At 37.3% G+C, this 121,896-nt stretch overlaps 1 protein-coding gene across 1 annotated transcript; it reads right to left on the bottom strand.

Moving 5' to 3' along the window:
• Positions 1–2,919: 2,919 nt before the first annotated feature.
• On the bottom strand, positions 2,920–67,990 carry LOC121313824 (gamma-1-syntrophin). The gene is made up of 18 exons (XM_041246617.1): positions 67,858–67,990; positions 62,116–62,173; positions 60,257–60,391; positions 56,237–56,293; positions 54,493–54,550; positions 54,346–54,389; positions 54,217–54,258; positions 39,374–39,476; positions 38,549–38,631; positions 37,160–37,290; positions 36,593–36,722; positions 29,888–29,926; positions 28,165–28,281; positions 13,606–13,677; positions 12,998–13,150; positions 12,153–12,245; positions 8,786–8,896; positions 2,920–4,205 (listed from the first exon to the last, which is right to left on the bottom strand). Exons 2-18 carry the CDS (start codon positions 62,140–62,142, stop codon positions 4,041–4,043), a joined length of 1,560 nt encoding a protein of 519 aa, XP_041102551.1. The 5' UTR covers positions 62,143–62,173; positions 67,858–67,990; the 3' UTR covers positions 2,920–4,040.
• Positions 67,991–121,896: the final 53,906 nt, after the last annotated feature.

The following is a 121,896-nucleotide window of genomic DNA, read 5'->3' as shown; positions in this document are numbered from 1 at the left end:
TTCGTTTGCCATGTGAACTTTGTTGTTCACACTACAGTGCATACTAAGTTCGGAACCAACCCCCCTAAAATAACAGCGTGAACACATCTTGAGAGTATGGAGCTCTGGTGGTGAGCATGAACAAAGGCTTGGCATTTAAAATGTAAAGGTGCAAAGCATGAATAATGTACAGGAACAGTAATTTCAAACATCACATTTACATACCAAGGTGTACAAAAACATAATAGTAGGCAGTTTTATTATTAAATGGTTGTATTTTTCCTTTGGAGAAAAACTAAACATTCAAGCTACAGTATATTGACTAAATAAGTTAATATACAGTCAAGCCTGCTAATTATCACACACGGCTTATTATCTTCAATTTGATGTTTGGTTTTTTAGGGTATTAATGAACTCCGGTCAATAGCAGCTCTGCTGATTGTAACAATATATGCTCAGTCCCTTTCAAGTGATATTAAGTTTTGACTGTATTCTCAAATCAACAAATTAAATGAACAGTTATTTCAGCAGTAATAAGTTCTTCATGCCAATTGGTAGACCTCAACAGCCATGCATTGGTGGAAGGATACTTTCAATAAAACTTTATTTAAAGTTTAAAATCAAATGTTTATTTTATTTTATTTTTATAAAATAATAATGAAGACATTTTTAAAGTGCAATAACACTTGAAGCAACCTCATGTGTCTTTGCTTACATATGCATTCTCCTAACTTTAGTATACTGTGAAACATTGTATAGAGTAGCTCACTAAACATTCAAATGTAATCTTAGCTGTGGAAATACAGTACAGTACATCATTGATCAGTAATCTTTTTGTGCTGCTGTATAACTTGATTCCTTCACTTAATTGTCTCCAATACCCCTTTCTTAGCAAATTAAAGAGAAAGTACCTGTATCATGTAATAAGTAACTGCCTTGCTGTACTTTTTAGGTTCTGAATGGTGGACAACAATTAAATGATTCATAACCCTGATGGATCATCTAGACATAGGCAAGGTAGTAGCCGAAGACTAGCTAATGGAAATGCACAACAAAAAATGCTGTCATTTAGATTTTACATAACCAGCTGCTGGTCAGCATTTTAGGAACCATCACATACCATGGTCAAACCCCTGGATGTATCCTCCTCTAATGGATTTTAAGTCATGTGAACAGATTCAACAGGCAACTCAAGAGCATCCTATACCCCTTCTACATATCTGCCCTCTGTACAGCTGCATCCATGTTACACTTCCATAGAATACACACAGAAAGGTCAGGAGATCATTTTACAATAGTTTGTGCAAGGTTGTGAAAGGCCAAAATAAAGTGATGCTGAACGTCTTGCTCTACTACCCAAATTATATTACGAATTAAAAAGATACTATGATAATGAAAAAAATACTGGACATGATAAGTTAAATAGATAATATCATCACAAATATCACAGTGCAATGATAAATCAACCTGATACATGCATATACTCACAATGTTACAGAACTGTATAAAATGTAATTATGGACAAAGCCTAAAAAAGTGTTTCACAGTAAAATGAATCTTATTTTGAACTACCAGCTTATTTCAGTCTAAAGTCCCTTTCGCACTCCTACCCATACCCAGGACCCAGCGACCCACCTCCTGATGTGGGTCGACATGCTTTGACCCGGGTTGAGAGAGACAAAATGCATGACGGCCTTTCATGAGTCAATGCAATAACAAACAGCCACGCCTTCATGCAGGTTTGAATTCCACAAGGAACATTTCTGTTTATTCTGTTTAGCTACATTTTTGTTGATTGAGATACAGCATGAGCCATATTTCAGCAGGGGTGTAGAAACATTTGCTTAAATCAACATTTAGGCTGACTCTTCAAACCAGATAAGCTTGGTTGGAAGAGTCAGTAACAAGCTGCTTCCGGGGCATTGATACGCTTATTGTGCTCTTGTGTCTGTCACCCGGGTCAAACCTGCTTTATCAAAATCAGTGTGAAATCGTGTACCTGACCTGCATGACTCTGGGTCCTGACCTGGGTAGAGCATGCCACTGTGAAAAGGGCTTAATAGTATATGTCAAAGAGTGGGCAAACCAAATCTCATAGCTATACCTAACATAGGCTGTTTCAGACAAAGTGTCTTTACACCACATTTCTGTTGATCTAGCCTCCGCTGCATATGTCTATGGCAGCAACTAGAACTAAAGACCAGTTCCTTAAACACAGACTTATTAAACAGAAAAATGAATTAAATAAAACAAAACAAAACAAAACAAAAAAAAACACAACATTCAAAATGATTGCAAATGTTAGGTAACGGACAATAAAACATCGAAGAAAATGTTATCTGATGCGGCTACTTTATAAAAAGACTGATAAGAAAAGTCAAACCTTCAACTCGAACCACATTTTTTCCCTATTCTCTCAAGACATACAGTAGGACTTCCTTGTAACTGCCTGATCCTAGAACTTTGTCTAGTTGGTTACTGAAGGATAGCAATTGCTCTATTTATGTGCACAGTGTAATCTGATTCAAACCACCTATTTCAGGAATCCATTCCAAAATCATTCTTTATATTCTGAATGTAAACCAGTTTATTGCTATAATCAGATTAAAGTGCATAGCTTCAGAAGCATTGATACCTATAAAAACAAACACATCTCATTAGTTTCTTTACAAATAAGTCATATAAAAATGTCACTGGGTTACCATTATAAAGTCCTTTAGAATTAGCACTTTAAAATGTCTATACTTTGTGTAATTTGGCACATGCTAAGGGAATGGATTGTAGCAGTCAAATAAAATGTGTATATTTACAATAATGAAAATAAACAATGAATTTATTATTTATGTTACAACAGTGACTATGTAAAAAAATAAGCAAACAAGTGATTTAATTTTACAATTCATTTAGGCTAATTTTGTAGTGTTAAATCATCTTCTGGGATATTTAATATCTGTAAAATAATGTATTCATGTCACTATTGTAAAACCTTACAATTATAACACCAACCCCTGTGAACTGAACAAACCACTGGAAAATGGTTTGTGACAATAATATCTTGAACTCTTTTGACTCTGCAGACCTGTTAACTGGCCCTTGTCTTCGGCATGTCTCTGTACATTTTTTGCATGACTTATTTTTGTAAAAGATACTGAAACTAATGAATTAATGAAATGATATATTATAATATATTATTTTATTTTCCTCTGATTACACCTCATGTCAAATGTTTAGGCCCTGTACATATACAATACACAACGATTAACAAAAATCCAAATTGGATTGCCCTCAATTCTTAATTCTTAAGTTTTAAGAACTTAAGATCTGTGATCTGTTTACATTGGCAAATTAAAAAGGTGGCTCTAAATTGTCTGGATCTTTTTTAAATAAAGAACATACAAAAATCAAGAAAAAAAAAAAGAGAACCTCAAAATATACCCTAGCGCACATTCCCCTGCCTCCAGAGATGCAATTAAAGTGATATCTAGAGCAGTCAAGTCTGCACTTACATCAAAGAAATTATAGCCTTCTATTGCTATTTAGCATTTTCTGTGTGGTGTATAAACTAACAGACAACAAAGCATATCTTGGTCCTCCTTTATACTTTATATCTAACACACTGTAATTCTCCAGATGCTTGAGGTTGTAAGACACATGCTTGATCCCATTATAAACTGTGGAGCCTACAACATAACAGTGATGGTGTGAGTCAGAAAATTTGATCTATGTCCAGTTGTTTAAAATGAGTCATAGAACTGTATGTGCTGTGTTGACTGTGACACTTTTTGAATGGCCTTTTGTTGTATACAGTATTTAAAAAAAAAAAACTAAACAAAAAAAAAAACTAGCGCTCATAAATCACACTAAAGGTAAGTATATGCATCCAATCTTCAGTTTCAGCCTGGATTTTCTTGCAGAAATCTGATGATCACTTTGTCCCCTGCTGAGATGTTCCTGAATTGGCTACTGCGATCTCAGTTCCCTCTAGGCTACATATGATGAATATTTATGTACTGTGAAGCAGCAATACACTGCTGGAAAGAGACTGCACCGTGCAGGGGCTGTCAGGTATACTTTATTTTCCCTGTAGCAGCAGCACAAGCAGTATTGGCGACAGCAGCAGCAGCACCCTGACTGCCCACATAGAGAGGGTCCAGGCAAGCAACCTTGGCAGCAAAGAATGAATGGATACAGTGCAGCACTGCAAAGAGATTTGAGAATTCCAGTTCCTTTAAGAAAAACAGAGAAAGATGCAATTTATATACAGTAGTACATAAGTAGGACTACAAAATGTTATTGTGAGGCTGGATAGCTAACCAGCAGTTGTATTGTATTTGTACTGTGTTTTTATGAGACCTATATTTATTTTCAGTTGCCCTAACAATATTATAATACATGACAGAAACGCCATTTGCATAAAATGATTGATTTTATTTATATGCCAGTGCTTTCTCACATAGACAATTTGGTTATTATGACTGTCATTTTTAAAGCTGCTCTTAAAAAAATCAACAACATCTCTTGATGGCCCAAATACAGTTTTCCATTATAATCAGAGCAACACTCATTTTGCTCAGTCGTTAGAGATTTTCCCCATATTCACTGGACATGATCGAAGTCTGTGCAGAGGAAGAGACCTCAAATTTGATTAGAAGATATGTGCCTATAACTTAGAGAAGAGAAAGGAAATTCCCCTTGGCTCATGGAGAGCTGCCTTCACTGGGAAGCAACCAATACTTCGCCCAAGGGGGATTTAGAGGAAGAAAATGGGAAGACGACAGTGATAGTTAAACCTTTCCGGTTCTATGTTGGACCAGGTCCGACATTACAATTTTTTCCCTTTCCAGTCCGATGTCGGACCCTGTCCGACATCATCAAAAAGATGTTAAGAACAGGTGTCAACAAACAAAGGCTCAAATAATATCACAGACATTTGAAGAGCTTTTTGAGATGTTATAGTAATAAAATAATGACTTGGATCACATTATTGAGGAGTTTGAAAACAAATGATCAGGAGAAGATTTAGCAGTATGTACGACTATGAAGAGGTATGTGAAAAATACAGCGAACAAGGGGTGGGGCTTGGCTGGCTATGCAGTGCCTTATAAACCTGTTTTATTCAGATTTTTTTTTTTCAGATTTTTTTATAAACAGTATGTGTAAAATAAACAACACATGGGAAAATAAACAGGACCTGGCGCACCTGACAAGCCATGATTAAATGGAAGTTTAATTTGCCGGGGGTCCCCCTTGACTCGCGGAGAACCTTCTTCACAGAGGGCAAACCCAGCGGTGGCTGGGCTTCTAAGATTGGGAAATGAGCTTTACTTACCCCAAAAAGATGACCCCTGGTATCCCACAACTGTGCCACCAATGCAAAAAAATTCATGATTAACCCGTTGATTAAAGTCTAATTTCACTGTCCCTGGTATCCCACAACTGTTTTTTTTTTTGGGGGGGGGGGGGGGGAAGAAACCATGTCATATTTATTTATTTATTTATTATTATTTTTCGACCTGAAAAAAATAAACAAGGATGAGGGATCACAAATGGAGATTAGATAAAGGGGCATAAGAACATAAGAACATAAGAAAGTTTACAAACGAGAGGAGGCCATTCGGCCCATCTTTGCTCGTTTGGTTGTTAGTAGCTTATTGATCCCAGAATCTCATCAAGCAGCTTCTTGAAAGATCCCAGGGTGTCAGCTTCAACAACATTACCCCCCCCCCTTTTTTTGACCCCTGGTCCTTGGGGGGGGGGGGGGACCAGAACTGAACACAATATTCAAGATGAGGTCTTACAAGTGCATTGTACAGTTTTAACATTACTTCCCTTGATTTAAATTCAACACTTTTCACAATGTGTTAGCCTTTTTTATAGCTTCCCCACATTGCCTAGATGAAGACATTTCTGAGTCAACAAAAACTCCTAGGTCTTTTTCATAGATTCCTTCTCCAATTTCAATATCTCCCATATGATATTTATAATGTACATTTTTATTTCCTGCGTGCAGTACCTTACACTTTTCTCTATTAAATGTCATTTGCCATGTATCTGCCCAGTTCTGGTAATTTGAATGACCTTTGGGGGGGGGGGGGGGCAGATAATTCAGAACAGCGGAGAAAACCAAAGGCAGCAGCGAGGCAAAGAGATTCCATGACTAGATTTTCTCTCAAAAAGAGAGTAATAACCTTGGAAGATTGTGATTATGAATATAGAATGGCGGTAGTAATTGGTATACAGAAGATTCAGTAGCTGTAAATAACTTATTTTCATGTTCATTTCTATTTCTGGCCCAGGGGCACCAGCCTGTTTCATATCCCATGCATTTTCCTTGAATCCCTACTGCTTTCAGTTTTAGGTGCGGGACTTTGTCAAAAGCTTTCTGGAAAAAACCAGCCTGTTTCATAGGAGGAGTGTATAGATGGTGAGTGTTGCAGCCATGTATTCTTGATGTTGATGACAGGAGATTGTGGAGGAAGGTTCTGGTAACCTCGCTGAAAAAGGATATTGCTGCTCAAGAAAGAGTGCAAAAAAGAGTGACCAGAATTATTCCAGGTTTAAAAGGCATGTCATATGCAGACAGGTTAAACGAATTGAATCTATTCAGTCTTGAACAAAGAAGACTACGTGGCGATCTGATTCAAGCATTCAAAATTCTACAAGGTATTGACAATGTTGAGCCAAGGGACTTTTTCGACCTGAAAAAAATAAACAAGGATGAGGGATCACAAATGGAGATTAGATAAAGGGGCATTCAGAACAGAAAATAGAGGGCACTTTTTTAGAGAATTGTGGGAGTCTGGAACCAACTCTCCAATAATGTTGTTGAAGCCGACACCCTAGGATCCTTTAAAAAGCTGCTTGAAGAGATTCTGGGATCAATAAACTACGAACAACCAAACGAGCAAGATGGGCAAAATGCCCTCCTCTCGTTTGTAAACTTTCTTATGTTATGTTCAAATTCCGTTGAAAATCAGGTTGCTGAATTGAAGTACAAGCAGGGGAAATAAATAGTCTTTTGCATGAACTAGGAAGGAGATAATGACATTCTGATTGAAGGGGTAGGAGAAATCAGATTTTGTTTGCAGAAGGTTGTGAAGGAGAACAAGCCAGTTGCATGGGAGGAGCTGGTAGAAGGTGCAAGGTCAGCAGCCAAGTATTCTTTAGCTGATGAGAGGAGACTGAGGAGGGGTGAATCAGGTTGGTTGTCAGTAGGGGCTCCAGAGGAAGGCGCTGAAGTCGATGGAGCGTCAGCATGTAAATAGAGATCAAGGGTTTCAGATATGAAATTATCGTAGAACAGGAGGGAAGTCCACACCCTGATATCTTTCCTTGCTTCCTGAAGAAATAAAAATTTTTGCTGTTGTAGAGAGAGCGATAAGACATAAGTGAAATAAGCAGCTGATTGAAAGGATTGAATGAGGGAACGAATACGTTCCAGTTTATCAGCCAGGAGACTTGCTTCAAAGGGTGTCCAATTATTATGTTATCCCGAGGAAATCTAGTGAGTGGACGGGACCGATTTTTTTTTTTCTCCCCCCCACCCCAAGAGTGGAACTCTGACTGTAGAGAAGAGTGATCTGAATTGTGTAAATGTTTCTGCTCCAAGGTTTGGGAGAATGAGGAGAAAGTCATCCAGTAAGTGCAGCAGTAAAAGTACACGGTATAGCAAAAATAAATAAATAATTGCCCCTTCCATCACCAAACAGATGGCGGATGGAGGGTTGCATGGGCATGACTTTGAATGCATCTGAAATGTTTGCTTTGGCTAGCCAAGCTCCCTGGCCAGATAATTCAATGGAATGGATAGCATCAGAAATGAAGATATAATGCAGAGAAAACTGGTCTGAGGGAATGAGTGAATTAACGTTGCTCATTGGTGCACCACAAGGGGCGGAGAGGTTGATGATAAGGTGCTTCTTGCGTGATCATTTTTTTTTGTGGCAGCACCAATAGGATTGATTCAGAACTGAGGGAAGGGGGATTTGGGGTGGAAAATTCATTTGCGATCGGGTGAGATGGGGATGTTTTTGGGAGTGGAAGTGATGAGGAGAGATGATTGACATTTGTAGGAAAGCAAGCAGATGGAAAGGGAGTGCGTGTCACCTCACATACTGCATATGTTGAGGGACCAGAATTGTTTGGCTGTGCAAAATGTAGTGTTGAAATTATTACATATCTGTTTTCCGTCTGTGTATTTAATTGGGCGGCCCATTATATCCTTGACAGTGGAAGTATCTAGAGGGGCTGATGAATGGATAGAGAATGGGTCAAAGAGGGAGTTCTTGAACCTGGGATGTGTCTTGGATCTGGTAATGGGGGATTTGAAACTAACTAAACCTGCACTTCGACAACAGGCAGGAAGGAGTGATACCAGTTCCAACATAACAAACCCTTTGTAGCAATATGCAGATATTGTAGACTTGTCAGTCAGAGACAGAGAAACCATTTTTTAAATCAATTTCACATAGCTTGGGGTTTAAATAGGGGATTAGCAGATGTTATTGGTATGAAGGAAGTAGGGGGAAAAGCCTTCTTTCATGTCCCCCCAGATAACACAGTGTTTACAAATCAAAATCAGGCCCTATATTTTATTTTCAAAAGTAAGAAAAAGTCCTCTCTATTAAATCCCTTATAAATACTTATTTTATTTCTAGTAACTTTATTTCCTGTGACCGGTTGGTGCCAAAATAAAAATGAAATGATATTAACCTTTCCAATCTCCAGTCAACTTGTTCAACTCCATTATTCCCAGAAAAACAGCACCTGGTTATTATAAACTAAGAGATCCCGTAGATCTGGTTACCTTGGCTTCGATGTGTTTAGTTTCCGGATTTTGAAACAGAAACTTTATCTTGCTCTTTCCATCATCCGAAGAACCTTTAAGTTGGGAAAACTTGTATCTCCAAAGCACAGCCTGAAAGATCAATTGATTTGTATTTTGAACAACTGTTAGACCTTGTTAATATATATGGATAGATGGCTTACCATACATATTTTGGCACACTGTACAGCTGTGGCCAAAAGTTTTGCATCACCTAGAATTTTAGAATTTAGACATTATAAAAAATAAAAATAAAAAAAACCTCTATGAACATTATGTAGATCTTTTATTTAACATTAGGTAATCAAAGAAACTACAAAATGATACTGCAAAAGTCTAACGGAAGCCAACTACAAGTACAACATTTCATGATAGATTTCACAATGTCACATTTTTAAGTTAAATTAAGTTAGTTAAATTTTTTAGGGTTTAATGCAAATTTTACATAGAAGTTTGATCAAATTAATTAGCATTAACAAAGGCTTGTCTCCTGACTAGCACTGCAACATATAGCTTTCAAATGTCACTGTATTTTCTATCTGAAATCTGAACATCTGTGTTATATCTGAAGGACAGTAAACATTACATTACCCAAATCAATGGTGTGGTTGGTCATTAGCCAATGTATTTGCATTAAGATAACGATTCTTAAAATAACATATGGTATGTTCTTTCTAAGTAAGCTCCTTAGGTGCTGGCTTGATGATTAAGTCTGAGATAGAACATAATTAGTGTCTGTTGTGGTATTGTTAAGTACATTACGTGGGAGTTTTCTTCTGTGTTTAGCACTGTTTGTGTATAATCCTATGCTTACGTTGTATACAGTGTTGGGTTAGCTTACTGCCTTTTTCAATTAAAGCAGTACTCTGGATATAAAATAAGAGAAACCTGTAATCTCAGATTTGTGTGTTATATCTAAACAATGTTACACGGTTAAACATTGTCATATTTTGCATGGTATATTGCATTATAACCAAACACAGAGGTCAGTGCACAGTTAACCGTGTATAATTTGTATGCAGGTGGTATGTGAAGTGAAACATGTTTTGGAGTTTCACAGGCATTCTGGAAGTGGTCAACCATGCAATAGAATCATTACCTCAGTGTGAATCAGGATTGGTATCTGATAGTAACTCTACAAGCAAATATCCACATCGACACTAAGAAAATGTTTTCATCCAAGACTCCCTCGCATGTAACAGAGGATATAGATGTATATGTTAGCGAGCTCTATATTAGCCATCATTTTAGTTTTAAAGTCAGAATACCTAGCTTATCACGACGTGTACTTAATGTCATGTTTTTATTTATTTATTTATGTATTTATTTTATCCAAACTGGAATCTTTGTTGTTTTACAGCTGTATTGTCAATAGTTGTGACTTCTTACATGTCATTAAGTAGTAATCACTATAATTCAACTGTAAACCACTGCCATATTTTTTAAAATTTTTTTAGGTGAAGTGTATTTTATTAGTCTCTGTTTCTTGAAATGGGTTAAAAAAAAAACAACAACAAAAAAAAATAACAACACAGAAGGCCTGTACTGGACATCCGGGGAAATAAAAGCACTCAAGGTTGCATAAATCAAAGAAGAGTGATGGACCGACCCATTTATGTTTCCTCTGCTGCATCCATTATCACTCTTCACACTCTCCTGCTGAACATGCTAAGTGCTTACTGACAAATAAGGTGTCAATTAATGATCTGAAATATTTCACAATTAGTGAAGACACAGGACTGTTTATTGCCAGATCAATATTATTTTCATATAGAGGGGATGCTTTGTTAAGTAGAACAAAAAATGGGTCTGCAAGAAATGAAACATTGTAATATAAGTAATCTTACAGTGGCTAGAAGGGAAAGAGTAGGTATAATTTGTTGAGAAAATATTTCTGCCTTAACTGTCTTAAACAGAGGTCATATTGAGATTCACCGCCTTAAGATTGCTCCAAATGCCATTCTCAGACACACTGGTTTGATGATAAACCTCCTCTCCCCCCATGGAGACTACAAAAAAGTGGTTAGTAAAGGATTCTCAGTTCAGGGTGAGTGAACACGCAGGCCACACAACCGGAAAAGACAGCAAAATCCTAATCTTCATTTTAAAATCTGAGATATAAAAAACCTACTAAGTGGAGTAATCTATAACGACCACCAGTGGGAAATGTTTTGTGGTTTCTTCCTTGACTTAGCTTGATTTTGAATTTTTTTCATATTAATGGGCACTGATTAGATTCTGGAGATGATTTGATCAGAGCTACCAAACTAGTGTATGGCTTACATTATTTTGGCACATGGGTATATCATTTTATACCATACAGTAGATGTGACAGTAAACTTGTGGTTTTGCTGTTATACTATTGACTAATCTTCTTTACATTATTATACAATATATTATAGCCCTGATTTCTCAATAGGGTACTTTGTTTATTTTAATTGACAGTCTAGTATTCTATTCCACTTCCATTATGAGTTGGTGTATTGGATTTAGTCATTTGAACCAATTTTAGCATATTATTTATTTTATTTGTATTTAACACAATCTGAAACAAAGCAAGCACTGCTTGTGTACAAATGAAAATTAAGACTAGAAAATGAAGACAGATTATTGCTTCAAGTATGCCACTGCATCGAGAATACCCTAAGGTAAGTTTCTATCGTGATTAGAGTTGATCGAAGCATATCGTTTTTAAAATATGATTTTTTTGTTTTTTAAATGTCAATGTTTTTAATTTATACCAAAAACATAAAAAAGTGTATTATATCCTTAACACTAGAACTACTGGGCATACATACATACATACCCAGAACTACCACAGCTGTCTTTTTTACGTTATATTAAAATGCATATAAAACTACTGCAACATCACACACTACAAAACTGTGTTAAATGTAGTCAAAACAATGACAGTCTATGACAGTCAAAATGACAGCTGCAGTAGTTCTAGGTATTACATATTATATCTCCACAACTTTCTGCAACCCTGGGTCTAGTGATGATTTGAGATGTTTAATGGTAAAAGTCAAAAAACACAGGTGCCTATCTGCCAAATCAGTGGAGAAAAATAAATGTAAAAAACGTGATGCGCCAAAAAGACCACTCTGGTAGTTCTAGTGTTAATGATTTCAGTGTCTAAGGCCTTGTTGTATTGTTTTGGTTTTATTGTCGTGTAAATATTTAAATTAGACACCCTGCTAAATCCATGATACTATCCTTAATTCAAAAGTCCCATGAGATGAAAAAAAATAATAGAAAGCCTAATTAGAAAGCCTGTCTGATAAAACAAGCAATTCAACAGACATGATTCAACGTGTACATTCCAATATTGTCTGCAGAACAGGCTTACCTTTGATGCTGCATCAAAGCACACAAATCCCATGCTGAAATCTATTGTGAGCCCCATAAGGTGACTTTCCATTATACAAGCATATGTTTTGCACTGAAAAAAAAAAAAAAAAGTGTTACAATATTAAATTACTGAATTAGAATGCATACAAATATCAAGGGGTGCTGAAAGTGCACAAAATCAACACTTGTCATTGATATGATCTGACTGGTTTATGAATCATACAAAAGTGGCACTGTTTTACAAACCAGAGCAAAAGTGTTTCTGGTTTACAAATCAGAAACTTTAATATTTCTGATATTCATATCAAGAGTACATCTTTTTGTTCTGATTAATAAACCAGAAAAAAAAAAAAACATATCTCTGACTAACAATCACAGTACAGTGATTATTTACAAATCATTTAAGCTTTACATATAGCCCAAATAAAGGAATTATCTATAAATAAAAAACAAAACAAGTTTTTGTATATCGAACTTGCAAATGAGAGAAAAAGCAGGTCAACTAATATTCTTTACAAATAACACCTCACGCTTACTTGTAGTCTTTTTGAAATATTTGATTTTTTATCAACCCTGTGCTAGATGAACAAATCTTGTTATGAGGTTACATATCTGTGGTTGTAGCAATGCTATATGACCGTATTTGTTGTTATTCATTTTCACGATGAATGCCTGCATGCCTACAGAAACTTCGTAGACTTTTCTACGCTCAAATTTTTTGACAATTACCTGTTTGTGTATTACATATATGTTATCTATATAAAGGCAGCTGTTAAAGAGTGTCACTTTACATGTCACTTGAAAATATTTAGATTAATAACATATGTGTTGGTTTTGAGATACCTGTATCCTTTCAACTTCAAGAAAGGTTGCTATCTGGAAGGCTTTTTCCCAGATAGATAATTCACTCTCCAACTCCACACTGAAGAACATGTCCTCCCCGCTTTCAGTCTGAACGCTGAAGCAGTGTTTCCGCTGGTCCACAAGGTCACTGTCCTGAGAAAACCTACAGTTACACAATCTGCCACACATCATGCTGAGACTTTGAGTTGATTAACGTACACACCTCAGGATACTGAATGAGTAGAGAACTACATATTAAAATTACCTATGCTTAGAATGAATTCAGTTGTAATAGCTAGAACATTCCTGTTTTAAAACAAAAATCATATGATCCAACATGAACCATCTTTATATGAACTTAACTGCACCATGAGCCACATCCAAATGTTCCATTACATGTACACACAATTATGAATTACAGAGCCTTATGGCATTTTGTAAATCAATATTTGTGCTACATTCTCACTAAAAGAGGCCATTTAGTAGACAGCAATGCTTGAAACCTGAGCAGACTGTTGCATTGGCCTTAAAAACTTACACTTCTTTACATGGGGCAGGGCATAGCTTTAAATCATTTCAATTAATAAATCAATCAAATGTCTCCATACCTTTAAAATTTTGCACATAATTTCATACATAGTGAAGGTCTTTTCAGCTTTGGTCCAGTCCCATGTTGTTACCTGGGAATAGTTAGAGTAAGAGAGGTAATCAGTGTCTGGGTCAGGATATAATTTGTGGGGTTGAATTGTGTCTATGTTACCACAAATTGAAACCGGTCTGTGTTTCTGTACCGGTCGCGTAGCCACGCAGTGTTAGTCTGCACAACATCAACAAAACTTTTATTTTACTAATATTTTATGAAGGCTCAGTTAGTAACTTCCTATGACAGTTTTATACAGAACATTAGTAATTCAGTTACAAGCAGGACTCAGTTTCAGGAATTCTATAAAAAGTTGTATTCTTTAAGAACTGGGGTAGATACATGAATTTCAATTGGTCCAAAAACGAGGGCAGTTTTCAGGCAGAAATACAACGATTAACATACCTCAGGAACAATCTATTCAATAGAGTCCAGTGTTATTACAAATACATTCCAGCAACATAAAGTGCCTCAGCGGTGTGCCAAAATACACACATTCCTGTTGAAACAATTATTTAAAATAATAAAAAGGGATAAAAAGTCCCAGTGTAGTTAGGTTTATTTTTCAGATTCAAAAACAAAGAAAACTTTCATCTTGGAGTTGAATAGGTTAGGTTGTTTTTTCCTAGTACTTTTGGTCATCTTTTACTGTGACCCCTAACCACACTTAGCAGATAACTGTATGTATAAATGTATTTATTTTTTACCTTTCAGTTTCATAATTCAGCCCTTAATTCCACTTAATTAAAACCCATTAACATAATAAAACACACACAATTAAAATATATTTGTTTGTAAAATGAAACAAAGATATGTAAAAAGGGTGTGTGTCAGTTGTCTATTATTAATACAGACAGAGCAATCCGTGACAGTACCTAAGTTATGAAAAAAATGTTGTCCTTGTTACATCCAAGATATCAATCTAAGTAAATACAATTGTGGATGTAAAGTAATATGGACACATCTACAGTATGTCACCAGGTTGGCCCAGAATTACTACCTGTCTCGTGATAGTATGATTAAAAAATAAAAATAACACATTTTCATTGAGCTTTTGAGTCTGAGGAAGGTAGGGCAGGAAAGGTTGTGTTTTACATTTTGCATGCATGCTTTTCATTTTCACATTTATGAACAGTAAATGGTTTATGGATTTCAAGACAAACTGTTTCAAGTTTTACTGAATGTTTAAAGGTAAAGGGCCATTAAAATCCATGTCCCCCGGATACATTTAAGATGTACAGTGTAATGCACCAGCACACTTAATGTAAAAATGAAATGACCACTGAATGTCAGAATCCTAAGTAGTATCAAAAGAAACGTATCATTTATATTTGAATAAATTTCACTAGATGTGATCGAAAAATGACAAACTCTGTTTTAGATCATATGCAGTGACTTTTTATTGTGCTGATTAACAACTGACATCACGAAGATGCTGAAAAATAATCTGTCGATCTTGGGCAGGTGTTGTGATTCTTGGTCTCCCAGTTCGTGGCCTGTCATTGACAGAGTGGGTCTGGTTATACCATCTCACCAGGTTTAAAATTGCTTGCTGTGAGCACCCAAGCCAGCGAGCCACAGTACACTGCCCTAGTCCAGCCCTCCAACATGCCGATTGCCCGAAGGCGCTGCTCTCGTGCAAGAATGTTTTTTTTTTTCTGTGATTTTCTTTGTTGCTTTTATTCAAGTTTGCAAATCAACTGCTGAAATTACTCCAAAACCAGTGTCCAATCAACTGTCTCACTAATTAGGTGAGTAAGTGCATATGCTTCAGTCAGTCACTCAAGTGTGTCATGGTCAAGGATAAATGGTCACGTGATTAAAAAGAAATGCAAGTTCTATTTTACCAAGTGCATTTGTCAATTTCTTGGGGTTTATATAAAACAGTTAAAAAATAAATGTGCTATAATATTTAAGAAATTTACGAGCATATATATATATATATATATATAGATATATAATATATAGATTATAAATTTAATAATATATATATATATATATCATATCAGTTGTATGTTTGGAGGATAACAAAGTGTTTTATTGCCATTTTTGTATTCCGCATTGCTGCTAGAATAAAGACAACATTTTATGATCTCAATATATCTATCCTTTAAAAAAATAAAAAAAAAATAAAAAATAACCCTAAATTGAAATCCAATTTAAACCATAATATAGTGTAGAGTTCTGAAATTATTTCACCAGTCCAGAAATTAGTGTATAAAGTTCACCAATGACCTCATTCGTGAATTTAAGGACAGGAATTCGCCTACATCCCTGTTGAGGAGCAACAAATATACTGTAATAAATCATCAATGCTGCACAACAACTCTTCACAAGTGGTTTGGCAGCGATCTACCTACACAGTTTGCTTTTTAAATCTCCTCTATCTTCTATCTGCCTGGTATAATGCAGTGTACTGCGAATGCCAAATGTGGCCTCAGTTTGTGCAAGGGTTGGTGACACGCTGAAGTTAGATTGCTCAACAGCCATATATGTAGGTAGGCTGTACTGAGCTTGAGTGATCCTTGTTGCAAGACTTTTCAACCACCAGCTGTGCTAATTGTGTTTGTTCACAAACGGCTTCTAGCATGCCTAAAGAAAAACTTAATTCAGCAGGTGGCAACGATTATGCCTGAGAGTTTGACCACTTTTCTACTGCACTGAATAGGAATGTGGTGCCACTGGTTCAAGCACTTTTGCTGTGATTTTGTTCATTTTGTATTCCCCCAAAGAAACATTACACAATCGTTATAACTTTGTTCTATATATGGAGCTTTTCTATTTGTTTGTACCTCATTATAATTAGGGCTTCTAGTTTTCAGTTTTTATTTTCCATCTCTCTCCCTCTCTTTAAACCCTAATTAGTAGTTGTTAAGCCTTAACTGAATACCAGATTGTTTAAATTAGTGACTCACTGCTAGAAACTAATGCAGTGGAAATTAATAAGGTGAATGCGACGATTACAGCCAGAACAAAATGCAGGTTCAAATAGAATCAGGTGAGATCAATGCATGTCATTTGTTAATTCAATCACAATATGATGGTAAAAACAAACAACTTCCTTTGGTAATTAGTGTTTGATTAAGAAAGCGAATCGGCTCAGAATATGTTTAAAGGGACATCGCGTGATCAAAATTAAAACCCGAAAAATAGAAGCCCTAATTATAATTTAAGAAAGTCACTTTATTCAAAAACTCAATAAATCTGATTCACAAGTTACCAATAGAATGGAACTATGGATGGGACAGTATAAAATTTGCATGGTATGGTAACTGTTAAAAAAATACAGTGATAACCATGGTACACAGTACATCGTGCAAGTTATAAAATAAAGGCTTAAAAAATGAAGAAAGACTAACGTAAATCACTTAAATTACTCTAATTCACAAAAATAAAACCAACAAATCACAATTCCTTTCATTCAATGATTTAAACATTTGGTATTTAATATTTTACTATACTAAATAACTTGGTACGTTTCTTTTTTACAAAGACAATAATAATAATAATAATAAAAAAAAAACACACACAAAAAAAACTAAAGTTGTACACTCCCAATGTTATACTACAACAGTATTAAGGTCTATTATTTATTATTAGCTCAAAATGATGTGGTGCTGTAGTTTGTTAAAACATTTTAACGTAAAATTAAATAAATAAATAAATAAATAAATACTTTGTTTAGCTGATGGTAAACAGAATTGGTAAATGATCAGTCTTACTGCTTAAAACGCAAACATGTACCACAGGTTATTATTTAAGAGCAGAGATGAGTTGTTTATTTTTTCAACCGGATAAATAAAGTATGTATAGCAAAAAAAAAAAAAAAAAAAAAAAAAAAAAAAGTATTACTGGATTTAAGCTGCACATCACGACATTGCACAAGTTAGCTTCCAACGATTATTACACATGTGGAGTTTGTAAAAAAAAGATTTCTTCACTTACATAAGACACACACTTACATAATAGGCTATCCTGCTGCAGTTAATGTGCTAATTTTCATTGAGACATTGGTCGTGTTCTTATAGCACAGATTTCCATAGTTCTGCATGGTGCTGCACAGAACCGTGGAGATGCGCTGTAGACGTCACTCAACACCCACAGAAATCTGTGCAGATTCTACATAGCCCAGCGCAGCTTTGAAATGTTACTGCGGGAGGCTGGCTGTGGCTGTGAACCAAAGGGATGATGCAAAGATCACGAGTGACCTGCTAATCGTAATGCAAATAGCCACTACAACTACTGCTACCACCATGTTAGCGGAGGGGAACAACATTTTATTGTTATACAATGAAGCCTTGAACAGCCTTGTCAATGCTATATTAAATAAATAAATCAATTATTTAAACAAACAAATTAATAAATCCATGATAAGTGATAATAATTTTACAATAAAGATAATCCAGGCAAATGTAAATATAGCACATTGAAAATGATTTGCTCTGCCGCAAGGTTTGGAGAAGGCGTTTCTCTAAAAGCTGCGTGTGACGTCAGAAAGACAGCAGCCAAGAGCAGCCGACGCTGCAAGCTCTGGGTAGCAGAACGCAGCAATTGAAACGTGTATTCTGTGTCGTTGACAGTTTTCTTCAAAACTGTTATCAAAATACAGTATCAGTTCACAAAAAGATCTTCCTCAACACTTTGCTAAGGCTGCAAGTACCATCGCTTGGTTGCAGTTGAAAAATGTGTTAACCATTGTATAAAAGAATTACGATAATTGTGGTGTATAATAAAAGTAACGGTATTAATACCATAATGTCCCTAAACTGCGGTAAACCAAGAAATCGGAATACCGACCCATCCCTAAATGGAACTATTATTGACATTCAATAGTGCAAATGCAAGTAGCAAGATGCAAACAAAAAATACAGTACTTTCAAGGTTTATACAAATGAACGATGCGTGTGTTTAGAATACAGAGCTCTGCTTTCCTGAATTTTCCTAAATATATGTACTAATTACCCTGACAAGAAAAGAATCACAAGATAAAATAATGTCATACCTATTCCGACCAGGAGTGGTCAAATTGATCGATACATATAAAACATATTATAACAATTGTATTTATCAGTCAGGACTTACAGCCATGTATTGAAGTTTGATTATATGAGTCTGCATTGCTCAAGTGAGCAGTCTGTTGACATTTCTATTCAGTGAGCCTCCTGATAGTCCATGAATCATCTTTGACAGCTCACAGCAACCAGCTGTCTGTCTGCATTCTTGTTACTATAAGTCACTTGTTTTTCTAAGAAATTAGCCCTTTGCAGTCCTATGTCGGACCAGGTCCGACATTACAATTTTCCTTTCCAGTAAAGCACAGGTCTCTAGTCTTTTTTTCTCTGGAAAAAGCCGAGAAAACCTTTCAGTGGCCGAATGGAACCAAAAAAAAAAAAAAAAAAGAGCGTATCTCAGAGCTCCATGCATTACAGCAATAACACGGACATAACAAAGAGGTAGCTGCTTCTGCATCCAGCACGCAAAGAATATCGTTGACATTTGCAGAGCTTTTTGAGATGTCATAGTAATAAAACAACGACTTGGATCACATTATTGAGGAGTTTGGTGACAAAATAAGTGATCAGGAGAGGATTTATCAGTATGCTTGTCTATAGAGAGGTATGTGAAAAATACAGCGAACAAGGGGTGGGGCTTGGCTGTAGATACAGTACTGAGTGTTTTTTGTGATTCAATGCCTTTTGAACCTGTTTTACTCTGAAAAAAAACCTATTTAAACAGCGCGAGTGAAAATAAATTGGACCTGACGCGCCTGACGATAACTGAATAAATGGACTGCAAAGGGTTAATTGTTTCCTGTGACAGAAATACAATAAATCTTGGTTTTAAATATCCCTCTTGACCCGTGAGGGTGCTAAGCAGCGAGAACAGAGTCTACCCTTGGACAGGCTGGCCTAAAACAGTTCTTTCCCAAGGTTCAAAGGAAGGCGGCCAGCCAGGAAGGGGGTAAGACTCTGTTGCAATAATGAATTGACCCAGAAGGGAGACAATGTAGCAGCCGTAGATTGGAGAGGCGGTTGCACTTGTTTACCAAGGGGTCATGTGTGACAGCATAAAAGGGGACAGAGAATCGTAATCTGTTCCTTCGCTTTGGTTTGTATTAGAACATAGAAGGACTGTGAGAGACCCCAGAGAATGTAACATGTAAATGTGTGTTTTGTTTGTTTTTTGTCTGTCAGTAATTTATCTTGTTTGTAAATTGCCAGACGGCCAACATGTTTCCGGAGCGGTTGCCATGGGCCAGCACAAAGCTGGAACAAAGCAGTGTTTGGAATTACTGTAAATTCTACTAAAGATGAGACGGACAATGACAAATCTTGCTCTGAAGCAGACTGGCTTTGCAAAGATGAATCTTCCAGCAGCAGTGACCCCAAAGGCACAGGAGATCCCGTGGGAAAAGAAGCAATCCTGTGGCAGCCCCTTCATTGCACTAGTATATGCCTGTGGAGCATTTGGTGCCAGAAGCCTGGGTTACTATTGATAGCTGTGCCAAATTCGCAAAACAGTCTGCGGTAAGTGCACTGCATATTTTGAAAAGCGCAAGATCTGTGTGATTTGTGCCAGCATTTAGACTTTATAAATTATTCTAAATGATTCCCATTCTGTTCAAAGGTTTATTTATTCATGTAAATCTGATTGCAGTATGTCTGTATATAAACACATAGCTTTGGTTGCATATATGCACTTTGTTATGTAGGCAATATAAACCAATGGACTTCTCCTTGCTCTGGAGACAGCAGGGCTTGTGCCAGCCTCCACTTCTGGAGCAGCACCTCCAGCTCTATTGGCTGTGGTTCTGGCAGCCCCATTTCTTCTCTCCACTGCTCATTTCTCACTGCTGCTCTGTATTCTTATTTATTCTTTCTATTATCTCTTTAGATCTTCCATTTTCTCTTTTTCTGAGTCTATAAGGGTGTCCACACATGCTGCCACCATATGTGAAAGAATGCTAACTAAACAGAACAGGATCAGCCTTGTCTATCCCAGGACAGCTAAGCTGTTTGCCCGACACAAAACAAAACAAACAGTTAACACAATCATACACACAGTACCTTCTGTTTTACTGCTTGGCAGCAGGGCACACACCTTCCTGCTTCTCTCCACTCTTGAATTAATCAAACTGTGAGGCTTATATGCCCCACAGTAACAATTGTGGGCAGCTGGCTCTAATTTACAATTATGCCAACTGCCAAAACAATTAACAAATAAATAAAACAATTAGCAAATACACATGTTTGGCAGGGAGGATTTTTAACCCCCTCCCTGCTCTGTTAGAGTAGATTATAGTTACAAAACACTAGAGAAATTGTGGGCATAAATAAAGTCTGCTTTTTTACTTTTTTATAGGATAAGTTAATCAGTACATCCTATACTACTCCAATTCAATTTAAACAACTTAGCAAATACTTTGAGGTACAGAGGTTAACACTAGAAGCCCCGTGGCAGTCATTTTGGCGGTTTTTGGTTTTAAAATATAATTATATAATTAACATATAACATATGTTGTGTAACACATATGTACCTTTCTGTACGTATGTATTAAATATTCTCACAAAGCATGAAACGTGGGAGTGCAGAAATAAAGGAGATAGATTACATTATACCTAAAAGCCCCGGGAGCAGTCACATGGACGGTCACACAGAAAACAATTGTATTTTGATTATACAGAACGATATTCTACTTTATTATTTTTATTTACCTGTCAGCAATGTGTTTAGTTGTAATTAGATTAGTCTCCACTCTCTGCCTGAGTGAATGACTGACAGTCTATTGTTTTTCAATCAGCCTTTTCAAAGGCTGGCGCCTGCTTGGCAGCTGTGCTGTTTTGGTCAGTCAATTAGAATCGGGACTAGTGAAAATATATACCAGAGACCGTGGAGTTTTACAACGCAAGAAAATATGGAGTTGATGTTTTGGATCAGGTGGCACGGAAGTGTTCCGTGAAAGCTGGCTCCCGACGATGGTCTGTTCAGGTGTTTTACAATGTATTGGACCTAGCAGCCATCAACTCCTGGGTACTTTATAAAGAATGCACAGAGAAGAATTTACCAAGGAGAGAATATATTTTACAGTTAGCAGACAAACTTTGTAAGAAGAATTTAGAACAGAGGGAGACTGACAAGCGTGTACCCACAACTGAAGCTGGCAACCCCGTTGAGAGCAGCAAGAGACGTCAATGCTAGGTTGGCAAGTGCAATAAAAATAAAACTTCGGACAGCTGTGCCCTGTGCAGAAAGCAGGCATGGAGAAGCGCATTATCTATGTTGATTATGAACAGCCTTAGATTCAAGGTGAAGGAATACCTTTTTGTTGAAAAAAAATAAAAATAAATTAGACTTTTTTTTATAACTTCTTGTGCTCTGTGCTTCTGTAAAAGGTTTTCTTCTAAGTTTATTTATCTACATTGTTCAGTTGCTTTTGTGCATTGGATAATAAACCGATTGCTGTTGAAAAGTTAAAAATGTATTGCTATTATTTATTTTTATAAATATGTATGTTGTAAATCGATGTCTGTTCAGATATTTATTTATTTACATTTTCTTGTTTTGATTTGTAAAATATATATATTATATATATATATATATATATATATATATATATATATATATATATATATATATATATATAATATGCTTTGGTTGTTCAGATGTTTATGTAACATACTCAATAAAAAAAAATCACATGTGACTGTTTCTCTACTATTTACAGTGTTTTGAAAACAAGCTGTCTTCTACAGGCAAGCTGGGCTTTTAGATATGAGTATATCTCAGGTCCTTCTAGTGTTAGGCAATAATCAACCAGAGTCAATAAGGTACCACCGTTATCAGCTGCAAATACAATACTGACATTTCATTCAGAAGGAATTTCTCCCTGTTTAAATGTCATAGCTTTCTGTCCACTGTTATGATCATCCAAATGGAACGAGAAAGGGACTTGGGCCACAGCTCAATTAACATTTCAGCTGGAGGGAAGTGTAGCGTCAGAGTGGGTCCTAATATCATTTAGTGTAAGAAAGTAACAGAATTGAAATATACAGGGTGGATTTTAAACCTTTCTCTGTGTCGTTTTGTTTTCTGGTCACAAACTCCCCCACTGACAAAGAATACTTTTAAAAAGAGTCGAGTTCCAGCATGCAACCAACTGGAATAGAGATACCATTCTTGGACACTCTAATACGAGATAACTATTCTAGTGTTTGCCTTGATGGGGGAGTCCGCTGTCTAAAACATCTAAAATCCTAAAAGTACTTGTAATAAAATCTCTAACTTAGCCCCGATTGATCACTGGAGAAAGAATCGGATGCACACTTGAAGTCGACATAAATTGAAATATATTCAATTTATTGAGCTAGCCATGCTGGAGTTTGCGGTGGAATATCCCAGACATAACCAAATGAAGACTGCACACACTGGTGGAGGATTTGAAGTGAGAATAACCTTCTGAACCAAAAAATTATATATATATATATATATATATATATATATATATATATATATATATATATATATATATATATATATATATATATATATATATATATATATGAGTATATATGCTTTAATATATATATGAGATTGATTTAACAATGCTTTGATTATTAAATATCAATTATCAAACATTAATGAAAGTAAATATTTGTTTTACTAACGATACCCCTGTTAAGACTAACCTTCGTTTTAAATAGCTTTTAGGATGCAGTTGTAACCTTTAAAGAAACCAACCAGTGGGAGTGGGGTGTCGTTGTTTCAATTCTTTTCTGTGCTGTTTAGTTAATTATTCCTTTCTGTATTGTTTTAGTTTAGTTGTTGAACCTTTAATTTCTCCTTTATTTAGTTTTATTTTTAATAAAATTGTTCCTTTGTATTCACTAGAAATGTTGTCTAGTCTGATTATTCTGATAGAGGTTGGGTTCTACATGACTTGAATTCAAAACAAGGTATTTTATTATTAAGCTAGTATTTTATTTAAACTAGTCCAAATACAAATATATCTTGCAAACTACCGAAGCATTTGGGTACCAAAGCAAATACAGATTCAATTGAAACATAAGTAGCAAAAAAGTTGATAGTCAGTCAAACCTGGTGGTCAAATACCACATTCACATCATAAAACTAAAACCACCATTTGCTCTGTTCAGGGTAACCAAGGCTTAGGGGGCAGTGAAAGAGTGGTAAGACAAGCACTGGACTCAGTAAAGCTCAATAGACACCAGCATTAAGCAGAGTAACCATAGATTTCAAACAACACATAATTACGTCACCACAGGCTCCCTGTTAAATGTACAGTACTATTTTCTATGGCACAGAAACGTCAATATGCTTTCCTGACCTTCACATGGAAAGTCTGACATTTCTCTTGAATTATGAATGACTTGACTGAAGTTTATACAAGGAAAAAGCTCAAAAGTGTGAGACCTTTTAAAGGGGCTGATATGGCATGGGTAGTATTTTTAGGGAAGAAGAGTGAAATGACTTCATTCTGTGGAAGCAATGTCACCTTTCCATTTTTGCCTTGCAGTAACAGGTGATCTTTGTTGTTTTCTACTGGGTAAAGAATGCAGTTCCTAAATTTAAAAAAATAAAAAGACAAAATTCAAATATGTTTATCATTTGAACAGATTTAACATTAAAAAGATTTAAATATCAAAAACAATGAGAGCTGTGACATTACAATTGTATAAATAATGTTTAAAATAAACTAAATATTTACATTTACTGTTTTAATGTTCTTCAAATAAAGTTACAGAATTTTACGTTAAAAAACAAAACAAAAAATTTACATAGCATGTACATAGTTATCAATATCTAAGTATAATTATATATATATATATATATATATAATATATATATCTATATATATATATATATATATATATATATATATATATATATATTTTCCCCGACTGTAGAGCACATTTAGGGGATAGTCTGTCAATCAACCTAATCTGCTGTAATGACCAGAAGATGATCCCAGTTAATTCCTTGGAAGTTTTTCCAAGAGGATCCCAGTGTGATCAGGAGGGTTATTTGTACCAGTGACAGATCTGAGGCATTCTAGCAGGGCAAATAGTCTCTGAATAAAGAACTTTGGTTTCCAGAGCATTAAATCTGGTACCTTTCACAAGCATAACATTCATCATAAAATCTAATACAAGACAAACGTCATTCAAAGAATTTTCTTTACAGACAATCTGCCAGTTTGTATTCAGAATAAAGTTTCCCAACATTTGATTGTCAATGTACAGGGACTTCATTAGACTTCTGATAGGACTGTTTTAAATAGTTATGAGAATGACTCCCTTGGAGCTATTATAAGACACAAAGAACTCCTGATGTGCAATATGGCTTTACCAAATTAACATATTGTCAAGATTTGGAACCTCAAAGATCAAAGTTCATCTCACTGGAAACTGGTTCATGAATAATTTGTCTGAGGCATAGTTTGGCCTAAAGCAAAACTGTTTCAATGAAGAAGCACCTTGAAAAGCAGAGTTTATAATTTCTACATTTTCAGATGGATGGCACATACAGGGAGGGACAGAATGTTTATTCTTTTGAAATTATAATTACCTGGTGAAAAGATATTAAGTATCAGTTGCAGCACATTTTATTTATAAAAATCATGGTGTTAGTGTTCTTTTTTTAAATGCCTGGAGAAAGAACATGTGAAGCCTTCTCAGAGAGGTGGGAATATTAAAAAAAAAACCTTACTTAAAAGAGAGGCATGCTGGATTTCAATACACTAAAGGTCTAAATGGTGAACTCAATTTAAAATTCTTTATGTAGCATCTTAGTACTTTTGTTTTGTTATTTTGAGAACAGACTTTTTTTTTTAAATATTAGAGAGATGTTATTGAAAATGATACTATGCCCTAATTATGAGATGTGGATTGACCCAATTAACAGATTTTCATCATTGTGTTCTAATCATTGACCCTTCGCGGTCCTATGTCGGACCAGGTCCGACATTACAATTTTCCCTTTCCAGTCCGATGTCGGACCCTGTCCAACATCATCAAAAAGATGTCAAGCACAGGTCTCTAGTTGTTTTCTCTCTGGAAAAAAAAAGCTGAGAAAACATTCAAAGGCCAATAGGAGCCAAATGAAATGGAAAAATGAGCATATCTGAGCAATACAGATAACCCATGCACCACAGAGATAACATGGACACAAACACAGGAGATAGCTGCTTCCGCATCCAGTGCTCAAAGAATATCAAAAACATTTGCAGAGCTTTTTGAGGTGTTGGATGGCATTATTGGGGAGTTTTGTGATAAAACCAGTGATCAGGATAGGATTTATCAGTATGCACGGCTATAAAGAGGTATGTGAAAAATACAGTGAACAAGGGGTGGGGCTTGACTGGAGATGCAGTACTGATGTCCTTTTGCCATACACTGCCTTTTAAGCCTGTTTTACTCTGAACCAAATATTTTAAACAGCGTGTGTAAAATAAACAGCGCATGTGAAAATAAATTGGACCTGACGTGCCTGACAAGTGCTGAATAAATGGACTGCAAAGGGTTAAAGAGCTTGAATTGTATAATTTAAAATATTACTTTGTTCTAATTGTGATATGAATTGACTAATACAAAATTAATTGACTTTTGTTATTGCTTATCTTCATTTCATTATTAAAGAGATGTTTTTAATTTGATGAATAATTGTGAAATGTATTATCAATGGTATCATGTTCTAGTTATGTGATGTGACTTGACTAATTGAAAATGTTACCATTCTAATTGTGATGTAACTAACTGGTACATTATTAGTCTATTTAAGTGAGTTCTGTGATGATTTGACTCAATTTCATGAAGAACTAGTGGTCATAACACCACTGTCACGTTTGTATGATAAATATATTTCTGGACTTAGTCTGAGAGTGCAGTCAATCTGTATTTTGTGAATATATACGTTTTGTTTTACTATGCACCTCACCAATTGTTGATAAGTGCTATAGCTTTTTGTGATTTATTACAATGACCTGGAAAATCTGCAGACCAGCAAAACTACAACACCTTATCAAAATCCGATTTTTATGCAACACCCTGACAGAATCTGGTGAAACATTTGTCTCCAAAGTTGTTCTGTAGGGTGATTAAAATATATTGTTGAATATTTTTGTTCAAGTCTAAATAATTCAAACTAAACCAGATACCTCTACATGTGTATTTGTAAATTAATAAACCTACACACAGCAGAATGTGTTGACATGTGTAGAATTTGGTGCATGATGAATACTTTAAAGCAGATCTAAAAGTGTCAATTTCCTTTATACTGGGACTCGGGAGGAATATGAGGTGGTTCTATAAATGGTTCACATAAAAAACTGATAATAGGCAATAAGACACATGTGGTTTTTATGAGCCTAGTATTGATTAATTACAAGTTTCAATAAACTAAGGGTTTAACCTTGTCAGGAAGAACACAAGGAGCTACTGTCAGTGCATCTGAAGAGGCATTGTTAAACAGAACAAAACCAGCTCGATTGGAATATAGCTGAGGGCTTTTTTTTATATTTTAAAATGTCATGTTCTGTAGTTTGGCTACTATTAGAGGCAGGATGAATGCATGCTGGATAACTGTGTATATAACATAATATGTGAACAATTTTCTACAATAGTGTGCCATGCTGCACATGATTTCCAGGCTCTTATATAATTTGAAAAGCACATTTACCCCTGGTCCATGCACACTGAATTAAGCACTAAATCTAAATGTATTGTTTGATCTTTTTTTTTTTTTTTTTTTTTTTAAATCTCTGAAACTGTTTTGGAATTTTTTCACAGAACAATGGATCTAGCCTTCCAGACATTAAAGGTTTCAGAATGCCTCAGGCTACAAGGAACAACAAAGTGAGAAAATTGAGGAGAAAAATACAGAAATAAGGGGTAAAGTTGTGTCAACACAGGGGGAGCTTCCATGTGTGTTCTAATTTTTCTCGAGACAGTGTACTTGAGCCAAATGAAAAATGACCCTATACATTTCGGCCTTTCCATTGGCTCAGTTTATTTTATTCAAGAAGACCATCTTTACACCTGAGGTCATACAAATGAAGGGGAAAGGAGCAGGTTGATATACAAATTAGCTGTGCGTAGAGTTCTCTTGCTGTTTTCACAGACAGCTTGGGAAAATGTGGTTTTCATGCACACAGAACAGGTACACGTGAAAATCTCACCTGGAAATCCATGGTTGTCAGGTGACATCTTGTTTGAGTGAAACTTTATAGCACAGTGCTAAGTTCATGTAATAAAGCTGTGGTTTATACAGGCCTCATGCCTGGTTGTTTAATCATGTGTTTCACTGCTCTTGACCAAATTGTTTTTCAACTGTCCATTGGAGGGGTGGCATATTGTTAGTAGTGAATAATATTTCAACTAATTTATCACACAAGGTCTGGGGGAGGGGCAACTGTCCCCCTTGCCCCATAGCAAATGACACCCCTGTGCTGCAACCTACAATAAACTAACATTAGTTAAGAAGATGTCTAGAGTTTAAAGCAATAACTTACTGGAGGTGCTGTAAATTTGAATAGAGAGGAACCCCTCAAGGCAAGGAACTTTGGTGTGTACATTCTGTCCTGGAGAGAGTCTTGTTCACGCTCATCTACCCAGCCCATGTAGATTATCTAGAAAAAGAACAGTAACTGTTCTTAAATAAAAACATTGTAGACATTTTGTTTTTTTTATAATAGACTTGAAACATACTGGTACTTCCATGTGCATGTTGCATTCTAATGGTAGTTTAGTTTTTAAATACACATGCAAGTGTGGATGTTTATAGGTTAAATAACAACATCAAATGAACAGTTTAATGCATTTTGATGAACTGTACTTTACCAGCAGCTATCCTGAATGCTTCCTTTATCTTGTAATGCCAATCACGTATATAGTGTACCTATTTTCAATTTCCATTACTATAGAGAAGCTTTGACCTTTTTTTTTGTCAAACCTGTCATATGCAACAAGCTAATCTAGATTTCCAATCATGGCTAATTTTCCCAAACACTGACCTTGGTCCAATAATTAACACTTGCTTACCTAAGCTATATTGGAAATCATGCCACTTTGATCAGAATAAACAGCACTATGTTAACTCTACAAACGTTTAAAGTAAGATTAACTAAATCAATGCTCCCTATTAGCCAAGAAGGAGCTTCTTCTTCTTCTTCTTCTTCTTCTTCTTCTTCTTCTTCTTCTTCTTCTTCTTCTTCTTCTTCTTCTTCTTCTTCTTCTTCTTCCCCAAAGAATGTTCACTCCTTCTGCTCTATTTTTGTAATTAACTGCAGTCTTGTGATTGAGTAATTGAGTAATTTTTTAAGACATTCATTTTGTACAGTGCCTTATAATCTGATGAATAATCAATACCGTTAAAAAAAAAACAGAGCTTTAAAAAAAAAATCACTTTGATTTAAAGTTTGAATAGATTTTTCTCCGCGATAGGTTCAATTAAGCCACAGCAATATATTAATCAGATGTTGAATTACCCTGTTTCATGTTCTGGTCTAAATATATTGCCCTCAATAGATACAAGCAGATTATCAATATTCTAACATGATGATGAAGCACTGTGATAAATAATTATCGGAACGGCATATTATAAAAAAAAAAAGAAAATCAATTCTATTTGATAAAAAAAATGCAAACAAAAAGTTACACTGAAAAAGGGCAGCCCGAGGAGAACTACTAATACACACCATATATAAAATAAATAAGGTGTATCACAATACATGTCACAGCTTTGCCATTTCAGTTGTCAGATTGTGTAGGGCAAAACAAAGAACAACAGTCCATTTCAAAATAAGTTTCCAAGTTTGAATTATACCGAACGTTAATTCAGCTTTGAAGGTCACTTTTTGTATTATGGTACTATTGTTGGCTATTATTATTTTGTTGCTCAGGGTATAGACATGTCCATGATCTTACTTTGAAAATGGCATTGTACATTGTTTGGCAGTGGTGCCATATATTAAGCAAGGTTTGACAATGGTTAACTGTGGTAAATTGTGTACTGCATGTACTGTACTTGCACACCATTTAAGATGCTTTTTTGGGGGGTATATTTAATTATTTACCATGAACTAACTACTCTTCCAACGGTAAATAAAATCTCCATCTTTTATCCTAGATGCACCATCTATATGTTATACGCTGTTGTCAACGTTATAATTAACTTAAAACTGAATCACGATCGACTCAGAATAGAAGACTTCTCCACGCAATAGCACAGCTTACCTGTTGGTTTACTGGAAAGTTTCTGTTGATCTTCTTTATCTAGAATAAAGAGTTAAAATGTAACGTTTTTATCAACAGAGTAGAAGAGATAAACAGATTGTCACAATGTATAAATAGTTGTCTTTTGCAAGTTAGGCAAAATTGATTAAAAAGTAACATCATACAGTAGATCAATAGATGTTTATTTAACTTTCCACATTTTTTTTTTATAGGTTACCAACTCCCTATTAATCAAAAATATATATATATTGAAAATGAATCTGTCTGTTTCATCATATTTCAGCATGTAAATCTGCTTTTGTAATGGCAAGTGTCAGTAAAAGGTAATAGAAGTTGAAGTACTTAAAGTAAGGTACTGTATATTTCAACACAGCTCAGGTATATTGTACATTCTTACTTAAACAGTCACATCTCTTAGCATAATCAAAGTGTAGTGTGACACCCCCTGGGGGCAAGGGTGACGGAGCTGTGAGGGACCAGATCAATTATCAGTAACAGGAAGTAATGCCCTCCTTAACTGTGTTTGGGGCAGCTCTAGGACAGTAGATTGGGAATGCATGGGCATGCTACAGGTATGTTATGGTCATACAGAACAATGAAAGGGTTAATTTGGACATTTGGGCTTAGCTAAATGCAATGGGACGTAGACAGGAGATAAGGTGAACTCACTGGATGGGTTGAATAGTACCTGGTTGGTTGTTGGTGTGTGTTTTATGTATTATGGAGTTCCAGCTATATGAAAGCTAATAGCAATTTTGACATAATAAATGTGATCCCTACCTTTATTCACGGACACCAGCATTGCTTCAATATTAATTTCATACTGCATTGTAAGTGTTTATTATTTTAACTATGCAGTATCTATCCATGTAGTTAAAGATACACAATACAACACCAGACTATGTTAAATGATGGAGGATTTTAAAACGTTCACATTGTAATATTTGCATGGGCTACAGATCAAGATATAGCAGTGTTAATCTATTTGACAAGGAAATTATTCTAATTTATCCAGGCATATACATTGAAGACTTTATTAGTGTCTGTTTATAATAAAATGACTTAAGCAGAGAGGTTTGGAAAACAATGGTTCTTTATTTTGACAGCATTGGCGTGTGACTGTCTCTAGCCATGTGTCCAGCACATTGGCCAAGTCATTTACAGTAATTCAGTGTACTAAAAATTGGTTAAAATGTGAAGTTTTGTTTTGCCATTGTGAAAATGAGTACAAGCTGCACAGCAAATAAGTACTAGTATGACTAGCAGACTTCATGCTCCATGGGGAAAAGCACACATTTGGTAGTGTGAATAAGCATTCTGGAAAATTCTTTACTGCAAGGAGACCAGGAGACCTTTTAAAAATGGGCTTAGTTGCCCCAGAGGCCACTTAAAATTTTTGTTTTCAGCGTTGCATGTGTCTTCTGAAAACAGACCCCTTTCTGTTATTTTTGTGTATGCCTTTTTGTGTTTACTTTTTTTTTTTTTTATCTGTTGAGCTTTCCAGAAGGAGAATTTGGCCAGCGATGTAAAGGTGCAGTGTTACTGTCTGATATCAATGTTGTTTTGTATGCTGCTCTGCTATAGTAAAGCATGCTTATCTTAACATAATGACACTGTATGGTATGACTACCAGGGCCGGATTAACCTTTTGTGCGCCTGGCACCAAACAGATTTGTGGGCCACCATTTGTGGAACCACTGTAAAAGACAGGAGATCAACACAGACGCTATCTTTCACACATCACGTTTTTGAGTGGCGCTTAAGTATTTTTTCATCATTTTGTTAGTCACTAATTCTTCCAACAAACTTACTCTCCCACACAAAATAGGAAGTATTTTTAGTGTACGTTCAGAACACTCACTTTAAAAACCTTCAGGTCACATTCGTAACACTCTGCTTCTACGTTCAAAACAACACACTACGTACTCTCCCCCCCCCCCCCCCCCCCCCCCCCCCCCCCCCCCCCCCCCCCCCCCCCCCCCCCCCCCCCCCCCCCCCCCCCCCCCCCCCCCCCCCCCCCCCCCCCCCCCCCCCCCCCCCCCCCCCCCCCCCCCCCCCCCCCCCCCCCCCCCCCCCCCCCCCCCCCCCCCCCCCCCCCCCCCCCCCCCCCCCCCCCCCCCCCCCCCCCCCCCCCCCCCCCCCCCCCCCCCCCCCCCCCCCCCCCCCCCCCCCCCCCCCCCCCCCCCCCCCCCCCCCCCCCCCCCCCCCCCCCCCCCCCCCCCCCCCCCCCCCCCCCCCCCCCCCCCCCCCCCCCCCCCCCCCCCCCCCCCCCCCCCCCCCCCCCCCCCCCCCCCCCCCCCCCCCCCCCCCCCCCCCCCCCCCCCCCCCCCCCCCCCCCCCCCCCCCCCCCCCCCCCCCCCCCCCCCCCCCCCCCCCCCCCCCCCCCCCCCCCCCCCCCCCCCCCCCCCCCCCCCCCCCCCCCCCCCCCCCCCCCCCCCCCCCCCCCCCCCCCCCCCCCCCCCCCCCCCCCCCCCCCCCCCCCCCCCCCCCCCCCCCCCCCCCCCCCCCCCCCCCCCCCCCCCCCCCCCCCCCCCCCCCCCCCCCCCCCCCCCCCCCCCCCCCCCCCCCCCCCCCCCCCCCCCCCCCCCCCCCCCCCCCCCCCCCCCCCCCCCCCCCCCCCCCCCCCCCCCCCCCCCCCCCCCCCCCCCCCCCCCCCCCCCCCCCCCCCCCCCCCCCCCCCCCCCCCCCCCCCCCCCCCCCCCCCCCCCCCCCCCCCCCCCCCCCCCCCCCCCCCCCCCCCCCCCCCCCCCCCCCCCCCCCCCCCCCCCCCCCCCCCCCCCCCCCCCCCCCCCCCCCCCCCCCCCCCCCCCCCCCCCCCCCCCCCCCCCCCCCCCCCCCCCCCCCCCCCCCCCCCCCCCCCCCCCCCCCCCCCCCCCCCCCCCCCCCCCCCCCCCCCCCCCCCCCCCCCCCCCCCCCCCCCCCCCCCCCCCCCCCCCCCCCCCCCCCCCCCCCCCCCCCCCCCCCCCCCCCCCCCCCCCCCCCCCCCCCCCCCCCCCCCCCCCCCCCCCCCCCCCCCCCCCCCCCCCCCCCCCCCCCCCCCCCCCCCCCCCCCCCCCCCCCCCCCCCCCCCCCCCCCCCCCCCCCCCCCCCCCCCCCCCCCCCCCCCCCCCCCCCCCCCCCCCCCCCCCCCCCCCCCCCCCCCCCCCCCCCCCCCCCCCCCCCCCCCCCCCCCCCCCCCCCCCCCCCCCCCCCCCCCCCCCCCCCCCCCCCCCCCCCCCCCCCCCCCCCCCCCCCCCCCCCCCCCCCCCCCCCCCCCCCCCCCCCCCCCCCCCCCCCCCCCCCCCCCCCCCCCCCCCCCCCCCCCCCCCCCCCCCCCCCCCCCCCCCCCCCCCCCCCCCCCCCCCCCCCCCCCCCCCCCCCCCCCCCCCCCCCCCCCCCCCCCCCCCCCCCCCCCCCCCCCCCCCCCCCCCCCCCCCCCCCCCCCCCCCCCCCCCCCCCCCCCCCCCCCCCCCCCCCCCCCCCCCCCCCCCCCCCCCCCCCCCCCCCCCCCCCCCCCCCCCCCCCCCCCCCCCCCCCCCCCCCCCCCCCCCCCCCCCCCCCCCCCCCCCCCCCCCCCCCCCCCCCCCCCCCCCCCCCCCCCCCCCCCCCCCCCCCCCCCCCCCCCCCCCCTTCCCCCCCCCCCCCCCCCCCCCCCCCCCCCCCCCCCCCCCCCCCCCCCCCCCCCCCCCCCCCCAAAAAAAAAACTACTGCACCCAGAAACACATGCACACACACACACACTCACACACACACACACACACACAATAATACAGTAAATTGGAATCTATGGCTAACGGATGACATTCTTTCAAGCATGGGGCTTTGAGTTCTTTTGATCCAAAAACAACAATCATTTTCAAGGAATTACAAATGTTTTCACTATCAACATGTTCTGAATGTTATGTTGTTTCATAAAACTTTTTTTAATGAACAAAAAAAAAAGGTTAATTAATATTACAACAAATAGTAACATACTGATGTACATACTGGTAGAATGTGTCTATTTTGTGGCTCACCTTTGTCGTTTTTTTCGTGTACCTTGTGTTTGTACATTAGTTGGCCATCTGTAATGAAAAAACGCTGGTATTGTCTCCGAAAATTAGTCTTTCTTCCAATGTACCCTTTAAGTGCATCTGGGTATGTCCTGCTTGATACATAACTGAATATTTCTTGAAAGTTGGGCTCTCCTTTTCCAACAGGTCTACTCTGTTGAAACTGTGCACGTGGTTGGATTGTGATGTTGAACAGAATATCAACAATAAACCTGAGGCAGAATAGCATTCTTTTTAGTTAGCTATATAATAAATAGCGCTAACACTTATAGCCAAATACAGAATGCCACTCATATTTAGTCTCGTTTAGACAAATTTAGATCAGCAGTATTATTGCACACACGTTTTACACATGTTTAGAAGAAAATACATAGACAGCTAACAACAAAATACATTGATGAAATAAAACTAATAGGCTAAATGTATTATATGTAGCTGTTTTAGTTATTTAAGCAGTTATTATTAATAATAATATATAATAATAACATCTTTATTTTTACATAGTGCCTTTCATAGTGGACCACCATCACGAAGCGCTTTACAGAGGTAGGCTGTGAACGGTGCATTATATGCCCAGTCACTTACAATAGGACAGAATGGAGCACAAGGAGGTTAAATGACTTGCTCAGGGTCACACAGTGAGCCAGTCAATGGCAGAGCTGGGATTTTAACCTGTGACCTTCTGTTTACAAGCCCTGGACTTTAACCACTGGACCACTCTGCCGCCTATAAAAAATATGGTATATGTACATATTAGTATTAGTATTAAATGCTATGGGAAGGGAGTGTTCTGAATGTGAATTCAAAGAGTAGCAGCGTGTTTTGAACGTATGCTCATTACACTCTAGAGCGTTATCAACTTCAGTCGCTCTCTTTATCTGGTTTTCTGTCCTCTTTCTCTCACTTCCCTCAGCAGAGGTTCCGGGGGGGATCACAACAGTGGATAAAACACTTGGGTAGTGATTATAATGGTGATCGTCTCCTTTTCCCCCTCATAGTGCCTGTAGCCCTTGGGTGTGTTCGTAAACACAATCTCAGTGTCAGAGTGCACTCTGACCATTCGTAAACTCCTGGAGTGCTTGGTGCTGTCGTTCGAAAACTCATAGGAGATGAATTTCGGAGCACTCGGAGCACACTCTGGCCGCTCCAGCTTCAGAGCTGGATTCTCAGAGCACTCACTTTCAAAAAAGGCTAACGACTCGCTGTGGTGGATGCGGGTATGTGAAAAATACAATTAACAAGGGGTGGGGCTTGGCTGGAGATGCAGTACTGAGTGTACTTTTGCAATTCAGTGCATTTTAAACCTCTTTTACTCTGAAAAAAAAAAAAATTAAACACTGTGCATGTGAAAATAAATTGGACCCGACGCGCCTGACTAACGCTGAATAAATGGACCGCTAAGGGTTAAACAGTACTGATGCACCAAAAAAAAAAAATCAAAAATCAAAATCAAGAGCAGCAGTAATAATTACAGTAGTATTAGACTTAAGAAAAAAAAAAAAAAAAAAAAAAAAAATATATATATATATATAAAATATATATATATATATATATATAAAAAATATATAAAAAAAAAAATCAGTTATATCGTTTAAGAAAAAGCTATTAAATAGCACAACTGCATAATGATTATGGTATTAACTGTTTTAGATCATTCATAAACTAAAGAGAAAATTCATGCTCTAAGCACTCCGAAGAGATTTATCGCACACTTTTTCAGAGCATCAGATTGAGTTTATGAACGCACCCCTTATATACTGCCCGCCCTCCCCCTCGCTTCTGAGAATCCGGTTGGCGGAGACCTCTCGGTAGCCTTCGCCTCTCACCCAATCAACGCTCCTGCCACCGGTCCATCACAGAGTTCCTCCGATAGATCTTAAAGGGGCCACAAGCCCTCTCGAGGTTGTTTCAATATAAAAACCATTTTCTATTGAAATGTATCGCGATGTGTACACTTAAACATATTTAGGTCGTTGTGGACCCATTCCGAGTGTGGGCCTGGTGCTGTAGCACCATTGGCTCCATTATAAATCCAGCCCTGAGGATTACTTTGTATCTTTACATGGGTTCAAAATCATTCAACATGGATACACTTTAGATGAACCTAATCTGTTTGGACAAGTGCCCAATGCAAACAAATAATAATAAAAAAAAAAATAAACAATTTACCTGAAAAATGTCTATATATTGTATACAACAAAAATTTTTTATATATTGTTCTGGCAGGGTGGGATAGATTTTTGGGCATGCAAATACAGTATGTCATGTTGAAATGCAGTTCAAAAGAGCAATGCAATGTATACAATGTATCAAAAATCATAATCCAGGATTTGAAATGAAAACCCAAAACCTAAATAAATATTGTCTGTTACATAATACTGATTTAAGGATATATTTAAAAAGTATAATCTTGAGTTTAAATTGGACATAATGTAATAATTACACAGTGTTTTTTGTTTCACTTTGTAATGATTTAAAATAAAACAGAATGGCTATTTTGTTACTGCTAAACATTAAAAGAAACAGATCTAAATATAGCTGTCTGAAAATGTCTAAGTTTTAATAAAATCCTGATACGGTGCAGAAAATTCTCAACATAAGTACTGCAGGATTGTTGCTGCATGGGCTTAACTTGTCTTTATCCTCTAGCTCAGCTGAAGTACACTGTACTTACATTGTGCTTTGTGAGACTGGAAATATGAGTTGATATTGCTTGTAGCCAGTCAAAGCAGTCCTCTGCAGTCAGGCACTGAATTATTCCACTGCATACCCCATCCACCGCAATTACCTGAAATGCATTTTGCCTAGAGACATGTCACCACAGTTTAGATTAGAAGCCAGTTTAATCAGATGTTTCATTTTATAATAATTGTAAAATTGTACTCGACATTAAGGTCGGATACTAAAGCTTGCAAATAAAGCAAATAACTAAATTGATTTGTTAAATGCAGAAGTTTTGGAACCATGTACATAACATTTTAGCTGCCTGTAAACAGTGCTGGTGCATATTATACCAATAAAGTAAGTATTTCCATTAAAAAATGACCATGCCTAACAACAGTTGCTTTTTTTGTTAAATAAATGTTTAAAAAATAGTGTGTCATGCATGGGGTGTGAGTTTTATCTACTTGTTTAACACTGGTTTAGATATGACTGGTTAAAATGTATGTAATTAAAATGTAATTGTTTGGAATGCCTTTGGTACAATCCATTAAAGCAAAAGTCCAATATTTTTCCTTACCTGCAAAGGTCTGAGCCTGGTATATACTGTGACAGGCGTGAATGAAGCAGGGGGATTAATCGCAAATCAACCCATCTCTTCTCCCACCTCAAGCCTGGTGACGTAGGCCATGAGGAGCAAGATAGTGTATCCTAAAAACATTAAATATTTACAGCTTTCACCCATTATCCATTTGACATAAGCTGGTACCAGTGTTTCCATCTATAGATACAGTTTTTTGTTAAAAGTACATAAAACAACATAGAATATAATTGCTTCTCATTGAAGTAAGCAGTTTTCATAGTAGATTCAACAGTAACATCTGCTTCTTTTGCCACTACCAGTAGCTTTGTATCATTAAATTTACTCTTTAGCGGAGGTATTCCACTCACCAAACCATATATTTTCAAGTGATTTGCAAAGGTTTCAGATTTCTAGTTAAAGGTATTGCAAATTCTGCTAGATAAGTGAAGTAAAGTATATGCATGGTGATAAAATGTGTCAATATACTACTCATTTTGAGATCCAAAAATAAGTACAAAGAATCTGCCTGAAATAATGAATACCAATATGGTTCCCTTGGGGTTAAAATTCAATCTGGCTATTCTGGCACCTGGTGTATAGTACAATAAATGTATTACTGATGTGGCCCAGTTCAGAAAATAACATTATTTTAATCTTTTAACAACTGTCAGAGGATCTGGATTAGATTTTTCCTGGATTTGACTGCGAATACTGCAGATGAAATGAAATCAATATTTCAAAGCAGTGCTTCTTTTCTAGAATAAAATCTGTATTAAAACATTTAAACTTTAAAGTCTTAAAATTGTATCTCCTTCGACAACTGAGACAATATTTGCTGACTGTGATCTACACAAATCTATGTTTTGGCTATTTAAGTACACTTTAAACCTGTTGACCATAGTAGTTTTTTATATTTAGATTTAACTTGTATAGTTTGTCAATTCTGCATATAATTGACTAGAATAGGTATGGTTCTACAATGTACCATAGAAGGATCAAGCTAACACATTTTCGGAAAACTACAGGGAGACTCGTGTGTATTAGTAGTTGGTAGTAATGGTTCATTAGTAATGCGTTATTTGGAAGTGGGTGTAGCTAATAAAGTGTCAATAACTTCAGAAAATGCATCCTGCGTAACCCCCTGTGCTCTGTTCAGGTCGATACGATATTCACTGTTTGGTTTCTTGTGCATATTAGTTTATGTCTTGTCAGCCACTGGTAACTTGACTTGACCACACAAGGCATTATCAGTTACATGTCACACTGGTCCTTGACTTCTTTGACTTTGGAGACACACATTCATGCTCTTTTAAAACTCTTATACTCATATTAAGGCTTCTACTGAACTAATATCATTGACGTCGATTATATATTATTGATGCGTACTGTATTGTTGGGGTGGTAGTTAAGATGCAACCCACTGTCACAGAGAGGTGAAGATGTTCCACTGCTTTGGTCACTGGGAACACCTGTAGAAAACCAAAATGTTTCAATGCATTTTTAGGAATACTGTTTAAGATACAGCAAAATCAGTTTTTGTTTTTTGTTAATTGCAATTATTCATAATATATGTCAGTCAGTTTAAACTGCAGTTCATATTGATTATAGGCCACAGGAGGAACTAAAGATACAAATAATAAAAATAAAAAAAAACCTAAATTATGTTTGTAGACTATATGAATCCTTAGCCACTTGATTTGTTTAGGCAATTTACCTATGTTGGCTAAATACAAATGTACAGTGGCTTAAGTGTATACAGTAAATTGATGGTTAAATATCGAAGTGAATTGACATAACAAGGTTGAATTAGTATACCGTGTTGGGAATCTGAGGTAGTTAATATTATTGTTTTAGCATGAGATATGTTAGTTCTATGACTATGCATTAAGTACAATTTGCTTGTTGTTTAAACAGTTTGTGTGTGTTATAAAATAATAAATATATTCCTACAGGTGTTTAAGCTACACTGACCATCCACCCCTCAGCCACGTGCACTTTCAAAGATACTAGTGACCGTTTATATGATGGTCCAGCCAAATGCAACCAGCAGGTTACTATGCTCCCCAGACTAAGACTTATCACTGTCACAGAGTCTACTTATTTTTAATTGAAAATACAGATAGCAGATACATACAGTCAGAATAAATGTAAATTAAAATAAAGGGAAATGCTGTTAATTTGATGATAAAGATGATAATTTTGTAGACGTACATGCACAATCTTCACTGAGAGGCAGTTTAAGGAAAGCCGGTGTTTTTTTCAGAAATGAAACAGTAAGGGTTACTTCCTCTCCTGCATTCCTCAAGACTTGTACCTGTAATATAGATTAAACAAGACACTTAACAAACATTTCTTGCATAAAATTATTTCTCAACTGTTGTATTAAGACCCAATGGTTTTGAATACCACATATACTAACTGAAATTATGTTTTTTATTGGTCAACACAGAAAGAAAACCTCTGGCCTGTTACTATATGACAGGGATGGTGAATTTTTGATACTTCCTCGCTGCCCTTTCTAGGAATTCTTTCTTTTCACTCTTGTTAAAATCTGCTATATTTTTGTGGTTGGTGTGGAAATGGTATTTTACACTTGAGGTTTTATAAACAACACTTTCATTACAAATAACACACAATGCTTTCCCTTTTTCAGTCAACCATTCCAAATGTCCTTGTCCAACCCTCCTGGAAGGATCTACCACTCTCTGTCTGAAGTTTAGCTTTTTTGCTTGTGCTCATTTTCTTAAACTTCACTTCCCTTTTCAGTTAACTGACGAGAATGTTTTTTCCAGAAGCACGGTGAAATAAGTTGTCTTCCTATCTCACCAGGACAATTCTCTATACAGCAGCAGCTTGCAGCATGAACAGCTACCCCACTATTGGAGATATTTTCTGGGTGCCGTACCTAACAAAAAATGGCCACAGTTATTATGGCCCACCATATTTTGCCTCCCTCCAATCATAACTGCCAGGTCAAACATACACTCCTCTCTCTGTCTTCAACCCACTCCTCTTCCCCTTTATACTTTGCTGGGCACTTAATACTGGTCTCCCCTCACCTCCCATGCCCACTCGTCCTTGAGTACTCGTAATCTGTTCTAAGTAATTCCCTTACATTCCTCACTCCCTGTCCCTTAGTACACTGCTCATTCTAATCTACACTCACATGCTATTCTTGCTGGAGCCAGCTGGAGACTGCAGCCAGAGAGCGTGGCTATGGTACACGGCAGTGGGAGACTACTGCTTTGTGGACCAGTAGGGAGGCAAAGAGAAGCAGCAAGACTAATCAAATTCAGACAAAAATTATATATATAAAAAAAAATACCTAAATTATGTTTGTAGACTATATGAATCCTTAACCACTTGATTTGTTTAGGTGATTTACCTATGCTGACTAAATACAAATGTACAGTGGCTTAAGTCTATACAGTAAATAGATGGTTAAATATCGATGTGAATTGACATAACAAGGTTGAATTAGTATACCATATATAGCATTAAAAAGAGAAGCTAATTTAGGTGATATTCTAGTTCACAGTAAACATAAAAGAATAATTGACAGAATAGGTTCTACAAATACTTGCACGAGTACATGTAAAGTTTGTAAATACATAGACAAAAGTAGAAATATAATTAAACATAAGAACACCACATAGCCACTAAAAACTAATACCTACTGTAAAAATAGCAATGTTTATGGAATAGCCTGTGAAAAATGTGATGAAATAAAATATGTTGGAGAGACTGGAACAACTTTATATAAAATAATTCAGAACCACCTTTCATTAATTAGAAATAAAAAAATGAATGAACCAATAGTACAGCACTTCACCAGTCAAGGACATGACATAAATGATGTAAAGTTTGTAGTATTAGAACAAGTAAAATTAGATAATGTGACATATAGAAGAATAAAAGAAAGTAAATGGATAAATAGACTGAACACAATTATGAACTAATTAATTCCAATATATATATATATATATATATATATATATATATATATATATATATATATATATATATATATATATATATAAGTTAAAAATAATTAAATAAACAAAATTAATTCAAAAGTTGTGCATGCTGATGCGCTGGGGAGACCATATCAAGGCTGATCCTCAGAGCCAGCATTGCATGATAATATAAATATAAGTTTATATAAAATAATGTTAATTAGAATTAATATAGATTTAAAGATATAAGTAAAAGTGATGTCACATATAGAACACCATTACATCATGTAGGAATAAATCATGGATTTGAATATAAACAATAACAAGTAGTTGTCATGCCGTCAAACACCTATAAATACCTCCAATGTTTTGGTTCAAACACAGGTTCCCTTGAGAAAGATATGTACAACATATCGAAATGTTGGGCAGCTGGCTCTTTGAGCTATATATATATTAATAGATATATATATAATATAATATAATATATATATTATATATATATATATTCTTCTTTCATCCCATTTCATCCCAACTCCATTGCTGCTCACAGATTATATTACATTTTATTGGAAATTTACAGACATAAAAAAGCAATAGTGTTACTACACCTCACAGGACACATCAACCTTTTCATATATTCCTCTTTATTTCATGAAAATCTTTAATTCTTATTCAAGTAAAATCAATCAATCTTAATTTTATATAGCACCATCTCAAAGAGCTTCACAGCATAGTAAAAGAAAAACAGTGCATCACACAATAAATACATACAGTAGTTTGAATATTATATTGCTGAACTACAGTAAAATGCATAAATCACATGTCATCACGTATTAAGTTTGAGAATTATAATTCTAAACTACAATAGATGAAACAATCACAATGCATCATACAATAAGTATAAGAGGTTTGCTCATTTTGGCGCTGCACCAGTAACCCTCTTTTTCAACTGTTCTCTATTTACTTACATAAAAAAATATACTTTTACATTTTGTAAACTAACTATTTAAAAGACTAGTAGCAGATAATATACTTTGTACGGCATTGTTTTTTTTTTCTTTTCTTTTTGAAAAAGATTGCTGTGGTGTCAAACTGCCTTGAAAAAAAGGAGTACCCACAAATGTACTCCAGAAGCATAATTTATTTTGAGACATTTGTTTTTTTGAGGATTTACAACCTGCTTTTCCCCACTGTGCATCTGTAGCAGGGCAGCAGGAGAGAGCCCTGCACATTATTAAGAAGAGGCAGGACAAAGCTCTGCTTGTATATATGTTTCTGTTGTTATTATTATATTTATATTATTATTATTATTATTATTATTATTATTATTAATGATGTGTAGATATGACAGCGAGGACCGTGTTGTTGTTCGTTTGTATTTATTTAAAAATGTATTGATGGCTGTCACAAAGACGGCTGGAGTGGGTGATGTCAGACCAGAAACAGGAAAATAAACAGAGGTGGAGTTTGGTTGAGCTCAGCATTTAATAAATAAACAAAACAGAAAATAAACGGTGGTAACAAACAGAAACACAAGGACACGGCACATGCAGCCAAAACAAAGAGACAAACAAAACGGACTAATACTTAACAAAAATATGGTGAGTAGATATTTTACTAACATTATTATGATCACCATTACTACCTCAGTCTCCTATCCTGTTCTCCACTCACCGAACACAAAACCGCGAGTGGGTGAAAACATGCTGCTTTTATGCAACTGTACCAAGACTCGATTGCTAATCAATCATTCAATTGGAGTATCGGTACAACTGCACGTGAATTAATAAAGTGCAATTCCCCGTGCTCACATATTACTTTTTACTTGCATGTGAAGTGCTGTGCAATCCTCGTGTTACACAGACCCGTTTATATCCTGTGTACCAATGACTATACACCAACATTTAACACACCACAAGCAACATATAACAGATAATATACACAGGGGCGGGCACTTTGTCACAATGGCGTATTGTGTTGTTTTGTTATTGTTTTGTTTTTGTTTGGGTGTGTTCTGGCAGAGGCAAGGTTGGTAGCTTATCCTCTGCCAGTAATAATTAAAAGCCTCGTGCAGAGGTGGCCATCTCCCAAATTAATTAAGTGATTAATTTGTTGCTAAACTGAGAGAACATGGGAGAGCGAGAGCAGGTTCAAAATTAAACTAAAACTCAAGGGCGCTGGAACTAGGGGTGCTGGGGGTGCGGTAGCACCCCCTGGCATTGCATGGCTTCCATCATATACAGGGGTTACAGTTGTGTTCAATGGCTTTCAGCACCCCCACTTTAAAAATCGTTCCAGTGCCATTGCTAAAACTTATAGGTTCCGTGAACTACTGCCCACCCTGACCTCAGGGTTGAATTTTTGTGTTAGTGATTTTTGTTTGTGTTTAAACTTTCATTTTTGCTTGGTAGGCAGTGTTTTTTGCTTATATATTTTATTTATTTTTGTGTTTAAATAAACACGGCGCCTCCGCTCCTTTGCCCTGCAGTACTGACTGTGTGTTTTTGTTCCTACATTCTGGCCTGACGTCACCACAAAGCTATTCTGTCACAGCATCAAACATAGTTTGAGATACGACTATGTGACAGAAATATATTTTCAGTATTTATGACAAGGCAAAGGTTTGACAATCAAAACAGAGAGGGACCTTTGATTTAAGTTCAATGCAAAAATACACGTGTTGCCACCAGTGACACCTGCAGAAAGACACACGAGAAAAATTGTACATCTTTTTAGAAAAGACATAAGATGAAAGAACCTAGATTATGTAATTCCGACCTATTTTAGGCTCACAGACCCTCTACCCTGTGTGTGAAGTGTGAAAGATTGTGGCCATTTCTCCATTTAGTACAGGACATGACGGTCAGCAAAATATCATGAGCATCAGCCTAATGACCCCTTCCTCCCTGCGTGCCCCGTTGACACATCCACTGCTAACCACAATTACATTAGATCCTCCATGGGCCAGACTTACTGTTTTTGATCAGCCTCCTGGTCCCAGAGTGCCTGAATAAAGCAGCTCAGCAGCATAAACAGCAAACGATTAGATAATAATGGCTACAGTTAGCACAATTCAATTACTAGGGGCCGGGGCCGTCCATGCAAATAAAACTGACTGGCTTTCCATACTGCCTCTCAGCTCTGTGAGGACCATACTGTACCATTATCAAGTTGCATGCAGATTATTACACTACCATGTTTTCTTAGCAACATCTGCCTTCTTTTTAAACCTAGTTTTTATTGACCAAGCCAGCTTCCTTTTTTAGACCCAGGAACTCAGGAGCAGATGTCAGTGAGCTACTGGACAAAAGCCAGCCCTGCAGATGTCCGCTCTGAGCTCACTGGGTGCCTGGCCAGCAGGGTTCGCTGTAGTGCAATAAGGAGAAGCTGTCCCTGCTGGTTTGTATCCCTAACCCATGGGAGCACCAGAGCCAGTGCAACGCTCCCTTCAGATTTCCCAGAGAAGACCGGCAACTCCGCACAGCTAGGATGCAATCCTGCACTGTATGACTCACCCTGCACACCATGCTGATGTGCTTTTACCAGCAGAGCCACTCAAGGACCCACCTTGTTTGTATTTTTGAAAAAGCAAACAAGTTGTTCAAACAATACCATTGGGCTCATCCCCTGCTGTCTAAAGGTCAGCTTCAACATTTAATATCTGTTACTTTCACTGTACCTTTAAACCCTTAGTCAGGAAGCATGTGGTAAAACTCCAAATAACAAAGACAAACAGACAAACATTTCAGCCAGTGCCTTCATTTTGTGGCATTGTTTGACATATGGACTTTTCATAGTTTTACCAGGATCCAGAAAAATCTAAATTATAGTTTGAAAAATATATTAATTGGGGATTAACTAAGACAGAAATAAAGTTGAATATGATGTCAAGCAGTGTACATGCTTAATTAAGATCCAACAGGGATTTATCATGGATTGACTGTACCCCTTGGTTTTAAATAGATGTTGAATTGACGAGAAGCACCTAAAATCCAATTTTCCTAGAAGAAACCAAAAGAAGACAATAATGGGTTGGAGAAATATAATATTAGATACATTAGATAAACTAGGAATAGAATATTATGATGTTGAAGTTCAAGTAGTAAGTTCTTTCTATGAAGCTCTATATCAAGAGCTCATACAACACACACACACACACATATATATATATATATATATATATATATATATATATATATATATATATATATATATATATATATAGAGAGAGAGAGAGAGAGAGAGAGAGAGAGAGAGAGAGAGAGAGAGAGAGAGACATACACACAGTGCAGTCCGCTTATAAAAATCACATCCGTTCCCAGTGTTTTGATTCTTATTAGTAGATGATTCTTAAAAATGGACCGATATAAGTAGTGTGGTGCAGAATCAAACTTAGTATGAGAATGATAATAGCTTTGTGATGGGGTATAGAGGCTTAAGGATGCAGAAGTAACAAAAGTAAACTAAAACTCTAGTAAGAGATCTACTGTTTGTTCCACACAAAGTATTGTTAGTTAGTACTCCAGCTAAGAGCTAGGTTTATTTGGTTCGTTTTATTAGCAGTTGTTTCACCACCGCAGTTTAAGAAAAATAAAACCAAAACCAGTTTAAAACTGTAAATCAAGACTCCAGCCTGATAATTTACACTGCCCTCGGCCATTCTGTCGTACTGCAATTAGCAAAAGCGAGCCATCAGCAGTTTAAATACAGTATACAGATGTCAATGGTGCTCAATCACTAAACAAGTCCTTGTGGATAAGTAGCTTGTTATATGATCACGGTTATACTTATTCAAGACTTCAGAATCCTATTTTACTACAGTATACTTGAGAAGCGATTGTCTCATGAGGGTGCCTAGTTTGACTGCCGTGCGGTATTACGTGTAATGGCCTTTGAATTAAAATGACATCACAATACAGTATTTTACTGTTGGAACTACTACTGCATTTAAGCATCTATGGATTACTTATTTTCTAAATGGAGATGCAAAGCTCTGCAATCCCCCCGCCCCTTCCTCCTCCTCCTCACCACACTGCAATCCCACTCTCTCTACATGCATATCACATAATAACACTGCTGTACTCAGTGAATGTGCATTCACTTTATTGAAACACATTTACATTAACAGAGAACACAAAAAAACATACCAGCACAATCCAGTGGCGCAGTCACGTTTGATTATAAACAATGCAATGTTTCCTGCATCATTGCTTGGAACAGCTTTGTCGCAGTGGTTTGGGGCTTCCTGGGCAATCACAAAGCCGAAAACTATGTGGAGCTGGTTGAGACTCTGGTGAAGAACTACGGCACAATGGGCTGTAGGATGTCCCTCAAAGTCCATATCCTTGATGTTCATCTTGATAAATTCAAGGAGAACATGGGAGCGTACTCGGAGGAGCAAGGCGAGCGCTTCCACCAGGATATACTGGACTTTGAATGCCGCTACCAAGGACAGTATAACGAGAACATGATGGGAGACTACATTTGGGGGCTGATTCATGAAAGTGATTTACAGTATAATCGTAAATCTCGAAAAACTACTCACTTCTAAATGTTTTGTAGTAATTTTTGTATTACTTTAGTATAAAAACATGTTAATTTGGATTCATATGTTGTTTTTTTCTGACTTTATGTGAACGAAAAGACACAAATTCGCCTGTTTTCTCATTGGAAATAGGTAAATTTCAAAATATCACTGTCCTGGTCACAAAAGCAAAGTTTGTGGGGAATAATAGCCATTTTCTATACTTTTGAGGCATAAGCAATTAGGAAATAACACTTACTACCCAGGAACAAAAATTGTGTTACATAGTGTAGTCAATAGATATGACATGTGTGTGTATGTCTGTGTGTGTCATTAGACTGCCGTTTGAGTCATATTTGTATGTATGTTGAACATTTCTTTTTAGACTTTAGTTAGTAGTTTTATCATGCAGTTAAACTTCAGTAAATGGTCAATTGCATATTAATTATTTTATTTATTTTAACCATTGTTGTTTTAAACTGCTCTTTTAACTGCAAAAAATAGCATGACACCAAATTATAAATATTATGTTAAATATATCATTATAAAGTTGCAATTGTGTAACAATTTACACAAGTTTAAATTAGATTAATGTATTAATAAATTTAAAAAGCTTAACAATGTATTATTTATATATAAATAATCACATTATCAGCTTTTTCAGTGGCAAATGCATTGAGCCAATCATGTTCTTTACAAATTCTTAACACATAAAATATTGTTATGGTGACTTTTGACCCCTAAACAAATACTATAACACATATTGCAAAACTGAAATTGTTACAATTTCTTAACAGACAGATAAAACTGCTTTTAAACATGCTATAAGATGTTAGGTTTTGATACATTATTAACAAAACCTGTGCATATAAAAATGACCCCTATCCATTTTATTGCTCAGACCTAGTGTAGGTGCCACGCCTTCCAGACAGTTCTGACAAAGGGAGAGATGTGTTTTTAGGTGCAGGCTGTTGAGATAAAAGAAAAACTAACTTTCAATTTAAAAACACAGCCAAGCTTGGAGTGAAACTTTTCTTTAGATAATTATATATATCCCTATATGGTTGATGTAGTTTTGAATCTGAGGATGAATGTGTTGTGATTCATATCCCTGTGACATATCTCAATCTGTAATAATTATACCTGATATTTGCATTAATCAGAGATGCCCAAGTGGAACGTGTGCTAATGTCCTGTTCGTGCATGACTTCCTTTCTCAATTGGTCTTTTATTACTTGTTGATTCAGTAAGCCATTGTCATTTCACAATGTTCTTTGTGCTATAAGTAATGCTTCACATATTTTAAATTCCCAGGGGATTCTCTTAGCTGGAGAATGTATTACTGATTTTGTTCCGATATGACCTAAAGAGTAGGATGTTTTTCACTTTCACCTTGCCCCAAAGCCACATGACAGGGTTCTTGTGAAGCTTGAGTTTGTTTTGTGAAAGTCTGTTGAAAGCTGAAGGATAGTTATTTTTGCCTGTTGCTGGGGACCACTTGATGACTGCGAACATGCTATTCTGGCAGATTTTCAAGTGCTTTACTGACCTTTTCTAAAGCTGTGTGTGCACTGCAAAAGCTTTTTATATTAGCATCTGCATATGACAAATATCAATTGTGTTCAAAACTGTCAAACTATATAAAATCTTCCAAGATGTATTTCTTAGAGATTCAGTCTAGAGATAAAGTTGATTGTCCATTGCACATGAAAGATTTAGCTGCACTCTGCAATTTTAGCACTACAGTATTGGCTGCTGAGACTTGCAGTATATACAGCATTAATTGCCTTATTTTTAACTGCTCTTTCCTTGTTCCCTTGTGCTGAGTATTTATGGGATCCCAGTGGAATAATGTGTTGGTTTCATATACTGGTCTTGCAAAAGGTGACTTACAGTACAATTTCATACAAATGCAATTCTTTGCATTATTATAATTAAATGTGTATATTACTATACTCCAAATACCAATTTCTTTTAAAATAGTGTGGGAGTAAATATGTTTTTAGAGCATTTTAGGCTTTAAGAATACATGATTTCTGTGTTGTGAGTTTGAACCTGTGAAGGTTAAGCAAGGTCAGTATTGAAAAGCTCTTGCATAGAAAAGAAAATGCTTTTCCTGGTAGAAGAATGTTCAATTATCCTTATATATATATATATATATATATATATATATATATATATATATATATATATAGTGGCTCTCAAATTTATTCCCCCCCCCCCCCCCCCCTTGGACTTTTCCACATTTTATTGTGTTACAACATGGAATCAAAATGGATTTAATTAGGAGTTTTTGCCACTGATCAACACAAAAAAAGCCCATAATGTCAAAGTGAAAAATAAAATCTACAAATTGTTCTAAATGAATTACAAATATAAAACAGAAAATAATTGATTGCATAAGTATTCACCCCTTTTGCTATGACACACCTAAATAAGCTCTGGTGCAACCAATTGTCTTTAGAAGTCACATAATTAGTTGAATGGAGTTCACCTCTGTGCAATTAAGATGTTTCACATGATTTCAGGTTAAATACATCTGTCTCTGGGAGGTCCCACAGTTGGTTAGTACATTTTCTAACAGAAACTACATCATGAAGATGAAGGAACATTCAAAGCAAATCTAGAATAAGAACATTTCCAAGGCACTGAATATCCCTTGGTGCACAATAAAGTCCATTATTAAGAAAAAGAGAGAATATGGCACAAGTGTGAAACTGTCTGGAACAGGCCGTCCTGAAAAACCTAGTATCCGGGTGAGAAGGCCACTAGTCAGGGAGGCCACCAAGAGGCCTATGGCAACTGTAAGGGAGTTACAGTCTTCCACGACTGAGCTGGGAGACACTGTGCATACGGCAACAATAGCCCAGGTGCTTCACAAAACTGGCCTTTATGGGAGCCATTGTTGAAAAAAACTCATATGAAATCTCCACTAGAGTTTGCCAGAAGGCAAGTGGGAGACTCAAAATAGATATTTTTCCTCAACGCTAAGTGCTATGTTTGGTACAAGCCTAACATGAACATCATCCTGAGAACACCATCCCTACCGTGAAGCATCATGCAAAGGGGATGCTTCTCTGTGTCAGGGCCTGGAAAGCTCGTGAAGACAGAGGGCAAAATGGATGCAGCAAAGTACAGAGGAAAACCTGCTAAAGTCTGCAAGAGACCTGGGACTTGGGAGAAGATCTATCTTCCAGCAGGACAATGACCCCAAACATACAGCCAAAGCCACACTGGAGTGGCTTAAAAACTAAAAGGTCAATGTCCTGGAGTGGCCCAGTCAAAGCCCGGACCTCAATCCAATTGAGAATATGTGGAAAGGGTTGAAAATTGTTGTTCACCAAAGGTCCCCATCCAACTTGATGGCGCTTGAGCAATTTTGCAAATAAGAATGGGCAAAAATTGTAGTGTCCAGATGTCCAAAGCTGGTAGAGACTTATCCAAATAGACTCATGGCTGTAATTGCTGTCAAAGGTGCCTCTACCAAATATTGACTCAAGGGGGTGAACACTTATGCAATCAATTATTTTCTGTTTTGTATTTGTAATTAATTTAGAACAATATGTAGATTATATTTTTCACTTTGACATTATGGACTTTTTTTGTGTTGATCAGTGGCAAAAACTCCTAATTAAATCCATTTTGATTCCATGTTGTAACACAATAAAATGTGGAAAAGTCCAAGGGGGTGAATACTTTTGAGAACCTCTGTATAATTATAAGAAAACATTTTTTGCAATTATTTTTTGTCATTTCTCAAAAAAATTTCTAACTGAATTATGTTTATTAAAATAAATACATTTTTGACTCTGCCAGATGCTCAAAAACATGGGCTAGTTTATTATAGCCTGTTTTTGCCATTCCTAGAAAATTGATAATATTTTTGGAGTAGCACTTGAAAGTATATGAAGAGGAATAATTTTCTACTTAGTTATACCAATATATTGTGTAATAAATCTTTCTGAGTGAGTTAAACGGGCAATACAAGTCTCACGTTTAACACCACAAACAAGCTATATTGGCCAAATACATTTTTCAGTACATGTATATTTTGGACGCAGTTTTTGGTCACAGGGTTAGGATCTAACAATAGGCACAAAGGCAAAATCAGACTTGTAAAATTACTTTGGTATTGTGTTTTGTCATGAGTTTGTGCTACCGCCAGGTGTTGGCCAAAAATTCGGGAAGTGGTCGCATTTTCATGTTAAACTGAGTGATTTTAAAGTCGTATAGTTTTGCCTTAGCATTTCAAATTAATCTCCTCCAAGCAGGTTTTATCAAAGAGCAAAGGGTACTGAAAACACAATAAGGAACTTGTGAGGGACACAACTAAGGGGAAAACATAGAGTAAAATAACAAGTATACCACCCACTCGATATATCGCGGGTGTTGGGGTCCAATACAAATCCGCTATATATGAGGGCTGTGGTATAGTGAGAGACCTATAGAAAAACAAATAGACTAACTAATAACTAACATTAGATTGTAATAGTAACAATCCAACTACAAACTGTTGACTATACTTTTAGTTATTGACTTGTACTGTCTAATTTGACGGCTTAAATAACAAAAGTTAACAAATGTACGTTATACAGAATTAACTCTGTGAACAAACACAATAATAAACAACTTACAGTTTCACACAGAAATCAAGCATTGTCGATTGTTTCGCATGAAAAACACAAGCTTTGAAAGTTCTGCTGACAGGCTTGTTATCCAGAATAACCTGAGCTTTAAATCCAAGATTGCTTTTACATTCTAGTACAACAATAGGTAGTGTGTCAAGAATGTAAAAAAAAGACAAATAACAAATGCTGCTAGATTTTTTTTATTTTTAATCTACCCTTTGGTTGTAGTACCTGTGATGGATGATAATACAGATGACAACTCACTGTATAGACGTCTAATTTGCACTGATTTTCTGTTCATAAATGTCCTTCAAGTTAGCCAAAGTCTGGATACTAACAACAAATTCACAACTAGTGAAAAGCTGTAACCCTAGCATTTTTTTATTCTTTGAATTAAATACTATTATTCCTTATTGGCCTGATTTGGATAAAGTATTGGAAGTTAGTTTTAAATAGGGTAGGTTTTAAAAAATGACATCTAGCCAAAAACGCAATAACAACCTTATTTGCATCTGCTGACTCATCAGCAATTGCCCAGTCCAACTTATTTAAAGAATGCCTGCCAAGAAAAATAGTGCCTAACAAGAAACTATAACGGTATGCTCCATCAGCATTTTCCATGAAGAAAACTAAAAAAAGGGTCTACTCTCAGAAATCTCCTCCTAGCTTCAAGCTACATTCTTTACTGCTTGGTGATGCAGTGTAACCACATTGTTTATGCCGCAAACCCAGTACGAGCTATGCATCTCTATGAGAATCCTCCCTTAAGTTTGCAATACAATATTATGTATATTTTTTTCAATACAAAAATATGTATTTATCCTGTTGATTCTGTCTGGTACTGCTTTATACTTAGTCAGCACTGTTGCCCTTTCAGGCAGATGCTTATCATTTAATGTATGATAGAAATAGTTGAATTCTGTGACATTTACACTGGCCCTGAACAGAATTTAAGTAGTTGATCGTCTCGTTCTATACTCATTTCTACCATTTAACTTAGTGACAGTTCATGATGTTATCAGCAGGTGAATGGTTAGTTAATCTGCTGTGCCACATCTTCTGTTCTTGAATAAAATGGGAACAGCCATGCTTCCACAAGAGTAATACTAAACAGTGTTTTTTGTAACAAAAAAGAATGATAACAAGATGATATATGAATGAATTCCAATATGTTTAAATCATAATATATTATATCTACAGTGCAGTATAGAAGAAACAACACACATACAGTGCCAAGAAAGTTTGTGAACCCCAATGATAATTATGGAAATTCCTTAGTTTTACCATGATAGCTTTCTTGAATCAAAACCAGTGTTTCCATAAATATCCAATAGGGTTTATATTAACCAATTACATATCTTTTGAAACAAAATGATGTATGAATTAGATAAACAATGAGTAATTAAGATTCAGGGTATGTGAAAAAGTGTGAACCCCTGGTTTTATCAGCTCAATTAAGGGGATAACTAAAATCAAGTGTTTAAATAATTAGGTAGATCTTCAGGGGTGAGTTTGAGAGGGCCCGCCCTATATAAAGATCAGAAACTTTGTGAGTTTGGTCTTCACCACACAGGTGTGTGGAATACGTCATGCCACAAATCTCTGAGGGCCTCAGAAAAACAGTTATTGATGATCATCAGTCTAGAAAGGGTTACAAAACCATTTCAAAGGATTTGGAGCTCCACCAATCCACTGTCAGACAGTCTATAAATGGAAAAAGTTCAAGATCACAGTCACTCTACCCAGGAGCGGTCGTCCTTCCAAAATTTCTCCAAGAACAAATTGAAAAATCATCAAGGAAGTAACAAAGAACCCCAGAGTAACATCCAAGGATCTGCAGGCCACTCTCGCCTTGGCTATTGTGAGTGTTCATGACTCAACTATCAGAAAAAGACACATAGATGATCCACAAGACTTCTGGAACAATGTTCTCTGGACAGATGAGTCAAAGGTCGCACTTTTTGTCCTCAATGAGAAACGAAAACCAAACACTGTGTTTGAACCAACCGTCAAGCATAGTGGAGGGAGTGTGATGGCTTGGGGCTGCTTTGCTGCCTCAGGACCTGGACCTCAGGACATTGTATCAGAAGATTCTAGAGGAGAATGTCAGACCATCTGTCCGTGAACTGAAGCTGAACCAAAAGTGGGTCGTGCAGCAAGACAATGATCCTAAACATACAAGCAGATCTACAAAAGAATGGCTGCAGAAGAAGAAATTCCGCATTTTAGAATTGCCTAGTCAAAGTCCAGACCTAAACCCCATCAAAATGTTGTGGCAGGACCTGAAGCCAGCTGTCCATGCAAGGAAGCCCTCAAATATCACTGAGTTGAAGCAGTTCTATAAGGAGGAATGGGCCAAAATTCCTCACAACCGATGGGAGAGACTGAACAAGAATTAGAGGAAATGCTTAGTTGAAGTCATTGCTGCTCAAGGGGGTGCCACCAGTTACTGAATCTAAAGCTTCACATACTTTTTCACACATGGATATTGAATGTTCAATCATTTGTGGATAAATACATGTTGAAAAAGTATCACATTTTTGTGTCATTTGTTTAATCAGGTTATCTATTAGGACCTAGATTAAGATCGAATAACATTTTAGGCTTGAAATATATGAAATATATGAAAACCCTAAGGGGTTCACAAACTTTTTCTCGGTACTGTATCTGTCTCATATGGACATTGGTTTGAGAGTTAAGGTGTGCATGCATTGATTTATAAAAGTAAGGGATAGTTTTATATAATTTATGATTTATTTATTTATTTATTTATTTATTATCTTGGGGGTAACTCGATAATTTCTTCTGAACAACAATATATGGTAGGTTTGCTGACATTATAATTAAATTTAAAAAGATTTCTAACTTTAACTTGAAGTGCCTTCAAGACCTTTCACCTTACATCGAGGAGGAACAGACATACGTTCAGACTCTCATTAAACTTACCAGTTCTTCATGTCTGTAGGTTCTCACATTTATTCCATTTATCTAAAAAGAAAAATAATACATTCATGTTTAGTTTTTAGATAAATTTTAAAAAATGTAGGTAGACAATGGCATGTTCTGTATACTAACTTGAAGGATTCCATCTCCAATGAACAGCAGTCCTGAAAGTTCAGCTGAAAAAAATAAATACAAATAGACGCTTCATAATAATAATAATAATAATAATAATAATAATAATAATAATAATAATAATAATAATAATGTAGTTCTTTATACCTTTTTGTTCTTTGGATATTTTGGATATGACTACTGGAATATTGTGTTCAGCTCCACCCTAAAAACAATCAGAAAAGAAAGGTACAGTAACATCTTTCTCACGTTGTTTTCTTATCTGAATGATAACATACTTGACATTACAATGTAAACTATCATATGCCACACTGTATATGTGTTTATAAATATTTGATAATGTCATCTCCAAGATAGTACAGCAATGAAAACATTGTAGAAGCTTGATGTGACAGTACCTCTTTAAATGGCATTTTATTAGAATTAAAATTTTAGAATGTTCCTAGAAAAAAAATTGCTCAAAAAGTATTTTATCTGAATAACACTTTGCACCATTAATTTTCAAAATAAATTCTAAACAACCTAAGCAAATACAGATGTAGCACTTTCACCACTCTGAGTGGTAATTGAAAACTGTGCACAGAACTTAAAAGACCAAAACAGCATGCATACAATCTTGAAAGTTACAAAAAATAGTTAGCCCTTATCAAATTGAAACAGCAGTCAGTTTAATACTTCCACCCAGCCATGCTTTGCAAGACAACCCAAGTGCTAAATCACCTCTTATGTTCTAGTTCTAACTGAACAAAACTAATCATATATAAAACACCATAACATTATAACATGTTCCTCTTCTATATATTTAACTACAAACCTAATTATAACAACCAAATTGTCCAAATATGTATTGTTTTTTTTTTTATATAAATGTTTAAAAATCAGATTATTACAGATTGTGAAAAACAAAAAAGTCAGCATAACAATGGCCTGAAATCTGTAGAAGTAATAATAAAATGTCCTGTGCTTACTAGATATGCAGACTGTGTATTGTAATTTATTTAAATTCTATCCTCCCTCTTGGCTTTTACATGTTCTTGTCACATATCATTATCTATCGAATTTCTTCTACATAGCTGCAAACCTTTCAGAAACAAGGTACTATGAAGAAGCACATCAGAAAGGAATGCAATGAGGTTGCAGTACTAATGGACAGCTGCACAAATGCTCAGTTCATTTGGAACAGCTGAAAAAGCTCAAATAGAATGTATTGTTATTGATGTTATTACATTTCTCAAGTTCCTGTTTTCTTTTAGCCTATGGGCATACAGTTAGCCCAGGTATTTTCAAGGGATCATTTCTGCTTTCATCTTTCTGTACTGATCAAGTTCACTTTGAATTGGGTTGAGCCACTGAACCAAAGTAGACAGCTGTCACTTTTTTTCAGATATTACAAACTGATGCCCTAAAAGATCAGTGCAACAAAAATCCATGAGCCAGGAGGTATGTTATGATAATGGATGGCTAACTGTTTTAATATCATGCCCTGTTAACATCTGTCGGTTTTGCCCAGTGACTATAGTGTTTGTTTTGTATTTATATACCAATGAAAGTGTTGTAATTAAATGTGTGACATTCCACCAGATATAATTTTATTATGTCACATAATAAAGAAACAAATATTGTGATCATGATAATTGTTGTCATTTTGTTGTCATTTTATGCAATGTTAGCGTATAACAAATACCTACAATCATCTAAATGGTTTCAAAAGCTAAGGTTTGTACCATGTGATTGATAACATGCTTCCAGGGTGCCCTGGTGAAACTAGTCCTATTTAGAAACCAGTAAGGAATTATGAAGTGGCCAAAAAATAAATGCATATATAAAAGATTTTTCAATAGGCAAACAGTATGCTGTAAGTAGTACTGTTAAACATATACAGAATATTAACCTTGATACTTAGACCAAATCCTCCAATTGTTTGTCTTCTAATTGTCACTGTTCTTTCCTGTGAGAAATAATAATTATCAGTAACTTACTTATCATGCCATGAGTCTGTATACTGAAATATTTAAAAAATACTTGTGCTAAAATTGAGTACAATGCCTCTAGATCAACACTGAGCACCTGGCTTATGTAACACTGTGTCATTGTCTCTACCCAGCAGCAAACTGTAAAGGAAACATGCAGACACAAGACCAATAATGTGTGACTTTCTTAATTCATGGAAATACATTATTATAGTCTCATCCTTGCCAGCTCATGATGTTTTACCTTTATTACACAGGTAGAGTTCTGTTCAATTGATCTAAACCATGACCAATCTAAAGGTGGTATGAATTAAACAGCCCCAGTAATAGATTTTTTTTTTTTTTTTTTTTTTATAATTTACACTTGTAAGCAATTGTTTGCGGATAATTCCAGTATGCAAAAGCAGGCCCAATTAAAACACTAAAACCTCCATGGTTATTAAACTTATCAGCATGTACAGTATGAGTAGCAGTTCAATTATAAGAGCTAATTAAATAGAATAAGCATAAGCTCAATAACCTTGTTGGAAGACATTGTTCCTCATGACTTTAAAATGACATCCTAACAATATGAAATTAATTAAAACTCTGTTCCCAAATTGACATTGCCTTTAGCTGATTTCTATAAAACAATCTGTCTAGTCCCAACAACATTGGGGGTATATTCCTGTTAATTTGTATATTCCTGTAAATATATATATATATATATATATATATATATATATATATATAGTTATATATATATATATATATATATATACGATATATATATATAATATATCATATATATATATCTATATAATATAGTAATCAGTACTTGTTGCTTTTGCTTTACATAGTGCATCATAAATTAAGCATTTAGGGGCTGATGTAAGGATAGGCGTAGATCAAACAATGACAGGCAAGCAATTATTTTGCACTGCGGCCTATGTAAGCTTAATTACTCAAAACACACAAATAATGAGCTGCAATCATGACAATGAGGGTCACAGTGAGTGCCGTCTGTGCATCAGGATTTTTAGCGGCCGCACTTACAGCCCAGAGTTGAGATGAGTTAAGAGTACAGAGAGCATTAGCCGCTGTATGAGATTTGTGGAGCACGAAAATCAAACCAAACAAAAAAATATGTCAGAGGAAAGGCAGTAAACTTCTCTTGGCACACAGAAATACATTTTCGGTGGAGGAGCTGAGAGTATTTATGGCTGAGGCCACTCAGTATTAAATTGGGTTATTTGGAAAAGCCTCAGCCAACATCAGTTATGTTACCAAAGAGACCATATGGTCCTCTGTAGTGGAGAAAGTCCAATGCTGTCGGTGTTACCAGGAGGACAGTCAACCAGGTGATGAAAAGGTGAAATTCAGTTATTTGGTCTAGGATTACCTGCAGAGTAAGACGATAATGCCTTGCCACCACATCCTCCGGCATCCCAAACAAAGTGACCTAGGGTTTAAATATAGAGGGTATAGTCTGTCTTGCCCTTCTTCTCCAAAGGTTTTACCTGCTTTTCCTCAACAAGAGCCAAGCATCTCTGCATCAGAAAGTGTACCATAGCAGCCATCCTGAGGCCAATGACAGGTCTCTGAAGGTGTGTTGGTTTATACAGCTCTGAATTACTGGCTTCCACAATGGTTTGCACCTTGTAAGAGGTGGTGCAAAGTTTTTGGAGGGTCAGCAATTGCCCAAGTGAAAGGCAAAATCCTTAAATCTCATTAGATTGTCTCCAGCCCTCTTAGTATTCCAAAAAATGTCACAATTCCATGCTTGTTTCTTCATTTGAATACATTTCAGTAGCATTTAAATGGACTAATGATGGCAAAGTGCTAATTTGATAGCGGGTGCAGAATGCCAGGTGATAACCACTGTTTACATATGCCACATCTTTAGTGGCCTCTAAAGTCCCACTTTGTGGCTACTGAACACGTTTTTTTTTTTCTTCACAATTTTGGCTGCAATATGTGTGTTTTGCAGCTGCAATTCACTTTGCATGTATCCTTACATTAGCCCCTTAATGTTGTGGCTGAAAAGCAATGTATGATAATGTGTAATTGGAATTTATATACAGGCCTATTAAAGCAAGTTCAAAAGCAAAGGTAAAATGTCTAAATAAAACAACTGTAACACTTGCAAGGAACCACTTACACTGGACCATTATGAGGGCGATCAAAATGAGTTTCAAGGCAGCACATATATATATATATATATATATATATATATATATATATATATATATATATATATATAATATAGCTATATTATAATATATATAATATATATAATATATATAGTGACATTCTAAATGTAGACTATATTTTCATCTTCAACCATTCTTTGAGTGAAGTGCACTTTTTTCTTTTACAATTTTTTGGAAACAGTCTAGATTTAGGAACACAAATATAAAGTAGCCTAGTGTATAATAGAATTAATTAAGAAAGAAAGAAAATACTTCACAACCGTGGGCCTGCAAAATAATTTCTAGCGGTTTGTAGTTATGATGTACATTCCTAAATAATTTCAGAAGTGAACATAACTGTTGTATCTTAATTTAGTTTGTGTATGTATTTATTTATTGCTTTTATATAGTGGTTTTTATACAAAAGTATCGCAGTACAGTACAAACAAACCACAATACATTTGCACAGCATGTCACACATCAGACTGCCACAATCAGACCATGTAAATAACAGCATACACATAAAACAAAAGCAGCAATTTTAAAGTTACATTAAAACTCACTAAGACAAGAAAAACATTTCATAAAAGTGTGCTTTTAGTCTTGACTTGAAAACTGTAATGGTCCCAGCTTCCCTGATAAATGAAGGCAGAGCATTCCATAATGTAAGAGCTCTACAAGAAAAAGCCTTACCTCCCGTGTTGCTTTTGTTGACCCTAGGAATAACCAGCAGCCCTGCATCCTGTGATCTCAGAGTGCGGTTTGGTAGATATGGGGTCAGTAACTCATGCAAATAACTAGGTGCTAATCCATTCAGAGCCTTGTAAGTTAACAGAAAAATCTTAAAATAAATTATATACTGCACACGGAGCCAGTGTAAAGAGGTCAAATCAAGGTTAATAAGTTCACTTTTCCTGGTTTTGGTCAGAACTCTACCGGCGGCATTCTGAACAAACTACAAGCGGGTGCATTACAATAATCAATTCTAGATGAAACAAAGGCATGCGTTAGTCTCTCGGCATGTATGAATGTTGTATTATTGTGGCTTAGGAAATAATTGAATAAATCCTAACTGTCCAGCACTTTTTTTCGCTATAATGGTCTCAAATGTGCAGTTGTAGAAGAAAAACACGTTATTACAAAAATGAATAGGTTTTTACTCTCTGGTAATCTTGCATTTCCTTTGATTGAAATGATCCCGACTCTTCCAACTCATTATTTCCTGTCTATAAGCAACCAGCTGTTTTCCCTATTGACTGTCATGCTTTGTAGCCAGTAACATTCTTTGAGCCCAAGGCATTACACAGGTGAAATGATTTTAGAAATAAAAACAGCTAAAGACATACTGAAAGGTAAGGCAAGAAAAACTGGAACTTTGTTTAACCAGGTGTAGTGGCTGATATGTGTTATGCATTAAAATGAAACTGTTTATTATACTGTAGCATGTTTCATTCAAGGTTAGACCTAACAAAAAAGATATTGCATCACTGGTAAGAATTTAGGGATAAATTAAAGTGGTAAATATCTACTTGTAAATTTCATAAGAAGTCAACAAAGAAACAACAGTTATGTTCATGGCTTTTAACTGCACCTGAATATCACACACAAATGAAAAAGAATGTATTTTCTGCTAAAATATAATATTTATTGTTGTGGTGACAGAGCATATTTAGTGACTATATTAGGTGTACCCATGCTTATTTGTAGATGCTTTCTTTGCATGCTGTACATGCTAGTACAAATCTAAATAAAAACTGTTAAACCACTTACACTGGAATAGAAAGGTTCTCCTGACACACATATAACATCCTGTTCCTGAATAGTCAGAATGTCTTTAGCTAAGTGCAGTCGAACGTTGAAAGGTTCCTGATTACCATCCTGCAGCAAAAAAACCCCAGTCTTTTTCTGGAAAATAAAATAAAAGACCTTACTTTTGTGTTTTTGCAAAAATGTACTGCTTTTTGAAATGATTAAGGTTCACAAATACATGTACAGCTATGGCCAAATGTTTTGCATCACCCTGTAGAATTAACTGCTTTTGACTTCATAAAGTGAATTAGATACCGCTTTGTAGTTTTCCATATAAAAAAAAAATGATGTTAAATATATATATCTTTTTTTTTTCTCAATCCTAAAATTGTAGATGATGCTAAACATATGGCCATAACTATAGGCGTCTTAAAAGCATTTACTGGTAAACAAGAATAAATCCACTAGCACTTGTGTCAGAGAATATGTGTAATATGAAGTAGAATTCCACACTACAAATAGAAAAAAAAAACATGACACATTTTCTTTGTCAAAATTGTCTCTACATTGATACATTGATATTGGAGTGTGCCTGGGGATACCCTGTACAAAGTGTTCCCTCACAGCATCACTCAAGGCAGGTAAAAAAATAATTTGTATTTGTTCTAAAGAACACCCCAAGAGAAGCCAGCAAGAAATTGCAAATCACTTTATTACCAAATGGGATGTTGACATAAACAAACGAATCATCTCTGGTATCTGGATGGATGGATGAACTGAAAATGTTTTTTTTTTTTTTTTGTTTGCATGCAGTTTTGTTCGGCAAATAAGTTCCAGATATATGACATTTATTTATTTATTTATTTATTTTTGCAATATTCTTCGTAACATGTACATGTTGCAGGCATGTTTACAAACCATAAATGCAGCGGTGTAGTTTGTAGGTACTGCGACATATTGTTGACTTTAATTAAAAAAAAAAATATCAACAAGCAGGCTTTGAGTGCAATTTCATGGTTCTGTTTCTTCTGGGTCTATATGTTAATGGGTTCTGCTTGTATGCAAAAACTAGTGGACAATGTATAGTATAAAAACATACTGTTGTTGTTAAAAAACTAGTACACCTGAATGTTACACATCTATATATGTCCTTAAATTAACTTTCAGATTTCCTGATTTGCTAGAGTTGTAACATAGCCTTTTCTCTTACTTTCCCATACCCAGCTGGTGTTCCCCAGTAAATCATACAGCTGGCATGCTATTTATTGATATGTCGTGTGCATTTCAATACCTCTCATAACAACATTGTGGGTCAACTTTCCACAGTTTTTTTTTTTTTTTTTTTTTTTTTTTTACCAGTAAATTCGTATATATGTATTCCTCCCTATGGTTACATAAGCTTGGACATTACAGAAGCAGATGCTACGTGTTTGAAAGCTGGGCACTTTGGTTTTGCAACTTAAAGAAATTGGTCATAAAGTGTTTATTGAAACCAGCAGCTGGGCACATATGCTAGTCCTGTTAATTAGCTGTGCTGCATGAGTTTTTTTTCTATTTTATATAAGAAATGCAATCCTATTATTTGGCAGGTGTTTTTTCCAAGCACACAATATCTTATTAGGAAGTTATTTGGAGAAGATCCCATTCAATCAACAAGAAAATGTTTTACAGTGTCAGTGTCACACCAACCAATATATACAATGTTTTAGGCTAGGCATCTAATCATTGAATATAGTCTGTTCTACATGCTTTAGAATTATTTGTCTTGAACTTTATTTGGAAACAATATTTAAGTAATTATGGACTTAACATTATTATTTAAATTCAGTTATATTGACCCTAATACAAATGTAAAATGGCATTAACACAGATCACGTTACCTCCTCACTGGCAGTCTTGAAATCCATGTGCTAGTATGGCACAGTGAGGAATGATGGTCTGTGGGAAAAAGCAGAAAAACAAATACAAGTTAAAATGTAAACAGAGATGCAGAAAGCTAATCAGCGCAACTAATGGTATATGTGCATTTTTGTCTAGATTTACAGTTAAGTCTGGTTCATCTCCAGCTCAGAGGATGGCACCCGGCTGTTATAGAAGACAAACACAAAGCACAATGAGTTGAAACTAGCCCCTGGGTTGCTTTTGTTTTGTTTGTTTGTTTAGCTGAAGGCAGAATCATTCTCCACACCCACTGTGTAAATAAAGGCAGGATCATTATTAGTTGTACCAATAATATGTTTTAACATGTAATCTCAAACATTGATACTACAATCCCACTCTGTAATATTTAAGCATACATTGCATACTTCTAAAACTTGTTTTTTTAACTTAATTAAATTGCTTCTGTTCAGGTAAGGTGGAAACGAGCTGCACTTTTCCACTGTTATGTCATCTGAATGTAACTACTGCATTGAATAAAGGCCTCTAACAAATTGATCTGTACAGTTGCATAAACTGCCTTGCATTATGCTGACACAGATTGTTCATTCTTTAACTCCACCTCACAGTTACATCTCACCATGCATTGGTGTAGCATATACATGCAATTCCCAAAACAAACCCATTTATTAAATGCAAAACAAAAGCATTGTTTGATATCTATCATTTAAAACACCTGTGTTTATAGGAAAACCATTGTTTCAATGCATCACAAAAAGAGACATTAAATGGCAGCATTCCAAATACATATGATCTCAAAGAGCCAATAGTGGTTGTTTGATAATTATACTGTCATGCTCTGCATTAGCTCTTTTCATTTCTCCAGATATTGTACAGTGCCTATAGAAAGTCTACACCCCCTTTCAAATTTTTCACCTTTTGTTGCCCTATAGCCTGGAATTAAAATAGATTAAGTTTTTTTTTTTTTTTTTTTTTTCATTTATCTACACATCCTTCCCCACAACTTTCAAATGAAAAAAAAATTCTATAAATTTGTAGAAAATTAATTAAAAAAAAAAAAAAAAACTGAAATAGCTTGGTTGGATAAGTGTCCACCCCCCTTGTAATAGCAATCCTAAATTAGCTCAGGTGTAACCAGTCACCTTCAGAATCACACATCAAGTTAAGTGGCCTCCACATGTGTTAAGGATGATTTCAGGAAAAATTCAGCAGTTCCTGTAGGTTCCCTCTGGTGGGTAGTGCATTTCAAAGCAAAGACTCAACCTTGAGCTCAAAGGCCCTTTCAAAAGAACTCCAGGACAATGTTATTGGAAGGCACAGATCAGGGGATGGGTATAAAAAAATATCAAAGGCCTTGAATATCCCTTGGAGCACGGTCAAGACGATTATTAAGAGGGGAAGGTGTATGGCACCACCAAGACCCTGCCTAGATCAGGCCGTCTCTCCAAACTGAATGACCGAGCAAGAAGGAGACTGATCAGAGAGGCTACCAAGAGGCCAATGGCAACTTTACAACTTTATAACTTTATGGCCAAGACTGGTCAAAGTGTGCATGTGACAACAATATACCAAGTACTCCACAAATCTGGCCTGTATGGTAGGGTGGCAAGAAGGAAGCTATTATTCAAGAAAGCCCACCATGAATCCCATTTGAAGTATTCAAAAAAACAGTCAGGAGATTCTGTAGCCATGTGGCAAAAAGTTTTTTGGTCTGACGAAAATAAAATAGAACTTGTTGGCCTAAATGCAAAGCGTTGTATTTGGCGCAAACCCAACAGAGTGCATCACCCAAAGAACACCATCCCTACTGTGACCAATGGTGGTGGCAGCATCATGTTATGGAGATGTTTCTCATTGGCAGGGACTGGGGCATTTGTCAGGATAGAAGGGAAAATTAATGGAGCAAAGTACAGAGAAGTCCTTGAGGAAAACATTCTGCCCTGTGCAAGAAAGCTGAAACTGGGACGGAAGTTCACCTTTCAGCATGACAACGACCCGGAACACACAGCCAAAGCTACACTGGAGTGGCTAAGGAAAAAAAAAGGTAAATGTCCTTGAGTGGCCCAGTCAGAGCCCTGACCTAAATCCAAATTTGTGGCATGACTTGAAGATTGCTGTCCATCAACGATCCCCAAGGAACCTGACAGAGCTTGAACAGTTTTCTAAAGAAGAATGGTCAAATATTGCTAAATCTAGGTGTGCAAAGTTGGTAGAGACCTATCCCAACAGACTCACAGCTGTAATTGCTGCCAAAGGTGCTTCCACCAAGTATTAACTGAGGGGTAGAGACTTATCCAATTACGATCTTTCAGTTTTGTATTTTTAATATATATTTTTTTCTCTCAATAAAAACTTTTTTCCCCTTAACAGTGTGGCATATGGTGTGTAGATAAGTGGAAAAAAATCCTCATTTAAATGCATGAAACTCAGAGGCACTGACACAACAAAATGTGAAAAATGTTCAAGGGGGTGTAGACTTTCTATAGGCACTGTATATCTTCTCACATTCTACATGGCTTCCAGACTACAATGTTTTACGGATTTTTAATAACATGTTTGTGATCCATGCTACTGTGAAAACAGTACTAGATATTATATATCCAGTTTCTGTGGCTATACCTTACACATGGCAGATTTAGGCTAACACTATACAAATAGATATTGTGCCAGCTGCCTAGTAAAATTATCTCTGAAACTATAGATGCCATGAATTGTTTTTTGGGTCTTCCAGTACTGGGTTTGTCAATTACAGATTATATTCCTTTGTACTTGTTGATTATGCTTTGGATACCACACCTTGAAAATCAAGTGATGCGAGCTATTTCACTCAATGTTTTTCCTTCTTTATGCAAGTCAAGGTTGTTATAATGGTAGAAAACACCAGTGGAGACATTTAGTAAATTGTTGTGGTTCATAAACTGTATATAAATACTATGAAAAATGGAAAAGCCTCTTGTATTTAGACAGTTACATATTGAGACCTGCAACATGTATAATAGAAAATAACTGTTGAATTGAATTTATAATAAGATATTTATATAGAGGATACACCTCGAAGATTAATGAGTACTCTAGTTAATTCACAAATGAGGACAGCTGATAAGCCACGAGCCCCACAAGGAGTTGAGTATGTTGTTTATGGCTATCCACATGAAGGGAATATACACAGTACTCGATGAAGGCTCATGGAGCATTATGTTTATATAACAAGTCAAGTACCTAGTGTTGTGGCATGACCTGAAACGAGCTGTCCATGCAAGGAAGCTCTCAAATGTCACCAAGGTGAAGCAGTTCTGTAAGGAAGAATGGGCCAAAATTTCTCAAAAACGATGTGAGAGCCTGACCAACAGTTACAGGAAAGGTTTAGTTGAAGTCATTGCTTCTCAAGGGGGTGCCACAATTTAATTTTTCACACATGGATATTGAATGTTGAATCATTTGTGGATAAATAAATGTTGAAAAGGTATCATGTTTGTGTGTCATGTGTTTAATCAGGTTATCTTGATCTATTATTAGGACTTAGATTAAGATCTAATAACATTTTAGGTTTGAAATATGTGAAAATCCTAAGGGGTTTACAAACATTTTCTCGGCACTGTATTGTATTTATAACGTATATGTATAAACAGATTAACCTGTTTTAACATTAATGTTTTGAAATTCCTAAAAATGTCCTTTTGACAATTGTGAGGAAGCAGTTACGTAGCTGTGCCCTGTCCCTGGTTGGCATTTTATTTATTTTTTGATATCGAGTTTCATTGGACCTTGCATTATTTGTTTTGATGTGAGCGATATGCATTTCTTAACACAGTGTTTGCAATGGGATTACAGGAAGTAAGGAAATGCATTACAAAATGGTGCTGTGGCAACACAGAGCAACTTTTTTTCATCAGGAGAGAATCGCTAGGGCTATAATTTTCTTAAAGGGAATGACTAGAATCCCACTGTACTACTTAGTGGAATGAGTGGGACTTTGTTCATCGACTGTTTTAATGCAGGGAGTTTCAAAATCTCATACATCCTAGCAGTTCATTGGAAATTGAAATGTTATGATGAAACAGATGAAAATAGTTCTGCTTACTTTGTCATGCCATTTTTTTTTTTTTTATTGCAATACCAAGAGTTTTGTTTTCTTAACAATATAATTTAATGTTAATCAATGTAATGCAAACACATGACTATTTCAGGCTAAACTTGCTGTCAAACGAAAGAGGATAATGTTGGAATTGCCATGAGCTGCACAATTTATCTTGCACAGTTTTTAACAGGGAACTGACGTAAATCACTAAATTAGTGAATTAAAAAAAAAAAAAAAAAAAAAAACTGTTTTGGTTTCTCCAGGCACCTGGCCTTTAGAATTTACATTGGCAATGGATGCAGACCTACATTGTGCATTTACCAGTTCAGCTATTCAGCCTACAAGGACTTGTTTTACAATATTCCACTGTGTACATTATTCCACATGTTCTACTGTGTTACCATGGTAACAATGTATGCTAACTTTCCACAGTAATCAAGTTTCTTCAGTGTAATCTTTCTCTATGGTGAAGTTTGTAAGGCAATGAGTTATGTTCATCAATAAATCAAAATTATAAAACAGTATCACCAAAAATTGTAATTGTTTTAGTTCGACTTCCTTTATAAAGGGATTGGTAACACTTTAAAATAATGCGGCATTCAGACGGAATTAAGTATGAATTTGCAGACACTGTTTAAAGTGTTACCAATGGATACATCAATGATCTTATTAATATGCATAAATGCACAAATAATTAGGCAAGTTCAGGAGATGAGATTTAATTAAAGCATTATCTAGAAATATAATAAAAATAACATTCCAATTAGACCATATTTAATGTGTATATGCGCATATTTGTTTTATGATTTAAAAAGGGCCACTTTATTATATTTGTAAGGCTATTTTGCTGATCTGTCTTAAAACTTTTTAGCCAATTAGTGCTAATGTATTCATTTCGAAGCAGTTTAATTAAACAGAGAACTCATTGTGTATTAGGTAAGAGAAATAAAAACAAAGAATACAGTGTAGATGTTTTGTTAAAACAGCAACACAAAACAGTATCTGTAGCACCAATATGCACATTTAGCTGATGCCACAGACCTTTATTTACCCTTCATCCCTGATTTTCAGTGTAAGAATTTTATTGAAGAGATAAATGTATTCCCTTTTGCACTTTTCAGTGTTAGCGATATAACTTGGCACTGGTCCACGTTCACAAACCTTTCAAGAATGACAGGCTGCCATTTGTGAAACATGATGGCATTAAATAACAGCATCTCAGAGTAATCTATTCATAAAAAATATCCCAAGTGAAGAACCCGATGCTACGAATGCAATCTTCATTTTCATTTTAAAAAACATTTTTAACTGTTTTTGTTCAGGTGGCTGAGAGTTTTATTTGATTAACTTATTCCCTGACGTGATAGCCTGGTAGCCTTTGACAGAATCACCCAGGATAGCATCATGCACCACCAGTCAATAGGTTGATAAAAACAATTTAGGGCAGAGCATGGTTTTTTTTGTGTGTGTGTTTTTTTTAGACAAATGAATGTTAATATAAATACAACAATGCTAAGCAATCCAAAAAGACTTCCATAAACACATTACTACTGAAGTGTCCTACCTCTCTTACGAACACTAAATTCACAATTGCCAAGAAACGTAGAAAACATTTAAGTGTGTAATTAGAAAATAAATGAAATACCTGTAACTTTTTCACCCAGTCTTGGAACCTATTCATCTATCAGTACAGCTATACACGGGTCATGATGTTTCCATGGGCACTGATTGTAGCAAAGGACCATTTTAATTTCTGGGTTTGCTCCAACTGCACAAACTGATCCCTGTGGAAACACAACATAATGACTCACTGTAAGTAATAATACATGCTTTGAAATCAATTATATGTGTTGTAACTAAGGATGTAAAATCAATTTTGCTACATTTAATTAGCAACAGTATCATTTCTACAGCCCCCATTATCATTGTAAGGTAAGCTTTAATATCAATGGCATTTCCTTGACATCTGTAAAAGGTACTACACAACAGAATTACTACTGTCCAATACAGTGAGCTCCGGCAGAGTTTTCATTTCCAGGCAAATATTTAACTCTGTATCATTCTTATATCCTACAGCCTATGAATGGCATAGTGTATTGAAATTCAATGTACAATAAGGACAGCAGCAATCTTATGAAGGGTAGGGTAGTTGATTTTAAAACTGGAAGGACACACCTTTAAGTGGATAATCTATTAACATGTTAACATGTTTTATTTAAAGCATTTTCATATCTAACGGCTTATATGTAACATTTCAATTCTATTCTGTTAACATTAGCTGACATCAGATTGAAATCTAAAGGATAAGCACAATAATACATAACAGTGTATTAAAGCAGGATTGCCTATATAATAACATTGCGGTTCCTTATATTGTGTTTAAATGGGAGCCCAAAGATTTCTTTTCAATATGTTTTTTTTTTTTTTTTTTTTTTTTTTTTTATGTTCTGTTTAATATAAATATATTTTATAATATTTTATATTTTATAAAATAATCCCTATGTTAATGATTTTTAGTGTTAGGTCGTTAGTATTAATGAGCATAGTAAAAAGAAAAACCCAGTACACTTAAAGTATTCTTCACTAATCAGCTTACTCTTTCGACCTTCTGAAGGCTGAGGCTAATTTCCACTGGCAAATATAACAGCGCAAGATTCTAGATTCTGTATAAATTCAACCTATTGAAGTATTGCAAAGGTCACTACTTGGGGAGAAATGACATTTCAGAAAAGTGAGACTGCTTAATATCCATTCTGACCTTAAAGTGAGATGAAATGAAATACAGTTTTATTTATAGATTTATTTATTTTTTAATTTAGTAGTCGTCAATTAGTTTTTTGTTATTTTCTCCCCAATTTAGTAGTGTCCAATTATTCTTTTTAGCTCAGCTCACCGCTACCACGGCTGCGCTGACTCGGGAGGAGTGAAGACGAACACATGTTGTCCTCCAAACCGTATTGCCGTTAGCCGCCCGCTTTTTTACACACTGCAGACTTACCATGCAGCCATCCAGAGCTACAGCATCGGAGAACAATGCAGCCCTGGATAGCTTACAGGCAAGCCAATAATTGAGAATACAGTACGAAGGTATCGCTCATCGAAAAAACCACAGGTGCCAGTGAAAGGCATGAGAAAAGCTGAAGTCTGAAAGGACAGTTTATTCATTGAAACAAGTGGGGGGGGGGGTCTTTTAATGTTATGACTAGAAGCAATTCAAGGAAGTAAAAGTGGCATGTTGCCCATGGACACTGGTTTTGGGTGTACAAAGATCATTTTACAGCAGAACAGAATTTCCTCAAAGAAGAACAGTCAAAGCGTGTGCATCATTTGTCAGATGTCCTGTATATCTCAAGTATTCATACCTTCTCTCATCTTCCTTTCTGACGCAGAACTACAAGAAACGCTTATATTAACATGATTGCTCAAAAGGCTAAAAGCGACATTGCAAATATGCTGGAGATTCATCAGACTAAAGACAAAGAACACCTGATGTTAAATGTTTCTGTAAAAGAAATAACTTTTGTAATGTGTAATTCAAGAATATTGTTGAAAACATATAAATAAATATTTATTAAATAGACTTTTGCTACAGAATTCTTGTCATATTGCAGACCGTTATGCAGGCCTAGAAAAGATGAGAATATAGAGTATGTGTCTAGAAAGGAGAATGGGTTGTTCTAGTAGGATTCTTTAGGGTATTCATTTGGATTAATCAGCCTGTTCACCTAAACCCTAGGACACACATGAGTGGCGCAGCACCACCAGTGGGGAGAGTCAAAATGCTGCACATATTGCTCACCTTTTATTTCAGTTAGAGTGAACACACATTTATGGAGTGCATTTGTGCCAAAACTATCCAGCTATTAATTTATCAATTTGTTTGTCAGTTCGTGAATTGGTCAATTTGTCCAGCAATTTGTCCATAAATTTGTCAATTCATACAGTAATTCACAAACGTATTTGTTAATTCATCTAATAATTTATTAATTCATTTGTCAATTTATTAATACAAAAGACTGTATGGGCCTGCACTTTTCCAATCAACCAAACAAACTTTCCAACAAAGAGACAAACTTCCAACTGTCAATCTCACACTGTGCTGAAAACACTGCAAACTTTCTAACCAACGGGAGCAGACATTAATATTTTAGTCAGTGGAAATCCAGCCTAACTCAAAACTGTGTCAGACAATAATATTGCAGTTTATTAGAAGGGTGTTTCAAAATATATTCTATTTAACAATATACTCGACTTCTTTTATTTTCAATGGAGACTTCCGTCTCACTGCATGCAAAGCATTGTGGTATACAGAGAGTTTGGCAAAAAAAAATTCTATGGCGTGTCAATGGAGGCATAAGAAATTTTGCGTGATAAAGTGTGAAATAAAGTAAAATCCAGGGATAATCCAAGAGAACTATATTATCCCAACTGGAATAACACATTTTTAAATAGTCCCATAGATGCGTTCATCATTTTCAAGTTTCGAAGTGCAGTTTTAAGTTTCATAATAAACAATGAAAACTTTATTATTTTCTGCAGTCAGACAAATGACATAGTGGTCTCAGAAGTCAGGTGATCCTGGTTTAAACTAGTAAACAGCTGTGTGGAGGAGTATAATTGTTTTTTTTTTTTTTTCTTTTGACACTGTTATCATTTAGTATTCTGAACAGCTGGAACATCCTGATACATGAACATTAGCTTTCCATGCTTCAGTGAGATGAGAGGATAATCTATTTTAATCATCCTGCATATGAACTGTAAGCAAAGCCGTCATTTTAATTTCAGAAACAGACGGCAGCATTAACAGGTTACTCAAGCATTTCTGTAACACTCATTCATGTTGGTTGATTGCAAGATCATTTCTGCTAACAGTACACTCAGAGCACTGATAAATGGGCAATATAATTACTTACATTGGCCAAGATGATTACTGTTTTAATGCTTAAGTTGAATGAACCTTTAAAGTTTGAAGAATTTAACAAATTATATATTCTGTTACGCAATGCTGTCAGCCAAAAAAAACTTCACTTCAAAATAATGCCAGACGGTAGTGTTTAAAGAACATTCTTTCACTTGAAGGTTTGACATTCATTGTCTTTGAAGGGCAACTTTAAAGAATCACACAATCAATCCCCTGTTGATTGCATTAGCAAGAACAAATATATGGTACAATTTAAAAGAGGTTTTTGTCCATAACTTAAAAAGTCCCAATGTTAGTTTTGGAATGAACACTTTTCGTTTCCTGCCCAAGCACATGGCCTGTGCTGCAGGCTTTAGGGTTTTTAAAATCTAGCTGGGAATGAACAGACTACCAGTGGTAGAGTCAGTCATGCAGGAATCCAAAAAAAAACAAAAAACCACAGGCACAAAGAACACATGTGAGTCATAAAGAAAGCAACAGCTCATTTATGTGAAGAATAATCAAAACACAAAACAGCTGCAATGGCTTTTGGAAATTAGAGTTCTTGTTAAAGGAAAAACAGTTATTGTTTTTTTATTATTTTATTTTTTAGATTGGCTCTTGTTCAAAAGAATCGCAATCTGAAAAATCAAAAAAGAAACATTCTGAATGGATCTCATTTCTGGACTAATTCAGTAGCAAGTCCTCTAAGCTTCTTTCTCTTCAACAATCAGCTGTTTCAGTGAGTCATGTGTTGTCAATATCTCTGCTGTCCTTAGCATGACCTCTTGAATTAGGAAGGCTGACATATAAACTTAATGTGGAAGTGTAGGATGGAAATGTGTCTTTCATATAGAGAAATATCATAAAACCTTTTGATTTCTATCACTTGTTAAGTAATTTGAACATGAAATGCCCTTGATGTCCTTGAATATCTGGTTTAGCTCTTAAAAATGACTTAGTGGAGTACAGTGGATCTATTCTGGTTGTAAATATTATGTATTATTTAAATGCACAATTGAACAGCCTTTTGAAAACAAATTGACTTACAGAATACAAGGTTTGAAAGGGTAAAGGCATACATCCATTAATGTGTGATACAATATTCATGTTTAAACGAAACTAAGCAAAACAGTAAAGATTTAATGTAGCATAACCTGTTCATTTGTGCTTTAATCTGGGTCACTAGGTAGCTAAGTTATTTTCTGCCCCTCAGCTGAGCTGTGCTGTAGATACAGAGGTAACAAGTATGTTAGCAACATAAACTATCAGTATAATGCCATGACTAATGAGATCACCATTACTTACATCTACTGTACAGTATGTTTTGCATCACCTAAAACTTTAGGATTGATAAAAAAAAAAAAAAAAAAAACCGATATGAACATTAGATGGATATTTTATTTAATGTCATGTAATCAAAGAAACTACACAATGATATTGCAAAAGTCCACCAGAATCCATAATAGTAGACTATATTTCATGTTGGATTTTGAAATGTCAAATTGTCAGTTTTTTTTTTACGTATATCGAAAACCACAAAGTGGTATGTAATTCAGTATGTTAACATAACATTATTCAGCAGGTTTCATTCAACTTTGTGAAGCAAAATTAGTTCATTCTATAGGGTGATGCAAACCTTTTGTCCCAACTGTATATGTAAGTGTGACATATTGTATGTAAAAACAAATGGACAATAACCACAATATATATCCAGATTCCAATACAATCACAAACTTTACAGTATTATTTACAGTATAATCATAAATCTCGAAAAACTACTCACTTCTAAATCTTTTGTAGTCATTTTTGTATTACTTAAGTATAAATACATAATTTGGATAATCCAATATATAAATATATATAAATCCAATAATTTGGATTCATATGTTGTTTTTTTGAAACTTTTTGTGAAAGAAAAGACACACATTTGCCCGTTTTCCCATTGGAAATAGTGATATTTTGAAATATCACTGTCCTGGTCACAAAAGCAAAGTTTGTGGGGAATAATAGCCATTTTCTATACTTTTGAGGCATAAACAATTAGGAAATAACACTTACTACCCAGGAACAAAAATTGTGTTACATAGTGTTATTAACAAGAAAGAAGTGGGAATAATGTCATCCTCCAGGTAAAATGACCCAGCACAACCCTCTTAAAACATGGCTTACAGAGACTTCTTTAAAAGATGTTATGTTTTAAAACAAAAAAATACATGTTTACTAAAACGTATGTTTCTTTCAAAACAGAACACATCTTATTGAACTGTGGGTACAGAATACTGTATGTTAAAATATTATTCTGTATATTAAGAATCACAGAATTGCATTAAGTAGGACCTTTTTTTTTTTTTGCCTGGCCATATGCTTTCATGCATGACATTTTGTTAAAGCTATTCAGCTGAAAATACGCATGCACTGTCTTGAAAAAAAAAGGAAAGAAAAAACGTTCAAGAATAAAGCTCGGCACAGATGTTGACCATACTGATTTTAAAGATTTTGAGAAAAATGCCACAATTTGTCTGAGATGCAGAACCTTCTCAATTCAAGATGAAATCCAGACCGCTAGTTTTAATAAATATATTTTGTATCTTACCAGATGTGCTCATATGTGTCAGGTCTGTCTCATTGGAGTCGACTTGCCTATACCATCTACATTTGCCAGTGAATTCTTTTAGTTCTCATCAGCTTGAATGTCAGAATATCAGTGGTGCATGTTAATGTTTATATCAATCAATCTATATTATATATAGCGCCTTTCACAGATGTCTTGCAGCAATTCCTCAGGAATGGTCAGGGGAGGTAGGGGCTGCTTCTGAAGGAAGAATCGCATCATGGTCCCCCTCAGCAATGCTGACATCTGGTTCTGTAACATTTGGGGTGACATTCGGGCCGGCATTATCGGCTGAGCTGGGGCTAGAGCAAGGGCTTGAGCATGCTGTCTGGCCAGGGGCTGCCAATGCTGGGCACAATCATAAAGCCATGTAGGCTGTTGAAGGAAAAAAGAGTAAACATAGTGCAGTTGTGTAGTGTTTATAGCTGAGTTTATAGAAGCAATGTTTCTGATTCCAAGGAAGTGACAAGTTGGCTTCCAGCAAATAAATTGCAGGGGAACTCCAGAAAATGAGAGAGAGAGAGAGAGAGAGAGAGAGAGAGAGAGAGAGAGAGAGAGAGAGAGAGAGAGAGGGAGAGCTGTTTCACAGAGTCTCGATCACTGCAGCTGGACAAAGGTGTCTAGCATGGACTACGTGCAGTCACACAACCATAGCCTACAACATAATGGAGCATTGTCTACAGGCAGAGGGCATTCAGGCCCTGTGTGCACTGAGCACCCGAGGGCGCTATGTGCACTGAGATACTAGACACCTGCATACCGAGCATACTGTGCACTGAGCACCGCATTTGCAACAAGTACTACGTGCACCTTGCACCAGGCACAGCATGCACCGTGCACCGAGTACCGTGCAGCACTATATGCACATGCACCACGCACCATGAGCAGCGCGTGCACCGAGCAGGCGTGCGCTAAGGCCCTGTGCTACCGAGGCACCGAAGCTCCGTGCATACCAAGACACCAAAGTACCATGGGCTGAGCATGCATCGAGGTACTGAAGCACCCGAGGGGTAGCTAATGCAGTGGTGCCTACCGTAACCACATTGGTCACACACCTGGGCAGCGCGCAGCGTACACCGGGGAGACACAAGCCGCGGCAGGCGAAACACGCAAAACACAGCAAAAACAATTGGGGGAGGACACACTGTTGTTTGTTGTTGTCAAGAGCTGACACACCGAGGTAGGCGAGCCAATGCAGCCACCTATGTCTACTCTACAGCGGGGTGTATAAAATACACAGCCCGGTGGAGGAAAACAAAGCTGACTGGCTCTTGTTGTTTAAAACAACTGCGCTGCAGTTAATCCAGAGTACGACCCAGACAAGCAGAGTTGTGCAGTCTGGTATACAAACAGGGGATGCGCAGTGACAACCAAAACAAACAAGGCCCCCATCCAGCACCCAGAAGGTGGCTGGTGGAATCAGTCGACAGCAGGGATGTGGAGAAGCCTTGCCCCCGTGGAGGAACTGTGTTCGCTCAAGAGTGTAGACTGAAAAGACGTACACACACACTCCTTTAACCATTTGAGTAGCATGAATGTACTGGTACGTTCTGGAACTTTAAACTTGAATTACTGAGCCTAAAAAACTCCTGGTAACATAATATTGTAACATTAGGTTTCTATAAAACCTTTTATTGGTCTCTTGCCCCCTCTACCAGATATTGACTGAATTACATACAATAAACCCTGTCACAAATTATCAACAATGTCTGTAAATCTGTGAAAATCTCTCAGCGAGAAAAAAGTGTTAGAAATAATACTGAATTCAGATTCTGATTTAAATTCAAATACATACAATTCTTCCACTGAATTGGATGTCAGCGAGTGTGTCAGTGAAGACATAAGTGAAGAATATTTACCATCTAGTCACAGACATCCAGCAAACAGGCGGCGCCAAGCTCTGTGCATTGCTCCATTCTTCAGGAGTATCATACACTGAAGCATTAGACACTCTCACTCCCCCCGCCCCCACAACCTCTTTACCCGGATATGATTTATTCATGTCTCCCTCTCTAGTTCAGCCCTTTTTTTGTTAGAAAGTGTTGTTGCGGGTGTTCCACCCCGTTGTTAATTGTTTATTGCCTACCTGTTATTTTTTAGTCAAAACCTTTCCCTATGACAAAATAAAACATTATTTTTATTTGTTTTATTTATTTACGGTAAGCAATTATTGGTCTGTATTTCATCAGTATTTATTACATACATACAAATATATAGCTTTCAGCTGGTTTGTAAGCTGTACTCATATAATCAAGCTCATGCAGAAGACAGAAAAAAAAACTCACTCCCGAAGGATCGGCAGGGCATTTTAGAACTCACTACTCAAAGGGTTAAATGAATACTGCACAGGCAGTTGCTCACACAAGACAAACGGTAAGGAAAGGCAGCCTACACACAAGCGAGCAGACTGCTGAAAACAGGAGGAAAGAAAAGAGGCTTCGGTTTTGGAGCCATTGATTCCAGGGAAGTGGCAAGCCAGCTTTCAGCACGAATGCAGGGGAACTGCAGTCGACTCAGAAATGCTGTTTTAGAAAAAATGCTCAGTTCCACACAAAGGTCTTACCTTACCATCTTGAGAGGCAAAAAGAGAAAGGACTTCCATGGAATGATGTTTTTAACCCCTAGCTAGGCAGGACCGAGGATGTCATCCAGGAAGGGACACCTATTGGCAGATCTTGTATAGAGAGCTCAGTGAATACATACTAATAGGCAGTCATATCCCATACTTAATGTTTTGGTGGTCGTCTTCGAATTGAAAGGGAACTGTGTTTCTTAACAATTAATAATGTTTGAATTATGTTGTGGTAGGTTAAGATTGATGGTAGCAATCTGAGACTCGTCAAGGTTTTAAAAGTGACAGAGAAAATCACATCACATTCATTTAACTCTCCTTCCCTTTATCAATTAATTCTATCAAGCGCACCTGCTTGTCATCCAAGTAACCTGCTTTCTGCTGTTGTCTTCCTCTATATAACCATCATGCTGTGAATCCCAGGTAAAAACACTGGGTCATTTTATAATCTCAATAAATCACTCCACGGCAGTATACAAATTGGGTGCAAGGGCTCTGCACCAATAATTTCTTGAAACAGTGAGTTTATTAAAGATTTGCGATGGAAGATATTTGACAAACTCACTGTCATAGGTGCAAGCAATAACCAGTGTACAATACTAGTGCACCCCTAGTAATCACTTAGGGCTTCATTACACATGTTCTTGTTACTCAGAGTGAAATATGTTGGTGACTTTATTAAACATGCCAAATATTCCGTGCAGAAACAGTAACACGTTATGATTAGGAACACAATGCTTTGAGAATAAAAGGGCATACATTATTACTTTAGTATTACATTACAAAACACGATTTTTCAGTTAATTACACTGAGAGTAACTGAATGACACACAATTTTATTCAAGGCAGCATAAACTGGAAGGAAGATTTTCAACATCAGTATTCAACTAGTTAGTTTTGAGAACCTGAGATTTTGTACTCAAGGTTAATGGAATATGGCAACGCAACAAATTAAGGGAGATCCCAATTATGGTGGATGCAAGGAGTAATGAAGCATTTGCAGGAATCTTCAAACAGTTGAACCTTACCTTATGCTGATGTGGCTGTGAAATGACCCATCACTGCCCAACAGTCGTTACAGCTGATCTTACACAAAATGTTTAATGAGGGATTACATAACAAAACAAGAACATACAAGGTATTTATCTGTTGCTGCTTCATGTTTCAAGCTATATGACTCATCTATCTTTGTCTCAGCTGAGAATAAAAATGTGAAGCAGGTGGAATTACGCACAAAAGCAATTCTTGCATTTTTGACTAGGACGTGTCTGGTACAGGTACGTAGTCCATCAATTTAGTTATCATTTCTGTAGCAGAGCTCAGAACAAAGGTTTATCTATTGAATTGTTGGGCTCCTCCAACATGTTGCTGTAGGCAGCAATTGAAGCTTGTATTACATTCTCAAGAAAAGATCAAAGAAAATATTTTTGATGCTATCAGTGTGAAAAGGGCATGCATTCCTGTTTATGTGCCTTAGAGAAAAGATGACAAAACCACTGTCTGAAATACCAAAATAAAATATGGTGTGTCTGAGTAGTATGGGCTTCTTAGGCTAAGGCCAAGATTTCATGAGCTTGTGAGCTATATTTCTATGTCACAATGCTAAATAATCACAGCACTTCACTCTCTGGCAACGCTACAAACCAAGTCTGTTTTCGACAACACTACAGAGTGCTGCATGAATATACAATGGTACACTGCTTGGCATGTTGTAATGATTCTGACAGATTCAAACCCAAAGTAGACAAGGGTGCTTTTGTGAACAAAAACAAAGCATCCCGGGGATAGAGTGGATTGTGAGCTGTAAGTAAAATGAATGTATGTAATATGTATAGAAATGAGTAGTGGCTTTAAAGTACAAGATAGAATACAGTACTCCCTTGATAATTCACTTATTTGGTGAATTCATTTGTTTGCTTAATTCACTGTTGGGCCATGTTAACAGTCAACTGTAAAAGTCTTATATTTTCCTGAGAGAGTTTTCTTTGGACAGCTATAGGTTTCTAGAATATGGCAGAAGGTTAATACACTACTGTTGACTTATTAAAAAATAAATGCCCCATCAAAATTCTAAGAGATATGATCAGAGGTTACAACAAAACTGGCTTTTGAAATTATTCATTGGCGAAAGCAGCCTGTAATTGAGAGTGACTACAAAAATATACAATACAGCTTTGCACCAATTATGAACAGAATGCTGTATATCTAATTAGAAATTTTTAAAGAAATCATATGACCTCATTTGGAGGTCAGGTGTTAATGGGTTAATCTAAAAGTTGATATAATCCTGCAACTATGAAGAGTATATCAATGGTTTCAGAACTATACATGCTGAAATATAGGTTTTGACATGGCATGGCCATAGGTTAATTTTTTTGGGACAATGTCCAAATCCAGCTTGACCAAGAGAATCATAGAATACACTTGTGTATTGAATGAGAAATCAGTATCTCAAAGAGTTTGGTCCTTATAATCCATAACCAAAAAGTCACATGACAACAACTGTACCCTCCCCCATTCCCCCACCCCCCTCAACAATTCACATGCTTTCTGGGTTTGGACATTTCTTGCTTGACCATCTCAGAAATGGGGTTGGCTTTCATTTATAATCTCTATAGTATAATGACTTGTAGCATGTTCAAACCTATTGTACATATTGTGGAGTCTACTGTTAGAAAAGTGATCATTTTTTAGGTTTTATAGAGCAATATCTGTTGAATAAGTATATTTCTTTAGCCAAATAATATGTATTTTGAAATTATTTTAACCTGAACTTTATAGCCCCTAATCTTGTATACAGCTCTGATTTATTTATTTATTGGCAGCGGAACACCTCTTGAAATTTAGGTGAACTTTTATTACTGTTTCCAGCATTCCTTTATGGTGACAGCAGAGTCTGTTGGTTGGGTATAGTAATGATCAATAATATACATTTCAGTGTTAAAATTAATTAGTTTACTTTACCTTATTAACATATTTTCAACATCTTTGCTTTGAATCTCAGTAGGATGAGCTGGTAGATAGGGGTGGTATTGCTCCCTGTAATTTGACCAGATTGACCAAAATGCCCAGCTGAAGAAAAGTGAGACTTGCTTAATATTCACAATATTTACCATACATTACTGGTTTGGTTGTTTTTTTTATTTTTTTTTATTTTTTTTTTTTTATTTTTATTTTTACTGGTCTATTACCTGTTAGTCATGGACCCTGTTATCGTAGGAATCGTGATTTCTTTGCTGAAAAAGTCTTCCCTACAATAATTTTGTTTGTCTTAGTTGTCATGAATTAAACAGTTAAACAAATTACATTCTAATCTCATTAATAATTTCCACAGCACTCTGCTTTCAAGCTTCCCTTCCTGGGTTTTCATATGCCTACATGGAATAAAAGAAGCATATTGCACAACATAATGATTTAACAAAATTAATAATTATTAAGCTCTACTTAATCTTTATTTTTTTAACATAACTTAACCATAAGTACACTGTTCCTGTTATTTGTTTTGTTAAATGGTAATTACACTCTGGGCTTGATTTATCAATGTGTACATATTTTATTTCTTTAAAATTGGTTTCTGAACTGATATTTGCACTTTTCCTTAAAATTTATGTACATACATAGCCTTATACTATAGCTTACAAACAGCACAACCAAAAATCTGTTTAAGGCAAATGTGGCTTGCTCATCTACCGAAAGCATTCATAATATATATATATATATATAATATATATATATATATATATATATATATATATATATATATATATATATATATATATATATGTGATATATAATTATATATATATATAATATATATATATATGATATATATATATATTCCCAAAATACTAAATGCCACATTGATAAATACAGGCCAGTATCTATTCTGAAAAGTCAGCAAAAGAAAAAATCTTACTCATTAATGGCCACAGGAAGTACCATCACATCTGTGCTACAAGTCATGTTCAGAGCTGTGACAATGCTAGCAACATGCTGGGTAAATATGAATTGCTTAAGGTAAAGATTCAAAATCTAAATCCCCATGCTGATTATGTTCCCTGCTTTGCTTATTCTCTGAATTTGTTTGGTTCGTGTGCTGTGCAATACTATTTGACCACAGTTATATTTTTTGGCTTTATTCAAAGTCCATATTTTGTAAATCAACTCATAGATCGGAACTGCTGACAGCACACCTTGACAAATGTGGAATAGGTTTTACTAAAAATACTCTCTAACGAGATGGTATGGAAGAGCTGATGCAGCGAGTTTGCTATACAACCATGCTCTGAAATAAACATGCATAATCAACAGCCAAAGGCTGTTCTACATGAAGCTTTCCAAATAAAAGCTCAGATGTTCAAATTGGAAACTGCTGTAATGACTTTTGTGTGGGATGTCTCCAAAGAATGAATGTTACAAGTAAAGCACTGCAGCAGATGAACATAGATCTAAATTCAGTCACCATGCTGTGCAACTCACTTACTGATTTTGTCTAACAGGTCAGAAATTACTTTTAGTCGTACAAAGCTGAGGCAAAGATACTTACAGATACCGACGTGTATATCAGAAAAAGAATGTTTGATGAAACAGCAATTCCAGAGGTCAAACTTTTCGAACAGAAAACATTTATTGTTCAAACTCACTGTGCCATAAGAGACTGCATTTCTCAGTTAACAAGACTAATAACAGCATACAAGCAACTGAACACCAAGTTTTTTTTTTTTTTTTAATGCAGTACGCAAGGCTGCAGAATATTTAAGAAAGCACTATCCCCAAATGACATTTTCTTTATTTTCCTAAAGTCTATTAATAAGCATGGCAAACTGGAGTAAATTATGGTAAATACATTGCATAACCATAGAAAAGCATGTTAAACTGCACCAATACTGTGGTAAGCGTCTACGGCACCATGAATGCAACACAAAGCTGTACACCTTTTGATTGATAGAGTTTAAAGTATCTTTATTTTGTTCAGAATAGTTCTAGACATTCCTTTATTACATTACTTAAATGTCTATAGCCAAAAAAAGTTACATCCTTTAATAAACTGACACAAGCAGGACAGACAGAGTCTCAAAAATTTGAGTATCACACAAGTGGCCTGGGATTTTTATAATCTTTTGAAAAGCAGATGTGATCCTGGCTTATAATAATGTAAGTCTGCTTTTTACCCTTCCTTGTGCTAGGTTGTGACTGAAGTCCATTTCCACAGCACTGACAATTCACCAGACTGAACTGAGATATAAATATGCCAGTGATGCCGTTAGCATAGGGTTAAGCCATAAGCACGATCCTCACGGAACTGAAAACCAGGTGTCCTCCGAGTTGGTGAAAAACAGAGGACATCTAGTAACCTCCCACACGTGGATTAGTTTTTATCAATGAAAGACAAAGTGCTTTTGTGCATGATTTTTAAACAGTGAACTAGGTCTGAATAACTAATTTCATTGCACCTTATTTTCCAAAGGCTAGAATAACAAATTTCATCCTTTGAGTGATATCTATTTCCAGGCATTTCTTCAACTGAGTTGCCAATTATGTTTTGTATTTTCACCCATCCTCAATTTGGTTATGCCCAACCATTGTGTTTTACTGAAATGTAGAATATCTGGTCAGATCATACCAATTTTAATATTATATTATAGGGTTTATTGCAAAGGCTGGTAGTGCTTTGATGCGAATACACCAGAAACGCTATATCAATTCTAACATAGCACTGGCATGTTTGCCTTGTACAAGAGTAAAAAGACACAGGACGCCTGAGTTTTGCATTTTACTGAAGCTCCATTTATGTGCCACAGAATTAGGGGCAAGCGCCATTTGGGGTTGTACACGTATTTGTGCTGTGACCAGAATACAGTGTTTTATTTGAATCTTAAAGTCTTTGAAACGTAATACTTATTCTGCAGATGTGGTCCTTTTTGAAAAACAAAGTTGGAAAGCGGCTAGTCTAATTGGAAACACGGAAAGTTGCAGTTGGATGTAGAGTTGACATCTTGGGAGGATGTCAGCATTATGGCACTTTAAATGGAGCCCCAGTCAAGCTACAGCTCAGTGGTTACTTCATTGTGAAATTAGTCCAAATCCAAGATAAACAGAATTAGTTAAAGAGAGAGAAAGAGCCCAAGAGAACGAGTTCATCCTTGATTCCCATTAAATATTGCACCCAAAGAGGAGTTTACTTTGGTGTGCCAATCACTTCCAGGTAAAACAGGAAGCTGATCCCTGACTGAAATCAGTCCTTTCATTGGCTTACAGAATTTGAATGACACTTCCTTTCACACAGGCAATGAAGAGATAGAGAGATCATGGAGGAATAGATAACAGGATTTATACACATCATTTATTCTATGCTCTCCTACCACAAACCCAGTATAGTAGTTGACCACCTTAAATCCCCTTCGTTTGCCCCTCCTGCTTTCTCTTCCTTCTCTCCTCTTTCCATTACTGATGTCTCCATCTTGCTGAAATCAACTACTGCCACATGCCCCTTGGACCGCTGGCCAACAAATTTCATCCGTCTCTGTGCTTCTGACCTTGCTCCTTCCATTATGCACACTCTTGCACGCTACAAAACTGTTCTGTGTTAAATATAGTAAAAACAGCATGTTTATTTTAACATATCAAACATAGTGCTTACTTTTAATTACAATTTCCTCACTTGTATTTTCTCATAATTTCTTTGTAAATCAGACGTTTTGATGTTATTGTTTGTTTTCCTTCAGGATATTGTCTGTGACACATTTTTTACAGCCTGCTTGTTGTACGTGAGGGAAACATGTTACAACACAAGCACTGACACGAGACTTGGGGGTGGTGTTGGAAATGCTGGGCTATAAAACAGAGTGGTTTTAGCAGCTCAGAGACGGCTTTTGACATGCAGCCGGAACTTACCACACTCTGTGAAGCAATAGAGAATAGTGACCGAGATTTGTTTGTTTGACTGTTTTGTACACATGTTTTCTGTTTACCATTTTTATTTTGTGCCTGAGTTCGACTCTATTAGGTATTTAACTGCAATTCCCATCTCCAGTCTTGCTTTGGTACACTATTAGCTGCTTTGGTACACTATTATTCAGTTACTTTTTTTTCAATATAATCATGCATAAGACTTGCTGCGCAGTTCTGCGTTTTTATTGGTCTATTCATTTAAACTGGAAAATAAGTATTTTTTAAAAGAAAATAAGTATTTTTACAACTTTATTCAAAACAAGCATGAAGCTCTCAAGCTCTTCAACCAACTCTTTTTACTATGACAGTCAAAATGACAGCTGTGGTAGTTCTAGGTCTAATGTATCTCCAAAAGTTTCTGAAACCCTGGGTCTACTGATGATTTGAGATGTTTAAAATATATATATATATATATATATATATATATATATATATATATATATATATATATATATATATATATATAGGAAAAGTAAAAAAAGCACAGGTGCTGCCAAATCAGTGGAAAGAAAATGCATTTAAAAAGCTTGATGCACCAAAAAGACTTCCGTTAGTTCTGGTGTTAATGCTGATGCTGCTGCTCCCTCTGTCCTTGTCCTCCTTGCTGCTTTTGATACCATCAATCATAGCAATCTTCTTGACCACCTTCGAAGTAGGCTGGGATCTCTGGAACCTGTCTCTCCTGGCTGTCCTCTTAAGTATCTGTTTTCTATGATGGAAGTAGTGCTGACGCAAACCTGTTCACATGCAGTGTCCATCAAGGGTCTGTTCTTGGGCCTCTTCTCTTCAACTCATCTACATGTTTCCCTTGGGTCACCTCATCTGCCAACATAGCATCATGTTTCACACCTATGCTGATGACACATACCTAAAACTATACCCTGGATGTCACTCTGCCATGGTCAGGCTCTCAGCTTGCATCCAAGACATCGAGGCCTGGATATCTGCCAATTTTCTTCAGCTCAACGCCAACAAATCTGAACTTCTAGTAAAGAAAACTCAACTCAAGAATCTCAGTATTGCTGCCTTGAACCTCAAAAATTGTCTGCTGCTGCCTTCTCCCACTGTACGAAGCCTTGGTATACTGGATAGTAACCTCTCCTTTGATGCCTAAATCTCCTATGTGTCAAATACTCCTACCACCTTCGAAACATCTTAAAGGTTGGTCCCTATCTTTCCCTCCCAGATGCAGACATACTCTGTCATGCATTCATCTCTTCTTGAATCCACTACTGCAACTCTGTCTATGGTGGTCTAAACCGATTGCAGCTGGTTTAAAATGCCGCTGCTAGGATTCTTACCAGATGTAAAAAAAACATGATCACATTACCCCCTGTCTTGCTGGCTACTGTTTGCCTACAAGCTCTCCAGCCTGCTGACCCACTATGTCCCTACACCTACGCTGAGGTCCTCTGACTCAGGCCTGTTTGTTATACCCAAGCAAAAGTGCACCACACTCCGAGAGCGCTCTTTTAGCTTAATTGCCCCGACTCTATGGAACTATCTCCTAGCTTTAGTGGGTACCGCTCCTACAATCGCCCACTTGTTCACTCTTGTTTTTAATGCTTTCTAAGCCTGATATCTGTTATTAGCTGTTGTCTAAATTCTATTTCAGGTTTTTCACTTCATCTTATTCATATAATTCTGCTTGACACACACATCCACAATGTCTAGAATTCACATCCTAGCCTTTGTTTGTTTGGAACGCATTGTTCCTCTTTATCTTGTAAAGCACTTTGTGATGGTGGTCCACTATGAAAGGCACTATAGAAAATAAATATTGATTGATTGAGCAATATTTTTTTATTATTTCATTTTGTAAAAAACATATAACATAGTGCAAACGCAAAAACAGTAACGCTAACTAATGTAAACTTCATAAATTAACAAACGTTTCGATATGTATGTATAAAATGCTGTTTGATTTAATAACAATAATGTTGTGACTTCCAGACAGATTTCAAAAGAAAATTAATTATGTCTCTTTATTGTCCTTTCATGATCCCTCCTCTGCAACAACAACAAACAACAACTGCAACAATAAATAAATGTTCAGGCAACAAATAACAAAATATCTTAATAATTAGTATTAAATGGTTCAAGCAACCCCTAGACCCTCCGCCCTGTGATTCCCCAGCACCCAACTATTTACATATAAAGTCCAGAAGGTGACCCATTCGTAATAAAGCAAACAGCAAACAGGAGCAGAGATACTGTGTGACTTGTCGAGAGCTACTTGCAGCAGTAGTGGCTGTCAAACTGTTCCGGCCCTACCTGTGTGAGAGGCACTTCCTTCTGCGGACCGACCATGCTTCACTCGAGTTGTTGGCTAACTTTAACCCTTTGCGATCCTATGTCGGACAAGGTCCGACATTACAATTTTCCATTTCCAGTCCGATGTCAGTCAAAAAGACATAAAGCACAGGTCTCTAGAGAAAGCTGAGAAACCCTTTCAATGGCCGAGTGAGACCGATAGGAGCTGAATGAAGCCGAAAAAAATGGAGTATCCCCATGCACCACATAGAAAACATGGACATAAACAAAGGAGATAGCTGCTTCTGCATCCAGCGCTCAAAGAATAACATGGACATTTGCAAAGCTTTTTGAGATGTTATAGTAATAAAATAATGACTTGGATCACATTATTGAGGAGTTTGGTGATAAAACGAGTTATCAGGAGAGGATTTATCAGTATTCACATCTATAAAGAGGTATGTGATAAATACAGCGAACAAGGTGTGGGGCTTTGCTGGAGATGCAGTAGTGAGTGTGCTTGTGCGATTCAGTGCCTTTTAAACTTGTTTTACTCTGAACAAAAAAAAAAAAATTAAACAGGACTTGTAAAATAAACAGCGTGTATGAAAATAAATTGGACCTGACGCACGTGACAAGCACTGAATAAATGTACTGCAAAGGGTTAAGGAGCCTGAAGGATAGCTAGCCAGCAGGCTAGAGCAACTGCAAGAGTTTGATTTTATCATCCAGCAAAGGGCTGGAGAGAAGCACACCAACACTGACACGATCTTGATGCTTCCCTGCCTGCTAGTCGACTGCACCTACTGACTGAAGAGGGATCAGTAGGCAGTGAAGCAAGGGGGCAGAGTGGCTGTACCACCTGGGAGCCCAAGCAGCGGGTTTTGGACAGACGAGGGAGTGTGTGGAGATCTGGTCACAATGGAATGGTGTCCACATGGCCCCTGGGGTGGGGCACGTTGGAGTGAACAACGTAAACGATACTGGGACCTCCAGCTGCCTCTAATCATGTTGGCGTACCGCACAGCAGTGCATGAATCGATAGGCTGCACTGCTGTGCTACTGCCCCTTCCTGGGAATTCCAGGACAAGATCAAAGCTGCTCACAAGTTCGCCAGGGATCATCTGCTGGCTGCAGGAATCCAGCAGAAAGAAATTATGATGATCAAGTGGGGCAGCTTGTTAAGATCTATGGAAGCCACTGGGGCCCACAGAGGAAGGCCCTGTCATTCCACACCAGCAGCACCAGCAACAGCAGCCAGTGCGGCGGTATTCCACCGGCAGCCACAAGTCTCTACTCTTCCTAGGGGGCCCCCATCCCTCCAACCCTCCTGCTTGGAACCCACAGCACGTCAGCGCTGTCTTCTATAAAATGGAAGACACACATTTTCAGGATGGGGGCCAGCTAAACTGGTTGATTGGTAGTATTTTGGAAATCATGTGGAGGAGTCTGAAACAGGCCAACCTATTTGTCGTACTCGTTTCAAGGTGATAGTACCGTGAAAAGATACTTTTTTTTTATGAACTATTTGAAATGCAGCAAATAAAAAAAAAAATACCACCAGACCTAAATACCACCAAATATCAATAAATAATACAGGACATTTTGCATTGTTTGATAGAAATCCAATGACAATGCAAGTGGTATTTAGATCTGCCGTTGCTGAGTATAAAACTTAATAATGCACTCAATTTACGTTACAAATGAATATCAGTATTTTGTATTGGTAATGTACAGTATGTTTGCAACCAATTTTGATGCTATACATTCTAAAATTAGAATTTAATACCAGGGGATAATGGACAATAATTAACACGCAAAATACATATTGGTATGAAAAATAATGCAATAAAGCAGCAAAGACTTTATTTTAACTAGATTTAACTACTGCAATTTATTAACTCAATTTATGTCTTCATGCAAGAAATAATGGGATAACATTAATATGTCAGTGTCTTTACAGTGATATGATATAAATAGCATTTCTTACCCATAAAAACTATCATTCTGGGTAACACGGGAAGTTTATAGACTTCTATCATTATTCATCAGTACTAGAACACTATTATTCATGGCTATAGCAATAACAGAAGTATGTATGCAAGGGTATCTCTGTCAGATTCAATTCGAAGATGACCACCAACAATACTTTTAGGAAAAATATACCAAAGCCATTGTGAGGGAATATGAGCTGAGACAGCAGACGAGGGACGACTCGAGACCGCAAAACCTTTGTTAGCTGTGCGAGCGTACAACCTCAAGGACCCTTGTGCCAAATGAAGGCATAGAGGGATCTACCACATTAAGTCAGTAGAACCTGGTGAATGTATGCGGGATAGCCCAGTTAGCCACAATACATATGTCAGATAGTGAGGCTCCTCTAAAGAAGATAACATCTCAATGCCCGAACCAGGCAGAGGGAGTTTAGTCTCTGTTCCTCCTCCGAAGAAGAAAATGAATGGGGATGAAAAGCCTTTCGTTCCACTGATTGATTTAAATGGAAAGCTGTAACAACTGTAGGGAGGAAAGCAGGGTTCGTGTGTAACTACACCCTGTTTCCGTCGTCCTAGACGCAAATACAGGAGTTGTGCACAGACAGAGCCTCTAGCTCACTGACCCGCTTGGCAGAGGTGAAGGCTAACAAAAAGGGTATCTTCATAGAGAGGTGTTTCAACTTGGGCTGAAACAGGACCTTAGTGAGAGCCTCCAATACATGATCTAGACTCCACTTGGGGAGGATGTCCCTTCTAGGTGGACGTAACCGCTGAGCGCCCTTCCAAAAACAGGTCGCCACAAAATGGGCGCCTGAGGACACCAAGACAAGAGGTATGTGGCATTCAGATATGGCTGCCATGTACACTTTTAGCGTAGAAGTGGATTTTCCCCACTTACAGCAGTTCTTGTAAGAATCGTAGAATAGTTGCTAGAGATAGAGTCATGACCCAGAGTCAGACACCAGTCTTGAAAATACCTCAGTTTGTAGGCGTACAACGACCTTGTGGAGGAGGAAATAGTGTTCTGCAGTGTACTTACGACCATGTCTGAGAGCCATAAACTGGACAGACGTTACCGTTCAAGTGCCAGACCCATAATTGGAATCTGCCCAGTTCTGAGTGCTGGAGAGTGCCTCTCACCTGACGGAGCAGATCCAGGCGTAGCGGAATCACCCAGGGCTGGCCTTGTATTAGCTGCTAGAGAGTTGAAAACCAGATTCTCCTGTGCCATCTGGGGGCCACAAGGAGAACTGTTGCCTTTTCTCTCCGGACCTTCTCTAGGCCAGGAGCAACGGTATTGGTGGGAGTGTCTATAAGAGTGTCCTGGATCACTCGTGGGCTAGGGCATCGACACCGAAGCAGTGGAGGGAGAACCACAGGAGGCAGTGAGTCGTTTCTTCCCTGGCGAAGACATCGACTCAGGCTTTGCCAAACCGCTCCCAAATACACACCACTACCTGGGGGTGGAGCCACCATTCCTATAGGTGAGGTCCCTCCCTCGAAAGGAGGTCCATCGCCCGATTCGCTACTCCGGGAAGGTGACAGCCTGGAGGGATAGCAGATTCTGTTTTACCCACATCAATAGCCGGAAGGCTATATGATGTAACACTGGGGACCGAAGCCCTCCCTGCTGGTTGACATATGCAACTACCGACATGTTGTCCATCTAGACCAGAAAATGACCCCCTTGGAGCGCTAGGAGAAAATGCTGGAGAGCGAGGTGAACAGTTTGCTGTTATAGCGCATTTATATGCATGGATCTCCAGCAGCCTGACCAAGATTGCCCAGTTTGCTCCCCAACCTAAGTTGGATGCGTCTGTCATCATCACTTTACAGCTGTGAATCGCCCCCATCCTTACACCTTCACACAGGTGACAAGATTGCCTCCACCAGCTTAGGGCTTACCCAACATGCGCAGGACACGGTCAGATGATGGTGCTGGTCATGCTTGGGTTGTAGCTGGAAGGTATTGAGACATGCCTGAAACGGGCGAATATGGAGTAATCCCAGCTGTAGGGCTGATGCAGCAACTTTTGACACAACACCAACCTTATTCAACCTTATTGAAACAGGGATAGACGGTTCTGTATAGCGGCCATTATGTTGTGTGACAAGTAGGCTTGCATTGCAAGAGAGTCCAGCCGGAGTCCCAAGTAATCCATAATTTGCACCAGTACTAATTGGCCCTTGGAATCGTTGAGAGTGAGACCCAAACTCGACAGATTCTCCGTCACGATAGCCATGTGGGTCATTGCTCCTTCTTGCGACTTGGAACAGATCAACCAGTCATCCAGTTAGTTCAATACCCCGATCCCTTGCAGCCGCAAGGGAGCCAGGATGGCATCCTCACACTTTGAGAATATGAGGGGGTTAAGGAGAGGCTGAATGGCGGCATGGAAAACCCAAAGACACTTCCCTGAAAAGTGAAGCAGAGATACTTCCTCTGTGTGGGACGAATAAGGATGTGAAAATACGTGTCCTTAATTCCACAGCAGTAAAACAATTGCCTGGCCGGACAGACTGCAGAATGTGACGGTGTGTGACCATCTGGAACCTCCTCTCCCTAAAGAACCCATTGAGGTGTCTCTGGTGCAGGATGGGGCGAAGGCCACCATCCTTCTTCAGCACCAGAAAATTGATTAGAACCCCTGCTCTTGGGAGGTGGGTTCTATGAGGCAAATGGCTCATTCGAGAAGTATTGCAGCTACTTCTTGTTTGAGGGCTGAGACTTGGAGAGAGTCGCTCACGGATCTAACTGTGATCCCGCAAGGCAGATTTGTCCATGTCAGGGACCCTCGCTTGGGACAGCCAAAGCTGCCTGCGAGCTTCTACCAGGCTTGCCAGCCTCCTGCCCCGGGCCTGACCTTAGCAGCCACTGGAGCAGTGTGCCTGATACTAGGCGCAGCTCCAAAGCCACCGGTAGTGTGCCATCTAGGTAAGCCGTAAGGAGGTTTACCGTGTTGGCCAGGCGCATGACTTGAGCTTCCACTGCGTAGGCCTTTTTTAAATGGGCCTCTGTTAAGAGGCTTGCACCAGGGCCATGCTGGTCAAGTCCACTGGTGGGAATTCCGCCAAGCCCAGCGTCCCCATGCCTTCTAAGGGAACAAGTGGGGTTGTCCATTTCACCACACTCGACGCCGAGGCCGGGTGGTTCCAAGAGGACAGTACCTCTTCCAGGAAGTCAGGGAACACTGGGAAGGGCTGAAGGCAGGGCAATGCTACCTGCATCCTGAAGACGAACTGGCATGGTTCGGGCACTGCCGTCCAGTGTACTTGTAGGAACTTGGAGGCTCGCTCTATAAGTGGGATCGAGCTTGGAAGAAAGAAAAGCCGATCATCCAAGGTTGTCTCAGAGCTGGGACCTGTCTCAAAGGTTAACTCTTGGGTATCTCCTCCCACCTCATCCATGAGGGAAAGGACTACCATCACAGGAGGCTGCAATTGATATCATGTCCCAGTCTTCCTCGACCACAAAAAGGTCTGGTTCAGAGACATCCGGAGCAACCACCTGTAAAGGCAGGGTCAGTTCTGGGGTAGGTGTTAGTGACGGAGCCGGGGCCGGAGCAGGGTGCTGGGCCTGCTGCCTGGCCAAATACTCCAGGTCAAGCCATTTGGTCCTTTAAATCAGAGATATCCTGTCCCTGCTTTGATTGTCTTGCCTGCTTAGCGCTCTGTGCATGAGATTTAGAGAAGCCTGAGATGCTGGAGTCTGAGCACAGGGAATGCTCTGCAAGGCTCTCTGGGACAATTGAAGTATGGGGGAGACCAGGGCTCCCAGTGCCACAGACAGTTCAGTTGAGCTAGCTGGAGAAGTCCCACTGGTAAACCTGGCGAGTCTGCTGCATGGCCCCCTAGGTTGAAATGCTGCACAGATCTCACAAAAGGAAGCATCTCCAAAGGCAGAGGACGTGTGCTGTATGCCCAGACACTGAACATAGAGGAGGTGCCTATCCTCTGGAGGAAGCTTCCTGCCGCAGGATGTGAAGGCATGGAAGTTCTGCATGTTCGCCATTATGGTCACACTAAATAAATGCAGTGTCAGTACCAAGTCATGAGAGAGTGAGAATGATGGTTGCCCAAGCATTGAGGGCGTCCAGAAATTGAGGGTGCTGAAGCACAGAGGGCATCAATCTCCATGTCCGTCTAATGCCGGGGCGTTAGGCATTAGACACACGTCAGGCACAGAGGGCACTGAGGCTCTGAGGTCCAGAGGGTGTCGAAGCACTGAGGGTGTCTGACTAGACCACCGAGGGAGCCGAAGCACCAAGAATACCGAAGGTATCGGGGGTCTGAGGCCTTGAGGCCTGAGGGTGCGAAGCACAGAGGGGCATTAATTGGTGGAACATCGGGACACTGGGGCGCCGAAACAGCGAGGGCACAGAGGATCTGAGGCTTCCAAACACTGGCACACTCAGGCACTGAGGGTGCAGGAGTACCGAGGTCACTGAGAGCAACAAGGCTCTGAGACAACGAGGGGCATGAGGGCACCGAGTGCACCAATGCTCTGAGGCTCCGAAAGGTGGCAAACCCCTGAGAAGATCAAAGCACTGAGGGTACCGCGTGCACTGAGGCTCTGAGGCCCAGAGGGTATTGAAACACCAAGGTGCAACGAGCGCCGAGACACCGCGGGCACTGTGTGCACCGAGGCTCTGAGGCCCCGAAGCACTGAAGGCGTACGAGCACCAGGGGAGTCTGACTGTGGAGCGCCGCATCGATGACCCGCAGCACCGAGGGCAACAAGGCTACGAGGCCCCGAATGCCGAAGCACTGAGGGAGTGCAACACCGCCGAAGCAACAGGAGCGCCGATGCACAGAGGAGTGACTATTTGTTCTCTCTCTCTATATATCTATTCTTTGCAAAAAAACTATGTTAATGCATAAGGTAAGGTTGTCAGCAAATAATATGGTTTACCTAGGTTTCCATAAAAGCTTTTGGCAACCGTACATACTAAAATACATACAAAAGTAGATGTCATCATAAGAAAATAAATTCCAATTTATTACATTGATGGCTTATGGTATTTTTTTTCTTTTTAACCAAAAAAAAGATTGCTAAATGCACATTAAAACAGTTGTATATAGTAAGATGGGGTAAAATGTACCAATAAATATACCAGCAAATTAAAGTTTTCATTTTTCTTAAACTCGTTAACATGCATTTTGGTTAACAAGTTCACCTTATCTAGTTGTTGAGACAGGAAGTGATGTAGGTGACCTGTGACAATTAAGCTTTTTTATGAGAAATGCGTTCATTAATGACCTATTCGACTCAATTTCAAAGTAATAGATTGATTTAATTAACACATTCCGTTTGAAAATCACTTGCTACTAAAGCTCTTGTTACTATCCCACAAGTTTGTTACAGTTCTATTTAAATGCCTAAGAGGCCATCTTTTTTTTTTTTTTTTTTACGCTCACTATAACATCACCCTCGCTTATTGCCCATTTTTGCCCATGGCCCTTACCTGGCAGTATAAAGAGGGTTGACTGTGTGTGTGTGTGTGTGTGTGTGTGTGTGTGTGTGTGTGTGTATGTATATATATATATATATATATATATATATATATTATATATATATATATAAAATAATTGCAAAGCATATGACATGGATTATTTAGATTTCCAGAAAGCTTTTGACAAAGTCCTGCATAAAACATTAATTCTCAAAATAAACACAGTAGGGATTCAACGAAAAGCATGCTTATGGATTAGGGAGTTGCTAACATGTATAAAATAAAAAGTACTGATTAGAGGAGAAACCTCAAAATGGAGTGATGTAACTAGTGGAGTACCATAGGGATCATATAGTATTAGGTCCTCTGCTCTTCCTAATCTACATTAGTGACTTAGATTCTGGTATAGTAAGCAAACTTGTTAAATTTGCAGATGACACAAACAGGAGGAGTGACAAAGACCGTTGCAGCAGCAAAGGTCATTCAAAATGATCTAGACAGCATTCAGAACTGAGCAGACCCAACTTCCCAGTAACATTGTTGAAGCATGACACCCTGAGATTCTTCAAAAAGTTGTTTGATGAGATGATGGGATCAATAAGCTACTAACACCCAAACAAGCAAGATGGGCCGAAATGGCCTCCTCTCGTTTATAACCTTTCTTATGTTCCTCTTATGTTCTTATTAAAATGACAAATGCAGGGAAACCCTAACTCTGCATTCCCTCACACCCCCTTACAAGCAGTGTAAGGGGCAGGGCAACACAAGCAACCACAGACAGCCATCATCAGTTAAGACGAACAACATACAAGCAGTAGTTACATCATGTAATAAACTATGACATTAATATTATGGGTCAAACATATAAACACATCTCGCCATACAGTACAGACCATCATAAATCAAGGTTACTTTTATTGTATTTTGCCAGTATTGCAGGTACAGTTGTAATTTATCTATTAGAATACACTGAATAGCAGTACAGCTATGGCCAAAAGTTTGGCATTTCCCTATATAATTAAATCATTTTGCTTCACTGAGTCGAATGAAGCTTGTGGAATAATTCTACATTAACATACCGAATTACATGGCACTTTGTAGTTTTCCATGCTTAATGAAAAACTGTGACATTAAAAAATGTGGCATTTCGAAATCCAACATGCCTTAAATTCTACCATACAACTGTTATGGATTCTGGTAGACTTTTGTAATATCATTCTTTAGTTTACTTGATTGCATGATGTTAAATAAAACCAGTATGATGTTAATCTATTTTTTTTTATATAGATTTTTTTTTTTTATTGTCCCAAATCAAAAAAAAAATATACATGTGATGCAAAAGTTGTGGCCTAGCTGTACCATGTAAAAAATGTAATCGCTTACAGTTTTCAAGCAAAGGACGTTTAATCTTACTATAACCATTAAAATATTTAATATATAAAATGTAATACACTGTTAGCATTTTGGATGTTTGCACCATAAACACAAACTAATAAATTATGTTAGTATAAAAGCATAATTAACATTAAAAAAAAAATTTCACCAGTTTTTGATCCACTAATCTGTACATGGTGTACTTGGCAAACATGTTACCCTCTACAGGCTCCACCTTAATGCCCGTCCCTTATTATTAGGCCCGGCGGCGGGTAATGTTTTTTTTTTTCGGTTTTCGCTGGAAAAACCAAACAACCCAGTTACATATTCCAAAAGAGGGAGGGCAGAGGAATAAATGAGGGGTCTCATGTCTTTCTAACAGCAATTAAAATGTAAGGGAGGTACCTCACACTGCTGCCCCGGGAAGTGCTGTATGTCTCGAGCAAACCTCTCCCGAAGACTCGGCAGTGGCTGTCAAATTTCTTTTTTCGCCAGAGTACATCTTTTTTTGCGAGAACCAAAGAACCTCATGAACCAAGATCCCTTTCACAACAAAAGAAATGACATTCTGAATTCCTTTTTTGCCAGAGTACTTCTATTTTCACCAGAACAGCTGCTTTTTTCGTGAGGGGTGTGACGAAAAAAGATTGTAAAACACATTTCCCACTCACAAAATGAAAAGACAATGTTATAGTCAATCTTATTGCCTCCCAATGATATACAGACATGTCATGATTTACTAAAGATATATGATTTTCAAGCAGTTTCTGTTTTTTTTTTTTTATTTTTAAACTGAAAAAAAAGGTCTGCCTCAAAAACAAAGGGTTTTTTTCTGACGAAAGAAGATTAGACCCTCACGAAAAAGGATATTTTGTCCTAAGGCCAATTTCTTTTTCAAGATCAAACAAGACTGACAAAAAAAACACGCAAAAAAAAAAAAGATTAATTTTTTTTTTCACTTTCTGTATCTTGGAATTTAACAAAATGGCCGATGTCAAGATACATCAACCAAAGAGAGCACACATCCACATTTTCGTGCAAACCCATTGAACAGGGTCAACGTTATTAAAGTATATATGGAGGAACACTTCAATACTGTACAGCAACTAACATGTAAATCATTTGTATGTCTGTTAAATGTGAGTGCTTTTAAACTGAGTGTGATGATAACCGAAGAGAGAAAGAGAGAGAGAGAGAGAAATATCACCTTGGAGAGCTAAATGGATTGAGGGGGTGTTCTAGAACAATATCTAAGAGATGAACTCTGAAATATGATTTTTTTTAATAGGGTAAACATGAGTTCAAAGGGAGGGGTTTAACCATGTTAATTATGATCTCAAGATTGATGAATCATCACATGACATATTGATTGGTCTCCAAAGATTTAGATTGTTTGACCTATAGCAGTTATTTACGAGAGTGGAGGGGTTTATATATTTTGGACAGTACATGCTTAAAGCATACAGAATAAAACAGTATGCACATACACCTTTAAATAAACATTACAAGGAAACCTTCCAAATTCCATACTAGAAGGCAAAAAAACCCAGACTTTTCTTAACATGCAACACAAAATGTGTTCAGCAATGAATGTAGATTGACAAGAGGCTTACTTTATAAGGAACATTCGACTCATCATCTTGACTTGGTGGTTAATAGATTCTTACACACAGAACATTCAATGCAAATCTTGGCAAATGTATGTAGCATTCATATTCAGCAAATACAACAACTAGATTATGATTAATGTTATTTTAAGATATAACTGTGTTTACCCTTTCTACTAATATTTTAATTCTAGCCTTAGCTGTTCTTTATTATACAGTTATTAATACTCACAGCTAATACACCATTTCCATAGTTATAAATACCATATTTGTGGGTGAGTAGTGTTTATTTTGATACAGTTGCCTACTTACACCTAAACAGTTAACTAAAAAAAAAAAAAAAATCTTTAGAAGTCAATACAGTAGTTCTCTTAAACGTAATTTTTTTTTATAAAGCTATGTTATTTTCAAGAAAATAATTAATTGAATCATGGTTGATTAAAGGAATAGTACTGTGTCATGCTAAAACTAGGGCAGCACGATTTTATGTCTTCAAAATATCTTCCTAATGTCTAGCACATGTATAATGGGGTTGGTCATTTGTTTCGGTAAAGGCAACCCCAACTCTAATTTAGTGGCATTAACACCCATTAGCTTTATAATGTCCACAATATGTTATGGTTAAAAAGTTATGTTTATTCAGTATAAGGGCAACCCAAAAAGGACCATGTCATTATGTGTTGGGTTACATTTTTAATTCTGTAATTTACTGAATACTTGAGATGCAAGTGTTCTACCATAAACAATCATTATGTCAGAGTTCAACTCCATATTTTTGACCTTCTGAGTTTGAGTAGTTCATGTATTAACTGACTACAACAGACAGTAATTTGTATGCAGATTAATTTCTGTCACTTTACCCCAAACAGATCACATATCTGTTTAAATCCCCTGTTTAAAAACAAAGAATCAATACATTTTGTATTACGTCTACATGTTTCTTGATGGACTGTACAAGATTAATCATGACTTTTATTTTGTTGTACCATGTGTGGGTGATATCGTGGCAATTAATATTCTTAAAAACTATAAACACGTTTATTGTAAATGTATAAAATCATTCTGAATATCACTCTCTGATTACAGACTAAAAAATAGACCACAATCAATTTCAAGTTCATAAATTGAGGTTGCTACATGGGCAAATGATTTACCAGGAATCTATTTTAACACTAGAGTGACCAAGGTGGTCATTTTGACCATTTTTGCAATTGAAATTGAAACTGCGGTATGTGCGTTTAAGCTAGAGAGCTGTGCTTTCCTGACTTTTCCTGACAAAAAAAGAATCGTGTAGGTGCAAAAATTAGGGAGATAAAATGCTGTCATACCAATTTCGACCAGGAGCTGTCAAATTGACCAATACATAAAAAAATAAATTATAACACTGAAATGTTGTGGTATTATTTGTATTTTGGGACTTGCTGCCATGTATTGAAGTTTGATTATATCAGTCTGCATTCCTCAATTGAGAGGTCTGACATTTCTATTGTTTCAGTGAGCCTCCCGTCCAGTCAGCTTTAACAGCTGACGGCGCTCAGCTGTCTGTCTGTGTGAAAGTCTATCATCTATGTTTTAGATGCACTCTGGTTAGTATATAAGTCACTTGTTTTTCTAAGAAATTCATTGTTACTCCAATACACATTAAAAGTGGATCACGGAAGATGCAGGACACCAAAGCAGTGTGTGAAATTACTACAAAGTTTACCAAACAATGATTCTGATGCAGCAGAGATGGACAATTAATATGGCTCTGAAGCAGATAGGATTTTCATAGATGAATCTTCCAGCAGCAGTGACAGTGAGAAGGATGCCAGCAAAGTGGCAGATCCGAGTGCAAGAAGAGGGTGCAGGAGATCCCATGGGAGAAGTAGCAGTCCTATGGCAGCCCCTGCAAGAATGCCAGTATTTTAATCTGCATCAACCCCTGCACCTGATCCAGCCGCTACATCACTTGAGGCAGCCATTTCTCCAGTGATAGCACCAGCACCACCTGGCACTCAAGAGGCTGGTAATGATGGCACTGTTTGGAACACTATAAATCGTGGTGTTGAAGTTGCAGTTAGAAGGGGTCAACATAATATTTTGAAGGATCTTCCAGGGCCCACGGCATATGCAAAATGCAACATTGATGAGAGCACATTGAGTGCCTTTCACCTATTTATTGACATGCATACAGTGGCTTGCGAAAGTATTGACCCCCCTTGGCATTTTTCCTATTTTGTTGCCTTACAACCTGGAATTAAAATTGATTTTTTCGGGTTTGTAACATTTGATTTACACAACATGCCTACCACTTTGAAGATGCAAATATTTCTATTGTGAAACAAACAAGAAATAAGACAAAAAAACAGAACACTTGAGTGTGCATAAGTATTCACCCCCCCAAAGTCAATACTTTGTAGAGCCACCTTTTGCAGCAATTACAGCTGCAAGTCTCTTGGGGTATGTATCTATAAACTTGGCACATCTAGCCACTGGGATTTTTGCCCATTCTTCAAGGCAAAACTGCTCCAGCTCCTTCAAGTTGGATGGGTTCCACTGCTATACAGCAATCTTTAAGTCATGCCACAGATTCTCAATTGGATTGAGGTCTAGGCTTTAACTAGGCCATTCCAAGACATTTAAATGTTTCCCCTTAAACCACTCGAGTGTTGCTTTAGCAGTATGCTTAGGGTCATTGTCCTGCTGGAAGGTGAATCTCCGTCCCAGTCTCAAATCTCTGGAAGACTGAAACAGGTTTCCCTCAAGAATTTCCCTGTATTTAGCGCCATCCATCATTCCTTCAATTCTGACCAGTTTCCCAGTCCCTGCCGATGAAAAACATTCCCATAGCATGACGCTACCACCACCATGCTTCACTGTGGGGATGGTGTTCTCGGGGTGAGGAGAGGTGTTGGGTTTGTGCCAGACATAGCGTTTTCCTTGATGGCCAAAAAGTTCAATTTTAGTCTCATCTGACCAGAGTACCTTCTTCCATATGTTTGGGGAGTCTCCCACATGCCTTTTGGCGAACACCAAACGTGTTTGCTTATTTTTTTCTTTAAGCAATGGCTTTTTTCTGGCCACTCTTCTGTAAAACCCAGCTCTGTGGAGTGTACGGCTTAAAGTGGTCCTATGCACAGATACTTCAATCTCCGCTGTGGAGCTTTGCAGCTCCTTCAGGGTTATCTTTGGTCTCTTTGTTGCCTCTTTGATTAATGCCCTCCTTGCCTGGTCCGTGAGTTTTGTTGGGCGGCCCTCTCTTGCCAGGTTTGTTGTGGTGCCCTATTCTTTCCATTTTTTAATAATGGCTTTAATGGTGCTCCGTAGGATGTTCAAAGTTTTGGATATTTTTTTATAACCCAACCCTGATCTGTACTTCTCTACAACTTTGTCCCTGACCTGTTTGGAGAGCTCCTTGGTCTTCATGGTGCCGCTTGCTTGGTGGTGCCCCTTGCTTAGTGGTGTTGCAGACTAATTTATTTAACTAATTATGTGACTTCTGAAGGTAATTGGTTGCACCAGATGTTATTTAGAGGCTTAATATCAAAGGGGGTGAATACATATGCACGCACCACTTTTCCGTTATTTATTTTTCAGAATTTTTTTAAACAAGTTATTTTTTTCATTTCGCTTCACCAATTTGGACTATTTTGTGCATGTCCATTACATGAAATCCAAATAAAAATCTATTTTAATCCCAGGTTGTAAGGCAACAAAATAGGAAAAATGCCAAGGGGGGGGGTCAATATTTTCGCAAGCCACTGTACGCTTCACCACATACAATGTTGCACTGAAGCAGAAACCCACCGACAACTACAAGATGATTCCTGGTTAATGCCCTTGGAGGAATTAGAAGCTTTCATTGCACTAGAATATGCCCCTGGAGCATTTGGTGCCAGAAGCCTGTTGCTGTACAGTTTGTGGTCCAGTAAGTGGGGACCCACCCTGGCATCTTAAATTTGGATCCGCTTCATTGACAATAGCATTCTCTGCTACAAACCGGGATAGAATATTACAGTCAGCCACAAGAGTCGACAATGCCAGATTGCAAAATGTAATGGCAACAAGATTGTTGATAGCTGTGCCAAATCCTCAAGCAGTCTGTGGTAAGTGCACTGCATATATTGAAAAGCACAGGATCTGTGTGATTTGTAAATGAAGCCCATTCTGTTAAAATGTTATTTATTTATTCATGTCATTTCGATTATAGCATGTCTACAAATGCACTGACTAAGACAAGAAAGCCATTTTATAAAGGTGCGTTTTTAGTCCTGACTTGAAAACTGTAACGGTCCCAGCTTCCCTGACAAACGAGGGCAGAGCATTCCATAACAAGAAAAAGAAAAAGCTGTACCTCCCATGTTGCTTTTGTTGACCCTAGGAATAACCAGCAGCCCTGCATCCTGTGATCTCAGAGTGCCGTTTGGAAAATACAGGGTCAATAACTCCTGCGCATAACTAGGTGCTAATCCATTCAGGGCCTTGTAAGTTAACAGCAGAATCTTAAAATCAATTCTATACTGCACTGGTTTTAGTCAGCATTCTAGCGGCGGTATTCTGAACAACCTGCAAGCGGGATACCGCACGTTTTCGGACACCAGAATAAAGTGCATTACAATAATTAATTCTAGATGAAACAAAGGTATGCATTAGTCTCTCAGCATCAGATACAGAAATAATTGGTCTAAGTTTGGCTATATTTCTCAAATGGTAAAAAGATACTTTAGTAACTTTCCTAATATGAGTCTCAAATGAGAGATCAGGATCAAAGATGACCCCAAACTCTTAATTTCTAGTTTAAATTTTGATGAGAGACTGCTCATGTAATCGCACATTTTATTAAACCTACATTCAATATAACAATACATTCATAAAACCAGACATCAGCAAGACATCTGACTCAGTATCTGAAGGTATTCTCCACGAGTACTGCAGGCAACATAATATTACTTATGTAAGTCATTCTCTAAAATGACTTCACAATGAATACCACAAGTTACCAAAAGTACAATATGAATTCTATCTATATGGTGCTTGCGTGTAATTTCCGTTTGTACAGTTCCATCTTAGGTAAAGCAGAGTCGTGGTACGCCAACTCGACAGCTTTGCAGCCATTTTGAAGGGACAACGAGCAGTTGCTCATACAGTACAACATTGCATATCCGACCCCCTGTGGTCTGGGGTATAGGTGGATATGTGAAAAAGTCGGATTTGCAAACATCTATAAAAAAAAAGCATTTACACATCAATAGATATTTTAGTGAACAAAAACAACACGCAAACTGCTTTAAACACAGGGCAATTTTTGGCTTTTAAAGTAAGCAAACGTAAAAGAGATTGATTAGGCTACAAATACACAGTTTTGCTATGCAGTTTGCTGTAAGTCATCTTAACGCAAAGCTAAAAATACAAAACAAACAGTAAATGTACAGTAACCTGCAACTGATGGTTTCTTTCTTAACTCTAGAAGTACCTGCCTCCCTGGTTCTGCTTTCTTAATGTCTCTGTCACGGTACTTTGAGCTCTTTCTTGATATTGCCAACAGCCGATAAGCAGCTCTGTTTGAATATTACTTTGACTATTTTAAACAAACGGCCACTAAGCATTGTGTTTATGAAGCTTGCTTTGTTTAATTCAAATGCATTTAAAAGCTACACCAACACACTGCCAAGCATACGCTCCATCATATAAACACATTGCAGAAAGAAAAAAAAAGCTTTCGCGACTGGTGTATTGAAACATCACTGCTACTTGCAGCTGACTGAAACATACACACAGACTGCCTCTCTTAAAGGGGAACGCACCAAAAGGCTGATTGCTATAACGCTTTCTTTCTGTTTCCATCGCGGAAGCTGCATTTGCTGCCAATGCCGTTACTCTGGTAGCCTACTTTTAATATTTATTTATTTATTTATTTATTTATTAAACAAGGCGGTTAATTGATCAGGGTGGTTATGTGACAGTCGGATATGCAACATCCCACTGTACTCTTGTCTTAAAGGGATTTGGAACAAAGGTAGGCCAGAGAGAGTTCCTGATTGGCTGGTCACATCAGAGCCCACATGAAGGTGAGAAGCTATGTTACCTATGTCAGCCAGACTCTGAGTTAAGAATAATTGCTGGAAAAGCAAGAGTGTCTCCCATGTTGTGCAGACTTCAGTAAATTATCTTGATTAATTGGTGTTAGCCACTGTCTGCGCATTCGCAGACTTAAACCAAGTACTGAAAATACCAATCTGTCTGCAATATAATCTACACATGACATATTTTTCTTTGACAGAGACTGCCAATGCTCATACTACGAAACAGTGGTAATTTATGGCTGTGTATTATTTCAAACAAAATGTAAACATTTAAATATACCCTCCCATTGGGTAATTTAAATTTTGATGGTGAGTTTCTCTCCCTAAAAGAAAACTACATGTAAAAACTAATTGCCCAAAAGGCACTACCAAAATAGCATGGCAAAATTCCATGTAAACCGGTTAAGGGAATCAGTCGAGGAATGCATGTTTATAGTTCCTTGACTGGCTGGTGGGCAGGTCCCAGTGGACCTTTTCACAATAACTGGGGCCTTCAGGCTACGAGCCAGGAATCAGGACCTTCTGCTTTGCTCTGACCGTCTACTTTGCCCTTGGGCGACAAAACTGTCCGAACCAACACGAAGGAACCAAAACCTCTGGCCATCGTGTGTTGAACCGTGGTCTGTGTTTTAATTATTATCCAGGGAAAGGATTAGTTTTAGGATTTTTAAATACCAATTAAAAGTACAGGCCTGTGTCTTAGCGGGACCTCTTACAATAGAGAACCAGCGCTCACTGTCTTAACAACACCTTTTAAATAAATTCTGAGTGCCACAGCAGCGTGTTGAACGTCAGCTTCCAGTGTCTCTCCCCATATGTAAGTGGATTACCAAAAGCCCTAGTACAAGTATATGGACATGTGATGGGGACCATCACACACCCTGCCACACTTGTTTCGCTGCAGGCCTGTTACTAGTCGTTTGTTTAAATCAGAATTTCAGGAAACCGCTGACTTACCTACATTCCATTAACACATCTATCACTGTCCTCATCATCACCAGCTGTTGTCTTCCCAAAAAGACAAAGATAAAGGACATTTAGTTTTTGTAAAACTCCTATTCTTCCTGTGCTGTTGGACATTGTATGTCTTTGTTTATGCTGCATCATGACACTCCACCCCACCCTCGGGAAGAGCGTTACAATGCTTGCAGGCATTGTACTTAATATACAGTGCTCCCTTGCTATAACATGGGTCTCGGGGGACACACAACAACATGTTGCAACTGAAGAGCGTTATAAACAGGGGAGGGGGTTGGGATGCTGCGGGACACATAACAACACACATCTGACTAAAATACAAAATAAAATAACTCCCTCTCTATAATGCACATATACACAAAATGTAACTTTCCATGATTAAACCATACATAAAACACCATGCAATCAATGCTGTATTTAACAAAAAAAACAAATAAAAAAAAAAAAAGGGTAACATTCCCACTTGATTATTTTAATTAACCGTTTTTCAACTATAAATAGCCTGGCTAAACGGCGGTCAGGAGTTCAGTTTGAAGCGAACCAAGTACGAGAAGGAGAGCGGGTCGGGTGAGGGGAAGAGGGAATGGGTTCGCCCCAGGTTCGGCTGCCAGAGCGAAGCTGAAGCGTCTAGTCTCCCGGAGAAAGCCGCAGCTCCTCTCGCACCAAAAAAGTAAATACATTCTGAAAGATAACCACGTAATAGGCATAATATGCATTTAGTTATAAAACAAATGCTGAATAAGAGGTCTGTGTTATAAAGTGCCAGTGCAGCTTTTCTTCAGTTCAGATACTGTATCAAAAGGGAGAGACAGAAACGGAAGTTAGACTGAGAAGTTGTTTATAGTTTGAACAACACTGGTACTGTATTTACTGTAGACATATTGCATGACTCACTAGTATAGGGAATTGGGGGACATGCTGTAGGAGCGTTATATCCGAGGTGCGCTATAATCGAGAGCCTTATAGCGAGGAAGCACTGTATACAGGCAGTGGATGGCCACTGGTGTTGTGTATAATTTAAGTCAATACCTAGTTCATGGTTATTTCTATATTAATTTAACTGAATTAGTCTCCTTGATTGTTGGTTATTATGTGTATTGCCTTCATGTTATGCTTTAGGGTGCTTTACCTTTAAGGTAACAAGCTCATTAAAGAGAAAGAGGTGCACTTGTAAAAGTGGGCGGGGATAAGCAGGTATAAAAAGGGTTGATTTCCACCAGCAGTCAGTTCTACGCAAGAGCTCAGTCGATACAAACCTTTGCTGTGATATTTCAAAGCTAGGGCTAGAAGGAAGTATACTACAATCTATACAACTTTTTTTTTTTTTTTTGAAAGTTATTTTTCTTTATCTCTTTATTACTTTGTTTTATTATAGTTTTTTTTTCACTGAAAGTATACATGCAAAGTAGCTTGCTGCATTGGAACGTGGACATTGCTTAATTTTACAAATAAACTGCGCCCTTGTTATTTAAAAAAGAAAGTTTGGCTTCAGAACATTTTCTTTATTTAATCCTGGGGACCTGGAGTACCGCTCAGAGAAAAGGAACCCTGTGACAGTACATTTTTGTGGTGTCTTATTGACTGTAGTCATATTTTGGGCTTGAAATTTTTTTTCTGCCACCATGCATGGTGTAAAATCACCAAAACAAAAATAAATAAATAAATAAATAAACAATCAGATCAGTAAACAGCTTGGTATTCAGCCAACAGGGCCATCCAAGTGAATTGTATCATGACAGGTGAATAAAGTAACTAATTAAAAAAACTATAGAAAATCTATATATCCTACATTAAATCAACCATTTTATGCTAGGTGAAAAAGAACCAAGGATTGCAGTAAATCCTTGAAGAAAATCAGATAAAGAATGCACAAGGCAGTCTTATGGTAAAGATGTTTAAGCTCCACAGGCTAAACTTCAAGGGCTTTGTTATTTTAAATTGTTGCAAATGAAAAAGCATAATCTTAAAATCAGCTAATTGCACCCCACAGCACTCCATATTGATTGTGTGAAGCAAGCAGGAGTCTGTAACGTTCCCTTTCTGAGGTATTGCTTTTTAAATTCATTGTGGCTTTTGCTGATGTTAAGACTCACCATTCTTAATTGTTTTTTCTAGAAGTCAGCATAGCAATTGTTATTTATATTTATTTTCACTTTCTTTCCCTCCCGACTCTGGTTCCACCTCTGAACAGTTAACGATTCGTGGCTGCTTTTACCTACAGCTGTGTTGGGACTTGATTGCAAATTAATCATTCACTTGAATCCCGGCACGGTCTGCACATGAGCTTATTGTGAAATACCTGTTCCCAACTACAAATACACATTTCAAATCACCGGTGCTACACAACCCAAATTATATCCCGTGCATCAATGCATACAAACCAACAATAGCACACCACATAAAACATTGGCAGGGTACCCCGCAACAGGTTGAAAACATTTTTTTTTGGTGAGGCTGCTTTTATAAGCTGCTCTTCTGTTTCAGTGCCTTCACAGAAACAAGTAGCACAATAATATAATCTATTAACTAGTGTTCCGCGTTTGCGGTCAATTCTGAATTTTACCAAAAAATTACAGGATTAGTTTTTTAACTGGACGTCAAATTTTTACTTATTTATACTAAATTTTTGTCTATTATTCAATATTTTCTAGGAAATGCACTATATTTTGATAAAAATGCTGTTTTATTTTGACTCTGACATTGTAATAAGCAGCCCTATACTGTATCCTTGGATACAGCAGACATTTAGATGTCAGAAGATCAAATAACGTTCAAATGTGGTTCTCTGTCACTTCACAAACACATTATCACCTCATCATGTTGGCCAATCAAAGTTTGATTATTGTGGCAATTGCTGGTCCAAGTAACTACTAGCTTGATCAAAAACTAAATTGAAATACTTGCACAAAAATATCATATTTTTAGTGGATAACAAATAGGGAGAAAACGTAAATCAGTTTGTGAAGACTAAAAATAAAACTAATGTTTCAAAGTACCATATACACAAAGCAAAAATAGCAGAAGTGGGTCAGATGAAGCAGAGGATGCATAGCGCTGCAAATACTGCTGCACTGAGGTACACGCGCGCTTACAATAAAAGAACATACTGAAAAATAAGTGACACGTTAAACTGACAATAAAGTGAACTGAGAGACAAGCAATCCATTTATGCAGCTTTTACACACGCTTTAATAGAAGAGTGCAGAATGACTGTGTTAATGAATTTGTCAGAGCGCTGTGCTTTGCTGGACAGCCACCGTTTATTGCAGAGGTATGTATCGGTGACTTCGTGTGACAGTACTGTCTGTCCATCAGCTAAAACACTGCTGACAATCTTAATCGCAAATATTTGACAGAAAATAGTGATGCTTTAGTTGGTAAACTTACACATGGAATGCATTGATGGAAATGTTCAGTGTGATTTTTGATGCTTCTAAATAAAATAACCCTGAATTAACTTCAAATTGATTTTGTAGTTGATGTAGTTTTATTTCATCAGATCATTTTAATATTTAAAAGGAATTTAATTATTTGTATTATTAGAAGTACTGTTAAGCAAGACAAGTAAATCATTTTAAATTTGATTACACTTGAGGAGATAGTTCTTCTTTAATGAGGATGGCAAGATATATTTCTAACCCTAAATCTGCATGGAATTAATGAAAACCGTACTTCTTAGTCTTAGTACTGTTAATGCTGTGCATGTAAAAGGCACGTCTAATGGTCAGTTTGAACACAAGAGGCAAATACGATTGTTTTAATAATATGACATATTTAATAGTATAAAAATAAAGCCTAGCCAAGATTGCTAGTCTTTCATCTGTGTATGCATTTTTTGTGACTTGAGCATTTTTTGTTTTGGAAATGGTTGGAAATGTTGACTTGAAAATAGGAAACTAAAAGAAATGTAATGGAGTTTTATTTCAAGTTAATTAAAAAAAACAATTAATGTATAAACAGATTTTACCACATCATTTTTAGTAAACTGTACAACCACATTTCTGCTCCTACACATTTGTGTGACACCAGGAAAAAAGAAAACTCAATACCCCAGGCAATGTGGGAACTTCATTTGGTAAGGCTCCCAAATGCAATAGAGGATGATTCATTTTAGATTAATAATATAATTATTGCCTGTGCCATAAAGGTTAAAGTAAGTGAATCAGTATTGACAAATACAGTAAATAATTACATTTAATCCACAAACAGGCATGTCAGTGACATTTATCCCTATGACTTACTGTATATTTACTATGTACGTTTGACATACAGACAGTCTAATGCCTGTGTATTCCCAAGAGTGTGATACTATTCATAATGCTTCAAAATGCAACGCTACAGTACTGTACATCCAAACCAATTTCCATCTTAATTAATTAAGCACAGTACTTTATACATAAAACAGAGCCAGACATAGACAGTATGCCTTCATTTATTGATTTTGATTGTGTTAATAATGTATAATGTAAGTGTGAAAAGAGGCTCCATACAGCCCCCATGGAGATATGCAAAGTAATGTAAATAAGTGTTTTTTATGTTATTTTTGTGATTTAATTGGAACATCAGAGGAAATAATCTAAGAAACAACAACATAATACCATTATTTAAAGGGGAAATTAATAATTTTAAGTTAGCGAAAAATGAATATTACATTTTGCATATACTGTATGTTGAATGGAAACCCCTCTGATTCTTCTCATGGGAGATAATACATTTGTTGAACTGCAAAAAATCACACATTTACTTTAAGACAGAAAATGCCTGGAGCACACATAAAACAGTATTATAAAAGTGACTTTGAAAATTTTCTTGAAATGTCCTACAAAGCTTTATATACAGTTCATAATGATGACAACCATAATCATCAATCCATGAACTCTTGATATTGTAAGTGATGGAATTCATTGAATAATTTATTCATGGCAGTCAGTTTAGTTATTTTGATATCCAGTAGCTATTACTCATATTAAAAACGATTATTAAGGTTTTATTTGTATCCCCACTGGCACTATATATAATCACTTTTTATCTTTTTCAAAATGCACACTAAATACAATTGGGACCTGTTTTTTGTTTGTTAGTACAGTCAGAGTCGCTTTATCGGGACGCCTCAGAAGTAAAAATATCCAGAATAAGTGGCTGTCCTAATTAAACTCGAGGCATTTAAGATCACAATTTTTTCTTTCTAAATGAAAAGAAAAAAAATGAAATCAGATCACATTATGATTAAATTTTAAATACATACTTTAAAATACAATACAATACAGTTTTTTTTTTTTTTATTCCTAAACAAAATTAATCACGTTTTTTTTATTTCTACATGAAATGAAAAAGAATGAAATCCCATCTTATCACAAGACGAGGCACCTACGATGTTGATGCACCAACCTTCTTTACAACAGCAGCCTGAGAAACCACAGAAGACTCCTGGTTTAGGCGATTGGTCACAGCGTAATCACGTACTCACAGCTCTGTGCTACATGTACCTGAAAAGCGATCTCTGTCCATAATTTGAAAATACTGTATCCCAATTAAACGACATAAATAATATTGGGAAGAAACGTCTCCCGGAGTTGTATCCCATTTAAGCAGAAATCTCGATTATTAGTTTCCCTATTAGGTGGTGCCTACTGTAATTTGCCTGTCATTATTTTATTATTAAATAGATAGAGCAAGCAAAACAGCCTGTATATATTACTGTACACTGACAGAAAGTGTAGTTCCCAATGGATTGTTCAAGTGGAGACAGGTGTGTCTTGTCCACTTTTGAAGTTTCTGTGATTTGGACCACTGTAGCATGCCTGTTGAATCTCGTAACATGTTACATATTATATGTCTGCTGGCTTGATCTATCATAACATGGTTGGGACCAGAGCTGATTTATAAAACCTTACATTTGCCTTTTGGATTGTTGTGGCATTTTTAGGACAGCAGTGTTGTATTTGAATATTGTGTATTTTGCTTGCGAAAATAGTACACAGTATGGTAGTGGAACATACATATTCTATATTATATGGGTTATCCAAACTTTACTTACTGTTGCTGAAGACCATGCTCTTTTTACAATTCCAGTTACTTTTTAAACATACTCTTGATTGGGTCTATGTTTTTATTAATCAACTGGGGCACTTCCGAATGTTTTCCGGTTTCATTTTATCCATTGTGGCATGGGGGTGTACTGTGATGCAATCAACTTAAATCAACTTGCGTTTTGGTTTACACACTAGCTTGTACCGTACTGCAGTAAAAGTGTTACAAAATATATATCATATATTATAATGTTGCTTGGTCAAACCGAGCACTCTGTTGGCTAAGAGGCATGTTGGCTACAATGTAGTCCTGAGGTGCAAGGTCCAGAGGGGGCACTTAAACTACAGGAGATCAACTTGCTTTCTCAATACTGACATTTTAGGCTTTGTGTAGTTATTTATTGAGGGGTTTATTGTTTAAACACTAATAGATAATGAACAAAACCATATTTGACTACCATCGATGATTACTCTAATCAATTCAGTCAGCATTAAGAAAGGGTGATTGCAGTCCTGTTCCAGGTATACTTTTGTATTGATTGAGACACAAACCAAACGTAACCATAAGTAGATAATGATGTCCTTCACTTGACCTAATTACCAAATCATTACATCACAATGGGCCTGCTTGAGGATTCATTTTCTTACTGTTGGTGTCTGGGGGGCACGACTCTCCAGTGGCAGACGGTTAATGCACTATTACCCTATTCACACTACTTAAATTAAATGTAAATATATAATAGCTGTACATTGAAACACATTATTGTCATTCATTTGATTCACTATCATGTTTTCATGTCCATACATTACCTAGGTTGTGTGAATAGGGACATTGTTTGTGTCTGTTCACTCTGCTGATGGATACTGGATCCATTACAACAGCTGATGGAGCTTTTCACTTTTTTCTTAAGGCATGAACAATAGTAAAGACAGCGTTGTTGCTTCTGGGTTTTGATGTGTAAAATGCTTTCTTATAATATACTTACAGCTTCTGGTTTTCATTTCTATTAATTTCATTTTTAGACGCTTATTTTTAGCTATTTTTGAGTTTAATCATGGAACCTGATATATATATATAGATAGTAAAATGTAAATTTTTTTTTTTTTCAGGGCTTTCACTTATTTACCTTATATATATATATATATATATATATATATATATATATATATATATATATATATATATATATGAACTTATTGTTTTTGGTTACTTTCCAAAATTCTTGGCCATTTTTATTATGGTCACATAATGCATCAATTCAACAGTACTTGCACACTTCAATTGTACCGTCTTTCCTTTGCTGTCTTCCACAACAATCCTTATGGTCACAGCCATTTTCTTCTGGGGTTTCTGAACATATAGGTTTTTTTTTTTTTTTGCATTTTGACAACATTTTTAATGCAGTTTTAAATTCCACAAGTATGTAAATATTCCCTGTGACAGAACTCTAATATAGCTTTAAATCTTGTGAGCAAATACAATCCTCCGCTTCTAGTAATTGTTATGTTGTTTTAAATCTACCAAGCGTGTTACATCCTCAGTAGTTGGGGTGGGTTTAAAGTACTCAAAACGAATCAATGCGAGATACAAGTCAACAAGGTGTTTGTTGGATATGCACCGATTTAATTATTATATTTTTTTGTATTGGGGTTGATTTATCGGTTTTTATCAGTTAAAACCGAAAATCAGAAGCCTGAAATATACTGTATTATCTGCGTTATCCTAACTCAACTCAAATGTTACATGGTAGATCAATTTTATGTATTGTGTTATACAGTATTATTAAACTAAAAGCTCTGCTCTGTATATAACACTATTGATCTCATTTAATATTGGGGTAGTTTTAAAATGTAAACAAATCTCAGCATAAGAGTCAGCATTGACAGGCTACGTGAAATGAAATACATCAAGGTTACACTGAAGACGTTACCAAGATCATTTTTCTAACATGTCATGCACAAATATGAACAATCCCATACTACCCCAAGGGAAGTATACTAGTACCATATACTTCAGTAAACATTGGGTTATTGACCCTCCCTCCCCACTGTGCCCCCGCTTCATCAGTGTTTTCACCTTTGTAGAGAAATTCCTTATCTGCAAAAACATACCCTACCCTTGTAAAAAACTGACATCCTATTTCTATGATTTTATCTGGAATCAGAAATTAGTTTAACACCTTGACTTCCAAGGACTTTTGATATAGCTGTGTGTTTGCAACAAATCTCATCTTTAATACTAAACTTTATGTCAGCTCCATATAATGAAATGAGTCTCCAATTTTTGTGATTGTATCTTTTATCATGCATTGATTTATTGTTGCATTACTCACTTAGAACCACCACATATCCTTTAAATAACCGCAAGCTGACTCATTCATGATTTAAAAAGCAATGCACAGTATTGTCGTTTGGTGATTTCAATACCCAGTGGTTTTGTCACATCTCAGTTCATTTCCATATCTATATCCTGCAGAGTGAATGTGTTGATAAAACAAGGTAAATCCAGGTAAAGAAGCTGATGAAACTGCCTCATAGTCAAAGTAGCAGGGCAAAGGTCTGCCCATGTAAATTGCATATATTGTGTAGATATAATATCTGTAAAATATAAAAAATGTAAAATTAATTGCCAAGGAGGAGCTTGGAGGCAGCTCATTAGCTAATGCCCTCTCAAATCATTTGTATAATACAGGCCAGAGCAGCAGGTTGCAGTCCTGGCTAGTGCACTAGGATAGCCTTAGCTGGGTGTTTATTTGTTTAATTGTTTGTTGGAACAATTAGTTTGTTGTAAAGAAAAGTGCACTCCAACGTGCTGAACTGCAATCATCTGCTATGGCTGCTGCTTGCTAGCCTAAGCTGCAACGCTACCCTTCCACAGTCCCACAAACAACAGCTTGGTTTATACATGTTAAATAATTCTAACTATGGGACGGACCAACTCAAACCGTCATCGCTCTTGCGAAAGAGTGTTTATGTGATAATACCGCTAGTTTCCATATCACATTTTCTTTATCACAAAACCAAAAACTAGCCATTTCCAACCCACGAAATGGACGGAGAGAGGTTTCGCAGGAGTAGGAGGGACTACGGAACCGCTGTTGACCAATCCCCAGCCAGTATCTGTGACATTTTGAAGAAGTCGTCCAATGAAATGCTATCCAGTGCCATGGAAAAAAAAGGAAAAAAATTGATTGCAGTTTATTTATTTATTTAAACGGGCAGAGTCCGGTAGTTACATATATTATTATTATTATTATTATTATTATTATTATTATTATTATTATTATTATTATTATTATTTCTTCTTAGCAAATTTAAAAACTTAATCTTGATGCTTCTGAGATGACCTTTATATGTATTATGTAATTTTGTTAACTACACAGATTTATACTTTTCGAGGGACCGCTTGGCATGCTGACATGGTGTAGCCAAAATTTGCTCCCTTGTACTGGAACGGTGGGCTTGTTCTTACATGCCGAGAATTTGGGCTTCATAATGTTTCTGTGTAGTCAACATGTTGAAGTACTTTACTAGAGTAACCAAATGTTTAAAACTAAAATTTAATATCTTTAAAGTGGTTAAAACATCAATATATTCTTTATTAGTATTCTAGTTTGTTTACATTTGTTAGCCTTTAAGAAATGAATAATTTGAACAGAGATAGGTGATGTCACAGATCACGTGTGACTATGTCCATGGACTTAAAAAAAGTGTACCATCCGTAGTTGTAGCTTACTACAAAGATAAGAAATAAAAGAAAATACATCTAAAAGGTTTTACCAGCACTTTAAGAGATATTGTTTCAAGCAAACCTCTCCGTGAGTAGAAAAGAGTTTATTGTTTGTACGTATTAAAGAAATAACACGTATTGCTTTATTAAACAATTAACTAGAACTTGTGCTGCTTGTGCGTGTTTCGTTTAAGGGTGCAGAAAACACAACATTATGATAATAATAGGCATAATACATATACTAATATTTGATACTGTAATTATTCATTTAAATTATTCAGTGTTGTGTGCAAGTGTTCAGTTTAGCAAATATCAGGATGTTTAGTGCTATTTTTTTTTTTTTACTATTTGCTTAATACGCGATAGCTTTTGACAAGTTTGACGTTAACTGTGAAATCTGGTCCTGCGAAAGTCTTGCGATGTGATTTATAGCTGGAATTGAGTAAATTTGGTCAGGCGATAGCAAACAACTCCCCCTTCTCAACCCACTTTTTGAAGGGTGAAAAGGGCTTGTTTTGGTGCCGCGAGATTTCGATTTGGATTTTTCTTGTGTTTTATTATCGCGAATGCTTTCGCGTCCTTGTTCGCTAAGTGCTAACTTTGATTTGGCCTGGCCCTATATCCCATTAATCTCAATACCAGTCTCTCTTGGAGATCCTTAAGGAACTGTCTTAGGCCAATAGTTTTATTTTAATTTTTTATTATTACTTATTAATGACCTCCAAAATCAGTGTAGTAGGTCATATATAATCCTTTATGAGATTACACTGTGATTTCAAAATGAACGTAAAGCAGCAGATTATGGCCCTAGATCTCTTAAAATTGACCCCTTTAACCATTTCTTCTTAAACAGATAAATAAATTATCTTTTAGCCACTGGCAAACAAAACTTAAACAGAACAGTTATAAGTTAGAAATGCAAAATATTATTTCTGCTGTTTGAAACACAGTTTTTATACTGTTTGTAGGAAGTTAATTGTCTTGTTAATTGTTCCACTTTTCAGGAGTATCCAAACTGCATTATAATTTTGAAATATGTCCCTCCTTAACAAATAAATACTACTTAAGCGATAGAGCCCATCAATGCAGGCTCTACCATGTGGGAGATGACCGCGACTGGAGTTGTGCATCCCAAACCGTAGGCGAGGGCACTAACGAAAGTCAAGGTCATCTTCCTCACAGTAGAGCCTGCATCGAGAGGGCTCTATTGCTATTAGAAAATTATTTATTTCTCTTTTAAAAAAACTTTAAAACCTACATATATCTTGAACTTCTGATATTTCGTCGGGTAACATTCCGCTGAGGAAAATAGTCCCTAACATAATTAGAATAGAAAAATGACATACACATAGAGAAAACTGTTTTTATTATTATAACATTGCCAGATAAAGGATTGATGAATATGATTTTTGAGTAGGATTGTTGAATAGTCTGTGTAATATAGAGTCAGACTCGAAACTTGTTGTTGGAGGCGGGGCGTCATTCAAGCTGGAAGGGAGTTGATTGGATGGTGCGGAAGAAATTGAAACAGGGTTGGTAGTTTGACTGGCTGATTTTGAGGTGTTGCATTGTTTGGATCCAGCTTATGACAGAATTGTTGACCAATCGTGTCTTTCCTGTTGGTTTGCTGTCCAGTAGCTGTGAATTGAGCCTTCATTATGGTGTCCTGTCACAGATATGATTTTCCTTGTCTCTAGACCAGCATCAGAAAGTATCAATGTTTATGTAGCTTTTTATGTTATAAGATGACAGTATTTATGCACGGATTGATTTAAAATTGAATTCACAGTTAATCACTTCAACAGTCCAGCGGGCATCTATGCAAAATAGAAGCCCACTGGATCTGGATGCTGATTGGCTATTCGCACTCAATCGTTTTCTAATACACCATTGTGCATTTTCTGCTGGTTTAAATGTGGTTACACTTTATCTAGACAGCATTTATCTGAAAAAGAAAAAAAATGAAATGTCTCTCTAAAATAATGTTTCCAATAATAGGCTGGAGAGCAAATCTTGAAAGTATTGTTTCTGTGCTCCTTATATAACTAAAGCAAACTATCCAACCATCGCCAAAGTCAGTAAACACAATATCACATAATTTCTCAATTTCTTGCAGAAAAAAAAAAAAAAAAAAACATAGTACAATCAAACAGGTGTTCAAGCAAGTCAACATCTAGTTAGATCGAAAAGACAAGATTATTTACAACCATTTTGAATGATTTCAAGATTCAAGTAAAGGTCTCTGGTAAATTTTTTAACACAGAAAACCCACAATAAAATAGAAATGGTATCTTGCCCAGTCTTCCACTATTCACTGGTGCTGACACGAATTACATCCTGTGAGGTGCCCGAAGAAGCCAGCGTTGATTATCTGGTAAACAACCAAAGCTTGACGGATGAAAAAAGGATTAGTTTGACAGCGAGAATAATCTTCATTCAAAGTTGGTTTATCAAATTAGGTAGAAAAAATTGGCAAATTGATTATATATTTTTTTTTTTTTAAATGGAGGCGGTGGCTAACTGTGGCACACAGCAGGGATGTAGTGGATAGAGATAAAATATAAATCCTTATCTTGCCGATCATTGGACATATTGTTTATCGAGGGACAAATATGGAGCTAGCTATTGTTGATCTAGTCTGGTATTAGAAGCGCCTAACATATGATTGATACTTACGTGATTTGAATTGAGGTTAAAGTGAGTTCCCTGCCAGAACTATCGCTTTGCTTATTAGTTTACGGATTCCATATTACCTGCCTTTACAGGTAGTGCGACTTGTACCTGCATTTTTACATAGTAATCATATCACCTGCATTTTCTTAATGTTTAATTTCTTACATTTATTATTCTAATATAGATGTTTCTCATCATTCTCAATTGTTGTTTCTGCTTAGATCATTATTTACCATGCTCACTATTACTGTCCCTTTTAACCTCCTGAAAAAACCTACATTTCTCAAGTGAGGGTTTTTTAAGAAATGACCACTCTGTCACTGTGAGTAAATAGCAAATCTGTCCAAATCACAATGCATTATCATATTATCAGTGGAAATCATCTGGTTGCCTTACTGTAGATGCAACTCAGAATCCCACAGGAACATTTCAATATTTTACACCACCATATATATGATTGATGAACAGTATTTTCAAGCTCATTTAAGAAACAGAATGCAAGCCATGTCTTAAGGTGGTGCAAGGGCCTCACATGTGGCAGTTAGATTAGCTCCCCTTGTTTATCGTTTGCTTAAACAACTCATAATAGGCCGTAAAATGGTGTTGGTTCACTTTATAGTAATCTGTTGCTGTATATGCAACCATTTACCTTCAAAACAAACAGTATCAAGTACAATAACACAGAAAAGTGCCCCGCCTTAGTGGTGCTAGCCAAATCTTGCTTAAGTTTACTGCCAGTTGAATTGACTCACTCCTTATGACCAGCTCCAGATATAGATCAGCTCATCATTATGACCAATGTCTCTCAGACCCTTTTAATTTGAAAACAGTCTGACGATCTCCCTCTATTAGGTCCAGCTTTCAGTGAAGACCATTTGATGGCAGTAATAGAGGGATTCTGCTTATAATTACACAATGCATCCACTGTTTCACCCACTAAAGCCAAACATTTTTAAACAATTACATGCAACATAATATACAATCACAACCATCTTATTTATTTGATTTTTTTTTTTGTTTGTTTTTAGAAACATGTTGTGTTATATACTGTTGCCTCTAAATAAACAGACTACAACCAGCAAATGGACCAAAATTTAATTATCCTAATGTGTTTTTTTCTAGCAAACTAAAGCAAAAGTCTAGCTATTAAAAGTTAATTTATATGGGATTAATGATGATAAAAAAGACAGGCAGGTCCCAAATTGGCATGTAATCCAACCTTTCAATCTGGAGATTTGCTGAACATAAATAAAAGGTTTAAACCAAAGCTAATTCTAAGTATAATTATATTAAAACATATATAATTACATTGCTTGTATGTTACGTTTTGTCTCTTTAAGGTGAATATTTATGTGTTGTCTACTGCACACACAGTACACAACATCTACCTGCAAATTATGTCAAGTGTAGAATTACAAATACTTCAGGTCACCTCATTGAGGAAAGTGTATTGTAAACACACGATAACTATTAATAAAATGTAATCACGGTGCGAAAGATTTTTTTCTCTCTTTTTTTTTTAACTGTCCTCCAGTGTTTTAGCATGTTTAGAGCCTTCTTTAGAATTAAATATCTTCTGGTATTCTGTAAACAGTAAACCAATGAGCAGGTAACAAATAATTCATGCTAGCAGGTTAAATGTACAGCATGTGTCCATAAAACATGTTTTAATATCTAACCCACAAATTTGTGTATTATTAGTGGTAGATTTTTGTGTTTGTTCTTATCATGATCCTTTCAAAGTAACGATTTTTAAAATAATTACTTTTGACATAAATGAAAGGCACAAGCTATATTAAACACATTTGCAGGTCAACAACTTTGCCTCGAACCTATCTTTGAAAATAGTTTGTTGCAGTCCTTATCTAATTCTTATTTTTGCTGAATATGTGAATTGCAATTTCCAGAACCATTATACTGCATTGTTACGAGTTTGATCCTCCAGCTCGGAAGCTTAAACTACACCATTTTAAAAAAAAAAAAAACTTCCAAGCACATGCTCATGGGATATTAACAACCATAAACTTAATGTTACATTTAAACAAGCTTCATTTACATTATTACAATGAGAATACTGAGTTGATTTGACGAAACGCCTTGCTACTTTGATTTGATTATTTATTTGGACTGAGATCTATTCAAGCTAGTCAGATACAACCATACCGTGTGTACGTTTCTGAAACTAAGACCAAAGTACTCTGAGTAAAGATATTCCACTTGTAATGTAAGTTTTAAACCCCGGTGAAGGTAATAAACACATATTGACTAAAGAGGACATTTTATTTTCGATTAGGTTATGCATAGCATATAATAAGATGGGCTTCGCTGCTCATCCCATGCAATATTCAGTGTCTATAAATCAATATCAAAAGTGCACAATATAAGCAATAAATAAATGGCTTACCTTTTTTTGTAACAAGTGGTATGATTTAAGAATCTCTCTTTTTTTTTTTTTTCCTCTGTTAAAATTCACAAATAATTTCAATCCACGTTCCTGGATTCTTTGCTTATTCTTCTCCTGATAATGTGTTTTGGAAAATGTCCAGTAAATCGCCGGCGGTCAGGATGTCCATATTTTAAATACAGCAGCAGCAGTGTGTCTGAAGTGAACACAGAAAGTACAATTTTCAGTACTAAAATGAGAAACTAAGCATAAATTGTGTTTTCTACTTATGATACGGATTGTGTACTTTTGTTAGAGTAGATTTCCAGTAAGATCCAGTGAAATACACGCTGCACATTTTTCAAGCTCCCAGGGCGATAGTCGCTGTCTGTTCTAGTGGTGCTGAAATGACTGAATGAAACCCCAGAACATAGATAATACTAAAGGGATGAAAACGTGTATGGGTTTTCTCTCTCCCACACGTATCCAAATCATTTGGTTTATATTTCGAGCTCGTAATGTAATGATACACTCCCTTTGCTGCTCAGTTTTTTTAACATGCCAGTACTCGAATGTAACAGCAAACAAATAATATTCCGAAATGATGTGACGGCTTGACTTGTATGCAGGTTTTTACTGCAGCGAGAGTTCATTTTGGGAATGGGAAACATGAACAGCAGACAAGTGCTGCAGTTTGAAGCAAAGGAGACCTCACTTAAGGAAATGTGATGGGGTCCTATTTAAAACGAACATTACAAATAAAACAATGAACTTTAAGCTACAACTTGAATCTGTATTTATATTGTATGTTATCTAATCCACTCTTACCAGATGCAAAAAAAGCACGACAGTGACATATACGGAATCCGGACTACCCTTAAACCTTTATATACCGGTCACTTACGACCTGCTTACCCTCACTGTGATCAATGCATACGATAGTGATTGGTTCTTTATGATATAATCTATTTAAGAAAATCTTACTTTTTAAAATAATGCATCCTGTCTTAATGTCTAGTGGTTCCCTAGAAGAAAAAAAATGTATGTATATGTGCATTAATAATACAAACATACATGCAGTAGATTACTGTGTAAAGGCATTGCCATAGTTTAAATTGTTTTTAACAGTGCTTTAAGATGTATTTCAACGGATCATTTGTCAAACAAATACTTATGTGTGGTCGAAACAAACAGAATGGAATAATTTTAGAAAAGTGGAAAGTGACCCTTCACCTTAAATCTGAATTTAAACAAATACTACATGTACGTCTGATTTTGCAACATAGATGACCGTGTAATTTATATAAAATGCAGGTGGTCGCCTAACTTTAAGTGTGGTTTGTTTTATATATATATATATATAGCAGCGTTCATTGACGTTCTTGGACCATACTGCCACTAACTATTGCTAACATGTATTCAAGCAAAAGATATTGTAGCCAACTGTTGAAATGTCAGCTTCACACCTTCTTTCTCCAAGCAAGTTCAAAGTAAGTCAAACATCATAAAAAAATAAAAAAAAAAAAAAAAAATAATGGCATTAGATTATTTGAACTTTTAAATGTATTTAAGACAGATGGACTTTGTGTGTGTCCAGAACACTCTTCTCCATTTCTCTTATAACTAATCTTAACAGTTTAGGCGGCATTCTAGGCGTATTTGACAGTTTCCTTATCTAAACAAAGGTTATCGAACTGTAACTCTCGCCATCACACCAGCTTCTCAAAGACGTCTCTTTACTGTTTCCATGGTGACCTTTGATATGGAATTGAACTCAGCAGCAAGTTGAGTGCTGGTTAGGAAATGATTAGCCTCAGACTTTCAACAATCAGTCTGTCTTTTAGTTGTTTTCCTCTTTCTGCCTCGGCCACTTTTGTTTGCATAGCTACCATTTTACAAGAACCCAGATTTTCGCATGGCTCTCTCGTCTCAATTAGTTCAGGTTCTGAAAGCTGTCTGTAGCCTTTTGACTGAGCGGGAACTGTACACTGTTGCAAGGGCTAAGAGAAACTGAGATAAAATGTCAGTAAAATGTATCCACTATTATATTTCCTTTTGAAATGGATAATAAACTTCTGTATAAGCCAGTGGTTTATATATATTCCCTTTCCTTTATAGGATTTCAGTAAGATTTACAGGTGTCCCCATAGTTTTGACCATCAGTGGTAAAACAAGAGTTGCTGGACTGGCATTTCCACAGGTATATATTTTCCTGTTTTTCATGGTGATGTTTTGAACCAATACATGCAATTGGGTTGTGGTTGGGTTGCTATTTTATCAAGACCACTGTTCTAATATTTGTTTTCCCTAACCAGTGTTTTGTCTTTGCTGATAATGGTTGGTTTCTGCAGGGGTAATGTTTTGGTATTATAATAGTACTTTTTATACTTTTCTTTTAGGGAGACTTGCATATACGTTCCCCAAGGTTACTGCATGCTTTATCACATCACATACTAAAAACTGCTGGAGTGAAACATATCTCAGTGGTAAGAAACTGTCACATATTGTACTGTCAGATAAGATAATAAAATCTTGTGTTTTTTCCTGACCAAATTTGCTGTAGTCATTGTTTCTTTTTTTCTGGTTGTCTGTAAAATCAGTTAAATAAAAGATTACAAAGCTGTATTGTTTGAGGACACATGCAGGTTATTTTCTATTTTTAATCATTACTTTTCAATACTTGAATTATATTATAAGTTAATACATTGTGTGTAGTGTCTCTTGTTGTATAAGAGATGCCATCTTGTGCAGTTTGGGGGAGAGTACCGCAAAACGAAACAAAGCGGCTCTGGCTATACAAAAGCTACCAGTTATGTGTTTATTTATTTATTTATTTGTTTATTTATTTATTTATCTTGAACATTGGAATTAGGTGTGGTATTCTGTACATGGGATGACATCAGTACACAGGATAAGATGTACTGGAATTTTGGCATATACTTTGCTGTGATTGGTTGAACTGTGATATGTGATATATGTATGCATTAAGGCCTGACAGGCCCTCAGTATACGTCGAATATGTGGATGCCCTTGGGCGTTGTGAGGCACAAGACAAAGTAATGATTGAAGACAGGAGAGAGTTAAATAAATAATGCCCACACTAAAACCCTTGAATGTGTGTAAAGTACTTTGTCTGGGGTTTGATAAGGACACAGTTGCATATTGTAATAATATATTTACCTCAGTGCATTGACTAACTGTATGGTTAGGCAGTTGGAGGCAAACCCTTTTTAACTTGTCAGGCAAATTTGTAAACCAAAACAGGATCTCCAGTCCAATTTGTAATCCTGTGTTGTGTGCAACAGCTATACAGTAGGCAGGGATAAACATTGACCCTTTTCTGAACTCTCATTAAATACAACTGTGAATTATAATATAGTTTGACTGTAAAATGTCAGGGATTACAGTGGTGGCTGGAATGGGTAGCTAAAATAAAAAAACCTGGAAGCATCTGGCATTATACTGGTAAGGTTTATGCTGCTCTCTTGGTTACATCACTATAATCCCTCCATAAAACAACAGACACACATTTAATTGCTCAACAAGTCAAGTAAAAGGTCACTTTTAATATGCGGCACTTTCTTTGAAAAGCAAGTATCATTATATCTAAATTAAACATGACAGTATTACAGTGCAGACATTACTGGCAACACATAAATATGAAGCGACACATAAAGGACAAAGATACTAGGCCAAAAAGCAAGGGAATTGTGCATCATATTATTTTTAGCCTTTTCTGCATCACCAACATCAACATACAAATTTGAAGCTTCAGTCAGGTTCCATTATTTAGAATTAATCTTTTGGGGAAACACCTACAAAACAGTTTTGTGGCCATTTGTTTGGCTGTCCATTTAGCGCAGGGGACAGTCTGTAATCATTTAGTGAAGTGATCATTTACCACTAGAATATTGGTGTGATTCATTTTGCTGTCCTTCAGAGACTACAGATCAATAGAGGAATCTTCCAAAGCATTGTGGTACTGACGGGTTTTGAAGAGAGGTTTTCTTTTTCTTTTGCTAAAGGAACATTTTTCTACACATCTGGACATTGTGTATGAATCTCTTTAAGGTATTTAATAATATTGTATCTGACCAAGAATGAAGAA

This window comes from Polyodon spathula, chromosome 4, assembly GCF_017654505.1.
Source record: "Polyodon spathula isolate WHYD16114869_AA chromosome 4, ASM1765450v1, whole genome shotgun sequence".
Taxonomy (NCBI): Eukaryota; Metazoa; Chordata; class Actinopteri; order Acipenseriformes; family Polyodontidae; genus Polyodon; species Polyodon spathula.
This window is presented reverse-complemented; position numbering and strand designations above follow the sequence as displayed.

Bases quoted from the DNA above. Each gene is read 5' to 3' on its own strand.
- LOC121313824 (XM_041246617.1), bottom strand. From the start codon at position 62,142: ATGGATTTCAAGACTGCCAGTGAGGAG. The intron at 39,477-54,216 runs GTAAGTTTAATG...TCTATATTACAG, and splicing joins CCTACAGACATGAAGAACTG to GTACAAGTCTTGAGGAATGC. The intron at 36,723-37,159 runs GTAAGGAAAAAT...ACATGTCTCTAG, and splicing joins CCAGGCTCAGACCTTTGCAG to GCAAAATGCATTTCAGGTAA.